This window comes from Bos javanicus, chromosome 29, assembly GCF_032452875.1.
Source record: "Bos javanicus breed banteng chromosome 29, ARS-OSU_banteng_1.0, whole genome shotgun sequence".
NCBI lineage: Eukaryota > Metazoa > Chordata > Mammalia > Artiodactyla > Bovidae > Bos > Bos javanicus.
This window is the reverse complement of record NC_083896.1, coordinates 26,201,430-26,323,325: the sequence shown is the minus strand read 5'-3', so window position 1 is coordinate 26,323,325 and position 121,896 is coordinate 26,201,430. Positions and strand designations below refer to the sequence as shown.

At 48.6% G+C, this 121,896-nt stretch overlaps 2 protein-coding genes across 5 annotated transcripts; both read right to left on the bottom strand.

Moving 5' to 3' along the window:
* Positions 1-2,274: 2,274 nt before the first annotated feature.
* On the bottom strand, positions 2,275-13,387 carry IGSF22 (immunoglobulin superfamily member 22). Its single transcript, XM_061405922.1, is given in 14 exon segments — positions 2,275-2,753; positions 3,735-3,860; positions 3,863-4,021; positions 5,143-5,335; positions 5,534-5,812; positions 6,584-7,005; positions 7,651-7,813; positions 8,320-8,424; positions 9,087-9,264; positions 9,459-9,498; positions 9,581-9,680; positions 10,899-11,035; positions 11,249-11,380; positions 13,276-13,387. Coding segments are annotated over 14 exon segments (2,622 nt in total). The 5' UTR covers positions 13,385-13,387.
* A 2,999-nt stretch (positions 13,388-16,386) lies between these two features.
* PTPN5 (protein tyrosine phosphatase non-receptor type 5) lies at positions 16,387-74,929 on the bottom strand. Of its 4 annotated transcripts, none has more exons than XM_061406229.1 (15): positions 74,616-74,929; positions 59,899-60,049; positions 50,734-50,812; positions 29,982-30,175; positions 29,321-29,428; positions 29,002-29,079; positions 28,274-28,515; positions 26,939-27,128; positions 24,269-24,353; positions 21,366-21,445; positions 21,047-21,184; positions 20,406-20,516; positions 18,187-18,347; positions 17,991-18,104; positions 16,387-17,568 (listed from the first exon to the last, which is right to left on the bottom strand). In XM_061406229.1, the coding sequence occupies exons 3-15, from the start codon at positions 50,756-50,758 to the stop codon at positions 17,475-17,477; spliced, it is 1,620 nt and encodes a 539-aa protein (XP_061262213.1). In that variant the 5' UTR covers positions 50,759-50,812; positions 59,899-60,049; positions 74,616-74,929; the 3' UTR covers positions 16,387-17,474. The 4 variants fall into 4 exon arrangements, with proteins under 4 accessions (XP_061262213.1, XP_061262212.1, XP_061262214.1 ...); XM_061406228.1 differs by having other exon boundaries at positions 29,002-29,190; positions 74,616-74,918; XM_061406230.1 differs by lacking the exon at positions 74,616-74,929 and adding an exon at positions 69,702-69,792.
* Positions 74,930-121,896: the final 46,967 nt, after the last annotated feature.

Below are 121,896 nucleotides of genomic sequence, written 5' to 3'. Positions count from 1 at the left end.
GATTTTCCAGGCAAGAATACTGGAGTGGGTTGCCATTTCCTTCTCCAGAGGATCTTCTTGACCCAGGGATCGAACCTGTGTCTCCTGTATTGACAAATGCATTCTTCACCACTCAGCCACCTGGGATGCCCAGATGGTAGGAACCCTGGACACTAAAAAGGCAAGGTCTTGATCCATTTAAATCCCAGAACTGAAGACATACCTACTTGTAGTAAAGAAATGGGAAGGGCAGGCTGGGGAGGAAGTTGAAAACTTCCCTGCTAAGCCCTGAGGGGAGGGCAAGGTACAGTGCAGTTGTGGAGGAGGGGAAGGCAGGGCAAGGCCCAGCCAGAAGGGGACTGGTCGCTCCCCATGTGGGTGGGTCTGGAGCAGGCTCTCAGGGGTTGGGCTTCTGAGTGTCCGCATCCCACTCCCAAGTCCCATTTCCTTGGTCCCTGATGCACACCATGGTCAGGAATATACGCAAAGGCACACGCACTCAGTGTATGTCCCATCCCTTCAGTGAATGTTTATGTTGACAAACGCCACAGAGCATGCAGGGCCACCCTCACTGGGACCACACAGAGGACAGGCCAAGAAGCCCCACATCACAATGTCCTCCTGATGCCTGGGCTGGGCTGGAGCTCACAAAAGGTACTTTGATTTCTTCCGCAGACTCTCTGACAGATGCTAAAACTGACTTGTCATTTTTGTCTGAAAGAGCAAAGAAAGTATTTGTCAGTGTGAATGACCCTAGGGACAAGGGAGCCTCCAAACTCCTGGACTTTGAGTCACTATGCAGAAACCAGGGGCTGGACCCTGCCTAGGATCCTCAGTCCTTCCCAGCTGCAGTCTGCCAAGGTCAGCCGAGTGTGTGGGGCCAAGAGCTGCCAGTTATTCATTTAATGTATGCCACGCAGTGTGCCAGGCACTTCTATGCAGTATCTCATTTAATCCTCATAACAGCCTTAAGAATTAGATGAGAAAACAAGCTTAGAGTGGCTTGCCAAGGTCACATGGCTGATTAGTGTTAGAGCCAGGGCCTTGTGCCCATGTGCTTACAACCAGAATTAAGTTGTCAGGGATCTCTCTAGCTGTGGAATGAGAGCTGGATGTCTCCCACGGTGCCTTCCCTGGCCTGGTTCTGTTCCACAGTTCAGCAGCCACTGTGAAGGCATCATCTCAGTGCCAGGCACTTAGCTGAGTACTTGAGAGACAGCAACAGGACATGGTCCTTTCCCCAGAGACAGACATCTGTAACAGGACAGTTACAGTCTGTAACCATGGAGACTGTGGACACCAATACATGCCATGGAAACTTCAGAGAGTGGCAGAGGAGGAGGCTGGAGAGGTAGGTGGTGGGGGGTGAGTTTAAAGGATCATGACAAAGCTAGGAGGCTTAACGCAAAGGGGGAAGAGCAAGGTAGGTCATCTTTGCATTTAGAGAGTTCATGCAACTAGCTATCTAGCTGTGAAGACAGTAGAATGTGTAGGAAATAAAGCATTTCCCCTGCCTGTGCACACATAAGCAGAAACATGGCACACCTGTGTGCAGAGGGAGGGCCTCCCTCCTACCATTTCTCCCTCGTGTGCTTCCATCATGTCTAACTTTGTGATGCCATGGACTGTAGCCCACCAGGCTCCTCTGTCCATGGGATTCTTCAAGCTAGAATACTGGAATGGGTTGCCATGCTCTCCTCCAGGGGATCTTCCCAAGCCAGGGATCGAACCCTCCTCTCCTGCAGTGGCAGACAGGTTCTTTACCACTAGCACCACCTGGGGGGAAGCCTTTATTCCCTTCAGCGCCTCCTGTCTATCCTTATCCTGGACCAGTATAGTTTTGTCTTGATTGCACATCAAAATATATTGAAATTTTTGTCAATATAAAAGATTCCTTTTAGAACCCTTCCAGAGAGATTGTGCTTGTCAAGTCTGGTTTAGACCTGATCACTACTGCTTTTTTTTCAAATGCATGTTTAGGCCCACCAAGGGTTGCAAACTACCCTGGTGCTGGGAAAGATTGAAGGCAGGAGGAGAAGGGAACCACAGAGCATGAGATGGTTGGATGGCATCACTGACCCAATGGACAATGAGTTTGCACAAGCTTGGGGAGTTGGTGATGTACACCTGGCGTGTTGCAGTCCATGGGTTTGCAAAGAGTCAGACACACCTGAGCCACTGAACTGAACTGAAGGGTTGCAAACTACAAACTCTTGATTGCCAACTCCCAAGTCTTCAGGGGCCAGATACATAACAAATGATATGGAGAAGATGGCAGAGTGGTTCGAACTTTGGTCAGTTAGAGAATATGTACACCACCCCATGGCAGATTAAATAAAAGATAGTGTCAGCCATACGAAAATAATCGATCGACCTCCCACAAGACTGCCATTTTGCGCCTCCACCCCAGGTAGGACTCAGCCGGGGGCGCCCACCACCTCCAGGCCTGCTGGAGGCCGGCTTGGCGCCCTCACCATAGATGGTGAGCTTGGAGCTGCTGCAGTCCTTGCCCAGCTTGTTCTCCACCAGCACGCGGTACTCGCCGCTGTCCTTGAGCGTGCAGGTGGGGATGACGATGGTGCACACGCTGCTAGTGGAGTTGTACCAGAACTTTGAGTTGGCTGTGATGTTGACGTGGCCCTTGTAGAGGGTGACGGTGGGCCGCAGGTTCCCCAGGAAGGTCACGGTGTGCGGCTTGAGCGGGGTCAGGAAGCGCGGCACGTGGCGCCAGTGCTTCTGCTGGTACGGCTTCAGATTGGCGCTCAGATCCTCGACTGTGCAAGGGTCGGGTCGGGGTGGGAGTGGGGGACGTGGCGAGCGGTGAGCGCACCCCAAGATCCCCACCCACGCGCTCCCGCCTAGAGCTCGGAAGACGCCCCGGAGACCCAGCTCACGAAACCCCGATGACCTGGGTTAGATTCCCACGCACCGTCAGCTCTAGGGCCCCGGACTTCATAGTGGTTCCTGAAGTTCTCCCTTCGTCACTCTCCCACCCCCATGACACTGCTGGTTCCAAGACCTAAACCCAGGTCCGCCGGCTTTTGCGCTTTTCCAGACCTGGGCATCCTAGACTTCTTTCCCGCCACCAGCTTCCGGACCGGGCTGTTGACTGGCTTTTTTTTTTTTTTTCTCCCCTAATTAATTTATTTATTTTAATGGAGGTTGATTACTTTACAATATTGTGGTGGGTTTTTGCCATATATTGACATGAATCAGCCACGGGTGTACATGTGTCTGATCACCACCATCCCCCCACCCCCAACTCCCGCACCCGTCCAAGCTGTCCCCAAGGCCATCCCAGTCTCCATCGTCTCTGCTCTCTCCAATTGAATCATATTTCAAGTTTCCTGCAGCTATCCCAATCCTTAATCCCCTCCCTCCGGGGTTTCTGGATGTCATCCCCGTTTCTTGGACCCTCCCTGAATCCTCAATCAGGACGTCAGTTAGCCTCTCCCCTGGAACAGCTTCTCAGCTCCACATCCCTGTCCCGCACCGCCGTCCCCACCCCTCCTTCCCGCCCCCTACCGGCATCCCCGCCCCCAGGGGATCTCCCCACCTCCACGTTAGTCCCACCCCTCAGAGTCCCCCGAAGGAATCCCCTCCCCTAGGCTTCCAGACCTCAGCTTTTCTCCCCAGGGTCCCCGACGTTAGCGCTTTCACCTCAGTGCTTCTCAGCATTGGGTAACCCTGGCAATCTTTATTTCATCCCCGCCATCAGGGATCACCGATCTGAACCCCTAAGTCCCTAGACTCACTCCTGTCCTTGTTGACGAGCCAGACAGGTATCCTTGGAGTCACCGCTTCGTTCTGGGCCAGCACTCGGAAGTACTACTTCCTGCCGGGGAGCGAGTCGGTCACCGTGTACTTGTTGCTGAAGACGCCTCGACCGCAGTGAGCCAGGTGGCGGTGCTGGCATCCCTCTCCATGATGGCGTAGAGGACCTCGCTGCCCTCCAGAAGGTCGGGGCTGTGGTTCCAGGTCAGAGTCACTGTGTTGGTGACCTCCTCAGACAGCTGTAGGTTTGTGGGTGGCCGCGGAAAATCTGGAAGGGTCCGAAAATCCATCAGCCTCCCTGGGGAAATATTGTGCCCGAATATCGTCCTCCACATCCCCGCCGAAATATCGTGCCCCCGTGCCAGCCACCTGCCAAGTCCTAAGGAAGATGGGATGGGGCACCTTCACCTTCTAAGTCTCAGGCAGCCAGAGTCTTGGAGTCAGAACTATTTATGAAGTGTAGCTCTAGCTTTGTCATTTACTAGCCCTGTGAACTTAGGCAAGTTACTATCGGAGACCCATTTCCTCACTTGCAAAAAAGACTAACAATAACTATCATAATAATGTTTGGGTAAAGTGCCCATTTAATAAAAGTTCACCCCTTCATCCCTTGGGGGTTTAGGGCTTTATTATAAAGCTTCCAATTCTCTTTAAGAGGTCACCCCAATTTGGAGGGGCTGTTATGCTTTTAACAGAGGGAGGTACAAAATGCATCAATGCAAAAGAATGTTTCACATATTCTTTAGCATCGTGATTAATGCAAATTTAGGAATATACAATGTGTTAAACCTCAAAACCTGCAGATTTAAGATGATGAAAAGGCTCTTTCTTAGGTTTTACCCACCATCTTTATTATTAAAATTCTAAATGGTATCTGGGGGGAAACTAAAAATTAATAGGAAGCTCATTTCAGCTGTGGTTCAGGAATTCTAATGAAGCTATATGGCAGTGACACCGTGGGATTGTGAAGTTTCCCCAAAAGGGCTTTCTAGGTGACCACATCACATACTTTATAAGTATTTCCAATAACATACAGGCCAGTTACCCCAATTTTTAATGGACTCATTTCCGTCTGTCTCTCCAGCCTCTTACCTATTCCTGCCTCTCTCTCTGCTCACTAACCCTGCTCTGCATATGCTGTGAAGCTCTCCAGATAGGACTGCAGAAACTGAAACAAGGGCTTAGTCCTAGTTCAATGCCTCTGGGGTTTCAAGACACTGGGAAAAAGTGGAAACAACTCTGCCCATTAAGGCAAAAGCCAACAGTCTTGCTCTGTGGTGCCAAAGGAGCCTGACTACCTTAAGGAATGCCGTTACAGTGGTTAAGACTCCAGCAGCAGAGGGGAGTGTAGGCAGAGATGTCTACCCAGGCCTCTGCTCATTGTCATACCTGCCAAACACACGTGGAAGTCGTGGTACACCTCTCCAGACACATTCTGGAGCTCAATGCGGTACACCCCTGAGTCAGAGCACTTGGTGCTGTTGATGAGGAACTGGGAGTGGTTTTTGCTCTTGGTGATAATTTCCTGGCCCTTGGTAGGGATGCCATCTTTCAGCCAGATCATGTTGGGTGGTGGGGAGCCCTGGGTGGTGACAGGAGATGGCACCATGGGTCACCTGGGTGGTATTTGGGGGCAGGCCCCCTCCCATTGTCCAGGAGTCTCCTATTAGGCTCTGGTGCCAGGGGTCTGGCGAGGGGCAGAAGCAGAGGCTATGGTAGCCATGGTAGCCATCTGGGTTTAGTGGTGGGCATCTGGGGGTCAGGGTCAGGAATGACTCACAGAGAAGGCGGCCTGGATGCAGAAGGCTGTCCCAGCGCAAACCACCATGTGACTCTTCAACCGGGCACTGAGGTCAAACTCAGTGCAGCTTCGCACCAGCAGCTGCCCATCCTTCTTCCAGTACAAGGTCACATCCTTGGATGTCAGCTCACACTCAGGGCAGGCACGGCTCCTCTCTTTCACATGCACATTCTTGAGGGTGATCACAAATTTTATAGGGATGCCTATGGACAGACAAATGAACGGTTGCTTCTGCTCCCAACCTCCTACAACCCTTTCCTGCAGCTAGATGCTGCTGTGGTCCTCTTTTTGACCCCAGAAACTACAGGGCCCTGTGACATGAAGTGTGTACCCAACTCATAGAAGTACCTGACAGGGAAATTCCCAGCTCTGCTTCTTATTTGCTAGCTGACTCTGTGCAGTGTATTCACTTCCTAAGTCTGTTTGTTTGCTCATATGTAAAACAGGGCAACAGCTTTTACCTCCTCACAGCACTGCAGCCAATATCTCTAATGCCCCCTTGGCCCTCCAACCATAACTGCATTGTCTCTCTGGTGTCTGGACCTTTACACATGCTGAAAATGTTCTCTTCTCTTGCCCCTTCTCTGAAAACTGCATGCCTTTTCATTTTTCTTGGTAAAGCTTTGTCATCATCTTATCACATCCCCTCTGACATTGCAAGGTGGTATCTCTTCTCCGGGTTCCCACAGTCTCTGTGTCTCCATCATAGCAATGATTATCCCATGTCACATGTGTCAAGAGTGGTTCACATGTGTGACTCACCGTCATGTGTAACTCTCCAAACTAGCTATAAGAATGTATGTAGTCAAGATGTAATATATGATATGTGCTGTAATATATGACACTCGACCCATAAAGGCTAATAATTTCTTGGCTCGTGATCTCCCAGCTGATAGTAAGATCTTAGTGTGTCTTGATTCCTTGCTTAAGAACTTTTTTTCTAATTCCATTTCCACACCTACGTCTCCCACCAGACTAAGAGTTAGCAGAGAGGAGAGCTCTCTATTTTTCTACTATTCATCAAAGGACCTTACAAGGAGGAGATGGATAGATGGATGGATGGATGGATAGATGAGTGGATGGATGGATAGATGGATGGATGGAGGGAGGGATGAATGCCCACATGGAGGTTGCTGTGGCATGAAGCCCACCACTCAAGCTCTGGCCCAAACACTCATGGTCAGTAGTGAGCTGGGCCTTCTGAACCAGGTATCCTGCCTTGGCAGAGAACTCACCACCATCACTGAGTCTGGCATCCTGAACCTTATACGTGTGGGTCAGACCATCCTCAGACACTGTGATTTCATACTTTTCACCCCTCTTCAGCTCCTTTCCATTGAACTTCCACACAAAGTCGGGCACTTTCCTAGAGAGGCGGATCTCAAACACAGCTGTCTGGCACTCTGTCACCTTCACCAGCTTCATCTCTCCCAAGAACTTCAGTGACTTATCTGCAGCAAAGAGTAGGAAGGGCAGTCCTTGGGCTGATCCCTGGTCCTTCCTGAGGGGTAGGATGGTGAAGGCAGCATAAAGACTCAGGTGTCATTAGCCTCTTGTAGCCCACAGCTGGGGAAAACATACTTCCTTTTGTTCTGCTTGTGAATCATGGGAATCCCCTCCCATGACGTTCATATGGTCTCCTTCCCAATAACATTAACAGCAATTTTAGAAAGAATATGTATCTATGTGACTTTAGATATGTGCCAGGCACTATTAAGGCAACCATCCAGTTCTCACACAGGAAGATTCTACTATTATCTCCCATTTTACAGATGGGAAAACTGAGGCAAAGAGAAGTTGAATCACTTGTCCCAGATATACAGCTCATAAGTGACAGAAGGTAGGATTTGAACTCCAGCAGTTCACCTCCAGAGGCTGTACTCTTAAGCACTGTGCCACATTGCCCCACGGCACTTTATCTCGTGGTCCCATCCACAGACCCCACGTTTCTCTCCCCTGTTAATGCCCAACCCCATGCAGTCTGTGCTAGCCCCACAGTCCTTCCTGCCATATCCCCATGGACCCCATCCTTGGTTATTCCTTTGCCCTGACCCTGACCATGTCCTCCTTGTGGTCCCTCGTGCCCACACTCGTGCCCAGCACCATGAGCTCTGCATTCATCCACCTGTTGGCCACAGCCAAGCTGTAGGTGCCTGCATCACTCATGTTCACATTGGTAATGGGCAGCGTGTACTCGGTGCCCATCTGCTTCACATCATACTTCCTCAGGAAGTACCAGATCCTCAGTGGCTCATTATCCTGCCTCATGGACTAGGTATAAAAACTGATGAATGGATTTAAGAGGAGATTTCTATTCCATTCCATAAGGCCAGCCTGAGCTGAAAGGAGCCATATCTACCTTTCTAAGGTTCTCAAACACAGTCAGAGGCCCCTAACATCTTTCTAGCCTCATTATCTGGCTTGGTGGGATCCAGGGTCCCTGCCTCTCCCAAAGCCCAAACTCTTAATATGCATGAGTTCACTAGATGCTTTCTCTTAGAGGTCCATATCATCAGTAATCTTCAGGACTGTCTAATTCAGCCTTTCAGATCGGTAGGCTGAGGCATAGAGAAAGGAGAGTAATTGTCTCAAATCAAACAGCGAACCGGTGGAACACCCAAGAAAAAAGCCCAGCTCCCAGCCCATTTCAGCCATGCCAGATGGCATCATTTTGCTGGGATGGAGAAGAGGACAGGGCTTATGGGTAATGAGAGGGTCTTGGAAGGAAAGGGATGAAGAGAAAGAAACGATATTCCAATCCCCACCTTGACCCACGGTGTTTTGACATTGGGGTCCTTCAGCTCCATGATGCAGGCAGAGACCACCGTGGTGTCCACCTTGGCTGTTATGTCTTTCAGAATTCAGATGGCCTGAGGGAGTATGATAACAAAAAGGCAGGGGTCAGAAGCATCTTGAATCTGCCCAGTCTGTGTCCCCAGGCCTGGAGAAGCCCTCTGAGCTTCCAGGGACAAATGACTAGGCTGATTAGATAGCTGCATTTCCCTCCCTCCACATGGAACAACTTGAAGATGGAGGGGGAAACGGACATGATAAGGGAAGAAAAAGGAACACCATTTGAAGAACAGTTACTGAGTAGAGAGGTCCCCTTGCGTATAGGTCCTCTAATTCTGGTGCAGATGTTTCACAATGACAAGTTGATTGAATGAATGAGTGAGAACAGCAACATAAAAACAAATGAAAAGGGCAAAAGTAATTTTCATTTTGCAGATGAAGAAACAGGTTTGGAGAGACTACCCCGCCAAGTTCACCCAGTTAATAAGGCAGTAAAACTGGACTTTGAACCCAGGTCTGTCAGATTCCAAAGTCGATGCAAATATATTAGGGAACAGTCAAGAGATAAGAGGTGGAAGGTAGATGACCTGAGTTCCTCACTGCCCTGGCAGTAGAGCATGCCCTTGACTAGGCATGGGCAGGGAGAGGAGACCTTGCCTCCAGGAGTCCCAGAGGCACTAGCACTGTTGGTAAGGCCCAGCCCCGGCCTGCAGCCCCCTCCCCGCTGAGGGCCACTGACCTCTACCTCCACTTCCTTCATCCCTTTGAGCTTCCTGAGCAGCCCCCGGAAGCTGGTGAAACCATACTCCATGCAGACCTTCTCAAAGTCCTTCTTGGGCACCTTGGGAAAAAAAGTCTACAGCATCTCTTTCTCATCTGTCACCTTCTTCTGCTTCTTCTTGGGAGCAGGGGGTCCACTGGAAGGAAGGAAGTGGGTGACAAGCCTGGATTTAGTGCCTTTCTCTGAAGACAGAGGGAGGCTCTCCCAACCTTGAGATGCCCCTCCCTACTCCATGGATTCTTGGAGTCTGGGCCATTAACTCAGGGCCCTGTTGGAAAGCCTGGAGGGTGGGGGGACCACACCCTGGAAAGAGGAGCCTCCCAGTCTCACTTTTTCTTCAACATCTTTTTGAAATCCAATTTTTCTTGACCTGAGGACAGAGAAAGGGACAGGGTCAGACAGGGGGAGTTTGGTCCCCAAGAGGAAAGGCCAGGAGGCTTGGACTGGCTCACCCTCAGTCACCAGCAAGGACACGGTGTAGATGGCATCTGCATGGTCATTGCGTGCAGTGGACTTGTAGTTGTCAGAGTCGTCTGAGGTCAGTGACTCCAGCTGGATCAGTCAGGCCGGGGGGAGGGAACCAAAGGGAGACAGTGTTTTGGGAGGAGGGGGAGGAGCTGAGTGCTGGATGTATGTGTGGAGGATTGAGCTGTCTCTATGATTGGAAGGTGCTAGGGAGCAGTCAGTGTGAGTCTGTCTGTTTGAAGCCTGATTCCACATGGGATTCTCCCCCTTGGCTGTGAGCTCCTGGAGGACAAGGACTTCCTCTGAGTTGCAACTTTATCTGCAGTTTCTGGCACTGGGCTGAGTGCTCCTTTATTTAACAGACTTACTCCTCTGTGTCAGGTATTGGGTTGAGCCCTGAGGAAATGGGGGTGAACAAGGCTGTCTTGGCACCTGCAGAAAGGTGCTTAGGTACCAGTGGGTTTCCTGAAAGGGCTTGCTGACTGAATGAGCTGACTGAATGAGTGTAAGGAGTGGCTGGCTAGTAGGGGGCTCTGGGGCAGCTTGTGTGTACTGTGGGGGGTGCTAAGGCCCAATGATGGGTTTTTGATGGGAAGGAAGCAACTGGCGTGGGTGGGGAGAGGGGAGGCTCTGTCCTTTTCACAGTGGGAAGTCAGGGCAGATATAGGAACAGAAGTAATTATAGGCCTAGGTCCCCCAGAGATCCTGCCCTTTCCTCAAAGGGTCTGGACCCAGTAATTATAGGCCTAGGTCCCCCAGAGATCCCGCCCTTTCCTCAAAGGGTCTGGACCCAGAGGCTGCAGAAGATGCTTAGACCTTAGGATGATCGGCCCTTGGCATTGCTCTTCTGGAATGTTCCCCTGAAGAGCCCAGGAATCCTCACTCTCACCTCCACTCTGACTAGCCCTTCCCTTCGTGCAGATCCCACCTCACCTCAGCCTGGTTGAGGTCCCCTGGTCTCATTCCCTTCTAGCCATGGGCATAGCTTTGGTCTCACGTTCCTCTGGGGCTCATTCACCTGCTGGAACCTCTCTCTTTTCCATTTGGTCCTGCCCCCTCCTTGTTCTGGCATTGCCCTAGCTCTGCCTTGCCCTGCCCCTAATTTTGGCCCCCTGCTCACTCTGGCAAGGACGCCCTAGCTCCTGACTCAGCCTCTCTTATCCTGCTCCTCCGGTAGGGCATTGAGAACCCCTTTTCTCATCTCCCAGCTCTTGGGTCTCCATTGTGGATCTCTTGGCTGTGAGAGGACCTGGGGCCCATCCCAGGGTCTTGGCCTCTGGCCTTAGGGGTCACTGGCCCTGGCACCTTCAACACGTGCTCCTTGTTCACACTGTTGTAGAAGATCTTGGCAGACTCCTTGATGGGCATGCCATTCTCTCTCTCCCAGGAGACATTGGGTTTGGGGTTCCCCTGCGCTTGGACTCGGAACACGGCTTTATCCCCTGCAGTGGGCACCTATTTTTGCCCCTTAGCCTGGAAGCTGCATCTCCACCTGCTCCCAGCTCTGGGCTGGGGAGAGACCCTTGGCTTGTCTCCGCCAGTGATTGTGTACTGGGGGACGATGGCAGGGGTGGCAGCAGCAGCAGCGAGGAGCTGGGGCACTGAGATAGAAAGGGAAGCGCCCGGGGCCTTGGGGAGACTCTGGGAGGACACACCCTCGGGTGAGGCGACCGGCTGAGGCTTCTCCATGAACTCCGGGACATTCTCGCCAGCAGAGATGTTTGAACTTTGGGTCACCAAGCTGAAGAACTCTGTGGAGCTGGAGAACTTCCTCTCCACCACTTCCTCTGTGCCGACAGGCGAGAGAGGTTAGAATGGGCTCCAGGCAGAGCTTAGCCTGGGACCTTTTCTCGAGGGGACAGTGGAGCATTTTAGGTCAGTGAGAACAGGAAACGCTTTGGCCAAGAAAGGAGGACCTTACAGTCGGCGGGTCATTGTGTTATGGCAAATGCCAACCACTAGGGGAGTGAAAACCTTATCCATCCCTCAGTGGTCGGTCAATCTTTACAATCTTTACTGAGTCAAGGTCTTGCGTTCTACTTCCCCCTCTGCACTCCCCCCGCCCCCCGCCCCTTTTTTTAGAAGGAGATTTCTTTTTTAGATCTTATGGGTCTCTTTGGGTTCCTCTCCTGGAAGTTCTGGTCCCCCAGTGACCAGAGGTCTACAGGCTGCAGCTGGTCTACTGATGTTTTTTATTTGACCTTTCCAATGTTTAAATGGGCTTCCCTGGTGGCTCAGGGGGTAAAGCGTCTGCCTACAATGCAGGAGACCTGGGTTTGATCCCTGGGTTGGGAAGATCCCCTGGGGAAGGAAATGGCAACCCACTCCAGTACTATTGCCCGGAGAATCCCAAGGACTGAGGAGCCTGGTAGGCTACAGTCCACAGGATGGCAAAGAGTCATACACGACTGAGTGACTTCGTTTTCCTTTCCTTTAATATTTAAACATAAAGGAGCCCTACATCTAAAAATTGAGAGATTTCACGTAAAAATTCTAATTTCTGGATCCTTAACACTAGACGCATATTCCTACATGGCAACAGTCAGTGGGAGGTGAAGAGGGGCTGTCTCTTTCGATGGGCTATATTCTGGGCAATTCACCTCAAACTTTTTTTTGCATTTATGTTCCCTCCTGGACGCTATCCGACAGTGGTTTTCAAGTCTGGCTGCAAATCAGGGTCCCTGGAGATCTTAAAAACACTATCAGATTTAATGGTCTGAGGTAAGACTCACATGTCACTGTTTTTTTTACTCCCTTTTCCTCCCACCTGTACACTAAGGTGGTTCTGGTGTGCTATCAGGGCTGAGAATCACAAATTATAGTCACTTGAGTTTGCAGCTTCTGGTCTTGAGTCCTGGCTGTTCCACTTGCTATGCCTCACTTGGAGAGGAAATGGCAACACTTCTCCAGTACTCTTGCCTGGAGAATCCCATGGACAGAGGAGCCTGGCTGGCCACGGTCCATGGTGCTGCAGAGAGTCGGACACGACTGAAGTGACTAAGCACGCACGCACACATGCCTCGCTTGGCCAGGGGGAGTTGCTGCTTCTCTGGCCTTGACCTCTGTGCACAGAGGACTGACTGAAGGAGGGATGACCGGGAGGACAGGTATTCGATATCCTGGTCCCTTGTCATCTTGGAATTACTTTCCTCTAGAGACATGGCTAAAGCAATCTGTTCTGTTCTGAGACCATTTCTCAGCTTTCCCTTGGCTCTGCCCTCCCTTAAGTCTGGTCCCAAGTCTGAACACCTGGAAGTTCAAGTCACTGGCTTATCTATTCATCCTCTCTCCACTGGCAGTCCAAGTCTTCTCTTTCTTAAGTAGAGCAGGGCCAGCATTATTCTTAAACAGATAAGGCGGCTACCTCCCTAACTTCCTCCATGCCTGAAATTCTACCATCAGAAATTTGTGCATTTGCCTATGGCTTTGATCTCCAGCAATTAAGAGTTCAATCACTTACACATATCCATGTGATTGATTTTTCCTGTTTTCCTAGAGATAGCATTTGTGGGCAAGCATCCTGCTGGCTTAGCTTTATCAAATCACAGATTAGAAGCACAGGTTGGGAGGGCTGTTGGAGGTATCTCAGGCTTTTGAGGGGCCCATTGGTCACAAAGATGGGAGGAAGAAAGGCTGCCTCTACCTAATTCCGCCCGCTTACCAGCCATCCCACTCTATTTGCCTCCCACGATCTTGGTTGTCTAGGAGAAGGTCTGCATGTGGGTGGTAGAGCTGGAGAACTCCATGGACACGTGCTCCTGAAGCATCTGCTTGTGGTGAATGGTCGTCATGGTGACAAGGCGTGGGCACTCACCTGGGAGGACCAGGAAGGGATGATGCCGTGAAGGATAAGGAAGGGAGCAGGAGGGAGACTCAGAGATGTTGTGTGTGTGTGTGTCCCCACAGCGGGGTAGGGGAAGGGACAGAGCAGGTGAACACAGAGAGAGATGACTGTTTACAGGGAGGGGTGGGGAGAAGCTGGATGACTGTTTACAGGGAGGGTGAGGAGAGGCTGGGTGGCAAGCCTCTTCCCTCTGGCCTCTCTTCTCTTCCCTTGGTATCTCCTTTTCCCTGGTTGGCTACAAGGACCAATGGGTATGTAACCAATGACTATGTAACCCCAAACCATTCCAGATCCTTGGAGGGGGAGGAGATAGGGTTTAGACTTACCCAGTGAACCCAGCAAGGCCCAGAGGGAGCTGAGGATACCTTTTGATAGCTACATGGAACTGGTGGGGTGGGGCAGTGCTGGAGGCTTCATCAGGAGGGAATGAAGTCAGACCTGAGAAGGAACTTCCTGACTAAGCCACACTGGAGCCGGCCTTGGAAGGAAACTGGATCTTCTTGCCGGGCCCTGGGGAGCCCTGGCATTGGGGGAATGCTGAGACAAATGACAGCACATTCCTACAGCTCTGCTTTCCTTTCCGATATGATAAAGACGGAGCTTGAGTCTTTATTTCTTGTAATTTTTGAGTTGGTAATTCAATCACATGGTTAAAAAACAAAACAATAGAAACATCCGTGTAAAGAGGCTCCCTCCTGCTCCCAAGGCCCTCTATCTCCCAGCCTTCCGCAACAGGTAACCACTTGTGGTCTTTATGCTCCTTCTGGAGCTCTTTCCTACAAATTTGAATATGTTTTTGTCTTCATCCTCCCCCTCTTTTTTTTTTTTTTAATACATAACGTAGCCTATTATACAAGCTATTCAGCTCTCTTTTCACTTTGTACACCTTGGAGGTCTTTCCATCCCTGTTTATGAAGTTTTCCCATTCTTGTTAACACCTACACAGTATTCCATCAAATAGATGTACATACCATCTTTTCTTTAACCAGAGTGGCAGTTTTCCTCTAATACTTATTTTTATTTATTTGGCTGCCCTGGGTCTCAGTTGCAGCACATGGTATCTTTGATTTTTGTCGTGGCATGTGGGAATCTTTAGGTACAACATAGTGTTAATCGCTCAGTCGTCCCCCCTGATGACTACAGCCCATCAGGCTCCTCTGTCCATGGGATTCTCCACAAGAATACTGGAATGGGTTGCCATTTCCTTTGCCACAGAGTTGCAGTTTTTAAGCCCCAATTTTGTGTATATGAGCAACTGACATCTGAGAAATGACCTGTCCAAGGTCACTCAGACTAGAATCCTGGCCCCTTGACTCCCAGTCCAGTGCCCTTCCAGAGGACCCCAAAGCCTTCTTCCAAGCCAGAAGGTTTGGGGCTAAACTTTGCCCCCTCATCCGATGACACCTCTCTACCTGGTCCCTCCGGGTTTGGAGACATCTCCCCAGCCCCAGCTCCTGCTGTCCCCCTCTGGGCTCAGAAAGCAGACTCTGCCCCTTTCCTCAGGAAAGAGGGAAGCCTTACCTTTGTGTCACCAGTCCCTTCTAACCTTCAAAGGCTGTGTCCACCCACGACTTTGGAGACCCAGATGGTGCCTGGGCTGTAGCCTGACCAGTCTCCTTTTTCTTTTGTCCCAGCAATGTGACCACCCGGAGTCACTGGTTCCTTAAATGTCTGGCCCCCTGGGGGTGATCCCTTACTCAGGCTCCACAGCTGCCCCAGCCAGCTGGCACACTGCTTTGGGGGGTAGCTGGGGCCAGGGCTGGAGGAAGAGCAGGGGTCTGGGCAGGCAGGTGGCCGAGCGTGGTATTCCTGGGGTTCTTTTTCTGTCCCTTTGTGCAGAGGTTTGGGTTCTCACTGCTGCTGGGCGGGACCTCTCTGAGCTGAGGGGCTCAGAGTAGTGTGTGTGTCCAATAGGGCTTGGGGAGCAAAGCAACAGGTCTGTGTTTTCCAGAGACTAGGAGCGGGTGACTGGGGGAGAGCCCAGGGAGCACTGTTCATGCCGTGCTCTGCACTTGGTGCCTGCACAACCTGAGTGGCCTCATGGGGCCACCCCCAGGAAAGAAGGGGAAATGTTAGCTCTTTCTCCCCATCCCAGTCTTGCTGCTCAACCCCCTGATCGGGGCAGAGGGGTAGGAGGGCCCATCCTCTTGTTGGAGAGTAGCTGGAGAGGAGGCCCCCTTCTCTGGGACCTCTGTCTAAGCCACTCCTCTGTTCTTTCCTCATTGTCTGCAGTAAATCTGCAGCCCAGACCCTTGACTAGCCCACTCAGGGCTCTGCCACCTTGTAAGGACCTGCTTGTTGGTCAACAGTCCTGCCCTGGACTCCCTCTTGCCCTGGGGTGACCTACACCTGTCAGCAGGGGCAGGACAGCTGCATTTGCTGCATCCCTGGGGGCTGGGGTAAGAATAGAGTGGGAGTGTCTGGAAGGCACAGGATCTTGGTCTAGGGGCAGATTCTCCAGGTTCCTTGGGCGGGACTGCTCTCAGCCCAGGCCCTGCAAGGCAAATTGCTGGGCTGCAGCTGCTGTTGGGACCTGCAGGGCAAATAAGTGGGCTGGCCAACAGGGAGGGGCCTGTGTAGTCTGAAGGTCCCCCTGCTCTGGCCTTGGCATCTCTGGCTCCTCTGTCGAAGATGGTGGCCTGCCAGCCACTTTTCCTTCTATGAAAGCCTCCAACATCTGTCCCTGTGGCGCCGCAGGGCCCCTGGCTCCTGGCTGGATGCGAGGGTGCAGGTAAGTGAGAATTATGCTCAGTGGACTTTGGAATTTCAAATGTGGATTCACGCCATCTCCCAACCTACACAAGGGGGCACTAGGGATCTCAAGGGCCTGGATGTGCGTGGGTGTGTCTGTGTGCGCACGCACATCTGTACTAGTAGGAGGGGCAAGAAGATGGGGGTACAGGGAGGCAGGGAGTAGAGGGGAGAGGCAATCACACAGACACAGGAAGCTAGTTTTGCTCAAAATGCTCCATTTATTGCTCTATTCAATGACCATGAGCAAATTATAAAAAGACACCAAATGTCTCTGTCTGCCGTGGAATAAATATTTAAAGTCACCAATAAAAACACGTGGCTCCAAGATAACACATGTTGCCAAAGAGTCATGCACGCCCTGCTGACGGGCTCTCAACACACGCATGAACACAGGACACACGCAGAGCTACACGCGGTGAGACTTCTGGGAGGGGTTTCCCACAGCGACACAGAAAAACGCTTCACACGGATCTGGGGCCGAGTTCCCACCCTACCGTCAGAGCTCCCCATCTCCCACCGTGGCCCAGGCCCCCTGGGTTCATTCTCCCCTATGTGTGCCCTTTCTCACCATTGCCCCACAGGCTAGTCACTGCCTGCTGAGGGCGTCTGATACCTGGGGGTCCCCCTGGATGCGATCCTCCTCCCCCACCCCCAACCAGAGACCTCTCCCCAGCTGGATCTTTCTGACAACCCCTTAGGGCTTTCCTGTGCCTGACTTCCGGGGTCTTCAGGCCCTTCCTTCCCATCCTGGTTCCAGGAACTAGGGGCAAAGTGCAACCTGTCTGCTGGGAGAAGCGGGGCTGGGAGCCTGAGGCAGGCACCTGTGCCAGGGCCACTGGGGGGCTGGAGCTCACGACCCCTCTCCAGGGCTGAGGAGACACAGTGTTCGGTACAGACAGCAGAGACGATGGACAGACAGAACACGCTGCGGCAGGACACGTGGAGTTGCAGCAGGGAAACGTTTTGGATCAAGTAGCAGTGGAACCGTCGTTAAAAACTGAGGCCCCAGGTCACGCGGTTTGGGTCAGGCCCTGGGGCCTCAGGCCTGGCCTGGCACGCCCCTCCCCCACCCTCCCCACTCCCCAGTATGTACAGTAGGAAGAGCTATGTTGGGGGCGGGGTAGGGGTCCGGCCGAGGCAGCGGGGGAGGAGGAGCAAACTGAAGAGAGAAAGCGGGAGGGACGGTGAGCAGGCCGGGACCTGAGGCAGGGCCCTGGGTGTGGCTGCGAGGAGGGCCCCGACTCAGGCTGGGAGGTACCAGAGGACCTCGGGAGGGTGTGTGGTCACTCCGGGGACTGGCGGGACAGCTGCTTCTCGTAGAGGCTCATGACGTGGTGCACGAACTGGTACTGCTCGCACGTCTGGATCATACCGCCCCTACCCGGCAGATGAAGGGACCGGGTCATGGAAGAACAGCTGCGGGGCCGCCCCCAAACCCACAGAGTGCCAGTCCTCTGGGAGGCACATCAGGGCCTATGTGCAGCTTAGAGAGGTCAGCCCTGGCCAGCCAGCCACTTCCACCTGCCCTTGCTGTCCCTCCTGGCTCTGGCATAGACAGCGGGGACAGAGGTGGCATGACCCTCCACTCTCAGCCTCTGCCCCTGTGTCTACCAGCTCTGTTCCTCTCCCCTCTGCATCCCAGCTACCAACTGCCTGGATCCGGCTTCTCCACCCATCTGTCCACAGGTCGGTCCCCGTGGGTTGTGTCCCCCTAACCTTCACGCTATGCACAGATCAGGCTCTCAGCTGCCCTCTCCCCCGCCCCGCCCAGCTCCCCACAGGCCCCACCCTCAGCTGACCTGTCCTGACGGAGCTGGCATGTGGTCTTCAGGATGTCCACCACGCCCTCCTGCCGCAGCTGCTGGCAGCAGATGCTGGTGGCGATGAAGCAGCCGGTCCTCCCAATCCCTGCGCTGAGGGCCCAGGGCACGGGGGTGAGGGGCGGGGCCGCCCGGGAGCCACGCCCCGCTCTAGTGGGTGTCTGGGAGGACCCACCTGCAGTGCACCACGATGGGGGCGCAGCGGGGCCCCTCCTGCTGGGCCGCCTCCTCCACCTCCCGCACCAGGTGCAGGAGTGGAGGCGCACGGTCTGGGGTCTTCTGGTCGGGCCAGGACGTGAACCAGTAATGCTTCAGGCCTCGCTCTTCCGTCCCGCTCTGTCCAGGAGACAGAGGCCCACCCCAGATACACGTGAACTGAGCCCAGAAACCAGCCCAGAGATGGAGATGGGAGGGGAGAAGGAAACACAGGAGGGAGGCCACAGGGAGTGGGACCTCGGACCTCTGCCATCTACACCGTACAGCCCAGTGGCACCAGCCAGAGACCCGAAGCCAGCTGGGTAGCGGGGACTGGTGAGCAGTGTCAGCAGTGGTCTTCACATAGGTTTTGCCCTAGTGACTCCAGGATCTTCCAAGAGAGGTGAAGAGCCCCTTCTCCATTTCACTCCTGTTTCCTGGTCGCCCCTTCACAGACAGCCCAGTCACCCCCACAGCCCTGGGACCCTTCCTCTTGCCTCAGTATACTTTCCTGCCCACCATCGCCCCTGGTCCCCCCCAGCCAGTGTCCCAGTGCTACCCTCTCCACCACCACCACCTTCACTTTGTTCTTTACCGTCTCTCAACTGTGTGGGGCCCTCCCCTCCTCCTCTCTGATCACCCAGATCCACAGTGGTCCAAAAGGCCTGTCTACAGCCCATGCTTTTCTACTGCTCAGAACGCTCTGATAGCTCTTGTTGCTCTAAAACTAAAACCCACACGCCCCACTCTTCAGTCGGGCAAACAAGACACATGGTACAGGGTCTACCTCTCCAGGCCCAAGTCCTCCTCCTGAGGACTTGTACTTGATGCCTTTGCACTCCAAATGGTTTGTAGATCAAACCTCTGCTTCCCCCATTTCCTGCACATTTATACACAGAGCTGTTCTATCTTCTGTGCCCTTACTTTTAGTTTCCCTTTGTCTGGAATGCTCTCTCCATATATCTGCCCCCCAGCCAACTCTTATCCTTCGGAACCCCATTCAGCAACACCACTTCCAGGAAGCCCTCCCTGAGCACCCTGGGTGACAAGATGTCCTTCTTCTGTGCTTGTACTTATTTCTAGGTCAGTACTTACCGTTTTATAGGTGCTCCTTGAGGAGAGAGTCCAGGCTTTGGACAGCTCTGTGTTTTCCCAGTACCCAACCCAGAACCAGGCTCAGGGCATGTGCTTGTAAAGGTTATGGACAAAAGTAAGTGCCCAGTGGTCCCACATCACTGAGAAGAAGTGGCAGCCCCAGCCTCTCTTTCAGCGGAAAAAGGAAGCTGCTCCATGGGCAGCTACCACAGCCTCTGTCCTCTACCTCTGAAATGCCCTCAAGCAAGCCTATATCCTGGAAATGCTTACTGGGCACTGTCCTCGAGGGGCTGACTTCTCCTTGACACACTGTCTTTCACCTTCTCCAGTGGGAGGGGGCAGCTCAGAGGAACAAGTCTCATGCCCTTGACACCCTATTCAGACCCTGTGGCTGCCAGCATCAGGGGACCTCCCTGACTGTTTCTGGATAGGATGTCAGCTTCCTGGCACCTTTTCCAGACTTTGGGATAATTACAGTGGTACCACTTTCCCCAAACAGGGGTCATAAGATTTCTCAAAAGCAGAATGCACTGATTTTCTTGACTCCAAAGGAACAATCTCCTCTATTATGCTGAGCCTGGAATAAGCACAATCTTCAGGGTGGGAAGATACCTCCCCATACTCTTCTGGGCTGTTTTGTACTGGTCATAATTTTTATGTCCTCTTTCTTTTTCCTGTAACCACAACCTCCCTGTGCTACCCAAATGCACCAAAAAGCGCCTGTCCTCTAGTGGACAGATTCGGTACTACAGGTTGAAAGCCCAGCATCCCAGGTGAAGGGATGTTTCCAGGAAGAAAATGGAAGCTGCTGAAGCCCCCTCTTCCAGACACTCCTGGCCTTGGGTACATTTGAAGCAGAGCTGGAAGACATTATGAATGACAGTGTGGATGGACAGACGCCAGTGATAAGAAATGCACTGAGAATTTGGTCCTGCCTCTGATCTGCAAGATCACTCACCCCTTTTTCCCTTCATCCCTGCTCATCAGTAAAGCCTGGAGAGACACATGCCTTAATTTCAGCTATGTCGGCCTCTGGGAGCCCGTTGGCTGTGGAGTGCCCCCTCCTCCCAGCCCAGCCCAGCCCAGCCCTGCCCCAGGCCTCACCCTGAGGGCAATGAGTCGGAGCCGGTAATCCTCAGTGTGGATGACTTTCCGCACGGTGATCTCCACGCCATCGTATACCACCTGCTCCTCTGGCCAATACTCGGTACACTTCTGCAGGGGCCCAGATCAGGCTGAGATACTCCCAGCGCCCCGACCACACCCTCCCCAGTGCTTGTCCCGGGCCAGTGGGGAGACAGGGCAGTAGGTTTGCAGTTAGAGAGCTCAAATCTCAGCTTCTCACTTGTTAAGTTACTTCCCTTTTCTGAGTCTCAGTTTCCTCATCCGGGAAAATGGAAGTAATACTCAGTTTGAAGGACCTTCATGGGACTTCAATTAAATGGGCTGTGACGAGTATGGAAGTAGCCAGCATCAGCCCTGGCAGGCTGGGCAGCAGCGGAGCAGCGTGTTTAAGATCCTGAGCGCTGGAGGTGGACAGGCCAGCTCCAGGCCCTGCCTCTGACTATTTGTGTGGCTCTGAGTAACTGACTTAACCTCTCTGAGCCTCACATTTCCTTCCCTGGGCAAGGCAGCAAGGTGAACATACCACCCTCCCAAGATTGCTGAAAGGATTAACACAGAAACAAGATGCTTGGCACAGGGCACCAAGCAGCAGACACCTGGTAAGGTCCGGTGGGGCCTACCTCGTTCATCTCCTCGATGTTGGTGATCATGACAATGATGGGCGTGTGTTCCTGCCACACCATACGCCAGAAGTCGCCGACCGTGCTGACGATGGGTCCCTGAGTGGCGATGTACACCTTCTCTTCCCCACCATAGCCCTGTGACCAGCCAAGTCCAGGCCATCAGGGTCACTTGCGCTCCTGGGGCCCATTTCCCCCACTCAGTCTCTTCCCCGGGGGCTGGCAGGAACCGGACAGACTTAGGGACAAGCCTAGTGGATGGACCCCGTTGACTTGGGCCTCCCTTTTAGGGAGAGACTGTTGGGATGGGTTTACATACCCGAATGTAGTTGGCGTTGATGTAGGAACTCAGAGGGTCGTCAGGGTCTGGTGAGGTCAGACACACTCTGCTGTGAGGGTCTGAGATAGTGGAGACAGGTGAGGCTGGGATTTGAATGTGCAAACCCTCTTGTGTGGGCCCACTTTCTCCGGCCCATGTCAGGGCACCTACATTTCTTCTGGGACCGGAAGTTCCTTCTTCCCTTGCCAGAAGCAAAACACTGACCCATCCCTGTGGCCCACTCAGGAAGGTGAGGACCCAGGCTGAAGAGAATGGTACTGGGAGGCCTTGGCTCTCTCCCTCTGTAGGATCCAGGCCACCCTTGCCTGCATCCCTTAAGCTGCCTGGTCCTCTCTGTGCTTCATGTTCTGGGGAGGAGACAGCTCAGACAGTAAGAAATTCCCTAGGGGATACATCCTAGCCAGCAGGGCCAGCAAGAGTTTGAATATACATTGTCCCCAACCTGCTGTGTAAGCTTGTAAAGCACATGGCCTTTTTAAGCCTCAGTTTTCCGATCTGTAATATGGGGGTAAAGATGCTTAGTTCCTCGAATTGTTGGGAAGACAAATGAGAAAACAGATGTGAAGTGCTATGTCAACTGTAAAGCACTTTATAGCTAAGATTTGGGTAGGATGCCAGGGGAGAGTATCACAATGAAAGGAATACAGTCTTCTGAGCCTGAGATGAGATGACATACATGTCCATAAGGGTTCACCCCCACCCCAGTCTAGTCACCTGTCAAATCCCAGAGCAGCAGATTCTCACTACTGCTAGACTCTCACTACCTCCTAGACTAGGGTTTGTTCTGTTCCGCTAGAGCTTCCCTGTATGGATTTAGTCTGTTCTGGAAATTCGCAGAGGCTGGGACTGAGCCAGGAGGTAGTTGGGGGTGGGGGGCGCCTGGGGGCCTGGGTTCTGGGGCTCTGTCTAGCTTTGTCACCAGCTCACATCTCCTCCCTTCTCTGGCCCCCAGGGTCTTTCCTGTGGAAGGAGGGTTGGACTAAAGGCCCTGCCAGTGTGCCCCGTATAGGGCTCTCAAAGGCTGCATAGAAGTGGTCAGGAGTCTACACCGCCCACCAGAGAGCCTGGGTTCAAGTCCTGGTGGTGTCAGTGCAAGCCATTCACTGAGTACCCCTGTGCCTTCTGCATAAACTGGGAACATTCCTTCCATCACAACCTCACTCATCCTGTCAGGGTTCAAGAGTGGCCGTTAATAATGAGTCCTCAGAACCATAACTTAGGCCAGCACACAGTCACTATAGAGCAAGTTGGTGCTGCTACTAATATCACTGCAAGTATAAATTAAATCAATTTATAGATTAACAGGTCCAAAGGAGGATCCCAAACCTGGAATATGAAATGGAAAGGGATACCCACAAAACTCCCCTCGCCAGCCCTTTTGTGCCGTGGCCCAAGTGCCTGAGGTTTGGGCAGGTGATTTGTGGAGGGGAAGGTGGGGGTGAAGCAGCTCTTGTGGCGAGGGGCGTGGAGGAGAGTCATGTATGGGGAAGAGCAAGGGTGAACGGAAGGGGGCTCTGTGTGACCAGGGGAGAGGAACGGGCAGCCCTGCTTGGGCCCCCTCCCTCCCCTCATGGTACTCAGATTGGGATCCAGAAGTAGCCTCCGAATGAATGAGAAAGCAAGCCTCGGGGTGTCCTTGATTCGAGAGGGGGCCTCTACCACCCACCCCAGCCCAGTCTCTGAGGGCATAGGGTCAATTCTTGCTGGCTACACAGAAGATTCTCTATTGGGCTCGGGGGCTGCAGGCATAGGGTATGGCTGGAGGCTGGATCCAGTGGGGACCAGATGGAGTGATGCCCTGTCTCTCATATTCCCGCAGTGGCTATTCTGAGTGGCTGGCAAAGCCCGAGACTGTGGGGTACCCGAAGCCCTCCCTCCAGGTAGGGCTGGGTGGGTGGAGGGGGGAGCAAGAGGAGGGAAGAGGTGAGCAGCCCCGAATCCTGGCCTTAAATGGTGCTTTGTTTAACTGGAACTACCTAGACACTGTGTAACCATAGCAACCACAAGTCGATATTTTAAAAGTTAAAAATAAGTCATGACATCTTACATGTTGTTGGAGATGCTGATGGCAAAACTGCTTTTTTAAAGCCTCCTTACTCCATAAACTGAGTGGAGTAGGTTTGTGGGGATTTGCTTTCAATAAGTCACCCCCCAAGCTAGCCCTAGGGCCTTGGGCCAGAACTTGGCAGGGGTGACAGGCAGACAGGGGCCTGATGAAAGTTACCTGAAAATGACATCCCAGGCTAAAAGAGGAATATCAGGTTACCTGGTCTAACCACCCTCAAAGGGGGAAAATCCCTATCAAACCTTCCGGGGGGACCACTCACGCATTCTAGCTTGAATACCCTAGCCAATGGGGAGCTTCCTACCTGACAGGCAGCTCACTCCCTTGTGAGGTGGCTCTGCCTGTTAGAGGATTCATAATCCAGCCAAACTGAACTCCAGGTAGACAAAAGAGCTCAATTTTGAGGTTACAGAGGCCTAGTTTCAAACTTGGTTCTGTACATTTTAGCTGCGTGATAGTGGATGAGCCACTTAACCTCTCTGAGCCTTAATGTGCTCTCTTTAAAACCTGTCCACTCTGAAGAGACCAGGGATGTGAGCACAATGTTCAGCCACCATGCCCTGTCTAGGGGCTGCTGTTATTGTTCCTCTTTTTCTCTGGGTTTCCACAGAGTCCAGCACAATGCTTGTCCAGGGCAAAGATCTGGAGAGTGCCGTAAGAAGGAACCAAGAGCCCTCTGCTCTCTAAAGGGGGTGTTTCCCTTCATCGGGCACCCCCACCTTCCATCCCTTTGCCTGGTGACCCTGGAGGCCCATGCTGAAGTTAAAGTCTCCCTCAGGGTTTAAGGGCACCCAGGTGAGGGGCAGCGAGTACTCACTGGGAAGGATGGTTTTATATCGGTTCTTTCGCACCAGCCCAGGGATGTCATATTCTTTCGGATCCACAAAATTCATGGGGATTTCCTGTAGGAGGAAGACATGGGGTTGAGAGCAGCTGTGGGCTGGCTTGATGCACGCATTCATTCAACAAACATCGACTATTAAATGAGTGAGGGCACATGAAAAGCATCCAGAGCAGTCCTGGCACATGCTGAGTGCATAATACACGTTAGCACCACCACTGTTTACGGAGGGCCAGCCTGGCATATAGTCAGCACTCAGTGAACGTTTGATGAACAGAGAAGAAGTGACCTGGCCAATCACTGCCTTCTTCTGCACCCTGCACTGCAGCCACATCGAGTGGCTTTGCTGACTCACGTTCCTACCCCAGGTAGGTACCCCGCTCAGGACCTTGGGTCGTGCTGCTTGCTCAGTAGTAACATCCATCCCATCCTCATCTTCTCATGTCTTCCTGTGCACTGTAAGTGCCACCTCCTCCAAGAAGCCTTCCCTGATTCTCCAGCAGGGAGGCAGCCTCCTTCTGGGCCTCCCAGAGTTGTATTTGCATCTCTCAATCACTCTGCATGTCAAGAGCGCCAAGTCCGAACTTCTCTGCCTGGAATGTGAGGTCTTCTCGGAGCTGGCCCTTCTTTACCACCAGCTGCTCTCAGAAGCCCCATCCTCCAGTTGTGCCCATCTCTTCCCTGTAGTTACTCTGTCAGTCTCCGGCTGGCCTCCACGTCTGAGTTTGCGGCACTCCACTTGCGGGGAGCACTGGTCGCATACCTCTTCATCACCCCTAATCCGTCTCAGCCTTTAGGGTTCACTGCTGCCCCTCCCCCAGGTCCTCTGGGACGACTCCTCAGGGACTGTCCTCTCGCGCCTTCCCTCTGTCTACACACTTCAGCACCCTTGTCATCTCTCACCGTCATGAATCACAGTGTTCACTGTGGACACACTAAGAATGCAATGAGGATCACGATACTCACTTTCTAGGTGGTTGTGAGAATCAGAATAAAAAGCAGGTGCAGAAGTGCCCATGGCGTGGGTATGTGAGCACCCCCACTTCCTCTCTCTCTGGGCCAAACTGACAATGAATTATGAAACCGGAGATGACAAGGACATGCCACACACCCTCAAAGGGAGGTGTGGCCATGGGGATGGTACCGAGGCTGGGTAGCCCAGGAAGGCGTCTTAGGGGCCTCCAGGGTGAGGGCTGATGACTGTGAAGGCGCAGGGGTGGGGATGTGGCAAGGGCCAAGTTTGAAGTGGACAGTCCTGCGGGGATGGGGCCCTGAGTCTGGAAAAGGCGGTTGGGGCTGGCTCAACTCAGGTAAGGCAGGCTGGGCCACATGCTGGAGACTTTGGAGCCGCAGGTCAGAGGTGATGGAGGGCTGCCCAGAGAGGAGAGCCATCCAGTTCTGCTAGGGAGCAGGTGGGCTGGGGCAAGGGGAGCTTCGAGGTAGGCACGTAGGTTCCCCATCCCTCAGGCTTCTCCCAGGAAGGACTCTCTCCAAATGCTCCTGGCTCTTGCCCATTCCTGCCCACAAGATGGATGAGTTACCGGATGAGGTGTTTGATTGAGAAACTCGGCTTTGGGGCGCTAGCCCCCTACTTCCTCCTCCTCCTCCAACCCTCCTGCTGAGAAAGAATTGCAGGGCACCCCGGTGGTGGGGAAGTTGTTTGATTCTGGCGTTTGGTATTAGGAAACTTACTACTGCTACATACGTAACCCTCATGTTAAACCTAGCCTTGGGACTTCACTGCTGGTCCAGTGATAAATAATCTGCCTTCCAATGCAGGGAACATGGGTTTGATCGCAGCTCAGGGAACTACCATCCTAAATGCCTCCGGGCAACTAAGCCTGTGTGCCACACTAGAGAAAGAAGCCTGTGGTCTGCAGCAAAGACTCAGAGCAGTCAAAATGGAAAAACAAAAAACAAACAAGAACAGAAACTTACCTAGCCTTTATCAGCAAAAATAAAGGTGGTTTTGTGATCTTCTGTATCTTAGCTCTTAACTGGTTGAGTGCTCGGGCAGGTAAAACAGGGGGGTCATTTATAAGCCCCTCAAGTCCAACAGGAGGCAGCTGTTAAGAGTCTGGAGGGGACGGTAATCAAAACCACCCTAAGCTGGAGCCACAGAACTGAGAGATTTCAAAGGAGGATGAACATTGTTTGGTGATGCCAGGCAAAAGGAGAGTGGGAAAATGGGAGAGTCAGAAGAGAAGGCTTTTGGGAATTGTCTGGCGGGCCAGTGGTTAGGATTCAGCACTTTCACTGCTGGGCCCCAAGTTTAATCCCTGGGATTAGTGTAGCACCCCACATCTCCAAATAAAGAAGAGAAGGCTTTCTAAGGCTTGTGGAGGACAGTCCTAGGTGATGATGACTTAAGAATGCCACAAACACCAATCACCTGATGGGCACTTTGCACACATTCTGCATCTTTCGAATCCTTGCAACATCCCTGTTATCTTTATCCCCATTTTCCGGATGAGAAACTGAGGCCCAGAGAGAAAGCAGCTTGCCCAAGACAGTAGGAGAGGTGAGAATGAAATGATGTTCATCAGATGCTGAGTTTGGGGTACCCTATTCCAAAGCCTTGCTCGGGGGAACAACATGAGCATAAAGGGCTGGCCCCTGTGGGGGCGCTGGCTCAGGGGGACTCACAAAGAATTCTGCCTGCAGCAGGAAGGGGTCCAGGGCCTTCTCGTGAAGCTCTTCGGCCTGGAGCACACGGGAGGCGCTGAGCAGGTACTCTCGGGCTGACTCCTCGCGGGGGGACATGAGATAGCCGAAGCCCTCCTCATTGCAGCCTGGCGTGCACATGTCCAGGGTCAGGGAGACATTGGAGCCCCTCCTGGAAGGACCGGGAAGAGGGGGCAGTGAGTATCAGGGGCAGGTAGGGCCATTAGCTGGGGGCCTTGGAGCAGGAGGATGAGGGAGTGGGAGATGGGGTGGGAACCCGATGGGTCCCAGGGAGAGGAGTGGGCATGATGTCACCCCAACACAGACAGCATGAGGCTCAGCTCCAAGGCTTAAGCCTGCCACTGGCTCCTGCCTCATGCAGCAGGTAGCTAACTGAGTGTGGGCTTGGGCCCCAGTCCCAAAGATTCCATGTGAGGCCCCTCAATACAGTCCTTCCCTGCACTCTCCTGTGCCCCTGCCAGAGGCAGCTCCCAGAGCCAGGGGAAGCTCACCGAGAGGGCACATGCCTGGGGCAGAGAAGCAGGGCTCCACCCTCGGTACCCCAGCCCCTAGGGCCGCAGCCTCCAAGGACATCTCATCCAGGAGAGGCTCGGGAAAGACGGGATCCCAGGGGTAGCACAGTGGAGCAAGGATGAGTGGACTGAGCAGACCCTGCTGTGTTCAGAGTCTAGTGGCCCATTACCCTCATTACCTAGAAAGGGAAACTGAAGGCCACATAGGGGATAAGAATTGCCCAAGCACGTACAGTAAGGGGGTGGCAGAGCTGAAACAAAAACCTAGGTTTTCTGACTCCTCCTCCAGTGCTCTTTCCACGACATCATGTGGACAACACAACCCTGGTGGGATCTAGCTAACCCAGCCAGGCTCTGCAGAGGGTGTTGACACCTCCCAACATGTGCTGCGTGGAACTCTACGAGACACTATGAAAGCAGGGTTCTGTGGTCGGATGACTTTGAGGAAGTCTACATACAACCCCTTGTCAATCTACAATGACTACAAGCATGTTAAAGGCTTCCAACAAGTCCTACAGCAAAGAAACCTACCCAAGCCACAAGAGTTGTATGTGTGAGTGTGCACGTGTGCACACCTGTGCATGCCTACATGTCTGTGTGCACTAACAACGTTTCTTAGTGTTCACTTTGGGGCATTCAGATCTACATGAATCAGACCTGAAGAGCACATGTCTGCATTGGTGGGGCTATGAGCTCAGCTCTGCCCTGGGCACTGGGAGTCAGAATCAGGCATCTGCCCTTCCAACAGGGAGCTAAGAGCTCCATGCGCCTCTGCCGCACCCACCTCTCCTGCAGACCCATGGCTTTGACAGTCAGGGAGGTGGGGTCAGCCTCCAGCTTGATGTCCATCACACAGTCAAACACAGGGGTCTCGGGGACGGGGTCCAGATCCAGGAAGTCATCCTCGACTTTCTCCTCCATCCACTCTGAGTAGGTGAAGGAAGGCTGACGGCTTACAGACTGGCGCCTGTCCTCAGGGGGCAGCGGGCTGGTTGGTTCTGGGGGAGTCCTCAGGAGGAGCCACACCTAGTTGGGGGCATAACTGGCATCATGGACCATGCTGGCAGCAGCCCCTGGATGATGGCGTGTCCAGGGGCTTGAGCTCCCTGCCGCTCCATGTGTCTGGAGCAGGCTTGTTCTCCTGGGAACTGTCTGCAGAGTACCACGGCTCACTTAGATGGGAGGCTACCTAGATGTCCTCCCGGCCCCCTCCTTCCCCAACCCTCAGGTTCTTATGCTTTGAAACTTTCTTAGTGGGGTGGGGTATTCCTACTCCGGTTTTCACACTGTCTCAGCTCTTTTCCCCAGCCAAGAACACTGCAAACCAATTTTAAGAAAGAAAGGGCCTCTCCCCACCCCCACACCAGCCTGGGCACATTGGTGGAAGAAGACAGGTGCCCCTCCTCAGCCCTACCCACAACGTCTAGTCTGTAGGTCAAAGGGGACAAGGTGGGGACTGGGTCTTGGGGTCATGGGAGGGGAGCAGCGAGGTCGGGTCAGGAGGAGCCTTACCAGGGTGGTGATGAGGATCACACAGAGAGAGACCAGCAGCAGACTGGGGGCGTCCCAGGTCCCAGTGCCCAGCCAGGCCTGGGGAACATCAGACAAACAGCTCAGGGTGATGCGGGTAGGGGGTGGGGGCGTGTTCTCATCTATTTCAGCACGGGTAAGATTGAGGCTCTGAGAACTTTGTACCTGGTTCTGGGGAGGGGACAGGAAGAAGCCTTTCAGAGTTATCCTCTGAACTCAAAGAAGCCCCAGGCAGGGGCTGGTGGGGCTGGAGGCCCCCAAGCGCTCCCTCCTACCCTGGGGCTTCCCGGAGCTTACTCACCGAGGGTCCCAGCTGCTCCAGGAACGTGAGCGCGGAGGAGACGACGTCTGTGGTGTTCTGTGTCCAGATGGGGCCAAAGCCGCTGAGCCAGAGCATCCCACAGGCGAGCTGGGGTGGCCGGGGCCAGCGCACTGAGTTCGGAGTCTGGCCTCCTTGCCCCCATATCTCCCCATCCCCCCCCCTTCAAGAGTTCACCTGGAGCCTCAACCTACTGCCTACCCCCACTTCACTGCCCCCACCAAGGTCTGGACTGTGCAACAGAGGCAAGGGCCTAGGACTTTGCCTGGAGAAAATCTGACTTAAGGGAGCCTTTGCAGAGGGGAGCCCACCACCCCACCAGGTATACATATCACAGGGAGAGTCTCCTAGAGGTCCCTCCAGAGAGAGGAAGTCCTCAGAAGGATGCCCGCAGGGCCATGGGGGCTGGGAGCCGGGCCTGCATCCCTGCTTCTGAGCTCAGCGCATGAGGGGCTCAGCCCTCAAGGCTGTGGCTTGGAACGCCAGGCTTTTCCTCACACCAGCCGGAGGGCCGCAGGCACGAGGGACACCAGCAAGGCCCCTCACTCCTCTGTGTCCCCAGGTGGCCATCTTGGGGAGGCAGTGGAGGCCGTCCCTCAACCCGCCCTCCCTCCAGGCCCCGCGAGGCCTGTGATGTCCTTACCAGGAACTGGGAGGCAGCCAACAGGCACAGGCTGCTTCTGGCAGTGAGGGAGTGGCTCCCGGCGCCTCGAGGTGGCGGCTTCTGAGCTGGCTCTGAGGGCGGTGAAGCAGGTGGGGGCGGTGGCATCTCTCTCTGTGAGGCCGCGGGCCCCTCGGCCTGGTCCAGCGCCTCCATCCCTACCGGCTGGGGGACACCTGCAGAAGGTGACAACGTGGCCGGTGACCCGGGCCCTGCCGACCCCGCGGGCCGCTCCTTCTAGGGTTGCCGTGGCTTCCTCTCAATCCAAGATCAGCCAGCCTGGCTCCACTTCCAGCAGTCACCCTCGATTAGCAAAGCAATATTCACCTACCTTCGTCAGAAAGAGCTAAGTGTGGGTGGACAAATTATTTCTCTTTTATTTCTCCAGTAACAGAGTTAAAATGGCAGGAGGTTTTTCAGGGAGTTAACATCGTGGTGTTTACGCAGCTTCATTCTGTTCCCATTTCTTAAGGAAACAAAAAACAACCACCTCAAACTCAATTAAAAGAGAGAGAGACGGAAAAAAAAGGCACAGCATAACCAGGCCGTGACCCTGAACAGCTCACCCACGCCTGCCCTCCCAGTTTTTGTCTCTCATGTTCTGTACCCTGACTTGGCAAGGTCACAGCCGCATGCCCCTGCCCCACCTTGAGACACCACACGGAGGGGAGTGGGGGTGGTCACGTAGCAGTGGAGCAAAGCCTTGGGGCAGCAGAACCGATGTCAATGCCTGGGATCCACTTCCGGTCTGTCCCTGGTTGTGTGACCTTGGAAGAGTCGCCCCCTCCTCGCTGGACCTCAGTTTCCACACCTCAAAAGCAGGGGCAAAGCTCCTGCCTTGGCTTTCTAACTGTGTTTCAGGGAGCCCTGGCGTTTTTCTCGGGTGACCCAGCTATGACCAGGTGCTCTGAGTCTCCATACCCAAGCCTCAGCCATGGAAGCTGTTCAGTGGCATTCCATATAGTGGGTACCCTCTAAGATCATTTCAACACAAGCCACCACTAAACAAGTCTGAACAGCACTGGGCTAGAGCTGAGGCCCCAGTGGAGTGGGGGATTCCGGCAGCACCACCTTACTGAACTCCCCATCCTAACTGACACTGTGTAGTCTACTGCCAGGAAGAGAGGGACCATGGGACTTCCCTGGCAGTGGTCCGGTGGTTAAGACTGTTTCCAATGCAGGGGACGTGGGTTCAATCCCTGGTCAGGGAACTAAGATTCCAAGTGCCATGTGGTGGTGTGGCCAAAAAAAAAAAGAGAGGGGCCAGCAAAACAGATGTGTGTGGCTTGACAGTGAGGGCTTGGGACAGTTCACATATTATGTATACGGGACAATGGACTCCTTTTCTGGATGGGGGCTTGGAATAGCCATAGCCAAGACACCATGTCTGCATGCTCGATTGCTTATGTGACAAATACTTACTGAACCTCTCCCACTGCCTGGATCAACAGTGTGGAGCAGAGAGCTGGGTCCTGGAGACGCCTGTACTTCTAGGCCAGTATTTCCCTCTCTTCCCAGACCTGGCCCTGTATGGCTCCCCACCCGCTGTGGTCCAGCCACACTTCTTGGCAGTCCCTCAGGTGAACCCACCCACTGTGTTCTGAGAATCTTGTCCTCTCTGCCAGGAACATTCCTCCAACATCCTGCTCCCCTCACCTGCCTCCAAAACACTTTGCCAAGTTAACTCCTACTCATCCTGTAGAACTCCATCATTTGTCTCCTAAAGCAGGTCCTCCCCGTCATACACACCTGGCAACCCACGTCTCTCCTTCATATGGCCAGCAGAAATAATACACTTGGAGCACAGCCCTGCTCAGAGTGCTTTGCTCATGTTAATCTATTCACTCTTCATGGTACCCTATGAAGTTGGCACTCCTGTTATCCTCATTTTACAGAAGAGGAAGGTGAGGTGCAGAGAGGCTAAGTGGTGGGTTTGAACTAAGCCGCCTGGACAGGGATTTGATTTAGGTCATACCTGAATGGGTTTCTAGTGGGTTTCCCTACTTTCTTCAATTTAAGTCTGAATTTGGCAATAAGGAGTTCATGATCTGAGCCACAGTCAGTTCCTGGTCTTGTTTTTGCTGACTGTATAATGCTTCTCCATATTTGGCTGCAAAGAATATAATCAATTTGATTTCGGTATTGACCATCTGGTGATGTCCACGTGTAGAATCTTCTCTTGTGTTGTTGGAAGAGGGTGTTTGCTATGACCAGTGCGTTCTCTTAGCAAAACTCTGTTGGCCTTTGCCCTGTTTCATTTTGTACTTAACAGGCAAATATGCCTGTTACTCCAGGTAGCTCTTAAATTCCTACTTTTGCATTCCTGTCCCCTATGATGAAAACGACATCCTTTCTGGGTGTTAGTTCTAGAAGGTCTTGTGGGTCTTCACTGCTGCTGCTGCTGCTAAGTCGCTTCAGTCGTGTGTGACTCTGTGCGACCCCATAGACTGCAGCCCACCAGGCTCCCCCGTCCCTGGGATTCTCCAGGCAAGAACACTGGAGTGGGTTGTCATTTCCTTCTCCAAAGCATGAAAGTGTAAAGTGAAAGTGAAGTTGCTCAGTCATGTCCGATTCTTCGCGACCCCATGGACTGCAGCCTACCAGGCTCCTCCGTCCATGGGATGTGCCAGGCAAGAGTGCTGGAGTGGGGTGCCATTGCCTTCTCCGGTGGGTCTTCACAGAAATGTTCAAACTTTAGCTTCTTTGGTGTTACTGGTTGGGGCATAGACTAGGATTGCTGTGATATTGAATGGTTTGCCTTGGAAATGAACAGAGATCATTCTGTCATTTTTGAGACTGCACCCAAGTACTGCATTTCAGACTTTTTTGTTGACTATGAGGGCTACTCCATTTCTTCTAAGGGACTCTTGGCCACAGTAGTAGATATAATGGTCATCTGAATTAAATTCATCTGTTCCAGTCCATTTTAGTTCACTGATTCCTAAAATGTTGATGTTCACTCTTGCCATCTCCTGTTTGACCACTTCTAATTTACCTTGATTCATGGACCTAACATTCCAGGTTCCTATGCAATACTGTTTTTTACAGCATCGCATTTTACTTCCATCACCAGTCACATCCACAACTGGGTGATGTTTTTGCTTTGGTTCTGTCTCTTCATTCTTTCTGGAGTTATTTCTCCACTCTTCTCCAGTAGCATATTGGGCACCTACCAACGTGAGGAGTTCATCATCATATATTTTTGCCTTTCCATACTGTTCATGAGGTTCTCAAGGCAAGAATACTGAAGTGGTTTGCCATTCCCTTCTCCAGTGCAATAATACATGATGGTTTTTACGTGTTCAAATTTATAATGTTTAGTATAGCACCTAGCATAGAACTAAAACAAATAATAGGTTTCTAATAACTATTGATTGATTGTAGTCAAGAATAATTAGCTACAGTACGTGAACTATGAACTTCCAGATGTTCAATCTGGATTTAGAAAAGGCAGAGGAACCAGAGATTAAATTGTCAACATCTGCTGGATCATCAAAAAAGCAAGAGAATTCCAGAAAAACATCTACTTCTGCTTTACTGATTACACCAAAGTCTTTGACTGTGTAGATCACAACAAACTGTGGAAAATTCTCCAAGAGATGGGAATACCAGACCACCTTACCTGCCTCCTGAGAAATCTGTATGCAGGTCAAGAAGCAACAGTTAGAATCAGGGAACAACAGACTGGTTCCAAATTGGAAAAGGAGTATGTCAACGCTATATATTGTCGCCCTGCTTATTTAACTTTTATATGCAGAGTACATCATGTGAAATGCTGGGCTGGATGAAGCACAAGCTGGAATCAAGATTGCAGGAAGAAATAACAATAACCTCATATACGCAGATGATACCACCCTTATGGCAGAAATCAAAGCACTAAAGAGCCTCTTGATGAAAGTGAAAGAGGAGAGTGAAAAAGCTGACTTAAAACTCAACAGTCAAAAAACTAAGATCATGGCAACTGGTCCCATCACTTCATTGCAAATAGATGGGGGAAACAATGGAAACAGTGAGATAATTTATTTTGTGGGGCTCCAAAATCACTGCAGATGGTGACAGCAGCCATGAAATTAAGAGATGCTTGCTCCTTGGAAGAAAAGTTATGACCAACCTAGACAGCATATTAAAAAGCAAAGATGTTACTTTGCCAACAAAGGCCCGTCTAGTGAAGGCTATGGTTTTTCCAGTAGTCATGTATGGATGTGAGAGTTGGACCATAAAGAAAGCTGAGTGCTGAAGAATTGATGCTTTTGAGCTGTGGTGTTGGAGAAGACTCTTGAGCGTCCCTTGGACTGCAAGGAGATCCAACCAGTCCATCCTAAAGGAAATCAGCCCAGAATATTTATTGGAAGGACTGATGCTGAAGCTGAAACTCCAATACTTTGGCCACCTAGCGCAAAGAATTGACTCATTGGAAAAGACCCTGATACTGGGAAAGATTGAAGGTGGGAGGAGAAGGGGACGACAGAGGATGAGATGGTTGGATGGCATCACCAACTCGATGGACATGAATTTGAGCAAGCTCCGGGAGTTGGTGATAGACAGGGAGGCCTGGCGTGCTGCAGTCCATGGGGCTGCAAAAAGTCGGACACTACTGAGTGACTGAACTGAACCTGGACAGTCCCTTGAACTACATTACACTCCCTATAGTGTGTCCAAATTATTTGTTGAATATCATCTTTCCCAGTCCTTTGTAAGTTCCATGACGGGAAGAGCAGTTTCGGTCATCATGATTGTCCACAGCATATAGCATCAGCGCTAGGGTGTAGGTCTACAGTAAATATTTCTGTGGTGAGTGAATGAGGATGGACAAGTGATAGACAAGGACGATGATACATTTGAAAAGTTGTGCTGGGAACTTCCCTGGTGGTTCATTGGTTGAGAGTCTGCCTTGCAATGCAGGGGACGTGGGTTCAATTCCTGGTACAGGAACTAAGAGCCCACACGCCCCGAAGCCCGCGTGCTGCAAATAGAAAGCCTGTACACCACAACTGGAGAGCCAATGCGCAGCAACTAGAACCCGACGCAACCAAATAAATAAATGAATACATAAATAAATTTAAAGAAAAGAAAAGCTGTGATGACGACAGTAGATCCTATAGATGAAACATCCAACTTGGCACCTGGCACCCATCTTGGCACTAAGTGCTCAAGACACATCAGATAATAATGACCAAATGTAACTCCTGCCTTTAAAGACTCAAGTCAGCTGGGTAAAACAGGCCCGTGGATCCGTATTTACCATATAGCACATTAAGTGAAAAATCTAAGTGCTGGTGGAGCCTAGGGGCCTCTGCCTTTGCCCTGGGAGGCTACTGTTACTAACCACATGAGCAGACACCTCAGATCCTGGCCAGCAAGGTGAAAAAGGAAAAGCCGCTGTTAAGAGATGGATCACATCGGAAGTCGAAAGTTTCCACGACTAAGCAGAAGGTCAGTTACTCAAGCCGCAAGTTTTTCACCCACACCCTCAGAAACAGTGGTCGATACGTGATTGCAAATATGGATGGGTGGGACAGGTACAGCTCAGAGGCTACAGGGCTTGACTTGTGACACTCACACTGGACCCTGGGCAATCCGTTCTCCTTCCTGGGTCTCAGTTCCCTTAATTGTAAGAAGAGGGAGAGCTCAGAGCTTCTCAGGTGTTTCTCCCATCTTCAGAGTGGAGGGGACATGGGTCTTTGGGGAAAGACTGCAAGTCACATGACCTGGTCTTTGCTGCTTTGTTTTAAAATTCATGAGCGTTCTTTATTCTATTCTGTGGCATATCTGCACTTGTTTTGATCTTAATGTTTTTTTCCCCTCCCAAAGCTTGGAATCAAATTTATGCTTCAGGAAAATGTTCTACATTTATCCTGTGGCTTTGCCCTCAGGGGTACATGCACCCCAGTCTGAGAAGCCTGGAACCTGCCTGCAATAAAACATCATCATGCTGCCGTTAAAAATGACTCTGTAGATGAATATTTAATAACAGGGGAAGAAATTTCAATGGTGTGGAGTAAGAAAGGCAAAGTTACAAAACAGCTTTCTCTGCTTGGCCTCAAAAACTAAGAAAGTATAAACATGCATATAAAAAGGTGGAGAATCCCGGATGAATGAAGAGAGGTTGGGGACTTCCCTGGTGGTTCAGTGGTTGAGAATCTGCCTTCCAATGCAGGGGACGAGGCTTTGATCCCTGGTTGGGGAACTAAGATCTCATATGCTTCGGGAAAACTAAGCCCGTGTGCCACAACTAGAGAAGTTCATGCAATGAAGACCCATTGCAGGTAAAATTAAACAACAACAACAAAAAGATGACGGATTAACTCAGTGGTGCTTAGTGAGCATGAAGCACAGTGGATGCTGGGCACATAGTAAGTGCTCAATGAACTTCATACACGGTACGTGGGAAGAACAGAAGTAGGGTAGTAACAATAGTTTTTGGAGGATGGTGAGAACAGAGTGATATTTTTCATTGTTACTTACTCTAAATTTCCTATAATAATGGGCACATACATATAGAGATAAATATATATGTATATACATATTTATTTATTAATATTTGTAATGAGGAAAAATATTTTTAAAAAGAGGGTACCGTTCTGAGTTCAGATATAACAAGGCCTGGTTAGTATTCCTGAGTCCAGGGCCCTGATGCTGACCTGTCAAGTCTAAATGCAAGTGGGGGAACTGGAGAGATGGAGAGGGAGTGCAAGGCTCTGTGAGACCCACCCAACAGGAGCACAGCCACTCAGAACACTGGTCCCCTGACGATGCTCCACCATCACTTTTGCATATGAAAGATGGCAGGTTAACTGCCTGGCACCTTATGGGGGTGGAAGAAAAACTGTAGGTTTGAAGGGTCCTGTATGTACCTTTCAGAGACAAGGGTGGAGGCTGGTTTTTTTAAACTCACAGAGTACCTGGCAGTCCTGGAGTCCAGGTGAATCCAACTGAGCGTGTACCTTTCAGGGCTGGGCTTATTTAAAACCTTTCCTGGACAGAAATCTAACATGTCTTCACTCAGGAAGATGCCTGCCCACACACACAGACACACACACACACACACCCTCAGTTCTGTATATAGTTCTGGAGGGGATCCATGGACCTCAGGTTAAGAACCTTAGATCTCAGGGGTGGGGAGCGAAGGTCTGTGATCAGGTGGCAGAGGGAGGTAGAGAACTGGGCTGATTTTAGTCTCTGCTCATTCATGTGTGAGTTCAACACACGTTGAGCACCAATTATATGCTGTGCCAAGCACCGGACTAGGTTTTGTGGATACACACAGAGCAGTGAACGGGCTTCCCTGGTGGCTCAGATGGTAAAGAATCTGCCTGCAATGTGTGAGACCTGGGTTTGATCCCTGTGTTGGGAAGATCCCCTGGAGGAGGGCTTGGCCACCCACTCCAGTATTCTTGCCTGGAGAATCCCCATGGACAGAGGTGCCTGGCGGGCTACAGTCCCTGGGGTCACAAAGAGTCGGACACGACTGAGCGACTCAGCACAGCACATACAGCAGTGAACAACACCGTGCCTGCCCACGTGAACCACTGAGGTCCTGGCCCACTTTGTTCTTTGGGTTCTGCTCCTAGAGATCACACGGGCCCTTCTCCTCACTCTGTCCATCCTTCCACTCACTGTCCTGCTCGGGAATGAGAGCGCCAGCTCTCTGGGCAGCCCCATGCAGCTCCCGGAGCGCCTGTGTGCATGCAGCTCCTTTTGCTTCTCTTGGCAGCAGCCCCCCACCCTGGGGGGTAGGCATTAGCATCACCAACCCCGTTCTGCTGGTGAGAGGCGGGTGCTTGTGTCAAGGACTGGCTTTTCAGTAGTTCACAGCGAGGTAGCTCCTCTGTCACGCATGGAGCCCTGACTCAGAGGCAGCTTGCTGACAGCGACGGAACACCCGGCTCCTCACCGGCTTGCCTCCTGCATGGGGTGAAGGGGATTTTTCAGGCATGGAAATCGGGCTGAGCAAGCTGAAGTGGCTTGCCCAAGTACAGGCAGACCCAAGAGGCAAACCCTGGTCTTCCTGATACCCAGTGATCTTTCTGCTTTCCCAAACTGCTGCTCAAGAAAGGGCCACTATGGCAAAGGCGGGGAGACGATGAGAACCTGGGAGGCAAGGAGGGAGCCCCTATGTCTGGGGGATCCTTGAATCCTAACCAGCAGCATGGGGGTGGTGGTGTGGCTTTTGTGCCTGATCCTGGCTGACGGCTCCTCAAAGCCTGCATCATATGAAAGGGAGGCTCACGGGAAGACAGGGGCTCTGTACCCTGGGCCAAACCTCTAGGGGCTCTGGGTAGAGCACGCAGGCAAAGGGCCTTGAGAGTTTAGCTGGCAAGTGGCAACACCGTGACCCCTCTCCTGTCACCTGGCACCCAGGTCCCACCACCAAACTCTGCAGCCAGCATGTGCCCTGGAGCTGGCAACACCTGAGCCCAGGAACCCACGGCTGCTCCTGCTGGTGACTCATCCTTGGAGCTGCCAGCTGCCATCCATCAGGACTGGAGCAGGAGGCTGGCTCAGCCTGTTCCTGTTGACATGAGGAGGGAGCTCCTGGCCCATTCAGCTTTTCTTCCCTTCCCAAACGTGGCCAGGAGGGACCTACCCACCATACCGACACAGTCACAGGGCTGCTGACCAGCGGAACACCACGCTTAGCCCTGCCAGGGCTTCTAGAACCACTGATGGGCAGAGTCTGACTGGCCCTGAGGGTCATCTGGTCTAGTCCGCTGCTTTCTCAAACAGGGAAACTGAGGCCAAGAGGGAAAGTGGCTTGCTGTAGGTTATCAGCCAGCCGCAGGCGGAGCCAGGACCACTGAGGGCTAAGGCCTATCGAGTGCTCACCACATGTGGGTGCTGCTCTAAGTGCTTCATATATATTAACTCATTTAATCTTCAATAGCCCTAGGAGGTACTGCTCTCACTCCCATTTTACAGATGAGGAAACTGAGGCACATGGTGCTCAGTCACTTGGCCGAGGTCAGCTGATAATGGGCAGAAGCTAAGACCAGAAACCAGGCAGCTTGCAGCCACAGCCCATACCACGAACCAACCCACCAGATGAGACTATGTCCAGTGATCTGCTCTCCTTACCTGGGCATTCTTAAGAACGCATGCCTGACCTTAAGAATGCACGCGTTCACAAGTATTGCCTCATCCCTGTGGGAAATGGTGCTTGGCGCCACAGCCCATCACTGTGTGTGAAACCCCACCCTCAGACATGGACACTTGTTTATAGGATTGCTGCTCCTACCTCACTGTGGGGAGGAAGGGAGTAGAGGCTAGAGGGGCAGGAGGCTGAGTGCTGTTTGTAGACCCCCGAGGAGGCTGTGCTAGGGGAAGGGGGCCTGTCAAGAGATGAGAACAGGACCAACGTGTGGCTGCTCTTGGGAAGTAGATTTCCAAGTATCTCAGAGACACTATGGGTTCAGTTCCAGGCCACTGCAATATAGCAAATAGCGCAATAAAGCAAGTCACACTAGTTATTTGGTTTCCCAATGCATACAAAGTTACGTTTATAGTCTTCTAAAGTTTATTAAGTGTGCAGTAGCATTATATCTGAAAAAAAAAATCAATGTACAACTTTAAAAAATAATGCTGCTTTAAAAATGGCACTGACAGACTTGCTTGATGCAGGGTTGCCACAAAACTTCAATTCATGAAAAACGCAGTGTCTGTGAAGCTGGGTAAAGCGAAGTGCGGTAAAGGGCAGTACGCCTGTAACAAGAGCCAGCTCTCGGACCTGGCCCCACCGAGTCAGGACTGCAGCCCCGGCAGTCTCTACAAGAGGCTTGTATTCTGGACAGGAAGCTCGTTCTGTGGGGACTTCCAACAAAAGCTCTGGAATCACCAGACTTAGGTTTGAACCCCGATGGTGCCACTGACAACCTGTGTGGCCCTGGGGAAGCAACTCAATCTCTCCTCCAGACAACAGATCCACTAAGTCTTGCTAGCTGGGGTCTGAGGATGCCATCAGGTAAAAAAAATGCCCAGTGCTTCACATGGTCCCTGGCACATGGTGAACACTCAGTAAACAGCAGCAGAATTTAGAGAGGAAGGGGAAGACGGGAGGGAAGCACAAGGGGCAGGCAGCAGGACTTTCCTTTCATCTGCCAGGCGAGCCCCTCAGCAGGACAGTGGGGGCCCTGCACCCTACGTGGGCAGGGACTTTGAGGGTGCCGGCGGGCACCTGGGGTCGGTGGATGGAGTGGACATGGGCTGGGGGTGGCAGAAGTGGGGAAGCTTTGTCTCTCTCAGTTAATTAAATCTGAAATGCTAACAAGTTTCCAAAACAAAAGCCAACTCAAGTACTCTTTGGATGGCATATAATAAAATGGTTCTATCTGAAATTGCAAACAGCTTTGTTGCTGCAAACAAAGGCTCGGTTCTTTGTGCCTCTCTGGAGCGGAGGCCCAGAAGTACAAGGGTGAAAAGGGTCAGTGAAACTCTGAGGGTGCAGTGCCTTCCTCCCTCGAGCCCACGGTGAGAACTAAAAGAACACATGGAGAGGCCCTGAGAGGTGGGGCCAGAGGTTCCAAGTGCCTGAGACGAAAGCACCAACATGGAGCGAGGAGGGGACAGACTTGGGAGAGCCTCTTGCTCCACGCTCCCACTTCACAGATGAAGAAACTGAGGTCTAGAGAGTAAAAGGCAGAACCAGGACTGGCGTGCATGTCTTTAACCCTCTGTTTCGGTTCTCACTCATTGAGCCAGCAAGGGATGTTTCATAGGGCGGTCTGTGGGTGTCTGATAGTCTGAGGCCTCCCTCCCTGGAAGCAGGAGGGTGGGTCCTGCTAAGTGCCCTCAGAGGTCTTAGAAAGTCCAGGGGATAGGGGGTGAGCAAGGTCGACCCAAGATCCTGCCTCCCCCGTCCAGGGACAGATATGCTGACAAACCCCAGCCCAGCAGAGGCTGCTGCTTTCAGATAGCCCTCGGCAACCAGGGAGGCTCACAACACTGGCCAAGTGGCGGGGGGCCTGGCTAGCAGTTCTGGCTCTGTTAACTAGTGGGCTCTGTGGCCCTCGGCATCTCATGGCCTCTGTGGGCCTCAGAGGCCTACTGTAAATTCAGAGTGTGCCTAGAGATCTCTAAGGGTCCTTCTGGCACTAAAGATCCACTGTTTCCTTAAAAAAAAAAAAGCAAACAAATCTGAGCCCTTGCTGTAGTTTTATTCAATGGCTGCCCCTTGTTCTTGGGATAAGGACCCAGATCCCCGCCATGGCCATCAATAATGGCCCAGCATGCTCCTGTGTGTCTCCCTAGCCTCCACCCACACCACTTCCTCCTGGTTTTCTGTGTTCCAGTTTCTTTCAGATTCTCTGCTGGAACCAATCTGGGAAGTAGAAAACTCTAGAAATGAGTGCTTCCGCTGGGGGGGGTGGGGGTGGGGGTGGGGGTGGGGAATCCTTACACAGTCCCAGGAAACACACAAGCCAAAGTTCCCTTCTGTGCTACCTGTGGTGGGCTGGGAGGAGGGGGGCACCTACACGTCCATCGCTTGGGGGAGCTGGTAGGCCATGTGCAGATCCAGAGACACACTGGGGAATACACTGCAAGGCTTGGGAGCAAAGGGTCAGAGGACAGATGGCACTGTGGAAGGATCTCAGAAACGGGGCTGCTGACGAGAAGACTGAGATTGAATGCAACAGGTACAAATTTAAAATAGACACACATGCACGAAATATTGCCCCCTGTTCTACAAGAGAACACAGAAACAAAGGAACAAAATACACATGAAACATTAGAGCACATTAACTACAAGGAGAAGGGACACGGCAGTGGGAGACAAAAGAGAAAAATAAATGAACGAAACCAGAGAGGGGCCTTGTGAGGACCTCTGAAGGTAACCAGGCCGCACACAGGGGAGTATGCCTGACAGTACTCTAAAGCTGCCAACCATCACCACCCTCTCCTCTCCCAGGTCTAAACAAAACCAGCTGAGCTGGAAGTGGGGCCAAGGGCCAGTGTGGAAAGAATGAACGAAAGCAGAGGACCCTTCAAGCTGCCCGCGTCCTGGAACTGGGAGAGCTGTAGAGAGAGGACTCCGCCACGATTCATAGACTTAGTGAAACAGAGCTGACTGCCAAGGACCCCTGAGTTTCTCTTTGTCTGAATGGGTTCACCAACATGCCGTAAGTAATTTCATTGGCTTTCTGGAGGGAGATTCCATGCCTTGGTGACTGTCTCCATAGATGCCCCTGCAGGATTAACCAACTCCTGTTAAGATCCTTGGGGCTGGGGCTTCCCTGCCGGTCCAGTGGTAAAGAATCCGCCTGCCAATGCAGGAGCCATGGGTTTGATCCCTGGTTCAGGAAGACCCCACATGCAATGGAGCAACCAAGCTTGTGTGCCACAAGTACTCAGCCTGCGCTCTAGAGCCTGGAAGCTGCAACTACGGAGCCCACGTGCCACAGCTACCGAAGCCCGAGGGCCCTAGAGCCTGTGGCTTCAAGAGAAGCCACTGCAATGAAGCCACAACTAGAGAGCAGCTGCCACTTGCTGCAACTAGAGAAAAGACCACACAGCAGTGAAGACCCAACACAGCTAAAAAAAGAAAAAAAAATCCCTGGGGTTGGGTCAGCCCCAGACTGCCAGGCTGAGCAGGGCCCTGCACTCCCCCTTCTGGCCATACCAGTCCCCAGGAGACGAGAGGTCCACTGGGCCCAGGATATGTGCCCATGCCCCTCTTTTCAGGCCATGCTTTGGCAGTGAGGACTCCAGGACCCTCTGTCCAAATGGCCTGAAGCCTTCAGGAAGGCAGGAACACCCTTCTGAGGGGAGACATGGCCTTCCACAAGGGTATCTTTAGGTCTGAGGGGTGACCGAGGGTCAGCTAGCAGGGTGGAGTGTGGACCGTGCTTGCACACACAGACTGACGTGCCCCTATGCATGCACACAAGAGCCCCCACCATGCAGGACGGGGCAGGGGGTGGCGCCCCACCTGCAGTCTGACCTTGGTCCCTGCCAACGTCGGGAACAGGCCTGCCCATGAAGCTGCCTGCTGGCAGTGCTGTGAACAACACACGGTGACATCATGCCATCATCAGCACCTACTGTTGTCTTCTTTAACAAATACTTTTATCTTTGTTTATTTTTCGCTGTGCTGGGTTTCTGTTGCTGCGTGGGTTTTTCTCGAGCTGTGTTAAGAAGGGACTACCCTCCAGTGCTGGCGTGTGGGCTGCTTACTGCAGGGGCTTCTCTCGTTGTGGAGCACGGGCCCTAGGGTGCTTGGACTCAGTAGCTGCAGCTCCCCAGGTCTAGAGCGCAGGCTTAATGGTTGTGGAGTATGGGCTTGGCTGCTCTGCGGCATGAGGGCTCCTCTGGGATCAGGGATCGAACCTATGTCTCCTGTATTGGCAGGTGGATCCTTTACCACTGAGCCACCAGGGAAGCCAAGGAAGCCCCTTATTCACCTCCTTCCTCTGCCCCACGGCCCTGAGGAAGCTGCTGGTCCCAGGCCAGGCCTGCACTGGTGCTTTCGGCAGGAGCCAAGGCCCCAGCATCAGCAGGCTTGCCTCGTTCCTCGCAAATGTGAACACCTACACACAGAAGGGGGGTTGGGGAGTGTGAGTTTGCATGTATAAGTGTGTTTGGGTGACTGTGAGCAAGTAAATGAGCAAGGAAGTGAGCAAGCGAGGGGGAAGTACAAGAGGAGGGTGAGCATGTGGAAAAGAGTGTGTGCATGCTGGAAAAAAACCTATGTGCACACAGGGGAGTGTGTGCACGCCCTTGTCCATCACAGCACCTAGGAACTGCATGCAGTGAGGGCTGGGGACAGGGTGGAGAAGCAGAGGGAAGGAACAAGCCTGCTTATCTGCACGTGCAGGAGAAGGGGGCGTGGCTTCAGGAAAGAAAGAGCCCTAAAGAGGAAACAATGAACAAGGAAGCGTGTCCGCCTCTAAGCTCATCTCTCGTGGAAAGGGCTGGATGACAGGGCGATGGAGCTGAGAGGTCTTGGGTGCGCAAGAGGAAGAAGACGCGCAGGTGTGGCAGCTGTGTGTGCCCAGGGGACTGAGTGTGGGTATGACGTGCACGTGAATACATGAGCATGAGGCTGTGACAAGTGAGCAAACACCAGCACGTGTGCGCCTGCGTGGAACGCCTCCGGGCGTGCGAGCGAGCCTGCCTGTCCCGGGGGCAGCTGTGGGCTGCCTGCAGGTGTTGGCGATGCCTGATGATGTTTTCGCCCAGAAATCTCAGTCTGGGAGGATTGGATGACCTGCTTGGCGCCAGCTCAGGTCTGGATGACCGCGGCCCCAGGAATGTTGGCCGTGTTGCCCCCGCCTGGCAGTGTGTGTAGGAATGAGTGAGTCACCCAGGAATGGCTGGTCCTCACTCTGCCTTGCCTCTTAGTCTTGCCCAGTGGGGAAGACAGCTGGGAGGGGGAGAGATTACTCAAGGGCTATATTTTTACACCATCGTTATGCAACTGCTTGCCAGGCCCGTGGGCTCATTCTAAAGGCCCAACGTCCCAAGTCTCTGGTCCTGTATATCTCCATCTCCTTTTAGGTCCAAGTGGAGGTTTAGGTCAGTGGTTCTGGCTGATGAAAACTGTGGAAGTCTACTCTTTATTAGGTTTCAGGGCTACCCTATTCATAATGCCAAGCCCCATCCCACCCCACCCCCCGCGTCCCAGTCCTTTCCAACCCCTCCTTGCTTGGCTTTGATCTCTCCATAGCACTATCACCATCTGCCCTACTATGTATTCTCCTTATTTATTGTCTATCTTTTGCTTAATAGCAATGCCTATGTATTTTTTTTAATATTTATTTATTTGGTCGTGCCAGGTCTTAGCTGCAGCACAAAGGATCTTCAATTTTTACTGCAGCACATGCAATCTTTTTTAGTTTCGGCATGTGGGACATAGTTCCCTGACCAGGGATCAAACCCGGACCCTTGCATTGAGAGCCGGGACTCTTCGCCACTGGATCACCAGGGAAGTCCCACAGATGTTTATGCAATACTCACTACATTCCAGGCACTGTTTTGTGCTCCATTCATTCATTTCATCCTCCAACAGTTCCACGTGGGAGTGAATGTTATTCTTGCGGTTTTTGTAAACGGAAGGTACTAAGAGGCTAAGGAGCCTGCCCACAATCACCCCAGTGGTGGAGCCACGTTTGGGTTCAGAATGCCTGATCTTAGCTAGTTCACGATCCTGTCCTGTGAGGGTGGAAAATTTTCTCAGGTTGGCTCACTGTTGAATTTCTAGTACTTACAGAGTGCCTGGCACATGGAGGTGGTCAATGAATGGTGAGTAAATGGATGAAGAGATGAGTGAATAAATGCTGCCACGGAGGATGGAAGAGAGAGGCTGTTGCCTTCGAAGAGCTCATGGCCCCATGGAGGAAACAGACAAAAAGTTATTTCAGTATCAATCAAGATGTCTAGAGGGGCACATAACTTGCCTGAGCCCTGGCAGGCAGGCTTCCCAGGGCAAGAGCACAGATGGAGACAGGCATAGTGACGTCACCCAACTCCTCCTAATGCCTCCCTGGAGACATACACACCTTAGTTACTTCTGCCTCAGTCCACAAGGTGCCAGGAGAAGATGATGGCTAAATGGTGACAAGGAAACAGAATGGGGCAGTGGCTCCTGGGCTCCGGAAGGAAACTGCCTGGAATAAAGCCTCCCTCTACCAAACACCAGCTAAACGAACCTGGACAGACTCTCTAACTTCTCTGGACCCTGGTCCTTTCTTCTATGAGAAAACTGAAAGTGTTAGTAGCTCAGTTGTGTCTGACTCTTTACGACCCCATGGACTATAGCCCACCAAGCTTCTCTGTCCATGAAATTGTCCAGCCAAGGATAATGGAGTGGGTAGCCATTCCCTTCTCCAGGGGATCTTTCGGACCCAGGGACCGAACCCAGGTATCCTGCGTTGCAGGCAGATTCTTTATCATCTTAGCCACCAGGAAAGCCCCTTTCTTTTATGAGATGGGGGATAGCAAATAATATCTGATTTCTTAGGGCAATCATTGTATTTCCTAGGGAAATAATACCTAATTTCCCAGGGCAATCATTGTTTCCTAGGGAAACAATGGAAACAGTGAGACTTTATTTTCTTGGGCTCCAAAATCACTGCAGATAGTGACTACAGCCATGAAATTAAAAGACCCTTGCTCCTTGGAAGAAAAGCTATGACCAACCTAGAAAGCATATTAAAAAGCAGAGACATTACTTTGCCTACAAAGGTCTGTCTAGTCAAAGCTATGGTTTTTCCAGTAGTCACGTATGGATGTGAGAGTTGGTCTATAAAGAAAGCTGAGTGCCGAGGAACTGATGCTTTTGAACTGTGGTGTGGGAGAAGACTCTTGAGAGTCCCTTGGACTGCAAGGAGACCAAACCAGTTAATCCTTAAGGAAATCAGTCATTGGAAGGACTGATGCTGAAGCTCCAATACTTTGGCCACCTGATTCGAAGAACTGACTCATTTGAAAAGACCCTGATGCTGGGAAAGATGAGGGCAGGAGGAGAAGGGGACGACAGGGGATGAGATGGTTGGATGGCATCACCGACTCGATGAACATGAGTTTAAGCAAGCTTTGGGAGTTGGTGATGGACAGGGAAGCCTGGCGTGTTGCAGTCCATGGGGTCACAGAGAGTCGAACGTGACTGAGCCACTGAACTGAACTGAACTTCCTAGGGCAGCAGAGAGGACTGAGTGAGATATGTTACTATATTATGATTCATAAGAAATTTATAATTGGTCATTCGGATGACCAAAATATATATTTCTCATATATACTTGGCCTTTATCCACAGTTCCTAGCTCATATCTTCCAAAACCTTTGCAATTTCTTGAGCTAGAAGAGCAATGAGATAATATTTGGTCACATCTTTAGCTCCTGAAAATGCTTCAGGGAAGGTGCCTTTTGGATCCCACCCAAGGATGGGGGCTGGTAGCCAGGAGAACCATGTGATTAGAGCACTGGAACTTTCCAGTCCCAGGCCTGACCTCAAAATGGAATCATTCACCAATGGCCAATGATTTAATCAATCATGTTTATGTAATACAGCCTCAGGAAACATCCAAAAGGACAGGACTGGAGAGCCTGCGGGCCAGTGACCGCACGGATGCAGGGAGAGTGGTGCTGGGAGAGGAAGGGGCCTCTGAGCAGGGAAACCGACACCCTGCCCGACGCACTGTCTTCGGTCTGGGTGGTCATCTTCTGCATCCTTTAATATCCTCTTATAATAAATTGGGGATCTAAAAATGTTTCTCTGAGTTCTGAGAGCCATTCTAGCAAACCTGAGGGCAGTGTTGTGGGAACCTCTGATATAGAGCCAATCATAGGTTGGAAGTACAGGTGACCTTCAGGACTTGCGATTGGCATCCTGAGTTGGAGGGGGTTGTTGGAACCTCCAGTTGGTAGCGGGTCACCAAAAAGCACAGGTAACAACCTGGGCTTGTGACTGGCATCTGAAGTGGAGGGTGGATTTGTGGGCTCGAGCCCTTTACCTGTGGACTCTGATGCTCTCTCCCAGTAGAGAGTGTTAGGAATGAGCTGACTCCTCACATACCCTGCTGGTGTCCCCGCCCCTTGGCTTACATGTAAAAGCATTTAGTACAGTGCCTGGCACCAGGAGGGCAATGTGCTGGCCCTGTGGAGGTGATCACTACTCCCCTTCCATCCTCTGCTGGTTGTTGGCTTTTGGGGAGGAATGGGAAAGAGGGTTGGAACACATCACGCTTATTACTGCAGCCTCTCTGCAGTGGCTTCATGCTGTTTTCCAGAAGCAGCTCCAAGCAGGGCAAGGACTATGCTTATTCCTAGCACATTCCACTATATTCCTAGCATAGCATCTGACACACAGTAGGTGCTCAACAAGTATTTGTGGAATGACTGCTCGTGTGATTACATCTATTTCATCCTGGTGAGGATAAATGTACACATTGTTGTCTCCATTCACAAAGGACTAGAGCACCAGCGAGGTTAAGTGACTTGTGCATAAACACACAGCTTGTATACAGAACAGCCGCATTCTAAGGCCAGACCCGGAGTTCTTTCCTCCACACTATGCTACTCTGGATTCCTATACACTATGTCCTATTTTCTGTAGATTTTTTTCTAGCCAGTGGGGCCATCCCTGTTTGTAGAATCATCTCTGAATTCTATGACTCATATCTGAATCACAGAACCGTTTAATAGTTGAAAGGACTGTGATGTCATCTCGACCTCCCACCCTTTGCGGAAATTTCCAACGTCTATCCGGACAATACTTGAATGCCTCGAGTGACGGAACACTCATTTTGTCTTGAATTATCAAGTTCCGGGACCAGATTTCTTTTAGAGTCAAAAAGAAAGTTCTGTATCCTGTGGGCCAACAAGGTCTCTTTTTAAAATTTTTATGTATTGGATTTATGCCCTCTTTCTGAGACATACGGAATGGATATGCTGTCCCCTTCACAACACAACCTTTCAGATGTTTGTAGACAGCTCTCATAGCCCTTTGGAGAATTTTTTTCCTCAAGATAGCTGTTTTGGGTTCCCACAAGGACTTTGGTGCGATGGCATCCATCCTAGCCTACCTTAAACGTGAACGTGAAGTCGCTCAGTCGTGTCCGACCCCATGGGCAGTAGCCTGCACCAGGCTCCTCCGTCCATGGGATTTTCTAGGCAACAGTACTGGAGTGGGTTGCCATTTCCTTCTCCAGGGAATCTTTCCAACCCAGGGATCGAACCCAGGTCTCCTGCATTGTAGACAGAAGCTTTACCATCTGAGCCGCCAGGGAAGCCCTAGCCTACTTTAACAGGCCATCAAAAGTGTTTTGAGCAATGGCACCCCCTACTGGACAAGGTATGAATTACGTCAAAGGGCCAAATGCTCATTAGGAGGCCGGAGGAGCTTCATCAGTTACTGGGGTCCCGGCTCCTGGTGTGAATAAAACAACTGCTTAAACAGTCATCGCTATTCTCTCAGCATTAAAACATGTATATTATCATATATGAAACAGATCGCCAGTCCAGGTTCGATGCATGAGACAGGGTGCTCAGGGCTGGTGCACTGGGATGACCCAGAGGGATGGGATGGGGAGGGAGGTGGGAGGGGGGTTCAGGATGGGGAACACATGTACACCCATGGTTGATTCATATCAATGTATGGCAAAAACCACTACAATATTGTAAAGTAATTAGCCTCCAACTAAAATAAATAAATTAAAAAAACAAACAGTCATCGCTTTAGAGTCACACCTGGTTATTTTCTGTGTCTTTCTTAAAGAGGGTCGCTGAAGACTCAATACTCTAAGCTTCCTTGCCAATCATGAGGTTTCTGACAAGCTACAGGTCTGAGCTGAGTGCCGAAGAATTGATGCTTTTGAACTGTGGTGCTGGAGAAGACTTTGAGAGTCCCTTGGATTTCAAGGAGATCAAACCAGTCCATCCTAAAGGAGATCAGTCCTGGGTGTTCATTGGAAGGACTGATGCTGAAGCTGAAACTCCAATACTTTGGCCACCTGATGCGAAGAGCTGACTCATTGGAAAAGACCCTGACACTGGGAAAGATTGAAGGCGGGAAGAGAAGGGGACAATAGGGGATGAGATGGTTGGATGACTTGATGGACATGAGTTTGAGTAAACTCCGGGAGTTGGTGATGGACAGGGAGACCTGGTGTGCTGCAGTCCATGGGGTCGAAAAGAGTTGGACACGACTGAGCTGAACTGAACAGGTCTGAGACTTCAAAATTAGAATTCAAAAGCTGTTGATTTTTCCTTAACAAAGAGGTCTGGCAAGGGAGGGGCTTCCCTGGTGGCTCAGGTGGTAAATAATTCACCTGTAATGCAGGAAACCTGGGTTTGATCTGTGGTCGGGAAGTTCTGCTGAAGGAGGAAATGGCAATCCACTCCAGTACTCTTGCCTGGAAAAATCCCATGGGCAGAGGAGCCTGGTGGGCTAGTCCATGGGGTTGCAGAGTTGGACATGACTGAGTAATTAACACTAACACTTTTGGAAAAGGAAATATGAAAATGTATGCAGTGTGACAGGATTATGGTGATTTTTCTTTTCCTTTTTTTTTTTTAAACTTGTCTTTATTTTCTAATATTTCTACAATGGATGTTTGTTATTAGGAGGGAAAAATCAATAAAAACTTTCATAAAAGGTAAAAGCACACAAAATAACTTCCTCCACCCTCCTTCCTTCCTTCCTTCCTTCCAAAGCGATTTATCATGACTTAGGTATCTGGTCTCTAACTGGGATGGCCTGCCACCTCATGGGCAGGAGTGCCTTGGTAATAGCTCTGTGGTGACAGCAATGGCCACGGTCCACACTCTGCACAAGAGCAGTGAATGGGACTCAGGCAGTATAACTGGATGTTCACAGCCAGGCTTCTCCCCACCCTGTCAAGGCGCTTCTCCACATCGTCCCCCTACCCTTGATTCATGCCACGGCGAGGCTGTGTTTCCTCATCTTACCTTTCGAAGTCTGCCCAGGATACCACTGGCCAGTGGTCATGTCCCAGTCAAGTCTGGACTCCCTAGCTCTCCACCCGTCTCGCCACCCTCCCCACACACCTTCAGCTGCCTGCTCTTCCCTCCAGCTGAGTCTAGAGCAGCTCCAAATGGTATCAGAAAGACATCAGGGATTCGCAAAACAAATCTTCACTGAAACGAAGACCTACAGACCAGCCAAGTCACTCCTCTTGAGCTGATTCACAGCCACCCAGGTTCTCCTCCAGCCCCAGGGTCCTTGGGGACTCTCTGCCTCCGTTCAGAGCTCTGGGAGCACCTGGGTGCTGGGAAGACTCACCGGGCAGCCTCTCGCTGCAGCACATGTCCAGGGCCCCTCCCTCGGAGTCATCAGCAGTGTGGTTCTCTTGCTCTCACTCCTGCAGCAGGACGAAAAATGGGAGGTAAGGCTGTTGATGAGTGGGGATCAAGACAAAACCCTGAGCAAAGAGGAAAAGCCTTCCTTTCCTGCACCGGGTCCTTTGGAATAACCCTGTCCCATTAGGGGGACCTGAGGAAAAGACCAACCTACGGAGGGGTCAAGCTGGAGAGGCAGGGGCAGAGTTTTGCAGGTGTCTTCCACGTGGGATAACCAGTAGCAGCATCACTAAACCACCATCAGCACCATATCTCCACCATAGAAGGAGGGCTTACGTCATGCAAAGCACTTCACAAACTTTATCACACTGAGTCTTCACCAGGACCCCATGAATTAGGGATCATTCCACTTGGCTCAGAGAAATTAAGTATCCTGCCTCAGGTCACACAGCACCTTCGGGTAGAGTGGGGTATGAAATTACAGTCTAGGACTCCAGGCTCACATTTGCACTGCTGTGCCATTCTGCCTCCGAGTTTCTGTGGGTTTGAACCATGAGTGGTCAAGAGGGATCTGGGTGACATACAATCTGTGTCCAGCCCTCCCCCATGCCCTGCCCATTTCCTGTGGCTCAGGCAGTACAAAGTGGTATGCAAAACTCTTCTCTAGAAATAGCTAGAAAAAGTAGCTGTCAATGTATTTGCATATTCTAAATGTTCTATTTCCTTCTGAAATCAGAAAACCTTCTTTATCAGGGTACCTTTCAGGACTAGGCTTGGGTCTAGAGTTTCTCCTTTACCCAGTAAGCTGGAAAAAGTTTGCTGGAGATTATCCAGACCCCAGGGAGTTTCTGTGGACTTCCCTGGTGACTCAGACAGTAAAGAAGATACTGTCTGGGTATCTTCTGGGTTAGGAAGATGCCCCAGAGAAGGGAATGGCAACCCACTCTAGTATTCTTGCCTGGGGAATCCCATGGACAGAGTTGCCTGGTGGGCTACAGTTCGTGGAGTCGCAGAGAGCTGGACACGACTTTCCCTTTTCACTTTCATTTTTCAGGAAGTTTGTGTCGTCTGACATATCCTGAGTGACTGCTCTGTTCTCAGGGCTTCCCCTGCTTTGGGAAGGGCCTGCTGCACAGCGTGGGCTCCAGGGGCTCTGCCTGCCCTTGGTCCGACCCCTAGCAGCAGCTGACTGATCCGCGGCTGGACAAGCCCACCAACCTGGGACAATCAGAACCTCTCCCCTGCACTTTTCAAATGTATTCTGAGGGCTGAACCATGGTAGCCACAGTGCCCTGGAGAGAGGGTCCAGAAACATCTGTTGCTGAGGCCATAGGAGCTTCTGCATTCCGGCCCATTCTGAACCCTGACTGAGCAACATGCCTGTTAAGACCATCAGATGCCCCAGGATCCTTCCAATTGCTGTTGTTCAGTCACTCAGTCGTGTCTGACTCTTTGCGACCCCATGGACTGCAGCACACCAGGCTTCCCTGTCCTTTACCACCTTCCGGAGCTTGCTCAAACTCATGTCCTTTGAGTCGGTGATGCCATCCAACCAACTCATCCTCTGCCGCCCCCTTCTTCTCCTGCCTTCTATCTTCCCAGCATCAGGGTATTTTCCAGTGAGTCAGCTCTTCTCATCAGGTGGCCAAAAGTATTGGAGCTTCAGCATCAGTCCTTCCAATGAATATTTAGGGTTGATCTCCTTTAGGATTGACTGGCTGGATCTCCTCACAGTCCAAGGGACTCTCAAGAGTCTTCTCTAGCACCACAGTTCGAAAGCATCAATTCTTCAGCCCTTGGCCTTCTTTATAGTTCAGCTCTTACATCTATACATGACCACTGGAAAAAACATAGCTTTGACTAAACGGAACTTTGTTGGCAAAGTAATGTCTCTGCTTTTTAATACGCTGTTTAGGTTTGTCATAGCTATTCTTCCAAGGAGCGTCTTTTAATTTCATGGCTGCAGTTACTGTCTATGGTGATTTTGATCCTTCCAATAAATTCCAATATTTTAGCTTAAGATGGTGGGATTTGATTTCTGAAACTGGCAGCCAGAAGAAACTTTAATCTACCCTTGCTATCATAGCACTTCCAAGAAGTTCAAGAGGTCAGCTGCCTCTCCACCCACTAGCCCTGCAATCCTGACTCTTGGACTGGTCCTGAAGCCGACTCCAGGCCCAACTGCAACCTTGAAACAGTGACGGGCACAGAGGTTGGGGTAAGGATGCCCCTTTTGATTCTGACATCTTCTGCTCTCAACTGGCAACTGTTTTACTCTTTCCTCACTCCAGGTGGCACGATCTCTGAGAATCCCAAACCCCAGGGGCCTGGCTCTCCTGCAGAGAGACAAATGCTATCTTCAAGGCCCTTTAAATGTCTCTGGAGTCTCTCCACTTTTCCCCTCTCTCTGCCACCTACATCTTGGTCCAGGGCAGCATCTCTTGCCTAGATTCCTGAGGCAGTCTTTTAACTGGTCTCTGGCATTCACTCAGGCTGGCCTCTGAAACATTCTCTAATATATATGGCTTTGTAGGTTGTGCAGTTTACAACCTGCACAACTGGATAGGGCAGGCCTGAGCGAGAATCAACTCTTTCACACTTACCATATAACTTGCTTCTTTTAAAAAATACTTGAATGGCATCCTATTACACTCAAAACAAAGACAATAATCCTTAGATGTGGCTTACCAGATCTTGAACGTTCTGTCCTCCATTCATCCCTCCAGCCTTATTTCATGCCCCTTTCCTTTTTAACCTCTGCACTCTAGCTACAACAGGGCAGGCTTTTTTCTACACAGTGACTTTGCACATGCTTTTCTCCCTGCCTGGAGAGCTCCTCCCACCGCACTGCCCCCCAAGGTCTCCTTCCCATTAGTTTTTACTCATAGCCTTTGACAAAGTTTGAAATTTCATTTTACCTTATGCCATTATTTGACCAACATTGGATTATAAGTGACATGAGGGCAGGGACCACCATTTGGGTTTCATTTATCACTGTAGCTTCAAAGTCTTGCTTGGTGCCCGCTCCATAGCGGGTGTTCAATACATAAACAAACACTCGGTGAATAAGTGAACGCTGCCCTGACCTTCTTGAAAAAAACCTCAGGCCCCTCAAACACAGCCATTATCTGAGCTGCCTTTTTGAAGGCAGATCTTCATGAAGGCACTTGGAACCCTTCTCCCCTGCTGCAGTCCACAGCAGACCAGTATCACGGAGCTGGAAGCCCTTTCATTTAGCAGAGGAGGAAACGGAGGCACAGAAGGGAGTCTGCCTGGCCCCAGGTTATATGCCGCGTGGGTAGCCAGCAGATGGGGATGGAGAACACCTACCCCCGACCTCCTGATCCAGAGCTTTTGCTTTCTTTACCTTGAAGAGCGCCCTGGCTGGAGGGTAGCCCCAGAGGTCTGACCCTTGGCTCGGTGCAAAAAGGTAACCCAGGTATATCCAGATACCTCTGCAATAGGACCCATGAGTGACTCACAGCTGCTTTCTCACCTCAAGCCTCCCAGGCCCCAAGTCGTGTTCAGAATAGCTCAGCCCTGCATGTGTGCAGCGGACTCTATAAATAAGCTTCCTAGAAAATGACTAATTTCATCATCAGGAAAGCAGAAAGAGTAGCACCTCTCATCTGGAGAGGACAATGAAGCAAGAGCCTGCTCTGGGCCCTGCAGTCGAAGGACTCCAGGCAACCTCGCCAAAACCTGCATGGTGAGGCTGTTCAGGGGAGGGTTTGAATTAGATTTCCAAAGGGAAGAGCTGGTGCATTCAGGCTGACTCGAGAAGCCCAGTCTCTGGGCACTGTCCTCCTTCCTCCCAGCCAAGAGCAGAAATAGCTGCTTGCTGTGCATTACTGCAGGCTCCTTCTCTTCCTTTATCCACTTCAACCAGCTGGGGACACAGGAGAAGAAAACTGGCCTGTGACCACAGGCAGCCACTTGCTGGACTGGCCCCTCACTGCTACTCTTAGAAACCAGAGAACCCCCGAGATAAAGAGACTAGGAGATCACCCGGCCTGTCCCTCCCTCACCGATGGAGAATGTGTGGAAGGGGAAAGAACCTTTCCAAAGCCACTGCCCCATTCAACAAGCGCTCACTGAGCAGCTTCGGGGAGCAAGGCAGCAGAACTAGGAACACACCAGGCCCTTCCTCCCACAACTCCCAGTCTTCTGGGGAGACACACAAGCAAACACGATTGCTCCCCCACCAGCTTTAATAGATTGCATGCATGTGATACCTTGGGGAGCTCAGCTTGTGGTGAGGGGGTGGAGGGGATGTCTTCGGTAAGGGGAATATAGGAGCTGGTTCTTAAAGGATGTTTATAGGTGGATGAGGGGTCACAAGGAAAAGAACTTCTTTCATGGTACAAACAGAAACAGGGGAGCACCCCAGAGGCTCGAGATGGATAGAGTATTTGGCATTCACTGAAGTAGTTGGTCAACAGGCTGAGGAAGTGATGTAGGCCAGGACACAGCAGAGGCACTTGAATAGAAATCCTGCCACCTGGGTGGGGCTTCCCTTGAACCAAGAGGTGCCACAGGCTCCCCTGTCCCTGGGCTGAGGAGGTCTGTTGTAGGAAGGGTGATTAGTGGCATAGATTTGAGGAACAGACATTAGACCCAGTTGGTGGTTACCTGATCTGGTCCCAAACTACATCTGGGGTAAAATTCACATAACATAAAATTCACCATTTAAACCATTTCAAATCATGAGAAATGCTGGGCTGGAGGAAGCACAAGCTGGAATCAAGATTGCCAGGAGAAATATTAATAACCTCAGATATGCAGATGACACCACCCTTATGGCAGAAAGTGAAGAAGAACTAAAGAGCCTCTTGAAGAAAGTGAAAGAGGAGAATGAAAAAGTTGGCTTAAAGCTCAACATTCAGAAAACTAAGATCATGGCATCTGGTCCCATCACTTCATGGCAAATAGATGGGGAAACAGTGGAAACAGTGGCTGACTTTATTTTTCTGGGCTCCAAGATTGCTGCAGATGGTGACTGCAGCCATGAAATTAAAAGACGCTTACTCCTTGGAAGGAAAGTTATGACCAGCCTAGACAGCATATTAAAAAGCAGAGACATTACTTTGCCAACAAAGGTCCATCTAGTCAAGGCTATGGTTTTTCCAGTGGTCATGTATGGATGTGAGAGTTGAACTGTGAAGAAAGCTGAGCGCCGAAGAATTGATGCTTTTGAACTGTGGTGTTGGAGAAGACACTTGAGAGCCCCTTGGACTGCAAGGAGATCCAACCAGTCCATCCTAAGGGAGATCAGTCCTGGGTGTTCTTTGGAAGGACTGATGCTGATGCTAAAACTCCAATATTTTGGCCACCTCATGCGAAGAGTTGACTCATTGGAAAAGACTCTGATGCTGGGAAAGATTGAGGACATGAGGAGAAGGGGACGACAGAGGATGAAATGGTTGGATGGCATCACCGACTCGATGGACAAGAATTTGGGTAGACTCTGGGAGTTGGTGATGGACAGGGAGGCCTGGTGTGCTGCGGTTCATGGGGTCGCAGAGAGTCAGACATGACTGAGCGACTGAACTGAAAACATACGGTTCCAGGGTACTTATTACATCCATAATGTTGTGAAACCACCACCATCATCTAGTTCCAGAAGAGTTTCATCGCCCCCAAAAGAAAAGCCGGGACCCCTTAAGGAGTCCCTCCCATCCTCCCCTCCCTCAGCCTCTGGCAACCACTAATCCTCTTCCTGTCTGTCACAGATTTGCCTGTTCTGTGTATTTCAACTAAATGGAATCTTACAATATTGTAGCCTTTTGTGTCTGGATCCTTTCACTCAGCCTAACATTTTCTAGGTTCATCCCGGCTCTAGCATGTGTCAGTACTTAATTTCCTTTAACAGCTGGTTAATATCCAACTCCACGGGCAAAGTACATTTCACCCATCCACCATCTGACGGACTTCTGGACTGCTTCCACCTTTCGGGTGTTGTGAATAGTGCTGCTATGATGCAAACTTACCTTTTAAACTCCGCTCCCCCCTTGCTTAACGACTTTGGGCAATCCTCTTTCAATCTGGACCCCTGAGGCTTCATCCCTAGGCTCCACCCCTAGATCCTAGGCTCCTGGAACCTTAAATGTCATCAGTGTCATTCGTCCACTCATGTTTGAAGGTACTGGTGCCCCTGGCGGGGTGCTGGAGACTCAGCCTGGACCAGCCCACCTTATTTTCCAGGAGCTCGTGGCCGATGGGGGAGACAGATCAGGTAACACTGGGGACTGGGTGAAGAGTGTTAACAGAGGCCTGCCTGGGAGGGACTGTGGGCACATCACCTCTGCCTGGAGGGTGGGACGGTGGATGTGTGGGTGCTCTTAAGAGACATCCTGGAGTGGATGTCAGCTTTGCCCAGGATGCATGCAGAGAAACAGCTGACAGGTTTGGGGAGGGAGGCAAAGGAGTCTGCACTCTCCTCCCAGGTGGGTGAGGAGGAGCTGGGATGCTGAAGCCAGCATCTCTGGGTGGGAGGCTGAGCCCCCAGGAACCTCCTCACCCAATCCCAGGCAGATATGCCTTCTACCTTGGGTTTCCTGCTCCTGGGGCTCCCAGGGCTCGCTAGAGCAGGGGTCTCCAACATTTGGGATCTAATGCCTGATGGTCTGAGGTGAAGCGGATGAATAAAGAATACGTAGAAATAAAGAATAAATAGAAATAAAGTGCAAAAAGAAATAAAGTGCACAATAACCGTGATGTGCTTGAATCATCCCAACACCACTCCCGCCCCCATCCGTGGAGAAACTGTCTTCCATGAAACTGATCCCTGGCACTAAGAAGGTTGCGGACAATGGCTCTAGGCTCTAGACACCCCAAAGTGTCCACACGGAGTCTCCACCACCTCCCAAAGCTTGAATCCCACTACACGGCCATGTCCTCAGGACCAAACCTGTCCACTCCGACTTCCAGGCCTCTGTTCATGCTGTTACCTTAGCCTGATGTTTCTTTTCCCCCTCCTGTCAAATTTTACTAATTCTCCCCATCACCTCTTTCATGAAGCACCGCCTGATCTCCAGGGAAGAATTAAGCTCTCCCATCTCCACTCCCACCCCACACTGGCTCTTACTCCTCTCTGCCTCTGACTTTATTCTGCTGCTGTAGTTAGCTGTTTGTGCACCTGCCTCCCCGAGCAGTGACTTGAGAGCACATTCACCCCATCAGCCACCCCTGCATTCCAGGTGTTCAGGGCCCAAGCCTGTTGATGTACACATTAAAGGTCAGATGGAGGGCAGTGGCAGGGTCTTAGGGGTAGTGGTTTTGAGGGTTCTGGGTGGGCAGAACCTGGCCAGGAGCTTCCCAACCTGGAGAAGATGGCCATATCATGGCCAGAAAGGGACCCAGAATGCCACCCAGGTTCTCATCAGCACTTCAGTGTGCAGGGGCAGAGGACATGCTTGCTTCATGGAGAACCAGGCTGACCGCCTCCTGCAAATGAGCCACGTGCTTTAGAGTGGACAGGTGGAGCGACCTCGCCTTCCTTCCCAGGGCGGTGGCAGGGAAGCACATAGGTGTTCATTCACCTCCTCATCACCATCCCCTAATGTCTGGATGGGGAGAGATATCATCTGGGACCAGGGCAGAAAGTTTTCTCTGGACAAAGCACACGAGATGTGAATGGAGGAGAGAGGCTGGCTTTAGGATATCCCCAAAGAGAAACCAAGGCAAGAGAGATTCAGTACTTGCCTCAGGTCACAAAAGGTGTGAACAACTGTTTTCAGGCACTTAAAAATCCCGATTCCCTTTCGGGAGTTGCCTCTCTCTTCCCCAGGTGCTCTGCCGGTCCCTTGCCGCAGGGACGGCCCAAGACCAGAGGTCAGTTACCTGTCATCCTGTGTCACACCCCAAAGCCTTCTGACAAGCAGCTTTCCTGCGTAAGTCTGTCAGTTTCTGTTGCTGGCACCCACAGTGCTCAGACCGATGCGTGCAGCAAACTCGTGGAACAGATAGGCGAGCCCAGGACTTCCAATGCTTAGTTCACTGCTATTTCCATCCTGCCAAGCTGCCTACCCTCCCTGCCCAGCTGTCCACTGTCCAGCCATCTGTCCCCACGTCTGAGCAGACTGCAAACTCAGAGCGCTCTGGATCCCAAACACAGGGTCTGTGAGTCCTCTGCTTGGGACGTGCCCTGATGAATGATGACGCCTTCTCCACCTTGCTCTGCTCGTGGGAGATAGCAGCGTGGGCGTGGCAGACAGCCAAGGGAAGGGGAGACGAAGGGGTGCTGGAGAGGCCCAGGCAGCAAAGGGGTGGGGGCTGGGCAAGATGGAAAGAGTTTTCCATCTTTCACGTGAGTCTGATTCAGGGTCTGGAACACTCATGCGCTTGACTAGTGATGACCAAACACTGCTGCTGCTGCTAAGCCGCTTCAGTTGTATCCAACTCTGTGCGACCCCATAGACGGCAGCCCACCAGGCTCCCCCGTCCCTGGGACTCTCCAGGCAAGAACACTGGAGTGGGTTGCCATTTCCTTCTCCAATGATGAAAGTGAAAAGTGAAAGTGAAGTTGCTCAGTCGGGTCTGACTCCTAGTGACCCCATGGACTGCAGCCTACCAAGCTCCTCTGTCCATGTGATTTTCCAGGCAAGAGTGCTGGAGTGGGGTGCCATTGCCTTCTCCATGACCAAACACTAGTGCTTACCAAACACCCTGAGGCCCTGGGGATACAGCAAAGTGCAGGCTCTCAGAGCACAGAGGGGGAGTACAGGGAAGCAAAAGGCAAGGGAACACAGGTGGCCTGTTTGATGGGAGAAGTGCCAGGTGTGGGGGCTGCCGGTGAGGCCCCGAGACTGGCAGGAGAGTTGGGGTAGGTTCGCAGGAAGGAACCAGTGACGGGACATGAAGGAGAGGTCAGGCCTTGTGGAGTGACAGAGCAGCAGCTGGGGTGTTCCAGGCCGAAGGGAGGCCCGTGAAGGGGCCTGGAGTTGAGAGGAAGCGGGGCACACTCAAACGACTGGAAAGAAATTCAGTCTGACAGGGGCACGGGAAGGGAGTGTGGACGGGGACATCTTCTGAGTGCTCATTTGTCATGTTCTTCGTTTGTGTTCTCCTCCTCCCTCCCCTTCTTTCCAGAGACGTAAGGCAGACCTTAATCTTCACAATGGCCCTAGGAGGAACATACAATCATTACCTTGTAGTTTCTAGATGAGGAAATGGAGATTCAGAGAAGTCCAGTGACCTGCCCAAGGGCACACAGCTAGTAGTAACAGGTCTGCCTCTTGCTGCCCATAGTCCTCAGCTCTCTTCTCTTCTGGCTTTTGGTCTTCGTTGAAAACAACACTCTGAAAATAGGAAGAGAGTGAATGTGAATGAAACAGCAGTTACCTTGCACATGTTCTTTGAAACAATCCTCACCTAGGTCTTTGGGGGCAGCACGCCCATTTTACAGATGAAGAAACTGAGGCTCAGGTGGTGAAGTGACTCAGCTTGATTCACACAGCAGGTGACTTAGTGAAGGAGCCGGAGGGGGAGACTCCTGTCCCCAGGGATCCGAAGGAGTTCACAGCTGCAGAGCCATTACCTCGTACGTCCTCCCCAGGAACAGAAGGAAGCCCTGCCCTGGACCCTGGCCTCAGGTTGCTCCACCTGGAGCAGCAGCCCAGAGAGCCCGCCTTGGGAGACTGGCTGGAGTGGAGAGTGTGCGTGATGGTAGCAGCCGTGCTCCATGACTGGAGGAACACATGTGCTCCATGGCCAAGGGCACAGCAGCCCTGGGCTCTAGTCCAGCGTGTGACCCTAGGCCAGTCATTTCCTCCAGTCCGAGTCACAGCATCCACAAATGAAAATTAAAAAAAAAAAAACATGAATTTAATGACATTTAAGGGTCTTTGCTTAAGGTCTCAAGTTTTGACTTGGGGTTAGGGTTAGGTATCAAGGTTTGATGAGGCAGCGCTGGTGGAGCAGGGAACCAGCAGAGGGCGCTCCCAGCGGCAGGGAAACAGGCTTCGGTCCATGGGTGGGGGTGGGGGGGAGCGGGAGTCGCGGGTAGAGGGTGGGGAAAGGGGAGCTTTCCCACCCCAGTCAGTGACTGACACAGGCCCAGCTCCCCTGTGTGGGTCAGTATCTACTGCGGACAGGTGTATCTGTGTGGTGGACAGGAGACCAGAAGATGTTCAATCGAAGAGTGGGATTTCAGGGCTGAAAGGTCATCTGGTTTAATCCTCTGCTCTCCAAGATTCTGAAAACGCCCCACTTCGGCCCCCTCTTTCTCCACCCAAGGTATACAGTTTAATTTACAAGGAGGAAACAGACAGTTACAAATGTGAAGGCGTGATCACATCTCTTGGGAGGGGAGTGTTTTTATGTTTCCTTTCTGTTAGATGCTCGCTTCTACTCAGGATGTCTTGGAATGCACTTTGCCCTTCAGGGAAAAGCACCCATTTCCCTTCTCTGCTTGAAAAAACACTTTAAGACCCTTTCAAGACCCTGTTCAAATGTGGCCTCAGCAGTACTCTCCCTGACTTCCTTAGAAATAACTGATTATTTTTAAATTATTTTATTTTTCTTGGCCATGCCACATGGCATGCAGGATCTTAGTTCTCGGACCAGAGACTGAACCCAGTGGAGGAATCTTAACCACTAGACCACCAGGGAAGTCCCTTGGTGGTTATCTCCTGATGCCCTGTATCCGCACCTCACACGGAGCGACCCAAACACAAACCTGTGGACTGTAATCACGGCAGCTTCCTTTTACCGAGTGCTTAGGGAGTGCTGGATACCGTGCCAATACTGTACATGTATTACATCACTCATCTCTCACCACAGCCTTGTGAGCTAAACACAGTTGTCAGCCCCTCCTACACATGTGGAGATGAGGACATGGAGAGACTGAGTCACTTGCTCAAGGTCATCCAGATGGTTCAAACAGAAGCAGGCTTCAAACTCAGTTTGCCTCCACCCCAGACCCAGGCTTTATTGAAGCCACCAGGTGCATGGGCTCTGATGTGGACGTTCCTATTTCCTCACTTAATACTCTGTCTGGCACCAGGAAGATACTCAAGATCTATTCTTGAGAAAAATAAATGAAAATAGGGCTAGGGTTTGAGTGTGTATAAATGGCTCATCAAAAACGCCACAAAGCACAGGCTTTGGGATTGGGCGGCCAAGTCTGAGTCAGTGCTGCCTCACTGACTGCCTGATCTTAGATAAGATGCTTGACTTCTCCGTAGCTCAGTCTCCTGATCTGTGAAATAGGGAAAGCAGTGTCTACACTTCAGAGGGTCTCAGGGAGACTGAATGAATGCTGATCCTTACGTGAAGTTTTTACATAAGATGCATGTAAAATGCTTAGACAGGGTCCAGTAAGCTCTTGAAAAGGCTCTCATCATCTAGTGTGGCAGGTGTTGCCTGCTTTTCCGTTAATACAAGCCTTCTCACCCACAGGTGAGGTTCATGGAGGCTCTGGAATGAGCCTGAAGTGAAGTGAAAGTCGCTCAGTCGTGTCCTACTCTTTGTGACCCCATGGACTGTAGCCCGCCAGGCTCCTCTGTCCATGGGTTTCTCTAGGCAAGAATACTAGAGAGGGTAGCTGTTCCCTTCTCCATGGGAATCTTCCCAACCCAGGGATCAAACCCAGATCTCCTGCATTGCAGGTGGATTCTTTACCCTCTGAGCTTAGTGGTATGCTAACAAACTGGTTCTCAGAAAAAAAATAAAAATTTTAAAAGCTATAATTTGTGGCATTTGCCAATTTCCCTGGTGTAAATGCTCCCACCATGGCTGATGTCAAACTATGAATGTGAGGGGCCATGCTGCCAGTCTTGGAAGAGATCAGAAGTTTGACTCAAACGCTTGGTGCCTCAGTTTTCTCATCTGCAAAACGGACCAGTAGCACAGAATGCACTACATAAATGCTCTTGTTACTGTTTAGTCACTAAGTCGTGTCCAACCCTTTTGCGACCGCATGGACTGCAGCCTGCCAGGCTCCTCTGTCCATGGGATTTCCCACGCAAGAATATTAGAGTGGGTTGTCATTTCCTTCTCCAGAGGATCTTCCTGACCCAGGGAGCAAACCCGCACCTCCTGCATTAGCAGGCAGGTTCTCTACCACTGAGCTACCAAGGAGGCTCATTTAAGCGTTAACTATTATTTCCACAACACTCAGTCTCACTCTTGCTCATCCGGCTCTGACACTGGCCCCATCCCAGCGCCTGGCCTTCCGCCTGATGCCCTGGCAGGCACAATCTCTGTCTCGGTCATCTTCCTTCTAGGACTGAGGCCTTGTCCACTCTTGCAGCTCTGCCCTCTCCAAACGGAACTAGAATCCTGACCTAGCCAGTGCTGGTGACACACACACCCTGATCGCAAATGATTCTGGGCTTCTGATCTCTACCTGCCTCTGGTTTTAGCCCTAGATGTCCCTGATGCCAACCTTGGGCCTGAATGCCAGGGCCACCTGTGCGTTGCTCTGGATTGTCCATGAAGATCCTGTCTGGCATCTGCTCCGCTCTCCATCACCCACAGAACCACCTCTCATAGGGCTCGTACACACTTGGAAAGGAGGGGGCTGGGGTACAGAGCTAGGTCTGTTCCCACCTGCGGCTAGGGAGAACTCTGGCTCCTGCCACACCTCACTGTGGAGTCTAGTCCTCCATCAGGGCCCCCACCCTCAGCCTCTCAGGTAGCCCTTCTGTGCTCAGGTTGGGAAGATGCTGGCACTTCAGGGTTTGGTAAAAGAATCAGGCAAAACTGAGACCCAGTCAGAGCCTGGGGGGGGACACAAGATGGAAACTGTTTGGAAACGTGAGCTGGGTCTGAGGCAGCTTTGCTAGGAGAGAGGACACTGTATGAGCCAGGAAGTTGAATGGAATAGGAAAGAGGAAAAAAGAAGCCAGAATTCAAGGCTGAAAAGGGCCTAGAGACCAGGGGCCGGGGGAGGGCTGTGACCAAGCCTTCAGTCGCTGGGAGAATCCCTCAAAACACAGCAGACTGGATGTTCTGAGGTCACACACCTTAAGGCAGCCACGGTCCTCTGCAAAAAGGATGGATTCGGAGGCCGAGAGACCTGGCTGAAACGCTGTGCTCTGCCACCTTATCCCCACGGGGTCCTGGACCTGTGTCCTAGCTTCTTTGAGCCTCGGTTTCTTCCTCTGGGCTGCGGAAGCAATAGGAGCTGCCGGTCACAAGCTTATGGTAAAGATGGTGGAAGTGACTGAGGCAGAGAAAGGACGAGGCCACGGGGGCTGACAGCCTCCCTGTCACCACGCTGACCTGCTTCAAAGCTGTCTCTCCCAGGGCCCTCCAAGCCGCTCCTGCCCTCCATACCAGGTGGTGCCATCAGCTGCAAAGCTCTGTTTCCTTTGTCCTTAGGCTCTGCCAGGTGTCCTGGAGCTAAGGAGAGCAATGCTGAAGATGCTACCTTGAGGATGAACGGGGCCTCTCTGGTAGAACTGCTCTCTCCCCTTTGGAGAGCCCTTGGTGGTTTCGGGGTCCCCTGGGTCAGACACAGGGCCCAGAGGAAGGTGGGGTATAAAGAGCTGAAAACCCAACTTCATGGGGCTCCCCAGATCCTCTTCCATCATGAACACTGCCCCAGCCCCCAGCCACCCTCACTGTTGCTTCTCAGCCCGTGTCTCCCTGGTCCTCCGTCCTGGACAGGCCCCTCTGCTCCTCTCCCCTGAGCTGTGGCCAGGGCCTGCCGAAGCTCACGCCGCCTCTGGGAAACCTCCCCAGGGAATCCAGCGCACACTGATGTCTCTTTCAGCTGAATTCTTTCCCTAGTGTTTTGATCTGTAACTCGGCACCTGGCAATGGACCACACTCCAGCCTGGGCCACTCCCTGGCTCTCTTGCCCAGAACCTTGACTGTTGTGAGCTGCCCAAGCTGGGGGTAGGAGGGACAGGGGATGGGTCTCCTTCTGTCTCTTCTAAGATGGGGAGTCCAGTACACCGAGGACGGGATGGAAGGCCAAGCAATGTACATCCAGCTCCTTCTGCACATTCAAGTTTGTAAAGGAGATGCGAAGGAGATTAAATAGGAGAAAAGAGGGAAGGAAGAAGTGAATGAAAAGGAGTGAAAGGTGAGGGAAGGGGACCTATGTGAGACTTAGGACCAGAGTCACAAGAAGACAGATCAGGCCATGATCCAGGCTGCCTTGGCTCATGCTTTAAGGCTTTCTATAGATTACCCTTGATTATGTAACTGTGGCTCAACAGACTCCTCTCTTTGAAAAACCTTTGGAACTCACCTCCTCCAGGCAGCCTTCCTTGATTGGCTCTACTCTTTTGCCCATCCCCTTGACTCCCTGAGCTGTATTACTTTGCACTTATTAATGCCCATGGATTTCCCATGAATCCAGATCCTCTAGGCAAGGGCTGAGGTCTCTGCCTCATTGTAGTTGAGTTTAATGCTACATTTACCATTTGTGGTCAGAGATTACACTCTTTTTTCCATCACCTTTCTTTGATCAATTTCAGAGGGTGGTTTGGGGATATATTTTGCACAGCTGTTTTAGACCCAATTTGCCTCGAAGTAATCTTGAGACAGCATCTGCTATAATCTTAAATGTTTCTTTACTATCAGGCTCTGTGTGCTGGACCCACGAGGATATACAGATGACTAAACCCCAGTCCTGCCCTCAACCAGCTTGCAGTCCTGTGAGCAGAGTGGAATAGGTGCTAAATGTCAATGGAGGCTGTGGGACATGGGTGCCTGGGAGGGCACAGCGGGAAAATCCAGGAAGCTGCACAGGGAATTGATGTCTGAGCATCCCAAGGACCAAAGGACCCGGAGAGCTCACCAGACTGCGCAGAGGGTATTCCAGGCAGAGAACACTGCAGCAGCGGAGGCCAGAAGTGAAAGGGCAAGGCGAGCTGGGACAGGGCCCCTCAGTGTGACTGGACAGTGGGCAGGAGGGGGCCTCATTTCCCACGGCTGAGGGCTTCGTGCATCCTGCGAACACACACAGACTGTAACTCACTTTCCCACTTTCACAGCCCCCCCAAAGTGGGCTGTAACTCACAGCCCACTTTCCCTCGGGAGGATAAAGGCGAGGACTGCCATTCTAGTTGGCATTTACAGATCTGCGTGTCAGGGAGAGTGGGGGTGTAACAATACAGATGGATTTCAAAAACTACTTATGACACAAAGACCACACGCTACCTGAGTTCATTTATACCAAGATCAAGAACAGACAAAAGTCATCTTCAGTGACAGAAATGGCAAGGACGGTTCCCTCTGAGGGCGGGTACTGACTGACGGAGAAAGAAGGAACTCTGAGAGGTGATGGAAACGTCCCACATCTCAATCCTGGTGATGGTTATTCCACTTCATATAGTCATCAAAACTTGCTGAATGCAATGCTGAATGTACATCTTCCTGCTCATAAAACCGACCTTCAAATGTGTGTGAGCATTCTCAGTTGTCATGATGACTGAAGGGTGCTCCTGGGGAATATTCAGGGGAGTGGCCAGGGATGCTGTCATAATAAAGAACTCCCCACCTACAGACCAGCAGAGTCCTTGTTAGAAACACTGCTGTAGGCCTCAGGGAGCTACAAGAGGTTCAAAGAGCAGAGAGAACTGGCTACTTCTGGGTTCTGGGAAGGCAGGGCTTTGAGGTGATGGGAGCCCACAGGTCCAGGTATCTTGGGTGTGAAGTGACACAGAGGTGGATATGTGACTTCCACTGCCACTCCTGGGCCTTGTATTTGGCCAACTCCAGCCCACTGGCCCAATGCTGCCCAGACCTGGGAGGCACCCTGGGTTGTCCCTCTAAGGCATCCCAGAAGGGGTTGGAAGGAGAGCAGCTAAGGGAGTCAGAGGCAGCAAATGTCAGAGGGAAAAGGACAGGCCCCACGCTGGCCTCCCTGCCTCGATAAGCACCGGGGATGCTGACTCTGAGTGTCTTCCTCTGAAACGTAGTCTCAGTGGAGCAGGAGCAGGTGGGAGTTGGGGGCACCCTGGGTGACCAGAGGCACAGGAAGCAGGGCTGGATGCTGCCACTGCTCCTACCAAAAACCATGTTCTGAAATCATGAGCCACAGAAGAACACAGCCAGCTCCCACCAAAATGCTCACCTGACCCCTTCCTTCAGGAAGCCTTCTCTGACCTCCACACTAAGCAGGTGTCTGTCCTGGGTCCCCAGAACCCTCAGCTCATCACCAGGGCACAGTTACATACCTAGGTGTGAATTCCTGCTCTGCCACTTACTTGCTGTGTGTTTCTGGCAAGTTACTTAAACTCTCTGAGTCTTTATCAATACACTGAGAACAATAAAAACTTTCCTGCAATGAACTGTGATAAAAGATCAGTGAGATAACGTAGTAAGCACTCAGAAACGTTAGTACTTATGACTACCAGAGTGGGCATCTGTACAGACCATTGTTGTCCGGATACTCACTGGTGACCCCAACAGACACACACAAGCTCCTGTGGGCAGGGTCCCCACAGCAGGTTGATTTCCTGGCGCAGTAAATACCTGCATGTGTGAATGAATCCCAATTCCGAAAGATCTCTCCTGAGAGCTCTCTTTTTCCACCCACGATGCCTCTAAATCACCATAATTCCTCAGAAATGGAGGGTGGATTCATTTGTATTCTGTTCCCTTTTCTCTCTTCCCTCCAACGCCATGGAGAAACCTACACAACATTTACTTAGAAAAATTAATGGTTTCTTCCTGGACCCTCCACTCCTAAAACTTCATTTAGTGGTCTTTTTCAATGAGTACCCAAAAATCCTTAATAAAAACCACCCTGTGGTTCCTCAAAAAGTTAAATATAGACGTATCATTTGATCTAGCAATTCCACTTCTAGGCCTGGACCCCAAATAATGGGAAGCACGGGCTCAAGTAGGTACCTGTATGTCAAAGTGCATAACAGCATTATTCACAATATCCTAAAGGTAGAAGCAACCCCGGTGTCCATCAACAGATGAATGGCTGAACAAATGTGGCACATACATACCATGGACTATTATTCAGTCTTAAAAAGGAAGGAAATTCTGGCACAGGGTACAACCTGGGTGAACACTGAAAATATGCCAAGTGAAATAAGCTAGCCATGAAAGGACGAATGGCATATGATCCCACTTATAGACGGTACCTAGAACATGTGGAAGTAGAAAGAGGTTATCAGAGACTGGGGTGGGGGAATGAGGAGTCATTGTTTAATGGGTACAGAGGTTCAGTTTTGCGATGTGAAGAGTTCTATGGATAGATGGTGACAATGGCTGTACTACAATATGAATGCATTTAATGCTACTAAACTATATACTTAGAATGGTTACAGTAGTACATTTTATGTATTGCTTCCTAATTTAAAAAAGGCACCCCAAACCAAATCATCAAACCGCTGGAGGGACTCCATCTGAAATCTGACACCCCTCTATCACACCCTCAAGGCCTGTGACTCTGGCCTCCTGGCCCGTAGTCTCCCTGTCCAGCCTTTCCTTGGCTCCAGCTCTGGTATCCACTGTTTTCTTTCCACCTCAGGATCCAGGGCCATGTCATCAGCATCCATGAAATCAACCTGCATCGACACGTTCTTTAATCGCGTGCTCCTCTTCCCCCCTCCCCAGCAGTCCCGTCCTGTCCACCCTCTTGGGGATGGTTATATCAGAAGCCTTGAGAATCTGAGATGGAAGAGCTGTGTTTGTAAAGATGTTCACTACTGCGTATGTTCTCCAAATAAGAAATGGCTAAGTAAAGTATGGTAAAACCACTGAGGATGGAAGAAGGTCATGCATGAACACAAAAGTTATGAGAAAACGTTAAGTAAAAAGTGCTGGGTACAAAACTAGACGTGGACTGATTTCAACTATTAAAAGATACAGATCCATAGAAGAAACAGAATGGGACAGATAAAATCGTGGTTCATCTTACATTTAATTCTACAGTGTGGTTCTGTTATTTTTATGGTATAACTTATTTTTTTAAAGACTGGACCACTCTCCTAGGCAGATGATGAAATCTTTGGGTCCACTCCAGACAGCCACATGCTGCCCACCACTGAAGTCCACTGAATGAATCCCTCCTGAGTGGCTTCCAGAGAATTGGGGGGAGAAAAGGAACATCTCCACTCTTAAGAAAGACATGATAAAGCTTGATACAGTATATCTCTCTAGGTCTCTCAACCAATCATCTCATCACATGAAGGTCTGTATGCTGCCATCACAGTAACCAGATATAGTCAAGAACAGTTGATGCCCTTCATTAGGCCAAAGTCAGGAATTCTTACTAAGACACTGCTCGCTTACAAATTGTGGATCCCCTGTGTCTAGCTTGAGGGGATCCCTTCCCAACTCAACGTGCTGCACCCCAGCTATAGAAACTTAAGTCTAGACTGTGTCAAGGGGGGACACAGGAAGGAAGATGGCTTTGATTCTAAGTGCCACAGTTGAGCGGAGAAGGCAATGGCACCCCACTCCAGTGCTCTTGCCTGGAGAACGCCACGGACGGAGGAGCCTGGTAGGCTACAGTCCATGGGGTTACTAAGAGTCAGACACAACTGAGTGACTTCACTTTCACTTTTCACTTTTAAGCATTGGAGAAGGAAATGGCAACCCACTCCAGTGTTCTTGCCTGGAGAATCCCAGGGATGGGGGAGCCTGGTGGGCACAGAGTCGGACATGACTGAATCGACTTAGCAGCAGCAGCAGCCACGGTTGAGTGGGAAAAGCTTTCTTCTAAGAGTCTGGGATTTCTGGAGCTTTGCCAGACATTGCTGGCCAAGGTACTCATCCTATATCTCACCAGATGCTAAAAAGATGGAGGTAACATTAAAGAATGGTGAAAGACCTTATTTTCCACAATGCCACTGTTGATGGTAAGGAAAAGCTTTTTGGTGATGGTATTGTGCAAAAATTAAAAGGGTTAAGTGTTTTTTTCTTCAGCTGACTTGAGTTTCCAGTTCCTAGAAGTGACAAGACATGCAGAAATCAGATGGAATTTGGACCAGGGCACCTAGAGACAGTCTGTGCTTCTCAGATTTAGTTTACCTGTCAACTTGCCCCCTCAGAAGGTCCGGCCTAGTATCTGGTTCTGTCTGCTTGGTGGAAGCATCAATCTCCTCTGTGGCAGGACCACCTGTCTGCCTCCTGTATATCACATCATCTGAGTGTCACAGGGAGCCACACCCCGATGCTGCGACACTGGTCACTGTCCTCTGGGAAGATGACAGTGTGGGCCTGCAGACATCACAGACCACTGTGCTGAGTCCTCAAGGGCCCCAGAAACCCAAGCCTTACCGCCCAGAGACGGGAAACAGTATGGGAGAGGGGAAGGACTTTGACCCAGCTCACGTAACTACAAGTAAGCTTTGGACTGAACAGATATACACACATGGAGAGCTATGATGACCCTCCCTGGTAAGAACATTCTTTCCTGGTTTGTGGGTTAAATTTTCGGTAAAAGGTGCCATGTATTTTGAAATGTTCACACATATCCTGTGTTCAACTTAATGCAGACAAAAAGCTTTAAACGATTAGCCATCTTCTGGAGTTTTTCCATTCCTACTTGTAGATCCATTTAAACAATTAATTAGGTGCTTGAAGAATTTATACTTCTATAAATAGTTTCTCTCTCCCCACCGCCCTCTCTGCTTTCTTTGAAATCTGTCAATTTATTGAAGAAGATGATAATTCCTCGTCCTGACAATATGGGCCTTTGTGCTGCAGGTGAGTTAATTTAAAATCTCTATAAGGGAAATGGCTGAGGGCATGAGTTGCATAAGGGAAAATCTGAAACGAAACCAAAAGGCTGTATATTTGCACTGGAAAGGGGATGAGGGAAGACCATAAAAGGTTACCATTTTAACTGTATTACAAGCATTTCAGGTATGTTTGACTATTTCATCTTAGTCAACAGTCACGCTGAACATGCAGACATGACTCAAACTTTCAAACGTGAATGATATCACAGATATTCAGATCATCTGAGCTTTATCATTTTGACCATACACAGCTTACTATGCCCTTACCTTACTATGCTACAATACCTTTATTTAGTCCAAGATATGAGGCTTTAAGAGAAAGAGAAGGTTAGACAGCATCATCAACTCAATGGACATGAATTTGAGCAAACTCGGGGAGATAGTGGAGGACAGAGGAGCCTGGAGTGCTGCAGTCTATGAGGTCGCAAAGATTCGGACACAACTGAGCAACTGAACACCACCACCACCAAAAGGCTGCATACATAAATGGTGGTTTCCTGCTTGTTAGACAGCTATTTAATGAGCCACTGCTGAGTGTCGGGCTTGGTTCTCTGGGCATGAACACGCATGGAGAATGGGACTTTAATTCTCTTGGACCCACTAACATCACGTGATTTCTTATTACTCAGGCCTGTGTGATCTGGGCCTGCCCCTCTCTCCTCCATTTCTCCTTCCCACCCTCCCTCTTGGCCTATGTTTTATAGCCACACTTGCTGTTCCCTGAAAACACCAAGCTATTCTTACCCAGGGGCCTTTGCACTTGTGGTCTCCTCTTCCTAGAATCCTCTTCCCCAAGGTTTCCTCCTCACTCCATTCAGGACTTTCAAATATCATTTCCTGGAAGACGATTCTATTTAAGGGTAAATCTCTTCCCCCCAGTCACCCCTCACTGGGTTTTATCTGTCTCCAGAGTATTGCTCACCTCTTGAAATGTTATACTTTGCTTATGTTTTCTGTCTCCCTTGGTAGAGGTAGTTCATCTTTTTTAGCAATGCATCTCTACAGAGTCTAGAACAACCTCGCGCAACAGATGTTTCTATGTGAATAATGAATGAAGCAACGGGTTTTGGACAGTTTGGGGTGCTCAGTGAGTCAGCTTCGCAGGAGTTGTTCTGGTGCCCGGTCAGATCGTGGCCCCCCACTCCCGGGCCTCCCCCTCCCCTTCCTGTTGGACTCTGTCTGTGAATGGATGCTCGGCCACTCAGGTTCCAAGCCTTGCCATCATTTCTCATTCCTCTCTTCTCTCCTCCCATATCCAGTCCACCGCTGATTCTGGTGACACTGCGGCCTCTGCATCAAATCCTCTTTCTCCTCATTCTTACAAGCCTCCCCTGCTCCCCGCCCCGCCCAGACCCTCCTGATCTCTTACCTGTAGGACTGTCATTGTTTCCTACCTGAGCTCCCTGCCAGCAGGCTCTCTCCTCCAATCTGTTCTGTGCGGCCAGAGTGAGTTTCCTAATGGCCATGTCTGATCACGTCTCTCCCCTACTCAAAAACTAAAGGCCGAGCCCTTGGCTTGACACTCCTGCCCCAGCCACTGCCTCCACGCTCCTACCCAGTCTTCCTTCTCACAGCTCCTCTTTTATCCTTTTTGCTCCAGTGGGAATGAACCACTTTCCAGTTTCTACACTTGTCCTAGAAGCCCCTACCACCAGCTCTCTGCTCTTGCTGTTTTCACTATTTGTAATATTTTCCTCCTTCCTTCCACCATACAAATCATGCAGACCCAGCTCCAATGCTACTGAGCTTCTCCAAGAAGCCACTTCTCATCTTCCAGGAGAATAAAGCCGTCCTTCTCAACTTTGTCCAAGGAGTCAGCTGTCTCTTTCAGGACAGGTTTCAGGAAAGGATAGGCAAAGTGACGCAGAAGAAAGGGTTCAGGTTAAGCTCTGAGTTTTAACTTCCCCATCTATAAAGTGGGAATAATAACACTACTGATATCATAAGATCAAATATGTAAGTGACAGCCTGTAAGAAAAACTTTGACTGTATATAAATGATCAAATTCAATCACCCTTAGGCGTGAAATAACTGATAAACAAAAGTGCGACTTCTCCTAGGAAGCTTCATGGATGTCCTAGGCTGGCTGAGCCCTAAGTCCAGGAATAGATCAGTGGAGGAGGGATTTTTTGAGAGACAGGGCCTTTCAGGATCTAAAATCTCATGTCCTTGAGCAATCTTTAAGAAGAGAAGAAGTGGAGGGTATATCCATAAGGCCAGGACCTAAATGGTATTAATAGCTACCTATTCCGAGTTTTTTCTATGCCCCAGGCACTGTGCTAAGTACCCTACATAAATGATCTCATCATAGAGTAATAGAAGAGGAAAACCAGGCCCACAGCAGTTATATAAATAAGTGCTTCCTCCCTCCCCCCACCACACTAACAATTTAGACCTGAAAGCTATCCTGAAAATCTCCAATCCAATGATCTTATTTTTCGGATGGAGAAATTGAGACCCAGAGAGGTTATAAGCATTCACTGAAATTGTCCAGCCAGGAAGGAGACCCCAGGTCTCTTCACTCTGAGGGTGAGAGACGTCGCATTGCAATTGCAACTCAGGGGCCACCGCTCATTATGAAGTCTATGCAAATGGTGCTTCTGGAGCACTATGCCATTTACATACCCAACAATATGAGTGGTGGCTCCTGGAGAGATGCCAGCTGGTCACCCTGTCTCTGCTCCTTGCCAGGCTGCTCCCTCAAGAAGGAAGCTCTCGAGACAAGAGCCTCAGGCCCCTAGAGACTGAATACTGTCCTCCTTGCCAACTCCCCCATCCAACAGTCTTTTCAAAGGTGACTGACTTCATCCATTCACCACCCACCTTGCACTCACTCCATCAACACACCTCTCAGGACACCTCTCTGCACCAGGTACTGGGTTCAGCTCTGGGGACACCCAGCTGCCCTTGCGGGAGTCTTGCCCTGAGCCACCACCCGAGCCTGATGGGGCTGTAACTCAAGCCTCCCCAGCAGCTCCATCAGCAGTACCTAGAGGCTACATGGAACAAACATCAAGGAGGGAGAGATGGCCGGACAGGAAGTCCCTGGAGACCTCTGCAAAGGGATGATGAAGGGAGCTTGGTTGGATCAGAAAGCTGAGGCCCTTAAGGTGCAGTGGGGAGTGAGGGGGAAGGCATCTCATCAGGTCAAAGGTGGGGGGGGGTGATGGCTCCTCAACCACAACATCACCTGGTCCAACTGAGGATACTGTTTCAGTGATTTCAAACCTGAGTACCTGCTTAAGAGAGATCCCCTGTGAGGCTGAAAGAGGCTTTTTTTTTAAACAGAAAATATGGTAGCTAATGAATGGCACCTACTGCTCCAAGGGGGGAGGGGGGCAGGGTGGAATTACAAAGACTTTCCTGATATACTGGGGTAAATTTTTATGTTCTAGGGTTTCGTTGAGGATAAGGAGGGAATTGTATAGGAGAGGAAGTAAGTCTGAAAGCCAGGGACGCTAGATTCTAATGCAGGTTTTGCCTTGAACCCTCCTGTGACCTTGGTCAAGCCACCTCACTGGGCCTCAGTTTCCCCATCTGTAGAATGAGGGGGCTAAATGAATTCCCAAGGTTCACCTGGTCCTGACCCTCGAAAGCCACACGATCCCTGGTAAGGTAAGCCCCTCAGAGCTCTGACCCGAGCAATCTCCAGGTTTTGCAGGAGTCTGGGCCTCAGCCGGTAGAAGGGGCACGCTGGGGGAGGGGAACGCGTTGGGCTTTCATTTTGGGGGTGGGTTGGGGAATTGGTGGTTTAAGCTACACGGTCGGGGGAGGCGAAGCGAAGGCTGGGAGCCACGGTTAACAGGCCAGCAGGCTAGCGGCGATCTCCAACCTCCTCCCGGAGCTTCGGACCCTGGAGAGGTAATGCAGCCAGGAGCCGCGCACCCGCCACAGCAGCAGAGGCTCGGACCCGGGACCGCCATCGCGATCCCTCCCCTCTCGGGAACCGCGCACGAGCTTCGTGGGGAGTGGCTGCTGCTCCCTCCCCTCTACCCAGCGCCGGGTCCCCTCCCAGGCTTGGAGGACCCTTCCCCCAGTCCGGGGGCGTCGGGAGCCCCATGGGGGCGTGGCGGGGGCGGGCGCCTGCTTCTCCGCCCGGGGGTCTGGAGGAGATCTGTTGCCGGGCCTCCCTGGGAGGGACCCTGCGCCCTCCACCTCCCAGCTCCCCACACAAAGGCGCCGACTGAGGCGCCGCACTTACCGGCCAGAGGGCTCCGGGCGCCGGCGAGCGGGCGGGCAGGCTGGCGGGAGGATGTGCGCGCGCGAGTGTGCGTGTGTCCCTGTGTGTGTCAGCGCGAGTGTGTGAATGTGTGTATGTGACGGGGACCTCGCCGAGCTCTGCGCGTCTGCGTCTGCGGGGGCGTCCGTCCGTCCGTGGGTCCGTCTGCCCTGCGCTCTGTCCCGTGCTCCGTGCGCGCTCCCTCGCCCGGCCGCCTCGCCAAACCGGCTTCGGCTGCAGAGTCTCGGGCGCAGCCGCCGGGTCGGCTCGGCACCCTCGGCCCCGGCTCCGCCCCGCCCCCGGGCGGGCTTGCGCCGCTCCCCGGGAATTGCGCAGGGCCCGCGGGGCTGGCGGGCGGGGGGCGGGGAGATCCGGCGGCGTCCGGGGCCCAAGTCGGGCGGGATCACAGACCCTTCATCCCTGCCTGACCCTGATCTCGGGCGCCTGCACCCCGCAACTCCGCTTGGAGTCCACGCAGACACTGCGCCCGCGCCGAGGTTGCCTGGACAGGGAGGGCGGGGAAGCGGGAGCACCGCATCCATTTCATTCATGATTTTCTCCTCTCGGAAGCCCCGAGGCCCGGGCCGCGCCGCTACGGCGGCCGTCAGAGGGACCCCGGCAGGGCCGTGAGCACCGAACCCGGTGCAGGAGGGACAGGCAGACAGCTGAGGGTAGGGGAAAGCAAGACAAAGGGGTCATAGCCAGGGTTGGGGGGAATTGTATGGAGGGGGTGCTGTGGCGCTCCCCGCATGACGCCCGCAAGATGTCATTGCCACACCTGCACAAGCGGTGTGGTTGCAAACCCGGGGCGCACGCAGTGCCGGGTGCCCAGGACCTGCTCCCGTACTGTCGGTGGAGGCACTCGCCTTACCACCCTTCCCCGTTGAGTCGCTGAGGAGTAAAACCTTCCTTCGCCGGATCTCACCCTCCTGATGCGCGTCATGGGGCGTGCATCTGTCTATGCTTTATGGGGGGAGGGCACCGGGGGGCCGGAAGTTCAAGGGGCTGCCCACGCACCCCACAGTCCCACGTTCCTCAGGCTGGCGCCCCATTCTGTCCCGACTTTTTGAAATATTGGGAGACACACAGGGCCGGGAAGCTGTAAAAGCTTCGTTTTTACAGGGGGTACCAAGGTGCACCATCACAGAGCTACACCCTGATGCCAGCTACCGCCCTCTTTGACCTGGATTTCTACAATAGCCTCCTTCCTGGTACCCCCGCTGCCACCCTTGACCCCCTGCAGTCGATTCTCTACTGTCAGAGCTAACCTTTGAAAACGTAAGTCAGATGGCGTTGCTTCTTTACTGGAAATCCTTCAATGGCTCTCCACTCATTCAAGGGAAAGCTACAGCCCCTGTAATGGCCTGCAAGGCCTCTCATGAGCTGGCTTCCTTTTGTTTAACTCTGAGACTTCACTTCCTACCGCTGCAGTCACAGGGGCCTTTTTAGTGCATCACCAACATGGTAGCCACCCTGTGGCCTCAGGGCCTTTGCACTGCTATTTTCTCTGCCTGGAAACTTCCCCCAGATAGTCACATGGCTTGCTCCTTTACCTCTTAAAAGTGTTGCCTCAAACAGGCTTCTGTGACCACTCTATTTTAAATGCACACCCACTCCCTCCATTTTCTCCATGGTAGTCATGACCTTCGTTTTGTGTTCCCTGCCCGTAAGGTTCGCTGGCCCTTCACTTCCAGCTCTCACCTTAGTCCTCTGGCATCCTAGTTCTCCAGCCTTACCACACTCTTCTCTAAACAGACTGCATTTTCCCATTTCTAGCCTTTGTTCAGGCTGTGCTTTCAGCCTGGAATTTCTCCGTCCTTCAGCATAAGGCTAATTTTCCCCAAACAGTGCCAGTGTAATGTTGCTGCTGCTGCTGCTAAGTCACTTCAGTCGTGTCCGACTCTGTGCGACCCCACAGACGGCAGCCCACCAGGCTCTCTTGTCCCTGGGATTCTCCAGGCAAGAACACTGGAGTGGGCTGCCATTGCCTTCTCCAAGGCATGAAAGTGAAAAGTGAAAGTGAAGTCGCTCAGTCGCGTCCGACTCCTAGAGACCCCACGGACTGCAGCCTACCAGGCTCCTCCGTCCATGGAATTTTCCAGGCAAGAGTACTGGAGTGGGGTGCCATTGCCTTCTCCAAGTATAATGTTAGCAGCTACCATAACTGAGTGTGTAGTGTGTGCCGGGCACTGTTTTGTATGGAATGCCGTCCCCTCCATGTCTTACCTAATTTTTAAGTTCCAGTTCAAACGCCTCCTTCTCCGTGGAGGCGTCTCTCATATTTCCAAGTATGCAGCCCTCATTCCTCTGTTTGCTGTACCAACGGTTCCTTGTCTTTTTGTTTTTTTCCTAGGAGGGGCACAGAGCCCAGCTGGGTCTTATTATCCTCAAGTAGTTTCTAATGGGACAAGGGGAAGGATTAAATGTCAGATCAGCAGGCCACGATGCTTGGTCTGTCTGAAGGCATGGGTGCATGTGTCAGCCGGTACTCAACGACCCTCTTTCTCTTCCAGAAAGCATCATCTCTGTCATTCACCATGAGGCTGATTTTCCCCAGACAGTGTCAGTGTAACCTTAGCAGCTACCATAACTGAGTGTTTAGTATGTGCCGGGCACTGTTTTGTATGCTTCCAATGCAGAGACATTACTTTGCCAAGAAAGGTCTGTCTAGTCAAGGCTATGGTTTTTCCAGTGGTCATGTGTAGATGTGAGAGTTGGACTGTGAAGAAAGCTGAACGCCGAAGAATTGATGCTTTTGAACTGTGGTGTTGGAGAAGACTCTTGAGAGTCCCTTGGACTGCAAGAAGATCCAACCAGTCCATTCTAAAGGAGATCAGCCCTGGGTGTTCATTGGAAGGAATGATGCTAAAGCTGAAACTCCAGTACTTTGGCCACCTCATGTGAAGAGTTGACTCATTGGAAAAGACTCTGATGCTGGGAGGGATTGGGGGCAGGAGGAGAAGGAGATGACAGAGGATGAGATGGCTGGATGGCATCACCGACTCAATGGATGTGAGTCTCAGTGAACTCTGGGAGATGGTGATGGACAGGGAGACCTGGCATGCTGCGATTCATGGGATCGCAAAGAGTCAGACACGACTGAATGACTGAACTGAACTGAACTGGACTGAATGCTCTTCATGGTGACTTTGTGAGGCAGGCATTTTGATATCACCATTCTCAGAAGAGGAACTGGAAAGAAATGACTTCCTTACAGTCAGTCCCACAGTTGCTATATGAGGGGTGTGTGTTTCAAATTAAGATCTAGCTGATTCCAAAGCCCAAGCTCATAGAGCAGAGACCCTGGTGGCTAATGCATGAGGGAGCCTCAGCAAGGTCACCATGGCTCAGGTTTTTGCTGAAGCCAGCTCGGGAATCACAGGGCCGTGGCTCTGGGGGTGAGAGGATACCTTGCTGTCTGTGGTACCTGGGATGTCCTATGGTGGAGGCTTGTTGTTGCCCTTCATAAAGTCAGCTTTGGAAGGCCAGAGCTGCCTCCTAAGCATTCCTACCTGTGTGCCCTGGGTTCATAGCCCAGCCTCAGCTGTCAGGTGTGGCTCACAATGCCCATGTCAAAGGGTTATGGTGAGGAAGGAGCATGATAATATACTTACAGGATAGGAGGGGATCAAAAATGGTCTTTCTCCTCTGCTTCTTGTAGGGAGTTTCTGTCACTTAGAGACATACCCAAACTTGTCTTCTCACCCCGTTTCTCCCCTGTGCATCCTTTTATTTAAATTTTCCAGATTCCTGTAGTCCATTGAGCATGGCCCTGGGGTACAGGTAAGGAAAGAAAGCAACATTTATTGAGGGCTAGCCATGTGACTTGTGCGCACTCTCCTTTCTTCTTCGCAAACCCTTGAAAAGGGAGGTTTTGTTGTTACCAGTGAGGACATTGAGGCACAGAGAGCTCAGAGGACTTCCCTATGGCTACAGCCCTCACTAATTAATAGCAGTAAAGAGATTCTAACCTGCGTCTGATGCTGCACTTAGCCACCACCTGTCTTCTTCGATCTTATCACCATGAAAAACAACTCCATCAATTTCCTTTCTCGTCTCTGATGGGGAAGAAGGAGTGTTTTCTGAGGTCCCCAGCAATGAAGTAGTTGTGAGCTTGGGAGGATTTAGGCTTCCTGAGTCATTTTGTGTGACTCACTTACCCTCTCTTGATGGAGAGAGGAAGAGGGGTTTGGGAGAGAGAAAGATGGGCTGAGTAACCAAAGAGTGTCTTGCTGGTGGTTTCTGATGGACTGTTAGAGTCAATATTTCTTGCTTTTGACTTCTCTTCCAATTCACTCTATCAGTAATGAAATGTTTTGCTTTGGTGAAAATGTTCCCCTATCCAGATTTTTATTTATTTACTTACTTATTTATAACCCGCCCCAATCCTCAAAGGATTTGAGGTTGCTTACCACTGGAGTAGAAACCATAAAACAATGTTAAAATATCAATAGAGACAGAGAAGCAGGACCAGGGAAGATGTAAATAAACTTTGAGAGACAAGACCAAGGCTTAATCCTTGCAGCTGATGTTTATTGAGTTCTTCCAGTCTGCAGAGGAACTTGTGCACATTATTTCATTTAGTCCTTAAGAGAGTCCTACAAGGTGGGTGCTCTTATTATCTTTATTTGGGGATATAGGGAACCAAGGCTCAGAGATTAAATATGATGACTAAAGTCACGTAGCTAGTCAGTCATAGAAAAAGTGAAAGTTTAGTCATTCAGTCGTGTCCGACTCTTTGCGACCCCATGAACTGTAGCCTACCAGGCTTCTCTGTCCATGGAATTTTCCAGACAAGGGTACTGGAGTGGGTTGCCATTTCCTCCTCCAGAGGATCTTTGAACCTGGGTCTCGCAGACTGTAGGCAGACGCTGTACCGTCTCAGCCACCAGAGAAGTTATGGAGCCAGTACTGAAATCTAGTTTGGCTTTGGAACTCATGTCCTTAATCACTGTCCTGTCCTGCCTCTCCAAGGGACAAAAGACTACAGGTTTGCTGACCACCCTGGATTCCTCTAGTGTACTGGATTTGAGTCTCATATTTGGTTCTGATTTTCTTGGATATCAAAAAGGAAAGGAAACAGCAAGTTAAATAGCACTAATACCCTCACAGCCTTCAAGGTCTTTGCTCAATGTCGCTCAGTCTCAATGAGATCTACCCTGACTCCTCGTCCTAATTCATACTGGAGCCTGCCTCTTCCTGCTCCCTTCAGCAATCCCAATCTCCTTTTATCTTTGCTTTTATGATGGCACATTTTATCTTCTAACATATTGGATGCTTTATTAACTATATTATGTATTTCAAATATTACATACTTTTTGCAGCACACAGGAGGTTCTACAGTATAGTCTATAGCAATAAATTCATTTATGAATTGCAAATTAGATACTTCGTTTAATATGTTCATTGTTTAATTGTCTGTCTTCTTCCACTAGAATACCATGGGGAGCATCGTTTTCTGTTTGCATTACTGTTGGATCCCAAGTATCATGGACCGTGCCCGATATATAGCAGATACTCAATAACAGTTTTGTCGAACACTTAAATGATAATTTCAGAGAGGAAGGACAGAACCATATATCTGAAATGGTAAAGTAGGTCAATTTTTTACCGGCTCATGTTTTCTTTCTCTTTCTTTCTTTTCTCATTTTCTTCCTTTTTCTCTACTCATTTCCATGATGAACTTGAGGCAGCTCTAGCACTTAACGCTCAGAGCAAGTCTTCAGGAGGGTTTTCTGACTGTAGATCCTGATCTTACTGTCATCGGTATAGCAAATGTGTCAAGGGGGTTTCATGATGCTGATTTTGATGGACTCTTTCAAAGAAAAATGGACGTTTTCCTGACATCTAAGTCTGCAAAGGCAATCCTTTTAGGGGTCTAAGAATAGTGTCTAAGTACCATTCCCAACGATTAAGGTTTTATAGCAGATCCTGTAGGGATGGAGATGGGAAAATAAAAAGTGGAGTTTTTGTGTGAAACAATTGATTTAAAGAGAGGACATCCTTTGTGTTCCTAGGAGCTCACCTCTGGAGTCGTATTTCCTGGTTGCAAGCCTGAAGGGTGAAAAGCCAAGGTCATTAGTGAGGTTTATCAGAGGAGAACCTGAGCTGAGACCAATTGCTGGGGTGCGTGCGGGTGGAGGTATGATGTGAGCTTCCGTAGGAGCTGGCCACAGAACTCAGCCAAGCCTCTGGGAGCCACAAACACCGGTGTCATCTCAAGGTGAAGGCCAAGGGCACCTGGCTGCCAACCCCAGGAAGAAACATCAGAAACACTTGTGTCAGGAGGAGTGAGAGTCAGAGCTTTGGCTTTCTCATGGTCCCTGCTCTGGGCACCTGCAAAGCAGATTTATTCAACAGATGTTTTCAGGAATGCCTACTCTGAGTTAGCCGTTGTTTCAGAAGCTTGAGTACATGTTAGAGAACAGGATAGTCAGCTTCTCTGCCCTCACGGAATTTACTTTCTGGTGGGGACACACTGCCAGGGAGCTGGGTGAAAACAATGAATGAGGCTAACTTCAGACAGTGGTAAATGTAGTGAAGAAAAAGAAAAGAGAGTTGGGGTGATGGAGAGTACAGGTGGACGGGGGACAGACTTTGGACTTTGGGGGTTCAGGGAAGGCCTCTCAGAGGAGATAACCCTTGAACAGGGACTTGAGTTATCAGAAGGTGCCCGCTGAGCAGGGAAGGGGAGGACCTACCTGGGCAGGACTTTAGCCTCTGGGCACAGCAGGAAGGCCAGACTGAGAGATCAGGTCGGGGAGGAGGGCAGGAGCCGGGCTGCAGGGGCCTTGAAGGCTGAGAGGACTCTGGGTTTTACTGTGATGTGCTGAGAAGGTACTGGCAGTTTCTAAGTGGGGAGAGTGATGAGATCTGGACTCGGATCGTGTGTGTCTGGGACAGCAGCAGCATCATAGAAGTGCCGAGACTCCTGGCCCTTCTGTTCTCAGAGGGCCCCCCAGAGGCTGTGGACTCTGAACTCACTGTGTCCCAGAATCGTTTGGGGGAACTGTTTTAAAAAAATATGGATTCTCAGGCCTTTCCCTGGAAAATCTGGTTCAGTAGGATGGAGGAGAGGGTCAGCCTTAAGGAAGTTCCCCCAAATGCTTCTGGCTGATGGGCCAGGGTTGGGGACCACCCTTCTGGTCAAGGCTCCCACATTAGGAGGAGGGTACTGAGGTTCAGAGAGAAGAAATGCCTCTCCAGGGCACACGGTGAGTTCAGGGCTGACCAGTGTCCTGACCGCAGAGCAGTGCATGGATGGGGTCTCTGGAAATAAGTCATAGAAATATCCCTTTTGGCAAAGAGGGATTAATTGGAAGGCCATGGGGAAGTTCATGGCTGGAAGGGAAGGCTGAAGAAGCATGCTTGGGAAGAGAGAGTGGTCAGGAAGCTCTGGAAGTTTGCAGGGTTGGGAGCCTTTCCACAGTGACATCGAGGTGGTACCACCAAGGATGCATGTACTGCCTTTCCTACCTCTCAGAGTCCTGGGAGAGTGAGAGGTGGATTGGCTGAGTTCTCGTTGCAGGCTCACCCCACTGGCTAGCGGGAGGGCACACCTTGATTGACAGTCCCATCCGAACTTCACCGAGATTTCATCCAAAAGGAAGTCAGAAGGCTGTTACCAAAAGAGCAGCCAAAAATGTCCTCTACCTCTGGCACCTCAGCGAGTTGTAATGACCAGTCGTCATTGCCATCATTGCTGGGATCATAGTAATACTTACTCATTTGGTAATTATAGTGTGCAAGGTACTATTCAAAGCATGCTATATTTATTAACTCATTCAACTCATACCCTAAGGCTGTGGGGCAGGTACTGAGCTGGGAAACTGGAGCAGAGAACGTATGTAGCAACTAATGCCTAGATCTTGCTTTTATAGGTCCCAAAGCCCATTTATACCTGTTGTCTAGTTTGCTCTTCATGACAGCCTGTAAGGATAGGGAATTTCACAGATGGAGAGTGTGAGCGTGTGCTCTAGAGTCACACCGCTAGTTAGTAGCGGAATCTTTGGAGTCATATAGTTATTCATTCCCTCATTCATCAAATAGCAAGTGAAGTGGCTGTCAGGGGTCAGGACTAGGTTGAGTTCTGGGAGCTCACTGGTGAACAGCTGCAGTGTCTACTCTCCATGAGTTTGCCAACTCCAGGGGCAGGGGCAGGAGAAAAGGCTAGAGCATGGGCGAGGGTCAGGAGCCAAACCAAACCAAGGGCCTCGTCTTAAGGAGGCAACCGTGGAAGGATTTTAAAACTGGGAACTTGTGTTTTATGAAGACGACTCTGACTGCAGTATGAAGACTGGCCTGGAGGCGGGTAAGAATAAAGGGAGAGAGATAGTTAGGGGGCTGATACGGTGGGATTGACAGGACTTGCTGATTGGATGATGGTGGGCGGGGGAGGGGAGGGAGGGGTGGGAGGGATTTAAGGTGAGGGCAAGGTGTTTGACTTGGGCAACCAGGTGGGGAGTGGTGCTGTATACTGCGGGTAAAGCCAGGTGAGGGGCCATTTGGGTGGGGGAAACAATACGCTCCATTTTGGACAAGTGATGTTGGCATTTACAGGGGACCAGGGATGTGGAGAGAGATGGGAGTCTGTGGGCCTTTTGCCTCCAGATTACGCTCTGCCCGCGATCCCTTGCTAACATAGACTCTCCATCTGTAAAGAACACTGGAAAACTGCAGACCGTCAGATCAACGTTCAGAGACCGCCTTCACATTTCAGATGAGAAAACGGAGGCCAAAGAAAAGTTGTTTCTGGAAGACCACAAAGTGAGTGAGAGGCCGAGCTGAAGGCCTCCTCCTCCCTGCCGCCCACAGTGCCCTGGTCCAGATTGTGTACACGGAAACCTGCAGCCCAATTCAGACTCCAGAAGGGCTCTGTTTGGCCTACCGCTAATTCAAATTAGTTGTCATCATGAAAAAAAAATGAGGACATTGCAAGTACAAATCCATATTAAAAAACAACAACAACAACAACAAAACAGAGCCGAGAACTTCAGGCTCACAGGCCTGCGTGACACTGGCCAGTGAATGGGGCAGCACTGAGCCCTGAGGCAAGCCTGTCCAGTTTGCTGTGGTTTCCACTCTTACTCCCTTGCCTAAGGGCCTGTGTTATTTGCCATTTGTCAGGAAGCTTGCTCTGTTGTTTTTCTTAAAGGGGAAAGTCACATATTTCCTGGAACCTATCGAAGGGATCTCTTATCTGACCCCAGCTTGCTCCATTTCCCTGGTGTCTGTGAGCATTTGAATTATGACACTTTCCCTCTGTGAACCACAGATTCCTCACGTGTAGAGCGAGGCATTTGAATATGATGATTCCAAGGTCCTTTCCAGTTCTGGCTGGCAAGGCTCTCCAAGTCTGCACTTCAGAAATGAGTTGTGCTATTGACAATGCTTAATTGTTCTGCAGATGGTTTTTGAGGGATTGCTCACCCTTGACTCTTTTGTCCTTGAATTATGATTTATCTAAGCCCTTAGAAGAAAAATGCCTTTTGTTTTGGGAGTTTATCCTTCATCTTTTGATTTGGGGAAAAAATTGAGTACTTCAAACAATGCAGCATAGCTGCAGTTGCTAGGAAGGGCGAGCAGCCACAGAGGCTGCCTGGAGACAAGGCCATCAGAAAACTCCAGTCTCCCTGCCTTACTTCCCTTCTGCCTCCCTCCCTCTTTCATTCTCTTGCTCTCTTTTTATCTTTTGAGCAAAGATATCAAAATCAATTTGTTGTTGTTTAGTCACTAAGTCATGTCTGACTCTTTGGCTACCCCATGGAATATAGCCTGCTAGGCTTCTCTGGCCATGGAATTTTCCAGGCAAGAATACTGGAGTGGGTTGCCATTTCTTCCCACAGGGGATCTTCCCGACTCAGGGATCAGACCTGGGTCTCTTATGTCTCCTGCATTGGCAGGTGGATTCTTTACCACTAAGCCACCAAGGAAACCCTGTCAAAATCAATAATCCCTTCTAAAAAGACCAGTCTTAATCACTAGTAGAGTTTAGGTTGCCCTGAAACCAAAAGATAATTTCTAAAGACCATTCCCCACCAGCCAAATATTGAATACTCAGTGAAATGACCTTCGGGGTTTTAATTCTGATTCTACCACTTGATTGTCGTCTGACCTTGGGTAAGTAAGTAATTTTTCTCTGGGCCCCAGTTTCCTCCTCTGTAAAATAGGTTGGAAGAAATGCCTGGACACTCTTGTATTTCCACGCGAGCCCTAATATTTTAGGAGACTGCCAGAGATTCAGAGAATAAGATAGCACCATCAGGTAATGTCTCTCTGAGTCTCCTTCCAGGTTAACAAGGCTCTGGCACCCCTTCACCTTGAAACCATAGTATTCAGCTGTAGGTCTTTGGCTTTCTCTCCTCTGGTTATTTAATCAGTGGTAAAGGAAGGATTTCTATCCACCCTTCTCAGTAGATGTGATGTGCCCCAGGCAGCTGCCTTTCAGCATCTTAACGTTTATCATCAATCCTTTATTATATAAAGGGACAGTGACAGAATCTAAATGTCTCTGGTTATTTATTTTTCAAGTCCAGTATCGCACTTCAGACCCTGCAGGTCTCCAGCGTCAGCGACGATTGTGACGAATTAAGTAACACGTCGCCCCCTGGTGACCTTTGTGAAAATTGCAAAAAGACTCAGCCATTCAACAAATACTGAACTTAAATCCTGCCTCTCCCTAGCCTTCAAGGCAGGATTTAAAAAGTGGATATATCATGTCCTGTAAAGTAATACATAGTTTAAAAATGAGAAGGTTATATATGTGAAGCTTGTATTTCTACTTTCAGAACCAACTTTTGCCCATTTGGCACTTCCACGCTTTTGCCTTTCAGTTCTTGACTTTGCAGTTGCGGGTAGAGGATGTATTGAATTTGACGTGGCCATCCTTTAGTTACACCTGTCTCTCTGTGCAACAGTGGAATTGGTTACTCCAGGAGATGATCGGCTTTCTGTTGTTGGAGATACAGAAGCAGATGTTGTGGGTGTGCTTCTTGTCCTTCTTGCAGTTGTTAGAAAAGGGTATGGATGAGGTTAGATCCACTGACCTAAATGAGCAAATATTTGTTGAGTACCTCCTATATCCCAGAAAATACCTAAAAGACAGGATGTACAAGTTGTAAACAAAACAAAGTTCTTGTTTTACAAGCTTACATTTTATTGGGGAAAATAGACCCCAGTGTTATTTTTTAATCGGAAATTTTAAGATTCATAATTCCAAGGAATAGTAGTCTGGTTTAGCAAACGCTGGTAACAGATTTTGGCCAGGGACTTAGGGCCCTAAGGAAATTTTGTGTATCAGACTGAGAGCAATTGAGGCCTCTGGACATCATGCTGATAAACAGGAGCCCTACCACTTGGAGCTATTCTGGGTCCTGAAAGTGGAGAAGCTGGTTCAAGGTTTTCATTCTGTAAGGTGCAATCAATCCTGGATGCAGCCTGTAGATGGGAGGAGAGGAAAGAGAGGAACTTGTAGAGACATCAGGAGATGCATGTATTTATAGTTCTCTAGAGCTGGAAGCATGTTTGAGATGATCTCTTTTAACACCTCATTTATTTTTTTAGTTTTTTAAATTGAAATATGGTTGGTTTACAATGTTGTGTTAATTGCTGCTATAAAGGAAATTGATCCAGTTGTATATATTATATGTATATACATACATACACATACATACATACAAAATGGGCTTCCCAGGTGGCTCTGTGGTAACGTACCTGACTGCCAAAGCGACAGATGCAGGTTCAGTCCCTGGGTCAGGAAGATCCCCTGGAGGAGGGTACAGCAACCGACTCAAGAATTCTTGCCTGGAGGATCCTATGGACAGAGGAGCCTGGAGAACTACAGCCATAGGGTCGCACAGAGTTGGACACGACTGAAGCGACTTAGCACACACACAGCACATGTGCATATATATGTGTACATTCTTTTAAAAATATTCTCTCCCATTGTTGTTTATTATAGGACATTGAATATAGTTCTCTGTGCTATATAGTAAAACTTTGTTGTTTATCCATTCTATATATAAAAACTTACACCTGCTAACCCCAACCTTCCCCTCCATTTGTCCCCCAGCCCCCTCACCCTTGGCAACAACCGCTCTGTTTTCTGTGTCTGTGATTCTTTTGTGTCATATTTTAGATTCCACATACAAGTTATATCATAGTATTTGTAATTCTCTTTCTGACTTAACGTCACTTAGTATGGTAACCACTGGTTGCATCCATGTTGCTGCAAATGGCATTATTTTGTTCTTTTTAATGGCTGAGTAATATTCCATTATATATATACATATAAATATATATACACCACATCTTTTTATCCACTCATCTGTCCATGCACACTCAGGTTGCTTCTGTGTCTTGGCTATTGTGAATAGTGCTACTGTGAACACAGGGGGGTGTATATCTTTTTTGAATTGCAGTTTTGTCTGGATACACGCTCAGGAGTAGGATTGCTAGATCATATGGTAATTCTGTTTTTAATTTTCTGAGGAACCGCTGTACTGTTTTCCACAGGGGCTGTACCAGGCTACATCCCCACCAACAGTGTAGGAGGGTTCCTTTTTCTCCACACCCTCTCCAGCGTTTGTTATTTGTAGACTTCTTAATCATGTGGTGTGAGGTGGTACCTCATGGTAGTTTTGCTTTGCATTTCTCTGAAAATTAATGGTAACATCCTCATTTTAGAGATGGAGTAACTCAGCCCCAGAGAGAAATACCTTTCCTGAAATCATAATCAATGATCATTAGCAAATGGAAACTAAACATTGAATCTGTATGTGTTGACAGGAGAACAAACATATTACCTAGTGTGAATAGCATGATTCTAATTTTGACTAAAAATCATATGTGATTATTTTTTGGAGGTGAGATTGCAAGGGTATTAACTTTTCTTTGTATGTGGTGGTATATTTTTAAAATATTTTCTAGTGAGGATGCAGAATTGCAAAGTAAAAAAAAAAATTATTCAAAAGAACTTGTATTTTCAGTGGCTCAAAGGAAATAAACCAAAACCCAAAATGCAGTAGAACACACACACACACAATTTTTTTTTCCATTTTCATGAATTTTCCACATTCTAAAAGTAAGTGCTGTAGAAACTGGTACTCTTCCCCCTATTCAGTTCTTCTCTCCTCTGGCCATATAGCAGGATTACCCTTGCTTATAGTAGGATTATCCTACTCTTCCTTGGCTCTAGCACTTATTGTAGGATCCTATGACTAATTTTGGCCAATAAGTAGGGACCCATGTGATCAGAATAGTCAGGATTGCCTCAGGGCCACCGCATTTAATTTCCAACATGAGCCTTTCTAGCACCAAGGAACTCCAGGTCTTGTGTTGAGGTTGAAGTGCCTTAAGATGCGAAGCTTCCTACGCTGCTGAGGAGTGGGTCAGGAGGACAGCTGCACTGAAGAGGTGCCCAGACATGCTGTGGACTTTGATGAAAAGGAAATAAACTTTTACTGGGTTATGGCACTGAGATTTTGGTGGTGTTTGTTGCTAACCGGCATTGGTGGTTTAGTTGCTAAGTCGTATCTAACTCTTGTGACCCCATGGACTGTAGCCCACCAGGCTCCTCTGTCCAAGGGACTTTCCAGGCAAGAATACTGGAGTGGGTTGCCATTTCCTTCTCCAGGAGATCTTCCCAACCCAGGAATCAAACCCAAGTCTCCAGCATTGCAGGCAGATTCTTTGCTGACTGAGCTACAATGGAAGTTAGTCTATTTTGACTAATGCAGTAGCATGTATCATTCATATACCTTATATAACTTATGTACTAAAAAGAATTATTACCATTTCACAAAATGTAATCAAACATATACCATAATCAGAAATGTTTATGTCCAGTTTTATACTGAATTAAAGTTTTAATGGGCTTCCCTTATGGCTCAGCTGGTAAAGCATCCACATGCTATATGGGAGACCTGGGTTTGATCCCTGGGTTGGGAAGATCCCCTGGAGAAGGGAAAGGCTACCCACTCCAGTATTCTGGCCTGGAGAATTCCACAGACTGTATAGTCCATGGCGTTGCAAAGAGTCAGACATGACTGAGTCACTAAGATTGATTTAAAATCAAAATCACTGATTTTTTTTTTTTTTGGCTGCCGCTTGGCATGTGGGATCTTAGTTCCCTGACCAAGGATTGAACCTGTGGCCCCTGCAGTGAAAGCGTGTAGTCCTAACCACTGGACCTCCAGGGAATTTGCACACTTTTTTTTTTTTTCAATTAAGGGATGTTGGTTTGTAATGAAAAGTTAGTTGAATCATAGACATGTAGTATTGGGAGGGACCTAAAAATTTTATCTTGCACATCCACAAGTTCGTATAGAGAGAGGTGTATAGCAACCATCCAAAACAAGTAAGTTGTCTAAACCAGTGGCGTTCTAAAACCTCGTTGTTGTTGTTCAGTCACTCAGTCATGTCCTACTCCTTGCGACCCCATGGACTGCAGTACACCAGGCTTTTCTGTCCTTCACCATCTCCCAGAGTTTGCTCAAACTCATGTCCATTGTGTCAGTGATCCCATCCAACCTTCTCATCCTCTGTCATTCTCTCCTGCCTTCAGTCTTTCCCAGAATCAAGATCTTTTCCAGTGAGTCAGCTCTTTGCATCAGGTGGCCAAATCATAGGAGCTTCAGCATCAGTCCTTCCAATGAATATTCAGGGTTGATTTCCTTTAGGATTGACTGGTTGGATCTCCTTGCAGTCCAAGGAACTCTCAAGAGTCTTCTCCAACACCACAGTTCAAAAGCATCAATTCTTTGGCGCTCAGCCTTCTTTATGGTCCAGTTCTCACATTCGTACATGACCACTAGAAAAACCATAGCTTTGACTATACAGATCTTTGTTGGCAAAGTAATGTCTGTTTTTTAATATGCTGTCTAGGTTTGTCATAGCTTTTCTTCCAAGGAGCAAGCATCTTTTAATTTCATGGCTGCAGTCACCATCCGCAGTGATTTTGAAGCCCAAGAAAATAAAGGATGTCACTGTTTCCATTTTTTTCCCATCTATTTCCCATCTTTCCAAAACCTTAGTGAGCTGAAATATTGTATGGTGCTCATGCTCAGTTGCCTGAGTGATGTCCGACTCTTTGTGATCCTATGGACTGCAGTCTGCCAGGCTCCTCTGTCTATGGGATTCTCCAGGCAAGAATACTGGAGTGGGTTTCCATGCTCTTCTCCAGGGGATCTTTCCAACCCAGGGATCGAACATGTATCTCTTACATCTTGTGCATTGGCAAGTGGGTTCTTTACCACTAGCACCACCTGGGAAGCCTGAAATATATTGGGAGAACTGTAAAAAAATTGAGACTCCTAAGTCACACTTGTGGAATTTTAGTTAAGGAGGTCTAGGGTAGGACCTAGACATGTCATTTTCAGAATTTTGCTGTGTGATTTCAGTCACAAACTTGAGAATTGCTGGTCTCGAGGATGACTTCCAAATTGCATTTGCCATTACTTCAAACTGAGCTTTATTTAAATTCTGTATTCACATTAAAACTAAAATCACTTTTGTAAATGCAGGTCAGAGTCTTTAGAAGCAGAATCCAAGACGGGGATTCCTGGGCATGTAATTTATTTAGGTGTGCTCTCAGGAGAAGCCTGTACAGGAATGGGGAAAACCAGGCAGGGGAGGAGAAGAAGCAGAGCAAGAATATATCTCAGCAAAGTCGAGCTTCAGCCGAATCTTGCAGAGAGCTTGGATGTGCAAATTGTACTACAGAGCTTGCCTAACCTTGAGGCAGGGAAGCCGGGCTTCGGCTCACTATCCCCACCCTGACTCTGGGGTCACTGGCCCCCAGCCAGTGACTGGGTTGGGGGTCATGTAAATTGTGAGGTGACTGCAGTCACTGAAAGACAATCTTTGGGTGGAGTTTGGTGATCTCTTAGCAGGAATTCAGTTGGTAGTTGGGGAATACGTGTACCAGACTGGAAAAGGGGATCTTGAGGGCACCAGTAACTTCTACTGTCGTCTACCTCCTCTACTACTCAGATCCCCTTGCATCTCAGGTTGAATTTACTTTGTTCTGTCCCAGCTTCTCCAGCAGTCTGGAGCCACAATTTGTAGTGAAAGTTACAAGAGAGGGATGGGATGAGTTATAGCCCCCCCCCATTCTGTGTCTGGCCCTGCCATTGACGCCATCTCCCTTCTTGCCCACCCATTAGAGAGTCTCTTCACCTCTGTTTAGCATTTCTGCTGGCCTAGGTGGCTTGACTAGACCCTTAGGGGGTCTGAATGCCTTATTAGCATGTCCTTATCAGGCCTTGGTTGCTCTCTTTTGCTCATTTACAGTTAAACTTGACATGAGAGTAAGAAGAGACACCCCAGTGGCAAACATTCCTCCCTGCCCCCACCTCCTCATGGTGGTAGGTGTCAGTCACTCCTGGAAGTCAGGTGAGGCCTTGCTTGGACTGCTGGTATATTTGCACAAGGAGCAGAAAGTGTCCAGGAGGCAGCCATAGCGTTAGGTTCAGTGAGACTCTTATTTTGTCCCCTGGTGTAAGCTCTGGAGACGAGGGCCTCTAGACTCCCAGAGTCCAGGGTTGCAGGTGTGGGAGGCTCAAATTCCCTAAGTGGGTCACAGGGAATCAAGGTGAGCAGAGACTCTCTTAGTTCTATCTCCTGGTTCCCGGATGGAATATTCTGCCCTTGGAGGATATTTCATCTATAATAACCATTGGTTTAAGGATGCCTGGCACCTTGCCTGTGTCTTTAAGAGGCCATTTAACCAATATCAGATTAGCCTCTTTTGGATGATGTGGTGTATGATAAGATCAGTGGATCCCGTGTGCCCGTTGCTTTCTTCTTTGGTCATTGATAGGGTTCCTTGGTCCAAGGCAATATTGTCCATGATTTCTTGCTGGTAAACCAGATACTCTACAGTAATAGGACAAGAGTGACAAAGATGAGTTGCCTAAGGTGCAAACCTTCAGATGATAGTCACTCCTTTTTAAAAAAATATCTTGAGTCTTTTATTTATTTATTTAAACATGTATTTATTTGGCAACACTGGGTCTTAGCTGTGGCCTTCAGGAGCTTTAGTTCAGCATGTGGGATCTAGTTCCCTGACCAGGGATTGAACCCAGACCCTGTGCATTGGAAGCATGGAGCCTTTGCCACTGAACCACCAGGGAAGTCTTGTACTGCCGCACTTTGGTGCTGGCCCTGACTCTGTGAGCCTTAAAATAAGGCTGCTACTGAGGACACTCCAGGCAGGAAAGGCAAACGATATACCCAGAATGTGTGCCAGTCCTAGAGGGACGAATTGCTGCCATTTCCAGGATGGAAGGTTCCACTTGTAGCCCAAATGGCAATAGGTGGCTGGTTGGCCTCCTTGAAGGATGGTACCGTATTGGGGGCCTGAGCGTGGGTCTTTGTTGCTGACACGCTGGACATCAGCAGCAGCAGTAGCCAGATCCTAGAGAGTTCCTCTCAAAACTGGCATCCTTCCATATCACTCAATAGATAGTTCACAGCAGTGTGATATATGTTGCTTCCAAAACCCCAAGAGGCTTATCAATGCTGTTTCTTGGTAGCAGTAGGTATAACATATATTTTACTTTGAAGGGAATGTCCTGGCAAACCACTGAATCCCTAAACTGCATCAGTGGGAGAGGCAGACCCCTGAATTTTTGTAATATTTATCCCCTGGATATCCAGAGTAGTTGCCACTTCATGGTCACCAGATCAAATCAATATGCTGTCATCAATATAGTGGACCAGTACAGTACTTTCTGGAATGTCCAGATGGCCCAGGTCCCTTCAGAATATTTTGCAACAGAGAGTGTAATAGTTATCTACTCTTGCCCATCCCACCTGAAGCAAACTCCTTCCAGTTCTCCTTCCTTAGGGATATTAAAAATAATGCCAGATCCAACGCAGCACCATGTACCAGACACCACGTCATTGTGTTCTAGTAAAGATGCTAAATGTAGAGCAGCAGCAAAGATGTTAACGTAGAGCAGCAGCTGCCCTTGGTACGATTTCTTGGTAGATATGAATAGTCCACTGTCGTCTACTGTATTCATTTGCTTCTTGCAAGGGCCAAACTTGTAAACTAGATGAACGTATGGTTGAGATAATGACCTCTGCATCATTTAAATCTTTGAGGGTAGTACTAATCTCTGCTGTTCCTCCTGGAATGCAGTGTTTTTATTATTATTAGTTTTTGTCTAGAAGAAGGTATAGTTTTAGGGACTTCTACTTGATCTTTCATACACAGTAACTTTTACTCCATGAGTCAAGGAACCAATATGCGCTTTTGCTAACTGCTAAGTAAGACCATTCCAACTATATATTTAAGAGCTGGAGAGATGGCTCCAGTTAGTCTGTGGACATGGTGGATTCACTGTGAGATGGATTTAGCCCAGGACTGTATTTATTACTTGATCTTAATCTGATGGCTCTCTAACAGGGGACAGGAATGGGTCCCTGGGCTTCTATGTCAGCTCAGATGCTGTAAATAACAGCCCTCAAAGATCTAGGTATTGGTTTTTATCCAAACATTGGCACTGCGGCTGCTTCTGCTAAGTCGCTTCAGTCGTGTCCAACTCTGTGCGACCCCATAGATGGCAGCCCACCAGGCTCCCCTGTCCCTGGGATTCTCCAGGCAAGAACACTGGAGTGGGTTGCCATTTCCTTCTCCAATGCATGAAAGTGAAAAGTGAAAGGGAAGTCGCTCAGTCGTGTCCGACTCTTTGCGACCCCGTGGACTGCAGCCTACCAGGCTCCTCTGTCCATGGGATTTTCCAGGCAAGAGTACTGGAGTGGGGTGCCATCGCCTTCTCTGAAACATTGGCATTACAGTTATCCAAATACTTTATGTAAGGATTGGAGCAATTACTACTATACACACACATGATCCCTGGGTTAGGAAGATCCCCTGGAGGAGGGCATGGCAACCCACTCCAGTATTCTTTTTTTTCACTTTCTTTTAAAAATTAACTAATTAATTTTTTAGTTTATTTATTTTTTAATTGAAGGATGATTGCTTTACAGAATTTTGTTGTTTCCTATCAAACCTCAACATGAATCAGAATCACATGGACAGAAGAGCCTGGTAGGCTATAACTCCATGAGGTCACAAAGAGTTGAACACAGCTGAACTGACTGAGTAGGTAGGCACCACATACCTAGTGTTTCAGGGTACTTCTCCCAAGAGAAGTCGGCCTTTCTTTTAAAGAAAAAATAACAGGTTTTTGTTCTTTTTTTTTTTTTTTAAAGGTTTTATTTTGAAGCAATTTCAAACTTATAGAAAAGTTTCAAGACTAGTACACAGGAATTTTGCATACTCTCTCATGAAAGCCCCATTCAGATTTCATCAGGAACATCCTTTACAGCATCTTGTCCAGGATTACATGTCCCATTCACATGACCGATTTCTGTGGTCTCCTCCAGCCTGCAGTAGCTTCCCCATCTTCCCTTAACGTTCATGACTTTTACATCTTTTTTGAAGAGCACAGGCCAGTATTTTTGTCAAAGGCCCCTCAAAATGGTTTTGTTTAATAGTTACATATGATTAGACCTGGGCTATCCGTTTGGGCCAAAATACCGCAGAAGTGATGCTGTGTTTTTCTGATTGCAACCCCACATGGTGTGGATTTGTCCTGTCACTGGTGGTATTAATTTGATCACTTGATCAAGATAGTGTCAGCTGTGTTTCTCCACTGTAGCTACTTTTCTGCCTTTTGTAAATAGTAAGAATTTTGCTGGGAAATACTTTGCAGCTATCATAAACTCCGTTCCTCATCCCATTTTAGCACACTAGTTTTAGCATCCTTTGCTATTTCTTGCCTTAATTATTACTTCAGTGGTTGCCAAATGTTGATTTTCTAATTCCATCAATTTTCACTTGGCATTAGACTGAAAGGAAACACTTTTTCCTTTCCCTGTTTATTTCACTAACTTATCTATTTGTGTCATTGTGGACTCACTGATGTTTATTATTCACAGACTATAATCTGGTACTATCAATTATTTATTTTGGTGATTTCAAATTGTACAGGATATTTCCAGTGAGCGTTCCATCGAGCTGGCTTCTGTGTTCATTATACACGTCTCCATCATTCTTTGAACATTTTCTTACTTTCTAGAATAGTAAGACTTTTCCAGGGTCACTTTGTTCTTTTCCTGTTTTAGTCCTGAAATCAGCCACTTTTTCCCCCAAGCAGTCTTACGTTCTCTAAATGGACAGTGGTATTTTGAAATACCTATTAGAGTATTACTGCTTCCAGGCCCCCTCAGTTGTCAGAACCAGACATGTACCTGCCTTTGTTGTTGGTCAGTCGCTTAGTCATGTCCTACTCTTTGCGACCCCGTGGACTGTAGCACACCAGGCTTCCCTGTCCTTCACCATCTCCTGGAGCTTGCTCAAACTCATGTCCATTAAGTCAGGGATGCCATCCAACCATTTTGTCCTCTGTTGTCCCCTTCTTCTGCCTTCAATCTTTCCCAGCATCAGCACCTTTTCTAGTGAATCAGCTTTTCAGGTGGCTAAAGTATTGGAGCTTCAGCTTCAACATCAGTCCTTCCAATGAATATTCAGGATTGATTTCCTTTAGGATTGATTGGTTTGATATCCCGGCAGTCTGAGGGCCTCTCAAGAGTCTTCTCCAACACCACAGTATAAAAGCATCAATTCTTTGGTGCTCAGTCTTCTTTATGGTCCAACTCTTGTATCTGTACGTGATTACTGGAAAAACCATAACTTTGACTAGACAGACCTTTGTCAGCAAAGTGATGTCTTAGCTTTTTAACATGCTGTCTAGGTTTGTTATAGCTTTTCTTCCAAGGAGCAAGTGTCTTTTAATTTCATGGCTGCAGTCACCTTGAAATTATGTACCTGCATACATGCATACATATATATGTGTGTGTGTGTATGTCTATATATACATCTGTGTGTATGTGCATTTGTGTGTGTATGCATATACACACAGATAAATATGGACATTTCCATTTGTATGTATTGAAAACCATTAGTTTATATCTATACCTCCAATTCCAATCCAGCATCAGTCCAACAGTATTCATAGCTGGCTCTCATTAAGCTTGATATATTTACTTATTTGCTAAAGCTCTGGAATATAACCCATAACCTGACCCTACTGGGCCAGCTCTCTGCCTGGACCCCTCCTCATGGAGCCCTGATCCTGCTGCTCTGCCTCACCCCCTGCTCTGGTGTCATCCTTGCATGAGCTCATCAGCCTCTCAGTTGATGGGCTCTGGGTCTGAGACCGAGCTCACAGTCTGAAAACAAGGTGAGGTATCATGACACTCTATTGAGGTGACTGACCTCAGCCTTCTACTTATTCATTCTTGATTTCTTTTGGTTATGTATAGTAAGTGATATCTTTGATGCCTGAAGGTCTTTATTGCCCCAGGGAATACTGTGCCCTAGAGTCCTTCAGGTCGGGCCCATCTCCATAGAGTCCCCAGGTTAGGTCCCCTGGCTGCTGTTCTGATGATGTTGCTCGTTGTGGTTAATTAAGGCTCTCTTGTCTCTAAAGATTAATGCCGCTGTTTGGTCTCTACTACTGCAGAATCCTTCTGTCCTTGTTGAAAGCAGGGAACTCAGTTCTGTGACAGCATCTCCCATTGCCAACTCTAGCCTCCAGAGGACAGCCTCCATGGAGCTTCTCAGCTACCTGATGTCGTCCTCCTCATTCACTTCTTCTCACTTTGGTAGAGGTAGCATCCTATAGGCTGTTCTGAGGAGCAGAGCCTGAAATGGGGATTCCTGGGATTCGTTAGTGGAGTGTTCTCAGGAGTAATCTGTAAGAGCGAGGGAAGTGAATAGGGAAGGGGCAGAGCTAAATATGGCAATGGTTTTAGGCAAAGTCAAATCTGATCTTGACCTTGAGTGTAAGCTATTATGTGGAGTCTGTCCCATCTTGAGGCAAGAAAGAAAGGTTTTTAACTTCCCCATTAGCCAGGCATCTCCTGGTGAGGTGGCCCCAGTCACCCAAAGACAAATCTTTGGAGAAGATTGCAGGTATGAGCTGCTAGCAGTGGCTACTGCACCAGCTGGCGAATGGACAAATGAAACCAAGACCACAAAAGAAGCTTCAGGGATCTGGACAGCTCACCACCCATGTCTGCTCTACCTGGAAAAACAGACTGGCACATTTTTATAAGGATAAAAACATACTTTCCACTTGGCCCTAAAATCCCATTCCTAGGTATTTACCCAAGAGAGGTGAAACTGTATGTATGTTTGAATATATATGTTCATATATAAACATATTCAATATATGTATGTTCATGAATGTTCAAAGCCACTTTCTTCACAATTTCCAAAGATTTGAACATTTCCAAATATTTCCAAATGTTCAACAGCAGGTGAAAGTGTTAGTCGCTTAGTCGTGTCTGGCTCTTTGCGACCCCATGGACTGTAGCCCATCAGGCTTCTCTGTCCATGGAATTCTCCAAGCAAGAATACTGGAGTGGGTCTCCATTTCCTCCTCCAGAGGATCTTCCTGACCCAGGGATTGAACCCAGTCTGCTGCATTGTGGGCAGATTCTTTACCATCTGAGCCACAAGGGAAGGCCAACAGCAAGTAAATATACACACAAATTTTGGTACATACAATGAAGCACAACTTAGGAATAAAAGGAATGAAGTTAGATGCATTCAACGAAGAAGACATAGAAGATCACACAGTGTAAGCAGTTCAGTTCGGTCGTACAGTCGTGTCTTTGCCACTCCATGAACTGCAGTACTCAGGCTTCCCGACTCCCAGAGCTCGCTCAAACTCATGTCCATCAAGTTGGTGATGCTATCCAACCGTCTCATCTTCATCTTCTCCTGCCTTCAATCTTTCCCAGCATCAGGGTCTTTTCTAAGAAGTCAGCTCTTCACATCAGATGACCAAAGTACTGGAGCTTCACCTTCAGCATCAGCCCTTCCAATGAATATTCAGGACTGATTTCCTTTAGGATTGACTGGTGTGCTCTCCTTGCAGTTTAAGGGACTCTCAAGAGTCTTCTCTGACACCACACAATTGTCCTTTCTAAATCAGGAAAAATTATTCTTTGATAACAGAATACAGATCAGTGGTTGTCTGGGGCAATGGACGGAGTTGGAAGATTGATTACAACAATGCATGAGGGAACTTTTTGGAGTAATAGAAAAGTTCTGTATCTCGACTGGTGGTGGTGATACATGTCAAAGTTCATTTTGATGATACATATATACATAAATGGGTGCATTTTTGATATATAAATTTTAGTTTAATAATGTTGATTAGAAAAATATGGAAAGGACAAACTAAGGATAAAAGTTGTCCTTTAAATGGACTAAATACAGTTTTATTGAACAACAAAAAATAGTATCACAGATATATAACTCATTCATTTTATACTAGCTCAGAAAGTTGTTAGGGAATTAAATGTCTTCATCTATATGGTGATACTAGTGACACTATCTAACACTACTAGTGATGCACAGATGTCAGCTGTGTTTATTATCACCATCATGATCACCATAATCACCATTGTCAACATCAAATTATTGATACATCTTAGCTCTTTGCTCGGAGAAGGCAATGGCGCCCCACTCCAGTGCTCTTGCCTGGAAAATCCCATGGATGGAGGAGCCTGATAGGCTGCAGTCCATGGGGTCGCTAAGAGTTGGACACGACTGAGCAACTTCACTTTCACTTTTCACTTTCATCATTGGAGAAGGAAATGGCAACCCATTCCAGTGTTCTTGCCTGGAGAATCCCAGGGACGGGGAGCCTGGTGGGCTGCCGTCTATGGGGTCGCACAGAGTCGGACACGACTGAAGTGACTTAGCAGCAGCAGCTCTTTGCTACCTGATGAATAATGGGACAAATCCCCAGAGACACCGAAACTAGTTTGTTATACTAACCAAAATTTTGTAATAGCTTATTACGCATGTGAGTTGATGTGTGAAAACCAGAGGAAAAAAAATTGAAAGCAAGTGCTCACAGGACAATGTAATCATGAGAACAAAAGCCCAGTGTGACTCAGAAATTAAAAGTAAAATAAAGAGGCAGAACACCACTTAATCGATATACAAATCTATTCCATCATCAGAAAGGTCCCTGGTACTATCCTTGTAGTCACAACTCTCCCCTTCACTGCCCCCTCCCTTGTTCTTTGGAAGGAATGATGCTAAAGCTGAAACTCCAGTACTTTGGCCACCTCATGCGAAGAGTTGACTCATTGGAAAAGACTCTGATGCTGGGAGGGATTGAGGGCAGGAGGAGAAGGGGACAACAGAGGATGAGATGGCTGGATGGCATCACTGACTCGATGGACGTGAGTCTGAGTGAACTCCAGGAGTTGGTGATGGACAGGGAGGCCTGGCGTGCTGCAATTCATGGGGTCGCAAAGAGTCGGACACGACTGAGCGACTGAACTGAACTGAACCTTGTTCTTGGTATCCACAGAACTATTATCTACCTCTATAATTTTGTCATTTCAAGAGCATTATATAGATGGCATCATAAATAGCCTTCTGAGATTAGCTTTAAAAATTTTATAACTAAAGTACAGCTGACGTCCAATATTATATGTTACAGGTGTGCAATATAGTGATTCACAGTTTTTAAAAGTTATACTCCATTTATAGTTGTTATGGAATATTGGCTGTATTCCCTGCGTTTTACAGTACATCTTTGTATGTTACTTTATACATAATAGTTTGTACCTCTTACCCCCTACCCCTTCCCTGCCCCTCTTACCCTCCCCCTTCCCTCTCCCTACTGATAACCATAGTTTGTTCTCTATATCTGTGAGTCTGCTTCTTTTTATGCTGTATTCATTAGTTGGTTGCATTTTTTAGATTCCACATTTAAGTGACTTCGTACAGTATTTGTCTTTCTCTCTCTGACTTATTTCACTTATCATAATACCATCCAAGTCCATCCATGTTGCTGCAGTTAGCAAAGTTTCTTTGTTTTATATGGCTGAGTAATGCTCCATGATATATCACATCTTTATCCAGTCATCTGTTGATGGGCACTTACGTTGCTTCTCTATCTCAGCAATTATAATTAATGCTGCTAGGAACTTTGGGGTCAATGCATCTTTTTGAATTATTCTTTCTGTTTTTTTTTTCTGATATATACCCGGGAGTGAAATTGCTGAGTCTTAAGGATAGTACTATTTTTAGTTTTTTGAGAAACCTTTATACTGGTTTTCACAGTGGCTGCACCAGTTTCTATTCCCACCAACAGTGTCCAAGGGTTCCCTTTGTTGTACATCTTTGCCAGCATTTGTTATGTATGTTCTTTTTGAAGATAGACATTCTGCTAGGTGTGAAATGATATCTCATTGTGGTTTTGATTTGGATTCCCTGATAATGAGTGATGTTGAGCATCTTTTCTTCTGCCTGTTGACCATCTACCTTTCTTTGGAAAAATGTCTGTTCAGTTCTTCTGCCCAATTTTTAATCCAGGTGTGTGTTTTTTTGATGTTGAGTTGCATGAGCTGTTTATATATGTTGGCTGCTGCTGCTGCTGCTGCTGCTGCTAAGTTGCTTCAGCTGTGTCCGACTCCATGCAACCCGATAGACTGCAGCCCACCAGGCTCCCCTGTCCCTGGGATTCTCCAGGCAAGAACACTGGAAATGAACAGAGACCATTCTGTCGTTTTTGAGATTGCATCCAAGTACTGCATTTCGGACTCTTTTGTTGGCCATGATGGCGACTCTATTTCTTCTAAGGGATTCCTGCCCGCAGTAATAGATATAATGGTGATCTGAGTTAAATTCACCCATTCCAGTCCATTTCAGTTCGCTGATTCCTAGAATGTCGACGTTCACTCTTGCCATCTCCTGTTTGACCACTTCCAATTTGCCTTGATTCATGGACCTGACATTCCATGTTCCTATGCAATATTGCTCTTTACAGCATTGGACCTTGCTTCTATCACCAGTCACATCCACAGCTGGGTATTGTTTTTGCTTTGTCTCCATCCCTTCATTCTTTCTGGAGTTATTTCTCCACTGATCTCCAGTAGCATATTGGGCACCTACTGACCTGGGGACTTCCTCTTTCAGTATCCTATCATTTTGCCTTTTCATACTGTTCATGGGGTTCTCAAGGCAAGAATACTGAAGTGGTTTGCCATTCCCTTCTCCAGTGGACCACATCACTTCATGGGAAATAGATAGGGAAACAGTGGAAACAGTGTCAGACTTTATTTTTTGGGGCTCCAAAATCACTGCAGATAGTGATTGCAGCCATGAAATTAAAAGACGCTTACTCCTTGGAAGGAAAGTTATGACCAACCTAGATAGCATATTCAAAAGCAAAAACATTACTTTGCCAACAAAGGTTCGTCTAGTCAAGGCTATGGTTTTTCCTGTGGTCATGTATGGATGTGAGAGTTGGACTGTGAAGAAAGCTGAGTGCCAAAGAATTGATGCTTTTGAACTGTGGTGTTGGAGAAGACTCTTGAGAGTCCCTTGGACTGCAAGATGATCCAACTAGTCCATCCTAAAAGAGATCAGTCCTGGGTGTTCATTGGAAGGAATGATGCTAAAGCTGAAACTCCAGTACTTTGGCCACCTCATGTGAAGAGTTGACTTGTTGGAAAAGACTCTGATGCTGGGAGGGATTGGGGGCAGGAGGAGAAGGGGATGACAGAGGATGAGATGGCTGGATGGCATCACCGACTCAAAGGACATGAGTTGGAGTGAACTCCGGGAGTTGGTGATGGACAGGGAGGCCTGGCGTGCTGTAATTCATAGGGTTGCAAAGAGTCGGACATGACTGAGGGACTGAACTGAACTGAACTGAGAGTCTTGGACACTGTTTTCTTTTCCTGATCACTAGCATTCACCTATTTCTGTTTCTAGCTCAAGACTTAATTGACCATTCTTCCGAGGTGCGTCTGAAATTTACCTTTTGGTAGATTCAACGTCCTCCCTCCACTCTCTTACCCTCCCCCACGTGCTTACATACTCACACACAGACCCTCATAAACACTCAAATACATACACACCATGTAACTTGTGGTTGTCTATTTTGTTTTATTGTGGACTAGAAATGATAACTTTTTTCCTTTTATGTGTAGCCTAGCTGAAAGGTTGTTGGGGAATCAAGAGAGATTCATGCTGACCATCAGGGATTCTAAAGATAGGCTGTTTGGCAATAAATCTGGGGTCTGAATGTAGAGCAGATCTTTTAAAAACTATTTATATATGTTTGGCTGCACTGGGTCTTCATTGCTGTGCATGGGCTTTCTCTCATTGTGATGAGCAGGGGCTACTCTCTAGTTGCGGTGCGTGGGCTTCTCATTGTGGTGGCTTATTTCATTTCAGAGCACAGGCTCTAGGTGTCCAGGCTCAGTGGTTGTGGTGTGTGGGCTTAGTTGCTCTGTAGTTTGTGGGATCTTAGTTCCCAGACCAGGGATTGAACCCATGTCCCCTGTATTGGCAGATGGATTCTTAAGCACTGGACCACCAGGGAAGTCCCTGGGTTCTGACTTTAAAGCTTTATGGCCTCAGTTAATGCTTTGTGCCTTAGTTCTTTGTCTAGAAAGAGAAGATAGTGTTAGAAACTGCCTCTTAGGATAGTTGAGATAAGAACAAGGTACATAGTGCCTGGCACACACTGGAGGCACAGCCATTGTTATCTGTTATTATCAGCTGTGCCTTTGCCCTCTGGCCCCTGGGTCTCCCTGTATTCTTGATTTTCACTCATACCAACCTGGCAGCAGAGCTCAAGGCCTCCTCTAGTCCCTATCACTTATTTATCTGGGTGATGACGAGGATGAGATGAGATGACACATACAATTCAGCTAAGCGGTGACTGTTACCATTATTTCCCCTCACACAGATGTGTGTTCCACGATCCTTGGAGAACCTGCTTCACTAAAGCAGGGGTTGGCAAATGACAGCCTGGAGGCCAGATCCAGCCCCAAAACTGTATCTGTAAATAAAGTTTCATCGGAACACAGCCCCATCCCCTTTGCTTAGGTGTGGTCTATGGCTGCTTTCATGCTGTAGAGGCAGAGTTGAGTCATTTCAACAAAGATCCTGTGTCCCACAAAGCCTAAGCCATTTTCTATCTGACCATCTACAGAAAATGTTGATTCCTGCACTAGAATAAAGGATGAAGACAGATTAAATTTAGTTTGAGGTAGAGGTGAGGGCAGAAGATTAGCTGTTACAGGTCACACCTGGCTGAGCTGAGTTGAGGATGCGGTGACTGGAGGCTGTGATCATCTGGGAGGTTAAGGTTGGGGAAGCTGGGGAGACCAGACAAAGGAAGCTTTCAATGGCATTCTGAGTGTGCTTTATTTGTAGTCCAGCTTGACCTTGCAGATAAAACCTAGAACCAGGGGGAACCACCAAGAAAGAAAATTATGTTCAACAACAGGAGAAGTAAGTGAAGTGTATGTTCAAGAAGGGGGCTGCTTTGAGTGGAGAACAATAAGAGGCTTCTGGTGAGGCAGGAGGTAGTTGCCCCCCATCCCCGGGTAAAATGATGGGAGATTCGTTCCTTGTGGACCAAAACTCTGAATGAGAATAGTGGGACAATTAAGCGAGGAGGCCAGGCCCTGCCCAGACCATGTATTTCTCATTCTCAAAGTGAGGAGCCCTCCCAACCACACGTATGCAGAAAGGCTCCTAACAGGTTAAAGATGAACGATGTCAAGGGATGCTCTACCCATATGCCTCTTCAGTAGAATCCACCTTGGCTAAGAGATGGATGGGCATACATGGGAGGATCCAGATATACCACATGTGGACTGTGAACCAGGCAGATCGAAACGATTGGCTAGGAAACCTGGAAGAAATGCCCCATACAGGGAATTCAAACTGCCATGATGGCGTGACTCGGCAACCCTCTCTCTCTGAGTCTGCCTGTGTGTCTATCCACACTTAGTGTACTCCTTCTTAGTAAATACTTTATTTGTTTCACTGCTTTCTGTCTCTGTGGACATTCTTATCTGCGGTGCTGAACAGCCAGGGCCCTTGTCACTGACCACTGGTGTAGTGGTCGGGATTTGGTGCTCTTACTGCCAGCTGGGAACCCAAGCCCTGCTTCAAGCCGTTGCAGGCCGAGGACACTTGGATGATAGGCAAAGGGACAGAAGGCCTAAGCTGTCAACATAAACTAAGATCTCGCTCACAGCACAGAAAGCACAGAGCCATTTAATCCCTGAGTGGAAGGTATGTGGAGGCTCTATGGTCCGTACCCCTCCTTCTATGGAAGGTGATGCTGATGCCAAAGAGAGAAGGGGTGAACCCAACTTTACACAAACAGTTTATGTACAAGGGGCCAATATTTGATCTTTTTTCCTTTAATTGAAGTATGGTAGAATTAATGTACAATATGCTGCTGCTGCTGCTAAGTCACTTCAGTCATGTCCGACTCTATGAGACCCCATAGATGGCAGCCCACCAGGTTCCCCCATCCCTGGGATTCTCCAGGCAAGAACACTGGAGTGGGTTGCCATTTTCTTCTCCAGTGCATGAAAGTGAAATGTGAAAGTGAAGTCGCTCAGTCGCATCCGACTCCCAGCGACCCCATGGACTGCAGCCCACCAGGCTCCTCTGTGCATGGGATTCTCCAGGCAAGAGTACTGGAGTGGGGTACCATTGCAATGTACAATATAGTGACTCACAATTTTTACAGGTTTGCTCCACTTATAGTTATTATAAAATATTGGCTATATTTCCCAGGTTTTACAATATATCCTTGTAGCTTATTTTATATGTAAAAGAGTTTGTTCCTCTTAATCCCGTACCCTTATAGCCAATATTTGATCTTAGTGCGTTTTAACTGAACTAACCTTGAACCCTGCTCCTACTTTACCTTTGAGATGCTATTCTGGGGCTGGGCTGAGATCTTCTCCCTAGAATTTAAAGAGAGAGGCTTTCAGTTGTTCCAGCATAAACAGACAGCTGCAGTTCTCCATTGAGAATGTTTTTGTTTTGTTTTCTGATTTGTACTTTGGTCTGGCCCTAGTAGTCTAGATTGAGAGCTGTTGTTAGAAGTAACCAGTCAGTCAGTGAAAGTCGCTCAGTCATGTCTGACTCTTTGTGACCCCATAGACTATACAGTCCATGGAATTCTCCGGGCCAGAATACTAGAGTGAGTAGCTGTTCCCTTTTCCAGTGGATCTTCCCAATCCAGGGATCAAACCCAGGTATCTCGCATTGCAGGAGGATTCTTTAGCAGCTGAGCCACCAGGGAAGCCCAAGAATACTGGGGAACTTCCCAACCCATGGGAACTTCTCCAGGGGAACTTTCCAACCCAGGAATAGAACTGGGGTCTCCTGCCTTGCAGGTGGATTCTTTACCAGCTGAGCTATCACGGAAGCCCCAAGTAACCAGTGAGAGGTGTTAAAAAGAATCTGACTGGCCTTTGCCTCTGGTTCCTGGGAGGCAGCATTTAAATGCTTGGAATTTCCAGTGTGATGAGAGTGAATTTACTATTCATGGTGGGTCTTTCAGACTAAACTTGATAGTTTATGGTAATGAGGTGATTCATGGTGAGCCCTGGATAATTTATGCTAATTTGATGACTCAGGATGGGGCTGGCCAAGCTGGAAAGACCAACCATGTTATTAGAGGGTTGAGGTTTCGAGTCCTGGGGAGTGGGAGGGGTCTGGGGATTGAGTTCAGCCACATGGTCAATGAGTCAATTGTTGTTGCTTAGTCCCTAAGTCATATCTGACTCTTTGCAATCACATGGACTGCAGCACACCAGACTTCCCTGTCCTTCACGATTTCCTGGAGTTTGCTCAAACTCATGTCCATTGAGTCAGTGATGCCATCCAACCATCTCATCCTCTGTCAATCCCTTCTCCTCTTGCTCTCAAATCTTTCCCAGCATCAGGGGCTTTTCCAGTAAGTTGGCTCTTTGCATCAGGTAGCCAAAGTATTGGAGCTTCATCTTCTGCATCCGTCCTTCCAGTGAATATTCAGAGTTGATTTCCTTTAGGATTGACTGGTTTGATTTCCTTGTTTTCCAAGGGACTCTCAAGAGTCTTCTCCAGCACCACAGTTCAAAAGCATCAGTTCTTCAGCACTCAGTTTTCTTTATGGTCCAACTCTCACATCCATACATGACTACTAGGTTGGCTATTTGGACCTTTGTTGGCAAAGTGATATCTCTGCTCTTCAGCATGCCGTCTAGGTTTGTCATAGCTTTTCTTCCAAGGAGCAAGCGTCTTTTAACTTCATGCCTGCCGTCACTGTCCACAGTGGTTTTGGAACCCAAGAAAATAAAATTAATCCTGCCTACATAATGTAGCTCCCGTTAACAACTCTGCATACTGGAGCTCATGTGAGTTTCCCTAGTTGGCAACACTCTGCATATTGCCACCCATTGAGTGCCAGGATGGTGACGCATTCTTGAGGGGAATGGAAGCTTCATGTTTGAAACTGTCCCAAATGTCCTGCTATGTGCTTCTCCTTTTGGCCGATTCTGATTGGTTTCCTTTTGCTATAAAAAATGCAGTCATAAACATAGTATTTTCCTGAGTTTTGTGAATTATTCCAGAGAATTATTGAAGCTGAAGGGATAGTCCAAACTACTGAATTTCTAGCCAGCTGCCCAGAAGTGAGGCTGGCCAGGGGTCCCCTGAACTTGTGGCTGGTGTCAGAAGTGAGGGCAGTTTTGTGAGGGTTGTGCCCTTCACCTGTGGGGGTAGCCTAACTCCAGATAGTTGGTGTCAGAAGTCATTGCGGAAGTTCACATGTGCGTCTTTTGTCAAGATGTGCTTGAGAATGTTCAGTTAGGAGAGTGTCCTTGGGGCTGAGTACATCTGATCTAAGTACAATTGCAGTTCCCTTGGGATGATGACCTGTATTGTATCATGAATGTGTGACTGACGAGACTTCGGTCCTGTGGGATTGGCCCCAGGGGATTTGCATGATCGGCACTTCAGCCTCATTTCTGGCATCATTTTGTTCCCAACTCTGAATGTCTTTTTTCCCCACGTATTTCATTCATACTGCCATGGATGAACCATCATCTTGGGTCTTAAAAACCTCTGTTTCCAGATCTGGTTTATAGCTGATCTCTTTTTTCCTCTAGTGTGTCTTCTTAGAAGGAGGGTTCGTCTAACTTGATTTACACACTCACACTCACACACACACACACACACAATTCCCCTCTCCACCTACAACCCTACCCACATTTATATTTGTAAGTGTGGTATAGACATCATTGAAGATTTGAGGTCATGGAAAGAGGCCCTATGTTATTAATATATCACATAAACAAATCATCTATGTGTAAATATTCACGTACCCTTTTAGCCCTCCACACTAGAGGTTTCTCACTGGTGTTTTATGCTTCCAGGTACCCAGCCAGGCATCTGCCATCTTTGTAGCTCTCCTCACCTTTCTTTTCTTTTTCTTTCCTTCTTCCTCATAAGCGAAAATAAATTCTTCCCATTTTCTCAGTTGCCTGATGTGTAGGAGTCACTCAACTCACCTCTGGATTTCTCTCAGAGGGAACAGATCCTCGGTGCGAGGAGCCAAAGTCAGGGGCCTCCCATCCAGCCATTTTGCTCTCAGTTGTATTTCTGTATTCTAGCAGTGAACAATCAGAAAGATGAAGTTAAAAAATGGCATATGTAATAGCATCAGGAATCATAAACTACTAATTTGACAAAAGATATGCAGGACTTTTATGGTAGAAAGTATAAAAAGTTGGTGAGAAAAATGAAGAAAGATATATCCATATACCTTGTTTATGAATTTACATAATATATACCATGTTTATGAATTCAACGACTCTTTATTCTAAGATATCATTTACATCCAAATTAATTAATAGATTAAACACAATCAAAATCCCATCAGGATTTTTATAGCAATTGAGAAGTTTATTCTAAAATTCGGAGAAGGCAATGGCACCCCACTTCAGTACTCTTGCCTGGAAAATCCCATGGATGGAGGAGCCTGGAGGGCTGCAGTCCATGGGGTCACTAAGAGTCGGACATGACTGAGCGACTTCACTTTCACTTTTCACTTTCATGGATTGGAGAAGGAAATGGCAGCCCACTCCAGTGTTCTTGCCTGGAGAATCCCAGGGACGGGGAGCCTGGTGGGCTGCCGTCTATGGGGTCGCACAGAGTCAGAAATGACTGAAGTGACTTAGCATTCTAAAATTTATATGCAAATGCAAGGGCTAAAATAAGCACCCCCCAACTTAGAGGGCATACAGCACCTGATAGTAAGACTTACTGCAAAGCTACAGTCATCAGAACAGTGGACGCTGGTTTAAAAATAGACCAGAGATCAGCAAATTTGTTTTGGAAAGGACTAGATAGTAAATATTTCAGTCTTGAAGCCATATATAGTCTCTGTTACAATTATTCAACACTGCTGTTTTAGCACAAAAGCAGCCACAGGAAATATATAAACGAATAGGCATAGTTATGTTCCAATGAAACTTTATTTACAAGAAACAGAACTCAGTTGCGTTTGGCACGTATGCTGTAGTTTGCTGACTGTTGGAATAGACTAATAGATCAGAACATCCAGAGATAGACCCATACTTATAGTTTTTGACAGAGGGGCTAAATAATTTAATGGGGAGGGAGGAAGGTCTTTTCAACAAACAAGTTAGAACACCCAGATAACTGATAGGGAAAAATGAACCTTGACCCCTTCCTCAAACTCTGCACAGAAATTAATATATGAAAGAGCAAAAATTATAATACTGTTAGAAGAAAACAGAGTATGTGAAGAATACTTTTGTTTCCTCAGAGTAGGCAAAGATGTCTTAGAAAGCATAAAGCACTAAACGTAAAAGGTAAAAATTGATAACTTAGATTTCATGAAAAACAAAATTCACTGCCCCACAAAAGATATTTAAACAATAAATAGGCAAATCCCAGACTGAGGAAAAATATTTGTGAGACATGAATTCAACAAAGAAGTTTATTAAGAATATGTGAAGAACTTGAGCAAATCAATATAAAGAGCTAAATGACCTAATAAAAATGAATAGAAAAGATACTTAGAAAGAAAAGAGAAATAAATGATTGACAGTCCATGAGAAGATGTATCTTCTTTTGGAGAAAAAGTTAGTATATTTCAGGTATTACGGGATAAGTCTGTCATGTTAAGGGGAAGCTTCGTTTTGCTTTATTGTCTTTATTTGAAATTAACTATAGCTTAGGGAGGTGGTTATGGGTGCCACAGTGACAACAAGTGGACCGTGATGGGTTTGAAATTGAAGTGTCAGCTTGGCTAGGCTGAACTACATTTCCCACAACTCCTTTCCCTTTATGCTTCTACTTAAAATGGGCATCAAGAGCCAGTTTGCACAAGATGCGGCGGTTGGAAAGGAAGCAGCAGTCCTGCTGTGTCTATGTGTGGAAGGTCGGTGCTGGGGGACCAGGACGTTCATGAGCGTTGTGGTTTCTCTCTCGGTTCATCTCATTGGCACAAGGCAGCTGCTGGGCCTACAGCTGCTCCACATTCCCCTGACACTCCTGCGGCTTCTCTGACTCCTGGACCAGGTGTGTGGTTAGCTCCATAGGAAGGGAGCCAACCTCTGCAGACTTCAGCAGAACTGCAGGTGCTGAGAGAGACTGCCACAAGTTCTGGCTGGTTCTCATGGGCTTTATGTCATGCTCCTGAGTTCTGGCTTGTCCTGTGGGCTTCAAGCTCTAGCATCAGACAAACTGGCAACAGCCTTATAGAGACAGTCTAACCAGAACCTAAACTGTGTAGGGTCAAATATATATACATGTGCTCAGTCACTCCATTGTGTCTGACTCTTTACGACCCCATGGACTGTAGTCCACCAGGTTCCTCTGTCCATCGGATTTCCCAGTCAAGAATACTGGAGTGGGTTGCCATTTCTTCCTCCAGGGGATATTCCCCACCCAGGATCAAACCCATGTCTCCTGGGTCCTCCTGCAATGGCAGGTGGATTCTTTACCCCAATATATATACATATATATATTTACACAATGATACAGAGAATCTTCTGTAAGTACTACTTCTCTGACTGAACCCTGGTTAATACAGAATCACTACATGAAATTACTGACACCTCCCTGGTTTCATGAGGAAGGCTTCCTCCGCTTTTCTTCACCTCAGCTGTGTTGTCCAAAGCTCTCAGAAAAGCCAACTTGAGGGCCAGCCGCCCCTGCCTCTGATGCTTGAAGGAGTCAACAAAAAAGTCAATAGCGGAGTTGGCACTGCTCTATAGGACTATCCCCATCCTAAAACAAGGCATACTGAAATCCTCCTGAAGCCAGTACAGCAGAAACTTTTGGATGGCTGAGGGGAGGCTGCTGAGGAGGAAGGCCAGCACCATGAGCAGGATGCAGAGGCTGGTCAGCCACCCCTGCTGGGACTCACAGAGGACCCTGGCCAGTAGGGCCAGGCTGGAGCTAGCAAGAACCACCAATAAGAACATCCGTCACCCAGCAATGATGAGATCAAACATCCAACACCAAACACGGTCAAAATCCCTAACCAAGAAACCATAGGAATTCCCTGCCAGGATCCTCAGCAGCAGGGACAGGGCCCAGAGCAGGGCACCTGTGACAGCTGACATGTGTTTGGGGCAGTGGCAGCAGTGCCAAATGGGGGTACAGGGCACACAAGTAGCACTTGGTGCTAACGGCACTGAGAAGGCTCCTGTGTGTGTGTGTGTGTGTGTGTGTGTGTGTGTGTTAGTTGCTCAGTCATGTCCAACTCTTTGCGACCCCATGGACTGTAGCCTGCCAGGCTCCTCTGTCCATGGGATTCTCCAGGCAAGAGTACTGGAGTAGGTTGCCATTTCCTTCTCCAGAAAGCTCCTGAGAGATAGGCAAAGATAGGCACAAAGTTGAGAACAATGGGGTTGTGGCTGTGGCAGGAAGTGATGTGTGTCTCCTGGACCAGGTGTGTGGTCTGTAATCTGGCAGCAGAGGAAGAGAAAGTTGGCTTTCCACCAGGTTTAAGATGTAGATGGTGAAGATATATCATTGCCCATGTGGAAGCCCAGGAGCCAGAGCACAACCACGTTTCCTGCCAAGCCTCCCATGGCAGAGAGGATATTCAGCAAGAGCAGGGTCAGGGTCAGTATGTCATATTCAGAAAGGGTCTTGTCACTTCGACTCCTGAGTATGAGTTCAGTCTCCCTGGCTGGGATGGTCAGATCCAAGCTCAGAAACTCCCCGCTGGTGCTCCTGGGCACACAAACAAAATGTGAGCGCCTGCTGTGTGACCATCCATTCTCACAGCCACCCTGCTAGGCAGGAGTTACTGTCCCCACGTTACAGAGAAGGGGAGGAGGCTTGCAGAGATTAAGATACTTACCGAGTTCCACATGGCTCAGAATCTGCCTGTAATGCAGGAGACTCGGGTTCGATCCCCATGTTAGGAAAATGCCTTGGAGAAGGAAATGGCCACCCACCCACTCCAGTATTCTTGCCTGGGAATCCCATGGACAGAGGACCCTGGTGGGCTACAGTCCATGGGGTCACAAAGAGTCAGACATGACTAAGCGACTAAGTGTGCACACACAAATACAAATACGTCTTCTGGAAAGAAGAGTACAGAGGGCAATTGAAACATTATATTAATACAAAACTTTAATGAGGACAACATTGTAGTACTGATCCATACATAAAACAACTTACAGTGGAAAAGTCTCAGAATTGGACACAAATACATATGGAAATTTACTGTATGACAAATGGTGTATGTTAAAGTAGGGGGTAAAACATATACTATTCAATGAATGGGATTGAGGCAACTGATAATCATCTAAAATAAAGTTGAAAACATACTTTGCAATAATGTTAGGATAAATCCAAGTATACTAAATACTTAAAAATAAATAAAATATAAAAACAATAGAATGGGAAAGACTAACGATCTCTTCAAGAAAATTAGAGATACGAAGGGAACATTTCAGGCAAAATGGGCACAATAAGGACAGAAATGGTATGGACCTAACAGAAACAGAAGATATTAAGAAGAGGTGGCAAGAATACACAGAAGAAATGTACAAAAAAGATCTTTACGACCCAGATAGTCAAGATGGTGTGATCACTCACCTAGAGTCAGACATCCTGGAATATGAAGTCAAGTGGGCCTTAGGAAGCATCACTATGAACAAAGCTAGTGGAGGTGATGGAATTCCAGTTGAGCTATTTCAAATCCTGAAAGATGATGCTGTGAAAGTGCTGCACTCAATATGCCAGCAAATATGGAAAACTCAGCAGTGGCCACAGGACTGGAAAAGGTCAGTTTTCATTCCAATCCCAAAGAAAGGCAATGCCAAAGAATGCTCAAACTAATGCACAATTGTGCTCATCTCACACGCTAGCAAAGTAATGCTCAAAATTCTGCAAGCCAGGCTTCAATAGTACTTGAACCAAGAACCTCCAGATGTTCAAGCTGAATTTAGAAAAGGCAGAGGAACCAAAGATCAAACTGGCAGCAACTGATGGATCATCGAAAAAGCAAGGGAGTTCCAGAAAAACATCTACTTTTGATTTATTATTGACTATGCCAAAGCCTTTGACTGTGTGGATCACAACAAACTGGAAAATTCTTCAAGAGATGGGAATACCAGACCACCTGACCTGCCTCCTGAGAAATCTGTATACAGGTCAAGAAACAACAGTTAGAACTGGACATGGAACAACAGAGTGTTTCCAAATCAGGAAAGGAGTACATCAAGGCTGTATATTGTCACCCTGCTTATTGAACTTATATGCAGAGTACATCATGAGAAACGCTGGGCTGGAAGAAGCACAAGCTGGAATCAAGATTGCTGGGAGAAATATCAATAACCTCAGATATGCAGATGACACCACCCTTATGGCACAAAGCAAAAAGGAACTAAAGAGCCTCTTGATGAAAGTGAAAGAGGAGAGTGAAAAAGCTGGCTTAAAAATCAGCATTCAGAAAACTAAGATCATGGCATCCAGTCCCATCACTTCATGGGAAATAGATGGGGAAACAGTGGAAACAGTGACAGACTTTATTTTTTTGGGCTCCAAAATCACTCCAGGTGGTGACTTTAGCCATGAAATTAAAAGATGCTTGCTCCTTGGAGGAAAAGTTATGACCAACCTAGACAGCATATTAAAAAGCAGAGACATTACTTTGCCAACAAAGGTCTGTCTAGTCAAAGCTATGGTTTTTCCAGTAGTCATGTATGTATGTAAGAGCTGGACTATAAAGAAAGCTGAGCGCCGAAGAATTGATGTTTTTGAACTGAGGTGTAGGGAAAGACTCTTGAGAGTCCCTTGTAAGAGTCTCCCAGTAAGGAGATCCAACCAGTCCATCCTAAGGGAAATTGGCCCTGAATATTCACTGTAAAGACTGATGCTGAAGCTGAAACTCCAATACTTTGGCCACCTGATGCAAAGAACTGACTCATTTGAAGAGATCCTGATGCTGGGAAAGACTGAAGGCAGGTGGAGAAGGGGACGATGGAGGATGAGATGGTTGGATGGCATCACTGACTCAATGGACATGAGTTTGAGTAAGCTCTGGGAGTTGGTGATGGACAGGGAGGCCTGGCGTGCTGCAGTCCATGGGGCCGTGGAGAGTCAGACACAGCTGAACGACTGAACTGAACTGAGTAGTATCTGGATAAACTCTAGGAAAATTCCTTTTAACTCAAAGTGGAGAAGATTTTCAAAGTATGGCACAAAATTCAGAAGATATTAAAGAAAAGATTAATGAAGACAACATAATGAAAAATTTTGGCATGGCATGAACCACCATAATTAAGAGATAAGTAGTAAGTTGAGAAAATATTACTCATATCAAAGATGAACTAATTTCTCCTAATTGCAAAAGCTTCCATAAAATTATAATTCTAGGTCTAATAAGCCAATAATAAAATGACTATGGGTCACAAATTCACAATTTCTAGAAAATAAAAATGGCTCTTAAACATATAGAAGAATGAGAAGCCAAACATATAATGAAACATGCAAATTAAAATTACACAGTTATATTTTACTCATTGAAATATGAAAGACTCCACAGTCTGGTAGTGTGCTGTGTGGGAGATAGTGTGGAGACAAGGCACTCTCACCTGTTTCTGGTGGGGGTGAAGGCTGATGGAGCCCCCAGGAAGGGCAACTTGCAACATAGATCAACATGTGTAAAGTGTCAAAGTTTTTCTACCTGTAATTGCTCATCTAGCAACTTATCCTAGAGATATTTGTCTCTTGCACATGTACAAATATAAGTTCATAAATGTAGAACTATTTGCAATAAAAAAGATTGGCAACAGCCAAAATGGCCATCAATCTGTGTAAAGTAGTGGTTATTAGTCCATCCATACAATGGAATACTGTGTAACTGTATAAAGAGAACAACAAAGCTGATATGGAAGGACCTCCAAGATATATCAAGTTAAAAAAAAAAGACAGTGTGCAGAACAATATATGTATGAAAAGGAATATATATATTATACATATATGTACATATAATACATGTATTATATATAGTATTCCTTCTCATAAAAATATATCTATATACACTTGTTTTAACATTAAGTATCTCTGAAAAGATTTAAAAAACTAATAACCATAATAACTGTATTCGTCTTTGTGGATAAGGCACAGATGCCTGAAGGCCTAGAATGGAATGACCATTTTTAATGAATGCTTTAAAATTTTTTAAAGCTACAAATGTATTGCTATTTCAAAAATAAAATTCTAGAACAAGGAAAATAAATTTAATGATGTAGCCAAGAGGGTGAGACAGAGATGTGAAGGGGGAGGTGAGGGAAGAAGAGGAAATGGAGGAGGAGAAGGAGGAGAGAGAGGAGGAGAGAGATTGAGAAAAGAGATGCGCGATAAAGGCAAGCAGAGAGAGCAGGCTGTGGATGGAGGGGAATGGAGACCTGATGGTCTTTAAGTTAGGAGATGGAAGACCATGTTTGTGGTTGCGGAGGTGATCCAGTAGAGAAGGATCATTGCAGAGGCAGGTGGAGAGGTAATCACTGTCTACACTGTTTCTGTGTAGGAGAGGGGTGGGAGCTGGCACTCGGGTAGAAAAGACGGCTTCAGATACGAGTGTGCAGAACTATTCCCTGGCATGGCAGGAAAGGCAGAGAAATGAGCTCAGAGGCAGACTGGCTGGTAGATTGGGTGTGAGGAGATGGAGAAGTTTTCAGCAGAGCATCATCTGTGAGTGTTAGAAGAGTGAAGAGGAGGTTTCAGGGGAGAGATGGTGTGAAATGTTTCCCTTGGAGAAGGGTAATTATGGAAACATTACATAATCACTCAGCAGAGCCAAATGGATACCTGAGGTGTGGGGACCTACATTGAAAGTGAAACCTCTGGGTGTGGTTGGATGTTGTTCTTCAAACCCATACTCAGCTCCCTGGCAACAGGCATGGCGTTAGTGGGAGTCGGATTCAACCAGGGCAAAAGACTTGTCACATCATATGGAAGGCAGGTAAACACATGAAAAGATGTTCAGCATTCCTCACCATTAGGAAATGCAAATTAAAACCATAATGCCACCACACACTACACACTTCTCAGAATGGCTAAAATAAAAAAAAAATACTGATGGTTTCAAATATTGATAAAGGTTTGGGAAACTGAATCTTTCATATCCTATGTTGCTGATGGGAACGTAAAATGGTACAGCCTTGCTGGAAAACTCTTTTGCGTTTTCTTAAAAGTTGCACATACACTTAACCATATAACCCAGCAATCTATTCCTGGCATTTATCCTAGAAAATGGAAAACTTATGTTCACATAGAAACCTATAGAGAAATGTTCATGACAGGTTTATTTATAATAGGAAACCAAAAACAAACTAGATATCCTTCCACTTGTGAATATTGAAACCAAATGTGGTACATGCATACCATGGAATACTATTCAAAAATGAAAAAAACAACATCACAGTATTGAAACATACAACCACTTGGGTTGAGGACATATGCTGTGAAAAAAACCCAAATCAAATGGTTTGATGTTGTACAATTCCATTTATATAACATTTCTGAAATGACAGAACTATCGAGATGGGGATCAGATCAGCGGTTGCTGGTTGCTAGGGGTTTGAGAAGGGGGATGGAGTGGGTTTGACTATAAATACAGAGCTGAAGGGAGTTTTTTGGTGGTGAAGACTTTCATATCATGAAAGTGTTGGTGGTTATACAATAGAAGATGTGATAAAATGCCCTAGAATTATATATAATGGCATGAAAAATGAGTGCATGCAAAAATGGTGAAATCTAAGTGAGATCTGTAATGTTGATCGTTGTATCCTACTATGATCAATTTCTTAGTTTTGATAATGTACTTTATGAGGATGTCACTGTGGGCTGAGGCTTGATGACAGATGAAAAGGACTCTTTGTACTATTTTTTGCAACTCATTAGTCGATAATTAATTCAGAAAAGTGAAAAAGCTAAAAGGTTAGTTTGTTGGATTGACTCTCTAGGTAGATACTGAAGACACGGTGAGGACAGGGTTATGCTCTGGAGAAATCTATAAGCCAAGTGTACAGCTAGAAGATAATGTAATAAGCATTCACATACCCACTGTTAAAATTAAGCATATATTTAAAATTTTGTCATATTTTTTCCAATCTCTCCTTAAAAATGAACAAAATGTTACAGATATAACTAGTGGTTCAAACCTGTATGTCTTCTTTCATTGATCTCTTCAGAACTTCCGAAGAAGACATATGTTATTCTTTCATTTGTGTAACGGGATATTAAAACAGAAGTTTTGCTCTAAATATCAAGATGCTATGATGTTGTTTAGTCACCCAGTCATGTCTCACTCTTTGAGACCCCATGGACTGCAGCACGCCAGGCCTCCCTGTTCCTCACCATCTCCTGGAGTTTGCCCAAGTTCATGTCCATTGCATTGGTGATGCCATCCAATCATCTCATCCTCTGATGCCCTTTTCTCCTTCTGCCCTCAATCTTTTCTGTCATCAGGGTCTTTTCCAATGAGTTGGCTGTTCACATCAGGTGGCCAAAATACTGAAGCTTCAGATTCAGCATCAGTCTTTCCAATGAGTATTCAGGGTTGATTTCCCATAAGATTGACTGGTTTGATCTTCTTGCAGTCTAAGGGACTCTCAGGAGTCTTCTTCAACACCACAGTTAGAAGGAATCAATTCTTTGATGCTCTGCTTTCTTTATGGTCCAGCTCTCACAACCATATATGACCACTGGGAAGACCATAGTGTTGAGTATACAGACCTTTGGTGACAGAGTAATGTCTCTGCTTTTCAACACCCTAAGTTTGTCATAGCTTTCCTGCCAAAAAGCAATCATCTTCTGATTTCATAGTTGCAATCACCATCCACAGTGATTTTAGAGCCCGAGAAGAGGAAGTCCCTTCATAGATCACTGCCTTGTCATGGTGAAGGGGCTGCTTAACTTAACGAAGCTATGAGCCATGCTATGTAGGGCCACACGAGACAAGTCACAGTGGAGAGTTCTGGCAAAACATGATCCACTGGAGGAGGGAATGGCAAGCCACCCCAGTATACTTGCTGTGAGAACCTTATGAACTGTATAAAAAGACAAGATACTATAGATACTACATTTTGGAAAATGTGGCTTCCCTGTGGCTCAGATGGTAAAGCATCTGCCTGCAATACGGGAGACCCAGGTTCGATCCCTGGGTCAGGAAGATCCCCTGGAGAAGGAAATACCACTCCAGTATTCTTGCCTGGAAAATTCCATGGATGGAGGAGCCTGGTATGATACAGTCCATGGGGTTGCAAAGAGTTGGACATGACTAAGCAACTTCACTTGGCTGCACAGGATGATTTGCAGAATTTAGGTAGAAAATTTCTGATAATTGCTTACTGAGTCTTACATCGTCATCCATGTCAAAGTTGTTAAAATTTTTAGAGTTGAATTTTTATGTAAGGAATAAAACATCAAATTCAATTTAAAGATGAACCATCTCCCCTGCTCCCAATTCTACTCTTGCAGGTGAGAAGACTGCAGCAGGGAAACGGGTGCTCTCTGTTGCTTCTCTCTTTCCCTCTCCCACTTTCTCCTTGTTCTGCCTTCCTACTGTTTGTAGTTGTGATTTCTGACCCTGGAGGGTTGGGCATATTCCAGGGAGGAAGATCAGGAGAGGAGGACTTGCTTTTTATGGTTTATCCTGTTGGGGTAACTTTGTTGGCTCTTGCTGGACTTAACAATATTGTAGAGTTGATTCCAACTGATTGTGCAAAACTTACACCAACCTTTATCCCTTCAGGATCATGAGAAGCATTGCTCATTGCTCATGGCATTCCAGTCTTAAGAGGTGAAAGATTGTTGTTGAATCATGCGAAGACACCGGGATTCTTGGCCCCCAGAGGAGAAGAATTCAATCCGGGGCCAGAGACAAGGCTTGATCGCTCAGAGCTTTTGTGTAATAAAGTTTTATTAAAGTATAAAGGAGATAGAGAAAGCTTCTGACATAGGCATCAGAAGGGGGCAGAAAGGGTACCCCCTTGCTAGTGTTAGCAATGAAGTTATATCCTCTCCAATGAATCCAAAGAATGTCCGGAGGTTGTAAAGACCTCACTAGACCTACTCCCATAATTTACATTTTAAGATAACAAAATTAACCAGAAAGTTTAATCCAGAGACTGTCCTCAGGCAGGATACATTATTGTTATATAATCCTAAGGAATGTAGAGAAAGAAAAAAAAGTTTGTCCTTTCTTCCTCCTTGAGAATTCCAGACCCCTCTCTCCTTGGGGACCCCTAGACTCCTTACCAACCTGCCTAGGAACTGACTCTCTCATTCCCCCTTTTCTTTTAGGAGAATTATGTTCCCTAGGGAAAAGGGGCGTCGTTCTCGTTCCATAACTCCTTCTGAGCTGACAAGGGGCGTTGTCCCTAAATTGGTGAGGCAACATATTCTCCTAATCCTCATATTGAGGATATCTGATCCAGGGGCCCCAAATAGTAGTTGGAGGAAGATGCAGCAGTAGCAGGAGTTTGAGCAACCATTTGTAACTTAAAAGCTTTCATGTGGCTAGAAACAAATCCAGTTATACAGTTACAGATGCAGGGAGCAAACAGCAAAAACAAAACAATCAGAATCAAAATTAAAAGTCACATTATGTCCATAGTTAAAGTGCAAAGTTTTGCACCAGTCCATTTTAGGATTGGTAAATGTCATCAGATGAAGAAGAGGCATCGCATGTGATTGTTGTCAAAGGTATTCACAGACTTGGAGAAAGTCTTTTCCTTGAAGTGGGGATGTCCACCACGGGAAGCCTTCCACTGATGAAGAGGGGAGCGCTCCACAGAACCAGCAGTTAGACCGATTGTGGAATGCAGCATAGGAGTGAACCCAGGACAGGAAGACATTGTCTTGAGGATCCAACGGCAGACTCAGGATATTTGGAGTCAGCAGAAGTAAGCTCACATAGGTTATCAGGTCCATCTAAAAGGTACAAAGTCAGAGCATAGAAAGTAAAGACATAAAATGAAGTCACTTATTTTTGGTCAGGGTGCCACCTCTTAACTCGAGTGTGATGTACCCACGAATCAATTCCTGGCACTTTGATGGCTGTGGGAGAAGAAAGAATAACCTGGTAAGGACCTTCCCAGAGAGGTTTGAGGGATGGGCCCCCAGATCCCAATGTTTTTATGAGGACCTCGGTTCCTGGCTCAAATAGAGGCTTGCTTGTCTCGGAGGCTGGGTCAGGAGTCGTCTCCCGGAGTTCTGTTAATGCCTGTTGAAAAGCTGAGAGCTGAGTTACATAATTAGTTAATTCCAAGGCTTCAGGGTCTATAACAATGTCTGTGCATAAGAAAGGCCTTCCATAAATACATTCAAAGGGGGACAGTCCGTCCTTTTTTGGGGCAGTTCGAGCCCTCATTAAAGCTATGGGTAGGACTTTGATCCATTTGTCCTGCGTCTCTTGAGTTAATTTGTGCAGATGTCTTTTGATAATGTCATTAGCTTTTTCAACTTTTCCGGAGGATTGGGGTCTCCAGGAACAGTGTAAGTGATATTCTATTCCTAGAGCTTTAGATACCCCCTGAGTTACAGCAGCTTTAAAGGCGGAGCCATTGTCACTCTGAAGGCTCCGTGGCAGCCCAAACCTGGGGATAATTTCATGGGTTAAACTCTTTATAACCTCCTTACCTTGTTCACTACAACAGGGAAAAGCCTCAATCCATCCAGTAAAGGTATCTACCCAAACTTGTAGGCAAGAATATCCATTAGCTTTTGGCATATGAGTAAAATCAATTTCCCAATCCTCTCCAGGATACTTCCCACTTCGTTGTAATCCAGATTTTGCTAGCTTTTCAGTCTTTGGGTTTTTTTTTTTTGACAAATCTCACACCTTTTGATAATATTCTTTAAGGTTTTCATTACATTTTTACCTTCAAACAAACGAGAAGCCATTTGGTAAGTACTCTCTGCACCCAAATGAAAACTCTGATGTAAACCCTTAAGAATTTTCCACTGAGCATTTTCAGGAATTATTAATCGTCCATCCTAGGACTGTAACCATCCTTTATCAGTAATCTTTGCTCCTCGTTTCTCATATCTTTCTAATTCTTCCTCAGTATATTGTGGTTTTTCCTGTTCCACAGGACCTGTCCAGATCAAAGGCGTCGGTAGTGAAGGGGTTTCGTAAAGTGCCGCTTTTCTGGCTTGACAGTCAGCCAGCTGATTACCTTAGGCTATTTTACTCCCATCCCTGGTGTGCCCTTTGCAGTGCACAATAGCTACTTCTTTAGGACAATATATAGCAGTTAAAAGTCTCTCGATCTCTCTGAAATGCTTAATAGGTTCTCCTGTTGCTGTTTTAAACTGTCTCTCCATATTGCAGCATGAGCATGTAAAATCAAATAAGCATACTTAGAATCAGTGTAGACATTTACCCGCTGCCCTTTGCTTAACTCTAGAGCTCAGGTCAGAGCCACAAGCTCAGCTAACTGAGCACTGGTTCCCTGGGGGAGAGATTTTGCTTCTAAAACCTGTTTAGCAGTCACCACGGTGTAACCTGCTTTACGCTTTCCATCCCGAACAAAAGAACTGCCATCAGTAAATATTTCTATGTCAGGATTGTCTAGTGGGGTATCAGTTAGATCTTCCTGAGTGGCATAGATAAAAGTTTGGAATTGGGAATAATCGTGATCAGGTGTTTCATTTTCCTCCTCAGGAAGGAAAGTGGCAGGATTTAGATTCCCACAAACTTTAAGCTTAGTTACTGGTCCTTCTAACAAAGACTGATATTTAAGAAGCCTACTGTCTGTCATCCAAATATTAACCTTAGAATTTAAGATTCCACTCACATCACGAGAAGTCAGTAAAGTAAGGTTTCGTCCATTAATTATTTTTAAAGCTTCAGGTGCTAATAAAGCCGCTGCCCCAATTACTCTTAGGCAGTGGGGCCACCCACGTGAAACTACATCTAATTCTCTGCTTAGATAAGCAATAAGTTGCTGATGAGGCCCTTGGGGTTGTGTCAAAATTCCCAGTGCCACGCCTTTTCTTTCAGTGACAAATTAAATTCTGACCCTGTGGGCAAGCTCAGAGCTGGAGCTTGCAGGAGAGCAGTCTGAAGAACCTTAAAAGCCTTTTGAGTTTCTGGAGACCAAACGAGTTTGTCGGTTTGGGCCTGCTGAGTTTCAGCTATAAGTTTATATAAAGGCCAGGCAAGTTCCCCGTAACCCGGAATCCAAATGCGATAGTAACCTGTGATTCCCCAAAATCCTCTCAGTTGTCTTAAAGTCATCAGATCAGATCCGATCAGTCGCTCAGTCGTGTCCGACTCTCTCCGACCCCATGAGTCGCAGCACGCCAGGCCTCCCTGTCCATCACCAACTCCCGGAGTTCACTCAGACTCATGTCCATCGAGTCAGTGATGCCATCCAGCCATCTCATCCTCTGTCGTCCCCTTCTCTTCTTGCCCCCAATCCCTCCCAGCATCAGAGTCTTTTCCAATGAGTCAACTCTTCACATGAGGTGGCCAAAGTACTGGAGTTTCAGCTTTAGCATCATTCCTTCCAAAGAAATCCCAGGGCTGATCTCCTTCAGAATGGATTGGTTGGATCTCCTTGCAGTCCAAGGGACTCTCAAGAGTCTTCTCCAACACCACAGTTCAAAAGCATCAATTCTTTGGCGCTCAGCCTTCTTCACAGTCCAACTCTCACATCCATACATGACCACAGCATAAACCATAGCCTTGACTAGACGGACCTTTGTTGGCAAAGTAATGTCTCTGCTTTTGAATATGCTATCTAGGTTGGTAATAACTTTCCTTCCAAGGAGTAAGCGTCTTTTAATTTCATGGCTGCGGTCACCATCTGCAGTGATTTTGGAGCCCAGACAAATAAAGTC

Bases quoted from the DNA above. Each gene is read 5' to 3' on its own strand.
- PTPN5 (XM_061406228.1), bottom strand. From the start codon at position 50,758: ATGTGCTGCAGCGAGAGGCTGCCCG. The intron at 21,185-21,365 runs GTATGTAAACCC...GGCTGGTCACAG, and splicing joins TCAACGCCAACTACATTCGG to GGCTATGGTGGGGAAGAGAA. The intron at 18,348-20,405 runs GTGAGGCCTGGG...TCTCCTGGACAG, and splicing joins TCCGACTCATTGCCCTCAGG to AGCGGGACGGAAGAGCGAGG.